Source organism: Pleurodeles waltl, chromosome 6 (genome assembly GCF_031143425.1).
Source record: "Pleurodeles waltl isolate 20211129_DDA chromosome 6, aPleWal1.hap1.20221129, whole genome shotgun sequence".
NCBI lineage: Eukaryota > Metazoa > Chordata > Amphibia > Caudata > Salamandridae > Pleurodeles > Pleurodeles waltl.
Genome location: NC_090445.1, coordinates 1,593,185,823 through 1,593,330,001, shown reverse-complemented (window position 1 = coordinate 1,593,330,001; position 144,179 = coordinate 1,593,185,823). Strand labels below are relative to the sequence as shown.

Here is a 144,179-nt window from a genome sequence, read left to right as displayed (position 1 = left end):
TTTTCAAAGGAGAAGCAGTCACCGCTGAACAGCTTCCGAATGGGAATCGTATCAGGTACCCTGGCTGCTCCCCTAATGTCTTCCCAAATAGGAAACAGTTAATATTTGAAAGCAGCGCCAGTTCCAATAAGGAATAAAAATAAGTTTCCCATTTGGGAATGCAAACACAGAGATGGTGGTCAGCTATGCTTTGCAGGCCACCATTCCTTTATTTGAACCAATCACATGGGGCCGCAAATAGTGGCCTGTCTAAATAATATTTATTAGGCAGGTCATTCTGCACCCCCAGAAACTGGAGTTTTTTTCAGTCTACCTATCAGGAGATAAGTCTGATCATAGCTACTTTTTCTGACCAATCCTTTTCTGTTTTGAACCCTTAGTCACTGATTTTGGTTCATGAAATCCTCCAGCAGGGGAGCGCTGCTGTAGCCGGACAGGACTCTAAAAAGCCATACGCTTTCACCGCGACATCAAACTGTGGTCCTTTTATTTGTCATAAAAAGCTCTCTGTGGGACAAAACAGTAAAACAGGATCTCTTGTCTGCGGAGTGCATCCACTCACTGAGGTATACTCAGCACCTTGACCTGTTCTTCGCAAGGTTAAAAAATTACGCAAAGATTTTGTTGCTGAAGTAGTAATACTTGGTCTCCACTATAACCCCCAGGTCTGTGGGCAAACTTCATGTCACCAGGTCTCTATTCAGGAGGCCAATCACCTGACACTTGGAAAGCAGTTCTAGTCCCTGGTTACCAGCAGAAAAGAGCAATCTTCGGATCTTCTTTTCTCCAGCAGTCAGCACAGCCTTCTTCCTTCTTAATGTTTCTTCCTAGGTTCAGGAATATTCTGAGCTGGTAGTGAGGTGTCAGTCTTAAACTGTTCATTAGCCAGTGAGTGGAAAATCCACTACACTAAATCCTCGGAACTTTAGAAATAAATCCAACCTGCCTTTACAGCATTCCACTTCTAAACTTACAGCTGCTTTGATCTCTTTGTCACTTATTTTGGTTCATGGAACCCTCCAGCAGAGCAAGGCTGCTGTAGCCCGACAGGACTCTAAAAAGCCATGCACTTTCACCATGACACCCAACTGAAGTTCTTTTATTTATCATAAAAAGCTCTTAGTGGGACAAACCAGGAGAATTGGATCTCCTGTCTGCAGAGTCCATCCACTTACTGGGGAATACTCAGCATCTTGTCCTGGACTTCCCAGGGTTAACAAATGATTCCCACGACATTGTTGTTGCTGAAATAATGATACTTGGTGTAGGATAGTCACTCTTTTTGGCATGATTACCCCAACTTTTTGCCTGCTTTTAGAATGCTTTGACTGTTTTCACTGGGAACCGCTAACCAGGACCCCAGTAATTGTTCTCTCTCCCTCTAAATGTGGTTGCTTAGGACTTTGCACAGCCCACAATTGGCATAGTGGTGCCCCTATATAAGTCCCTAGTATATAGTACCTAGGTACCCAGGATATTGGGGCACCAGGAGTTCCCCTTGGGCTGCAGCATGTATTGTACCACGTATGGGAACTCATTAAAAAATGTATCTGCAGGTCTGCCATTGCAGCCTGCGTGAAAAGGTGCATGCACCCTTTCACCACAGGTCACTGCACCAGGCCACTGTAAGTCACCCCTTTTGGTAGAGTCTTCTAGCCCAGAGAAAAGGGTGCAGGTACCTGTGTGTGAGGGCACCCCTACATGAGCAGAGACACCCTTACAAACTCTAGCTCCATTACACTGGACTTCATAAGTGCGGGGAAGCCATTTTACCCATGTACTGGACACAGGTCATAACCTGTGTCCAGCTACATAATGGTAACTCCGAGCCCGGGCATGTTTGGTATCAAACATTTCAGAATCATACCCCAATACTGTTGCCAGTATTTGTTGTATGATTCCATGCACTATGGGGGCTCCTTAGAGCATTGCTCCTACTGGTCTTCTGGGGTTTTCCAGGCAGCCCACGCTGATAACACCCCTCAGACAGCTTTCTGCCCCCCTGCTGCTTGAACAGTTCAAGGACAGGAAGGCAGAATAAAGGATTTCCTATGCGAGAGGGGGGGTTACACCCTCTCCCTTGGAAATAGGTGTTTCATAGCCTTAGAGGGGTAGCCTTCCCAATCCACCAGTATGCTGTGAAGGGCACATTTGGTGCCCTCCTTGCATAAAGCATTTGTACCAGTCCAAAGACCCCTGGTCCTTGCTTTGGTGCAAAACTGGACAAAGGAAAGGGGAGTGATCACTCCAGTGTCCATCACCACCCATCGGGTGGTGCCCAGAGCTCCTCCAGGTGTCCACTTGATTCTGCTATCTTGAATCCAAGGTGGGCAGAGGCCCCTGGGTGCATCTGAGTGGCCAGGTCAGGCAGGTGATGTCACAGCCCCCTCCTGATAGGTGGTCACCCTGCTGGGTGACTGCTCCCCCTTCCTGGGCTATTTAGGGTCTCCCTCTTGGGTGGGTCCACAGAATCGACATGCAAGATTCCAGAAGGTCTCCTCTGCATGGTTTACTTCTTATTGCCACTGGAACTGCAACAGGAATGTTCAGGAACCAACAATCTGCAACTACAGCAATGACTCCGATTTGCAACATTGTTTCTCTGGCTAGTTCCAGTAACTGCAACATTTCCACAGCTGTGCATTCTCTGAGGTCAACGAGACTCCAGCCTGCATCAAGAAGTAAGAAGGAATCTCCCTTGCAGCGAAGAAGTCACTCCCCTGCATCTGCAGGCACCAACTCCAGCGACGACTGGCTGTATGGATCTGCACTCTTCCATAACTGCATGGATCCTGCATCACATTTTGTAATTTGAAGTAGTCCGCTTGGTCCTCTCTGCCAGCTGTCCAAGTTAGGAGATGGTAAGCCCTTGCCTCTCCATGCAGGACAGTATCCCTGTGTACCGCGACTCTTGCAGCTACCAAGGCTTGTTTGCTCCTGCTCCAAGGGATCTTTAGGCTTCATGTAGCCCTGACCCACAGCACTTCTTCCTGCCAAGCACAGTCTCCTCTCTACTGCTCCAGCAAAGTCTGGCTCCTCTTCAGGTGTGCTGAGTAGGCCTCCCTGCGACTGCTGTGCCTGCTACCAGTGGGTTGCCTGTGGGGGCTGCCTCCTCTTATTGTGACTCTTCCGACTGCTGAGGGTCTCCCCAGACTCCCCTCTTTGGGTTGAGTCCCCAGGCCCTCTTCATTCTTTTTCCTTTCTTGCATTTGCCAAGGCTTGTTGGTGGTTTTCCTGCACCACTTACTCCTACAACCTGACTTTCCCGATGTGGGACATCACCTGCATCACTTCAGGGACTCCTCTTCCGCTCCTGTGCTGCCCAGCTAATCTTCTTCGTTCCCCGTAGACCGGGTCCTGCATCCACAGAAATGGGCTTGGTCCCCTTCCTTTGCAGGTCCTCTTCTGCCAGAATACACCTTTAGGTTCTTCCAGTCTGGTATGGGTTTTGCCTAATCCTTTTCCTAAGTACTCCTGTTGGTTTTGGGGAAAACCAGGTACTTACCTCTGTTCTCCTGGTTGCTGGGGGGTCACTCTGGTACTCACCTCTTGAGTCCTAGTTCCTCTAGCTCCCCTCTAACGATTCCACATCTCTGGGTGGGGGACTGTATCTCGCATTCTACTTATTTAGTATATGGTTTTGTCCTCCCCTAGAGCCTACACTGTTTTCTAATACATTTGCCAATGCTTGTTGCTGTTAATGCTCTTTATTGATTGCTATTATGTATATACTTAGTGTGTTTACTTACCTCCAATTGGGGGTCTGCCTAATAGTATTCTAGTATTTGTGTTACCATAATAAAGTACCTTTATTTTTGTAACACTGTGTGGATCTTTCATGTGTGATAGTGGTGTGTGACTATAGTGATATTGCATATGCTTTGCATGTCTCCTAGATAAGTCTTGGCTGCTCATCCACACCTACCTCTAGAGAGCCCTGGCTTCCTGGACACTGCCTATAATTCACTAATAGGGGAAACCTGGACCTGGTCTAGGGTGATAAAACCACAGGTGCGCACTACACACCAAGCCAACTTCCTACACTTGGTCTCCACTATAACCCCCAGGTCTGTGGGCAGACTTCGTGTCACCAGGTCTCTATCCAGGTAGGGCTCTCTCATGGTCCAGTTCTAGCTGTTCAGAACGGCCTTCTTCATATAAGGAGCCCTTTTGCCTTTTGTTTACCTGTAGGAGCAACAGGAGACCTATCACCTGACCCTGTGAAAGCAGCTCTAGCCCCTGGTTACCAGCGAAAGAGAGCAATCTCCGGGTTTTCTTTTCTCAAGCAGTCAGCAGAGCCTTCTTCCTTCTTAATGTTTCTTCCCAGGTTCAGGAATGTTCTTTTTTATTTCAAGAGTGTTTATTGGGATTTTATACAATAGAAGAATTAAATAACCTAAATGAAACAAAACAATACAATATATGGTACCATTAAATCAAGTGGGAACAGTAGTTTAGGTTATAGCATGAGGGATCAGTCCACATTTATAAAAGTAGATTGTAGAGGTAAGTGTATTTGCTTGCTATGATGGGGTGAGTTTAATCAGTGTATGTACTTTGACGGAGAGATTTTTGATGTTGTGGTGAATGATTAAGGTACCTCAGTTGTAGATGAATGAGACATGGTAAAAGAGCGGAGAGGAGAAGAAGATGGTGATGGGGTGAAAAGTAGGGAGTACATGGGGAAGAGGGGATGAGTAGAGAGAGGAAAGGGCGGGAGAGTGGGGAGAGGAGGGAGAGGGTGGGAGAATGAGTGAGTGAATGCATAAATGATAGAGTGATCAGATGATCGTGGTTACATAGACAAGTGAGACATAAGTTGTCTAGTTTGCACCAGAGTTTACCATTCTTCATTGGTAAGGTTCAGGTTCAGGAATGTTCTGAACTGGTTGTGAGTTATCAATCCTAGCCTGTGCACTAGCCAGTGAATGGAAAATCCCCTACAGTAAATCCTGGGAACTTTACAGCTAAAATTCAACGTGCCTTTACAGCATTCCACTTCTAAACCTACAGAGAATCTTACAAGAATCCATCATACAAGATGGTCCTAGCCTTCTTCCAGTTTCAGGAGCCTCCTCTTGCCCTAGAGCCATTAAGCGGAAATGAGGTGTCCTCCCTTCTGTCCAAGCTGGTACTGGCTTTTCCTCCTGCTTGGAGCTTAGAGAGACAATCTAGAGTTTCTCTGGGTATGAATGGTTTCGATTTGTGAGACTACCAATTTAGGATCTCCAATTTAAAATGAATAGACAGCTGTTAAGGCTGCCCTTTGTGATGCATACTGTTCCCGACCATGTCACAGATGGCTACACCCTGCAAAGTGATCATGGTTGACACCACTACAGCCTTACTGATCACAAAGGAAGTTCCATTGTCCTTCAGGGGCCCAGTTGTTAAAAGGCATTTTCAAATGTGCATTAGGTTTCTGTAGAAGGGGTACAGGGCAAGCACACTTAAACCGAATTTCCTCTCAGGCAGCACAAAGCTCTCTTCTAAAAGTTTAATATATTTATAAAAAATCAGCTTTACTTGTTGAATTAATTAGATTTTTAAAACATGTGCAAGCCAAGTTGTTGTATGTCTTTGTTAATCAGAATTAAACCTGTTCAAGAACAATATAGATATACTTGCATAGTAACAAACAGATTTTTGCAACTGCTCATTGGCATCATACCTTTTCTTAATATTTAGGATGATTTATTTTTATATGTTCAGCTTTGTAAGACTTATAAGGCACATTTAGGGTGACTTAGCAAATATATGTGATGGAGCTGGGAAAAGATCCACAACCAATCCAGTCTGGTTTTGTAACCTGTCATAAAATGCTCCGGTATTGATGACACTTGTACTTGCAGTTAATGAGCCAAGGGTAGGAGATGAAGGCTGGCAGTATACGTTTTGAAGGCTGCAAATAATGGGGCAAAGGTAAGCTAAGTCATCAATGGATATCCAAGAACCGCAAAGATGCTGAATGTTGCAATGGCAGCAGTGTGCTAGGAAGGCATTATTGATAGGTAGACTGGTTTCCAATGCATTATCCATAAAGAAAGAAGGATCCCTTGTCTAGAATAGGTCAGAAGAGAAATTACCCCATGCCGAATGGAAATTACAGGCTCATGCAAATGTAGTCTGCCCTCCTGCTTCCATAGTACCCCCCCCCCCCTCCACTATGATGAGTGTTGAAGGAACATTGAGCATGTTGCTTATAAATAGCTAGGACTGGATTTTCTTATTTCCTCAATCCAAGAATCTACGAAATATAGGAAATCATCACCCAAAAAAAACAATGCTAGATACTAACTGACACCAATCCTGTGTCCGTGAAAAAGAATATGGGCCTGCGTACTGGAACATAAGAATGCATCCTGGAATATCAGAGTTATCTAGGCTCTATACAGATGTCAATGATTACACTAAACAAGAAGGAAGCTTCATCGCCGCAAGCTCCCTGGAGGAAGTTTAACTAGTGTTTCCAAACCAAAAAAGGTCCTGAATAATGATATCAAAGGGTGAATTTTACAAGGCCTCAGGTCTTTGCTGACTCACTTGATGACAAATTTAACACCTGCTGGTCCACAGTGAAGGTGATGTACGAACAGGTCAAGGACTAAGCAAGTTATGCCTCATATGGACCTATTGCACTTCTAACACCATGATTCCAAAGTTACCAGATAAATATGCAGGGAAACAGTATATTGGTGAATAACGTTTACGATTGGTAAAGCTACACATAAAGTTAGTTATCACAAGTCTTTCCCCCCAGAATAAGAAATAAAATGTTGGAGCGGATTTACTGGCTCCAAACCTGGATGTGGTATCCCCATTGCTGGGACAAATATGTTTCTGATGACCACTTGCTCTGAGTGGCGGGGGTGGGGAGGTGTAAGGGCATAGTAGAGACTGGTTGGGAGGGCTAGGTTTTGGCATGGGTGAGATGGGCTTATTCCACTAACCTGCAGAGGGGCACACAGAGCTGTGTGCATTAAGGTTATAAATATAGCAGCAGCAATCTCACGTGGATCCAGTGATTCAGTTTAAAGTGTTTTTAATCCTTTTTAACAAGATGAAAGTCCTGTTTTTAACACCAGATCCTCCTCTTTTACATCCCTCCCATTTCCCTCTCTACCTTTGGTGTCACAAAGCTAATACTCCACCCAACAAACAACTTACCATCAGAGCTAAGCTGTGAGTGATTCAGGTGAATTGGGGAGGTGCAGACATGTTTGAGTTTAGATACTAATCACTGCTTTGGTGTAACCAGCCAGGGAATGATCTGTAAACACAAAAGGGGTTCCTTGCCTAATTTTATTCACCAACTTCATTGATGGCTTCTTTCACTCCAGTGTGCTATCCTAGAAAAGGTCAACAGGGGGTAATGTTCCATCCTTCACTGTGCATTGAAATTAGGTTGGCCCATGCCTCATGTGATTTTCCCTGTCAAAATTCCTGGCTGGTAAAATCAGGTTAGGTGGTCCCTCACTCGAGAAATCTGAATCTGGGAATGCCAGACCGGTTACAATTGGGTATCAAAGAACACTACTGTGCTCATCTTCTTACTCATGCCTAAATATGGACATGAAGGTTTATATGATGGTAGTGGCTATCCAGCTGGAGCAGATGCTGCTGGCATTCATTCACCCTAATCATGCCAGATCTGTCAACAATAGACAGGCCCTTAATTACTTAAGGTGACTAGCACACCTAACTGAAAAGGCCACAAAATGTAGCAAGAACGCCACCAGATCTGATGGCTCAGTGGACTACAGAATCCACAACAGACATCTGTTTTTGACCCCATAGCCACAGGTTAGAATCCCAGCAGGTCCAGTCAGCCTTTCATCCTTCAGAGGTTGATAAAATGAGCTCTTAAATTAGGTAACAAGAAAGCACTCATTATTCTGCATGACGATGGTCCAAGCGTTGAATGTGGCTTTATACAAACCTGTTTTCTTATGTATTGCTCTGCTTGGAGCAGAGAGCATCTTTCAGAAGTGTACAATGGAAGGATTTGGATTTAGAGAATAATGTTTTGCCATTGTTACATCAAGGAATGCAGGACGATCAGCAAGCGTTCGTGTAAATGGGACGCTCTTGGCCCAGTTTCAATTAAGAAAGGGACACAAGATGGGGTGATCCTTCTCTCCTGCTTGTTCCGTCAATGGAACACCTGGAAATTCAGAAATGTGACAAAAACATGAACATTTGTTGACATGACTCAAAAGGCATCACTGTTCGCTGATGATGTCATGTCCTCCTTCACGAATGTTCAGACCTCCTCTCATTGGACACTGATGGGGATGCTCAGGGACTTTCGAGTGATGTCAGGTTTCATGGTTAATAAGGATATTACTGAACTCTTATTGATTAGTCTAGGATTAATCTAGGATGGAGGACTTCAGGGCATTTCATAAAGCAGTTTCCTTTAAGGTGATGGAGAAGTCAGTGCGGTCGGACCTGGTCAGATGGCATAACATATCTTGATGGGACTGCATTTCAACTGTCAAAATAAAGTTACCCACCTTTTTTATACGTTTCAAGCCCTAATGATCAAAATTGAAAAAGGTGTTTTGGGGTTGCTAAAAACATATTTACCATATTCTGTTTGGCAAGGAAAGCACCTGAGAATATCTGCAGCAATAATTAGAGACCCAAAGAATAAAGGGGATTGAGATTCCTAGACATACTGTTGTATTATAAGACAGCGGGATTGTGTATCCTGGGTGAGCAGATGCCAGGGGAGAATGATTAGTCGTGGGCCAGGCAGCTGCAAGAAGGGTCTTGTTTGATGTCTTCTTCTAACCAAGGAAAGAAAGACCACCTAAACTGTACTACAGACTAGTTATCAGAATTATTTTGGAAATATAGGATGCCATAGCAACACAGAGGTCGCTCAGGTTGTTCTCCTCCTCTCTGTTTCTGATTAATTGCAATTCTCAATTTTCTCCTGCATGGAAGAGACAGGAGAGGGTGACTGTAGGGTTGTCACAGACATACATATTGGGAAGGCAGTGAAATAATTTGAGATCTGTGGGCATCAGCACTACCAAGGAGAAGAGGAAAGGTTTCACTATGAGAAGATGAGACATTCTGTTTCGTTCATCTCAATTCATCTAGCCAAAATTAGGAAAACTGCACCATTTGATGCCTTTACACTACGTGTTGGGACTATAGGGATGATGGTGACATATAAAATTTTGGCTATACCTAATAGGGAACCCAAATGTAAATATATGCAGAGGTGGGAAGGTTCCCTAAGTAAGGGCCTTAATTGGGGAAGGAGGTTACTCCATCACAAACGTGACGGATATCCCATCCGCAGTATTACGATCACATAATAGCCTATGGAGATCGTAATATGGTGGCTGGATATTCGTCATGTTTGTGATGGAGTAACCCGTCTGCCAAACTCTAAATCAGGCCCTAAGTCTTTTACCCAGAAGAATGGGGCAGGATGAGGGGAGATACCAGGATAATACAGCCTGGCAATCTATCATGTGGAACTCACTCAGTAAAATGTACCCCAGAACTGATGGTCTCTGCTGTGGGTGTTGAGAGGTGGGTGGCGATTCCAGTAATACTGGGGGAAAATGTTTCAAAATGTGCCTTTTTTGGAAGGAGGTCTTGGCACCTATTAGAAAAATTGTAGGTTATATTGCCATTGCTAATCTAGAACTGATTTATACTGGGCCAAAAACAGTCCCAGCGGCAAGAGTTGGATAAGGCTGGGAGGAAAATTCTGTACCAGTTATTCATGGTTCAGGGTGGTGATAGCTAAAGACTGGAAGGGTGTGGATGCTTAAAAGTTGTCAATATGGGTCCTTGGGGTGTGGGAGGTGATGGCAATGAAGGGACTAGCAAGTTATCTTCGTGACAGCAAAGACACACCCATGCCAATGGCTACAAGGCATAATTATAAACCAGATTTGACAGATTGCTGCACCGCTTGACAAAGAAAGATGGGATACATTTTGAAACCAACTAGCCAGGTATGGTTTTAAGGGAATATGTTGGCTGGTCGCCAAGAGCACTGTGGTGCCTGGTCTCAACTGGGAATCTTCTTCTTATTATTTCATTTTCTGTTTCTCTTGCATGGGCTCTGGACCTAGGGCTGTGAGTGGAGCTGTAGTATGTAGTGTCCCGCCAGTGTGCAACTGGTCGCTGACGCTACCATTGTAATAGAATTGCAACAGAGTGAAGTTAGTTTGTGTTCCACCCCCGTACAGTGTGTGAACTGAGGTAGTCCCCCGAGGTCACATGGGGCAAGTGTATATAATTAACAGGGGTTAGCAGGTGTGGTGAGTGATAAGGATCAGCAAGAGTGAGAGCTGTGTACACCCGCCGGCTAACCCGACTATAAAACCAATTCAAAAGCCTGGCGGTATGGTGGAGGGGCCGGCGGTATGGCTGTGGCTATTGCATCACGGTCATAATAGCTGGCAGAACACCGCCAGCCTGTTGGCGGTGTTACCGCCAGCTTACCGCCGGCCACCAGGGTGGTAATGAGGCCCATAGTCATTAGTAATTTTTCTCTGTGACTCTATTCTCAGTGTTAAATAGTCAGGGGTGTAGCTTTAGGTATGTGTTAAATGAATTTTGTTATAAATAATTGGATACAGGTGCTTTCAGTCGGGTACGGTGAGGAAATATGAAGCTCACCCCGCCCTCCTGTCTTCCAGACCAAGTTATCCCAAAATATGATGTATTTTTTTTTTTTAAATCACCAATAGGACACCCAAAAATGATTACATTTTGAGACAGGAAAGGCAAGCATAATGTATAATTGCCACACATGTCAGTTAGCTTACACACTGGTGCTTATTTAGAGTTACACAAATATGCACATGTTCAAAACCCTAGTATCAGCAGATATTACCGTTTCCGTTAATTACTGAGCTTCATTTCTCAAAAGTGGCATGGAAAGGTGCTGTACAGCCAACTATGGCATAGCATAAATTTAGCATTAAACTCACTCTTGTAAAGCAGTTTCACGTTATTTATTAAAATTGTATTACGACAAGCAAATACCATTCCCACGGATTCCAGAAATATACAGTTTTGCAGCTCCTGCATTTCCGCATATTTATGGATTTGCTGCATTTGCCACATAATCAATCATCGCCTGCGTAGTCTGTAGATTTTAACAAAAATAAATTCTGTTTCTCAAACAGATCAAAAGCTACAAAAACGTCTCGGCACGTGTTGTCCCGCAGTGGAAGTCCCTTCTCAAAAGTTGACTAGTCACCTTTCTTTTGCTGATTGCCGCGTTTGTGTGATAAACTGGTACTGATAAGAGTAAATCTTTGTTTTGCCCAGTGATAACGTGCAAAAATTACAAAATAAAGAAGTAGCACTTTTACAAAATATGCCTCATTATATATTTTTTTTTTACTTGCCACCTAATTAAATCAACTCTGCTGCTAAATGTGGTCCTCCCCTGAAACATAACTACTGTGGCCCGGACTATGCCACATTACCACATTACTACACAAATGCACAGATGTAAATGTGCATAATCAAGCTATATCAATGTTACAGCAGGTCCTGCCTAATTTTTGTCCCCAAATATCAAATCACAACCTTACTGGTCAGATTAAAAGTCATTTACACCACTGAGTTTCACCTTCCTCTGTGGTGCGGCGTACCTTTGTGTTTCTTTCCAATTTGGAATCCTGACCTTACCACAGTGTCACATTGTTTCTTTTAGTGGATTCTTTCTCATTTTAAGTGTTTATCTAAAGTATTCATTCAGCTTTTCTTTTATTCGGGATATTGTTTGGTGTGCAGAGCAGACACATTAACTTACAGCATTACTGGAGCAGATGCTACATTTATGTTGAACCTCTGGGTGGAGTGGAGGATGAGGGATGGGGGTAGGGGTCAGGAAAACAACAGTAAATTAGACTTGGCCACTACTGCAGTTAAAGCCTTGTGCGATTTTACCATGGAGAATTACCGCATGGTTTCCTTCACCTGGAAAAACGGGTGTGGAAATGCAGTAGCAGAAAGAAGCAGAGAGCATAGACGCGACACACTCTCCCCCCGTCAGGATCTCCTCGGTCCGTGGTCTGCAGCTTACAGCTCCTCTCGCGGACCCCTGCGGAAGTGGCCCGACCGATCGGGTGCGAGGGTGAGTTTAACCGCAGCTGCCACTGCTGCTCCTGCTACCGCTGAACCTGCAGTTGCCTCAACAACCCTCCCAACACTCCTGCCTCCACCGCTGCTGTGGCCAGGAGCTACAGCCTCCCAATCATCTCAGACGTCTGCACATAGCATACCGGCATACTGGCTTATCAGAAAGAAGTGCTCCCTGCCCCCCCCCCCCCCCCCCCCCCCCCCCCGGGGCCTTCGGATCGCACCTGATATAGCCTGACACAGCCAGGAAGCTGGGTGCAGGTTGTAGGGTGGTAGCGGGGGCGGCAGGGGGAGGTGCCAGAAGTGCTGAGGTGGTAGAGGGGTTGTGGAGAGGCCAGGAACTACCAGGAGTGGGGTGAGAGTGCAGCACACTGCTCCCCACATCCTCCCCATCTCTGCCTTCTGAGATATCTCCCAGGCTCTTTTCTAGTTCCCTTATTACCTGCCCCACACTGCCCCTCCCTTGCTTCACCCCAGCTGGACAGATGCACCAGTATTTCCCGCACCAGGCGTGCTCGTGCCCCTCCACTGCTTCCATCGTTCACCGAGGGCTAGCCTAGTGCTAGTCACTGCCTGCAGCCTACAGCCTACAGGCATGGAGGAGAGGCAGCACCCAGAACGCAAAGGCTGGACTGCTGCACCAGGTATTCCCAGCACTCCTACCACTCCAGGTGGCGTGCTCATGTCCCTCCACTGCTTCCATCGTTCATCCAGTGTTAGCCCAGTGCTAGCAACAGCCTACGGGCATGGAGCAGACGTGGCGCCCAGAACACATAACCATATTGGGCAAAGCACCCGGTCCACTAGGCACCAGGAGCGCAGGTGCAACACGCACAGTGAGACGAGTCAGAAGGTTGTTCATTGGGTCAACGACATCCACCCAATCTTAGTCGGACATTGCTGCTACCACTGCCCACTGGATAAGGAATAACCATATATTTCTATTCCTTTATATTTGACTTCACTGCGGTGTGGGACATCTTTAGATCTAAGAGCATCAATAGCATCAGTAGCAGAAGGGGCAGTGCCCTTTCTCAGCATATGAGTCTGGTACAGGCGGGAGGACGAGCGCAGCTGCTGTAGTCAGCCGCTGCTGAGTGTTGAACCCTGCAGGTTCACAGAACCGGCCCAGCTAGGTCTGGGTGCAGCTTGTGAACTCAGTGTACCCGCTTGTTCCTGCATGTCGAGTGATTCCCTGAGACTTCCGCCATCTTCAAGCAAGCTGGGAAACCGTATCAGTGAGATTGCAGAATCTATTCACCGCAATATATTAGGTGCTAGCGCCAAAGTAGCACACCAAAGCAGCATGTGAGTAGTGAATCTTTGACCGTTGGGGAAATAAGGACTAACTTGAACAAATCCCACCATTGGTTGCTGCCCTTTTGAACACCAGTAAGTAAGCTAGTATAATGTATTCCAGCAAGCTTCGTGTTGATCCCAAAGGTGGGAGGATAAGACCCCTAAAAAGAGCAAGGCATTGCCCCCAAGTAAACTCATCAGTAGTATGTTTAAGTACTTCTGGCATTGAAGGGATACAGCCCACGGAACAGAAGGAACCCAATTTGGAATCATCGTCAATGCCATCAGCAAAAAAAGGTGAAGTACAAAATCACAGACTTTTTTACTACTGGGTAGTTACGTTTGCAGGAAAATAAAGTATCGACAGAGCTAGCAGATGGGGTAACAGATGTGGTAACCGGGATTAATTCTGAGAAAGATCTCTGCCCGGGAGATCATTCCTCCACTCCGCAAGAGCCTGAGAGGTTGGACTCCAGTAAGGAGAGCTCGAAGGTAGAAATTGACAGACCAGATTGTTCAGGGTAGATTCTAGACATGGATTTTAGCATCTGGGAGGATCAACCCCCAAGTACTCAGACAAGGAAGGAGTCAGATTTGCCTGATTTGGATGGTATTTCTGACCATCCTCTGATAGAACTCGTTGATATGGACTCCCTTGAGAGTGGCACTAGTACGGTACAAGGGAAAACCATTCCTCCTCATGAATCCAGTCAAAAGCATGAAGAGGACATGTTGCATACCATCATTTCCCTTTGTCCATTTCAGGATAGTACCCGCAATTCCCAGCCCAAATCAGATGTTCCAGCCAACACGTGGGGCTCACTTCTGTCAACATTGGACTTTATGGCAACCGCAATAAAGCATCAGGCAGATAAGCAAGATATTCAAGTCAACTTACTCAACATCATGGCTAAATATATTGTGGGTATTGATTCAAAGCTACAAGCCCTCAATGATTTGATCCAGAGAGCCCAAAAACAGAATTATGTACAACAAGCGGTGTGTGGCTGTGCGATCCCAGGGAATAATCCTCAGACCATCGTCCCCATACTAAATGATATATTAGTGAAAGTCAGAGCTCAGGCCCTAAGTACAAGGGAAAGACTCTTTATTAGAATTCGATGAATCAGGAAAATGCAAAGAAGAAAACATTGTCATGGAAAATCTGCCACAAGACAAATAGAGCCCAGAAACATACTTAGCAGTTTACATGAAGGGGCCCACTGCAAGAATTTAAGCACTATTAGAAAAACTGAGGTGAATGCCCCCCATAGTGCCTCACAAAGCCCAATACATTTAAGGTCAAAAATGAGAAAAGAAGAAGCAAAGGAAAGCAAGGAAAAAAGCAAGATCAGTTAAGCAGAAAAGTATATGTCAATTCTTTACACACCACAAGCAGTCAGCCGTACTGAATGTCAGTAATACTAATGCTAACACCTTTTTACCATCTGATACCAAACTATCCACAACGGTTGAGGAATGTCCTAGCTCAGGCCCAAATTCCCAGAGTGCTTCTGTGCCCCCCGTAACAAAGGGCAAAAGACACAAGGAACAAAGCTCTCTCTTTGGACAATCAACAGTGGGAAAAAAATGTGGTAAAAGTGCTATATTCTATCAGCAAGACGATCCATAAAAAAATGGTTCTCATGGTATGTACGTCAGTGAACTCTCCAACAATCACAGAGTCTTATGACATACTAGAACATCAGCATTTACCAACAGAGGATATCAACCAGGAATATGAGAAGGTGGGCAAGGCCCAAAGATGGAACGAAAGGCGTTCATCCAGCCCTAGCACGCAGTCCAACTATCTGCCGCAGAATCAATCGGTTACAGGTTATAAGCGCTCGACCCAGAGCAATGAAGCACTTAGGAAAGTCTCATTGGTGGTAGCGCACACAGAGGCGCATAAACTACTTCTTATTCCGCACTTTAAATCAGAAGGAAATTTTGACATCCTGAACAGAGGAAACATTCTTAAATTGATTGGGGAAATAAGAGGGCTATCCCAGATCTCATTGGTGGATCTGCTCTCTGTTGAATTTAAACCCCCTCCACTTGGGAGTGATCAAGAGGCCACACTCACCACTTGGTCCACAGTAGACCAGGTGCATCAACTAATATTATACTCCAACACTTTTTTATCATGGGGCATTGGATTACGACAAATAGTCATCCTCGCTACCCAGGTCCACTGCGGGCCCCCAGGAACTGTAATAAATCAGTGTTAAGAGGGGCGACAGGGGCAGATACAATCTCTTTGGCGAGGGGAAACGTATCAGTTGTGAAACACAATGGTGAATCAGGAATAGGCCACATATTTTGGACCTCCAAAGAATCTCCCCCTTCTATTTTGCAAAAATGTCCCTGACAGCAGTCAAAAGGTCAGGAACCGGGGTGCAGTTAGTCTATATGTCAAAATTTGTTCATGGAATGTCCATGGTATTCAAACGCTCTTATACGATCAAGAAGTACAATCCCTTTTCCAGGAAAACAATATTATCCTACTCCCAGAAACCTGGAGCACAGAGCTGATTGTGGTGTCCGGGTACAACGCCTCATACATTCCAGCAAGGACCAATAGCAAATACAGTCATGCAAAGGGAGGCCTGGCGACCTTGATTTCCATGGCCCTCATATGCCATAAAACCTTAATCGACATAGAGTCAAACTGGATCCAGGCAACTAAGATCACAATAGGTAGACCACAGTGCAGCCAACTAGATTGAATCCTTATATATCTGTACATTCACCCAAAAAAAGCTCATAAGGGGGGGGAATTGGAAACTCTGGGGGAATTCATCAAAACTATACTGAGACAATACCAGGAGTCCACACTCATCATTAGTGGTGATTTTAATCTTAACCTATTGTCCCCAAAAGGAGGAAACGCAAAGAACCAAGGTGCAAACGTCCACAGGCATCAGCTAGAGAAATTAGGTCTATCCTTACTAAATGGAAACAGCGAAATTGACTTTCTGGCATCTATTACCTTTGTAACTGGGTAAAAAAGTTCAACCATCGATTACACCCCCAGAAATTCCTCTGCTAGGGCTCTAGGAAGGAATTTTCAAATTAAATGTAGAGTGGAGAGTGCTCATTTTTCACAAACATTGGAACTAGCATATAAACCTGAGTTGCTACAGCCCTCGAATGATCTAATAAGTCCTCCAGAGCTGTTTAATCTTAAGAGATTGAAATGGTGTGAGAAAGGGATAGCAACAGTGATGGATGAGGTGTACCAGATGGCTGGTGCCCTCGGGAGAAAAAAAAACACTTGCGGATATGTAACTAAAGGAGCTTACCATCAATGTGGATTGGAACAAAGACTGGGCCGCGCAATGTCGCGGCTTGTTGGCAAAATTCCCGGCCACCTCTAACTCAACATTCCAGGGAACGTCCAACGTATCCAACAGGGACCTTGTTAGTGAACCTTGGTTCAACAAAGCCTTGCGCAACCAGAAATTACAAATTGCGCGTCAAACCAGGAAAATGGTAAAAGCAACCCAACGGGGAGAACGCAAAGAAAATGACATTTTATGGACATTGAAAAAAAAGTATTGTTTAGATGGCTGGTCCGCAAAAAGAATGAACATGCATGGTCCAAATTATTATGTGCAAGCCGATTGCCAAATAGCAAGCTCTTTTGGGGGTTAGTGGATGGGGTCCGAACCCTCGACAAGTAATAATCATTTACCAAATTTCCAAGCGGAGGGTAGGATCTTAGACATTCCTGAAAAGGATGATCAAAAGCAAGTTTGGGAGCTAGCACAACTAGTCGGTCTGGTCAAGAAACTGAAGTCCGAAGGGGCAGCTGGACCAAATGGACTTCTGAGTGCAATCTTCAAAGCCGACCCAGTATATTGGGCGCAATATTTTCTGCCATTCTTCAACTCTATTGTCCCAGAATCTTGGAGAGGCAGTATACTACATGCCATCTATAAAAGCAGAAATCCCACTCTGCTTTCAAATTATAGGCTGATAGCCCTCACTGATGTAGAGGCCAAGCTATACGGTTCATGTTTGCTGCAGCATCTTCAAGCCTGGGCTGATGAAAACAAGCTGCTCCCGAGGTTTCAAACAGGCTTTAGGGCAGGCATGGGAATATCATAAAATTTAATTGCATTTTCCCTTATAGTGGAAAAAGCCAGTCTCAAGAAGCTGGGCCTCTACGTATGTTTTATTGACCTCAAACAGACCTTTGACCAGGTTCCCAGGGAAAGGTTATGGGCTAAGCTGGCTAAATGAGGTATCCCCAATAGCCTGCTGAGGGTGATCGTAGATCTCTACACTGATACCAGGGTCCAGATTAAAATCGGAGATGGTTCAAGATTAACAAATAGAATACCTACAAAATCTGGCCTAAAGCAAGGTTGTGTTCTGGCACCAATTCTCTTGGCAGACCTTTCTGACATATTAGCACAAGTGAATAGTCTTCGACCGGCATTGGGCTCAGAGAACATTGGGTGTTTACAATATGCAGATGACATTGTGCTGCTGAGCCATACCCCTCAAGGTTTGCAACAAATGTTATCAGCACTTAACATCTTTATGGCCAAGCAAGGCCTAGAAATAAATCTGGATAAAACTAAACTGATAAATTTCTTGGGGGCAAATTATAATCCATTTAATTGGTATCTGGGAGAGAAAAAAAGTGGAGATGGTGCAGTCATGCAAATATCTAGTAGTCCATTTGAACCATGCCTGAAATGGAAGCACCAATTACAGTCGATCAAGGCAAAGGCCAACTCACTAACACATAGCTTTAACCTGCTCAAAAAGAAGCTGGATTGCTCAAACTGGTCCCATTTATTAAAAATTATGTCTACACAGCTGCTTCCAGCCATCTCCTATGGGTCCGAAATAATGAAGGGCCGCAAGATTGGTGCTCTGAATAATAGTCAGGTTAAAACATACAAGGCTGCTTTTAACATTCCGAAAAGTGCCTCCCCGGCACAGGTTAGACTGGAGATGTGCTTAAAAACTCAAAGTTTCCAGCGTCAGGGTGCCTTTGTTAAAGCATCATGGAAGTTGCGTGCGGCAGAGGAATCTTCAATACTCTATTCCTGCTGGCAAGAAGTGCAGGCGCAGCAACTTGGTAATATGAAAGGAACATGGGGAAGCTACCTAAGCCAGGTCATCATAAGCCTGGGAATGGTAGAAGTCTGGAAACGTAAGATTGTGAAGGCCGTATTGACCAGATTAGTTAACATTACTGTTCGCTCACTCTCGTTCATCACAGACAAAGCCATTCTGGCCAAAAGGCGTCATGCCTGGGCAGTCTAGGGGTCCTACTTGACATTGTCCCCACAGGGGTATTCGGCTGAGCACTTTTCTGTTCACACAAAACATCAATTCCTGCTATATCGTATGGGTTTTTTCGACACCAAAGAAGAATGCCCTTCCTGGAAAGGCCAATATATCAACCAAAACTGCCGCCTATGCAGCTATAGTCAAGAATCTTTGCTGCATGTCTTTTGCATTTGTCCCGCTTTAGGTCTGGAAAGAAGAAAATTGTTAAAACGTGATTTTATAGCTAATAACATCCGCTCATGCAGACCGGCGGTAATAATCTGGCTCAAGGGTGAGTCAATTTCATTTTGCTGTAGGGGGGTAAGATTTTTACAGCTGCTCCATAAGAAATTAAACAAGGCGGACTTGGGAAAATTGCTGCAGGTTAGTTCTTAAAGATTGAATTTAAACGTTTATTTGAGGTAGAAATGATTTTTAGCTGTTTAGCTTTTTTAACTCTTTTTTGGCAAGTGTTAATTTTATTATTTGTAGCACGTTTGTTTTATATTGCAATTGTTTTTATTAATTGAGCAATAAAGTTCTACTTATTCCAGGGTGTGGAAAAGCTACCCACTCAGAATCAGGTGAAGCAAAATCCCATGTGGTAATTCCATTCTGTCTGACACGTCATAGAGGCTGATAATATGTGTTAATGTACTTCATAGTTATTATAATTTTTGCGATACCACTTTTCGTTTCCAAGAATGTTTTCAAATAGTAAACCCAAAAAACACTATTCAGAACTGGACAACTTACTCTAATTACCCACCAACTTTACTACGTCAGTTTTTGGACCCAAACTTTATAACCTCATTTTTAGGTGGAGCATAACAGCGCACAAGTGCTGCTTTTCCTTCGTGTTGTAATCTGTATGTGGGCTTCAACCACCCCCACCACTTTCATTCGATCCTTGGCCTGCCTTTCAAAATGCACACGCTTTAATTGGTAAATGCTTCACGTTTGTCCCACCTTTAGGCTGCTTTCTTACTGCCCTGGAGACTGACCTTGTTACATGGATGATTGCACGATCGGCCACATAGCTTTGCCTGGTGCACTATTTTTTTTTCTTTTGAATGGCCGATTCGTGTTGCGTGGCAGTATGTTTTTCCTCGTTGTTTTGGGCATGTCGCTATTGCGCGCTTCGTACTGCGTGGCTATACATTTTTTCTTCATTGTTGGGGGCATGCCGCTATAGCAGCAGTTCGGGCTGGTGGCTGTATGGTGTTTCTTTATTGTTTTGGGCATTCTGCTATCGTGCCAGGGCTGACACCAAACGCACTTCATTCCCGGCCTCAGCTCACAATTATCATTCAAGCCTAGGCAAGTCACCTGGGGCCAGATGTAGGAAAGGATTTTCAACTCGCAAACGGCAAAAACTGCCGTTTGCGAGTTGCAAATCGCATTTTCCTATGCAGAAATGCATTCTGCGAGTCGGACCGACTCGCAAAATGCATTTCAGAATCGCAAATAGGAAGGGGTGTTCCCTTCCTATTTGCGATTCCTAGTGGTATGCAATACCATTTGCGACCGCATATGCGGTCGCAAATGGTGTTGCAGTTACCATCCACTTGAAGTGGATGGTAACCCACTCGCAAATTGGAAGGGGTCCCCATGGGACCCCTTCCAGTTTGTGACTGGACCCAAAAACATTTTTTCAGGGCAGGGAGTGGTCCAAGGGACCACTCCCTGCCCTGAAAAAATACCGAAACTAAAGGTTTCGTTTTTTTTTTTAAGTGCAGCTCGTTTTCCTTTAAGGAAAACGGGCTACACTGAAAAAAAAAAAACTGCTTTATTTAAAGCAGTCACGAACACGGAGGTCTGCTGACGACAGCAGGCCTCCATGTTTGCGAGTGCCCATAGTCGGTATGGGGCCGCAATTTGCGACCCACCTCATGAATATTCATGAGGTGGGTCATTGCGACCCCATAGCGAGTCGCAGTCGGTGTCTGAGACACCGTACTGCATGACATTTTGCGAGTTGCAAATAGCGAGTCGCTATGACTCGCTATTTACAAGTCGCAAAATGTTTCTTTGCTACATCTGGCCCTTAATCTCCTCGTGTCCAAAAGGTGCAATATAATTTGGTTCTCATTTGAAGCACTATATAAAAAGCTACAAAATCAACTGTTCCAAAAGTGTCTCTGCACACGCATGCATGATACTGAAATGTGTCCGGGTGCTGTTCTTTCTTCTGGTTCTACTGTGATGTGTTTGAAATTCAGTCCTGGTGGCGCTGGACTCGAGTTTTTCTATGGATATTTGTGCTTTTCTCTGCAGTTGTGACAAGGAGGAGAGCTTGAAATCGGGGTCATCCAAGGTGAATGAGTTCTCTTAGTCTATCAGCTGTGTGGGGTGCTCAGAGTTGGTGATGTGGAGCGTGCGTGGTTGTAGCAGCCACCGAAATGTTTTAGAGAATGGTACGACTGCATTTAACCAGAGGATTCTTGTGGAGCTGGTCTCTGCCAATAGCTGGCTCCTCTGGTGTTTTAGCATGAGGTAGTGGAGGGATCGGGGTATACGAGGAAGAAACATTTTGTAATACTAGTCTGATCAATGTGTTGCCTCCAGGAGTACTACCCTGATAGTAAAGTTGTTAATTGAGGAGTTCTAACACAATGAATGGATTATAGGTAGCGGATGAGGGTGGAAGGAGGCTTCAGACTACCCTTACCTTACCGTTGTTCTTAAAAAATGCTGTGGAGAATGAAAAGTCGTACATGTAGCATCTGCTGCCTGGCTAGGAGTTTTTTTTTTTGGGAGGGTAGTGTTATGTGGCAAGAAGAGTACAGGTATACATTTACAACGCCAGTAGCTGTAGCTCGAGAGAATGTGAGACCTATTGCATTGCAAATGCTTTTTGGCTTGATGTATTTTCAAGGAATACTTCTGACAAGGCTTTCATAGCATTTTAATTAACTTTGAAGTCTAGTATGGCACAAAACAACCACATCATTTGTGTAAAAATGCTTTTCCCAAACTTATCTGGAACGAAATTTACGCACAATGCAATGCAAAAATTAAACAACCGCGGAGCAAATATGCCATTTTAGTAAAAACTGTCTTTGTTACCCCGATCTTTCCAATAACTTCTCCTCCAAACCCAGGTGTACCTTATTCCATGAATTAGTAAGAAACAATCGGTTTACTCACAATATTTCAGTCGGAGTGTTGATTGATCACCACCTAGCCCACAACTCGACTCAATGTACTATATTTCTAACAACACTTATGAATCTATAAAAACACACTGCAATGGAGCGAATACATCAAAGAGCTATGTTACCAATTTTAGGGCATCCACACTTATGTGGGCCCTTATTACACACTGGGTGCACTTTTTCTGTCTGACCTATGGTGCAGCTTTCCCTATTTGTGCACATTGCTGCATCCTTAGAGGTTTTTATCTTTTAAACTGGCCTGCAATTTTTTTATAAACTCTTCCCGCACATATTCTCATTTTATTTGCTGCTGCAAATCTCGCTTTTTGTGCAGAAAGCGTTTAAAGCGTATTGATAAATTTAGAATGTCCTTAAAATATTTGTTATTCATTATTTACATTTCTCTAGGTCAGCCTTTTTAACTTCCTTAAATCAGTAAAAATAAAAAACACCTACATCAGTCCCATCATGATCAGCGACCCAAACAGCGTTTTTACATCTACAAGTACAAGAATGCAGATATTAGGAGAACGAGCCCCATCTGTGTGAAAACTGTGGAAAACTCAGGGCCTCATTACGACTTTGGTGGACGGAAAACTCGGTCCGCCGATGTTGCGCGGTCAGGAAACTGCCAGGCCGGTCACCTTTCCACCAGCCCTATTATGGGTTTCTCGCTGGGTCAGTGGGCGGAATGGGCAGAAACACAGTTTCCGCCCACAGGCCCAGCAGGAAACACACAACAACATGGACGCCGGCTCATAATAGAGCTGGCGGCAATGTTGTTGTGTGTTGGATGCACCAGCACCCACCGCACAAATCACTGTCTGCAAAGCAAATAAGTGCATGGGCAGTGCGGGCCCCCCTGGAGCCTACGGCACCCCATCTCCGCCAGCCTTTATATGGCTTGAAACCACCATGTAAACGCCGGCGGAGAAACCGCCATGTAAAAACCGGCAGAGAGAGGAGTCTTAATCCCCAGGGCTTACCCTGCCCTGGGGGATTGGGACCGACGTGACCGCCAGGCCATCAGGCGGCCAAAGGGTGGCGGTGCCGGTTGTCCGAAGACACCCAGCCTCATAATGAGGACCTCAGTCTCAGTCAAATGAAATTTCAATTCACTCTAATGCATGCACTTTAGGAGAGAGACAGCTGAAGGTATTAACAAGTTAGTTTTAAAGAGACAGTATTTTTTACTACTAACTGCCAGCAACGATTCTTTTATCCTATGCATATTACTGCAGATTACTAGGGCCCTCATTATGGCCCTGGCAGTCTCCCGACCGCCAGAGTCACAGTCGCAGATGGCCCGAAACCAAATCAGCGGTCCGTCCGCGACATTATGACCGTGGCATTACCGCCACGGTCGGACCGGCGGCACTGCCACTTTTCAACTGCCCGACTGCCTTGCTGTGCCAGCAGTCCCAATCTGTCAGGGCTGTGCTGCAAGGAGTGCTGCCCTGAGGATTATGACCCCTCTCTCCGCTGGCATTTACATGGCGGCACCGCCATGTAAAGACTGGTGGAGACGGGGTGCTTGGGGCCACAGGGGAGCCCCTGCACTGCCCATGCACTTGGCATGGGCAGTGAGGGGGCCCCCTTGTCAGCCCCGTCATGCAAATCACTGTCTCCTTTGCGAACCGTGATTTGTGCAACAGGTGCTGGTGCACCCGACGCACAAGAGCATTGCTGCCACCTCTATTATGAGCCGGCATCAACGTTGTTTTTGCATTTTCCGCTGGGCCAGAGGCGAAAACTGTGTGTCCGCCCACTGACCCAGTGTAAAACTCATAATAGGGCCAGCGGGAAGGAGACAACACTGGCAGTCTCCTGACCGCTGGAGTTTGCGGGTGGCCTTTTCCGCCTGCCAAACTCATAATTAGGGCCTAGGTATGCATTTTACTTTTAAAGTTGAATTATGACTTTATTTTCTTATTCTAATGTAATTTACTTATTTTAAAATCTTGACAATAAGTGTAAAAAATATATATTTTTAGATGCTTTGGGTTTATATTTCATGCTTTTGCTGTTACAGTACCAGCTCAATATGTGTTGTGAAATATATATTTTACTTTTTATATTTACAACTTTAGGTGAACTCTGCCTGGAAGTACACTGTTGTTGCATCCTCACCACCTGGCCTCAAGTGCTAAATTCAGCACCAAGGGTTTCTTTATGAATGCCCCTGTGTTAGATGAGATAATTATCGTACCTGATAAAATCAGACACCGAAGGGTTCAGAATTTATCGAGTGCGATAATTATCTACTACTCTGAGTTTCATCATTAAAATGGGGCGTAATATGAGGATTTTGGTGCTTCCCACACAAAATAATCTACAGGTCCTGACATTTTCTGCACCTATTCACCAGTTAAATACCAGCTGGTTTGACTGCCGAAATGTAATGACATTGTGGACATTATTGCACCTGATAATTACTAGGTGCCTCCTATGGGAGCTGCCCTTTGTTCCCCTAACTCGCTATATTTCTCCGATCCAAAACCCTATTCTATCAGTCCTCCCTTCCTACTTCTATTTTAGTCCATCCCTAGTCCATGTTTCCCTGATGCATATATATAGTGCCACTCAATAGCTCTCAACCTTTGGAATCTCCAATGTGGACATGGTTTTGGAGGGTCATCTCAATGAAATCAATGCACATTGCTTAGAGGAGTGAAAAGGTTTTCAATCCTACGGGATTCTATGGAAAGGTGTCAACCTCTGAAAGAGGTTGAGTCAAACGTTATGTCATTCACCTCTCCCTTTTTAGAGATGCTCCTCTCCCTCAGTAGAGATGGAGAAGATAGTGCTGCGTATCATAGAACAATCACCCATACTTATTTGTCAATCCACAATGCCTACCGATGCACTGTACTGATCAATACCACTTCATCTGCCTTCCAAGTCCCAGTCCTTATCTACATGAGGTGAGCCCTCACCTTGGGGCAGATAAGCCCATATTCCATATCAGAGAAGGATGCAAACTTCCCTTGTCCATACCTCAAATAACCTTGTTTTCCCTTCAGTACTCTTAATATTAGTGATGGTTGCATAATCATGTTTTAAGCCATGACCTGCTTGAAAGCGATGTTGTAACCGGTGGTCTTCACTGGAGCGGGCAGGCTGGAACAATTATAGCTGCAAAATCAGCTTCTGAAATCACTCATTCATTAAATAGGATCGCTTAAGGATAATGAGCCCATGGTTCCAAAACTTAAGCTAGTGCTATCAGCGTGAGTTTCAGATTACTAACCATAAGAAAAGCCCACAGTACATGAAGCCCTCTCTTGTTCCCCTGTGATGCAATGGGTTACATAAAAAACCTGGCAGCACATGCCCTTCTGGCTTTACTTCCTTCCAAGAGTATAAATGTGCCTCCTGCTGACCAGCAATCAGCAGTCCCACAAGAGAGAGAGTCCAAAACCGAGAACCCAGAAACAGCCCAGCCCCCAAGAGATACACTGAGGCCAACTCTGAGTAAACCATCATGTTTGTGCTGTGGGTAAGCCTTGGCCTGGCCCTGACAAGCCTTCTTCAAGCTGAGATGATGGAGGTCCCAGTAGTCAAAGACTTTCAAACTGACAAGGTAAGCATACTAACACTCTGCTCGTCAGCTACACATATCAAACCTTAGAAACTTGGAGTGTTTTAAAGTAAGAGATACTGGGAGGCAGGAAACTCTAATAAACCTCCAACGAACCGCAGTCCCAACATGCTCTATTCCCAGATATTCCAGGATGATGACCCTAACATACCATTTCTAATGAGCTTCAAATGTGATTCACTTCACTCATGATACTTCACGTTGCTGCTCGCCATTTCAGTTGAATCTCAATCCTTCCACCTTCTAATAATCCTCCACAAGGATCTTATGGGGCCCTCACCCTTTGAATACAATTCAAATCTGACCTGTTCCACACTCATTATATGTATATATATATATATATATATATATATATATATATATATATATATATATATATATATATATATATATATATATACACACATGTATATATATATATATATATATATATACACATGTATGTATATATATATATAATATATATATGTATGTATATATATATATAATAATATATGATACATTGTTATAATGTAGTTGCACACTATATCTGTTTCAATTGCCCCTTAATGCTGTTGGGAGTGCAGAAGACTGGTGGTCCTGTTGGGAGTTGGATCTCACGGTCCTCTGCCTCATCCCTGTGTGTCTGACACCTTAGTTTAATTGTGCTGTCTGGCCTTAAGACTGTTTCTAATAGTTTCTATTGACCCAATGTATGTTTATTACTCCTATGGTTAGAAATGTACTTCAAATTTATGCATTTCATGCACTACTTGTCCTATTGACTTCCAATGTCTGGAGTTAGTAAGGCTAGTGAGTTAGCAGGGATGAGGACATGTGTTGTGCCTTTGGCTTTATCATTGGGATTTATTTCACATCAGTGTCATCGGAAACCTGGACGGCAAGAAAGTTAATTTATTTGGCGGTATAATATAAAATAATTCTATATCACACTATAACAAGCTTCGTCAACGTCATAGATGGTAAAAAAAATGAAAAATCATAAAAACAATCCCAAAGTGAGTCTTAAATAAAACATTTATAACACCAGAAGGGATTAAAGTTCATTACAATGGTGCAAAACAGACAATTTTTATGAAAATGTTAAAAGTGAGCCTAATATACGATCAGACAAATGCAACATTGTATTCCCTGGTTCCACCGGAGTTTCAGATATGTATGTGCCATGTTACTTAATTACAAGGTACATTATCATTTGGATATGGTTTGTAAATCAGTATCTTTGGATTCCTTCATTTCTCACTGTAATGTGTGCTATTGATACTGGGATTCCCAGATCCTCCTGCTTAGCATGGCAAATTGGTGGTCCCATCACTTTGCCAGAACTGACTCAATGATGTTCACCACTGAAATAATGTAGACCCCATTATGTGCACTCAATGCCAAGTGAGAATCTATCCCATCCTCTTGTCCCTCTGATCCTTGTAAACCTCAGGTCGTTCCTCAAACATTGTTACACACATGAGTATTGACATGAAGACAAAATCTGTCTTCTAGAAAACACAAAAAGTGCTCAGACAACCCATGTTCAATTGAGAGTGTCCTACAAGTGAAATCACCAAAGGTTAGGATTCCAATTTCAGTGCATGCATTAACACATAACCCAATGACTGCAATAACACATAACATACAGTTAACACATAACATACTCTTGGTACCTGTCCTTCGTATCTCCAAGAGACTATAGCTCTTTATGGTACCCAATATCAAGTGCTATTGTTCAGACTGGGCAGTGTGATGTGGCATACTGTGTTATGATGTGATGTGGTATTGTATGACGTTCTAGTAAGCTCTTGAGAGATGAGGTTTTCTGCGCAGTAGAGTAGTATAATGAGGTGTTGCAGGTGTGATTTGTTGTTATATTATGTGGTATGATGTGATGTGGTAAGTGTGAATGCATTGGTGATTTTTGGTGCGGTGCTGTTTCTTTGGTGTATTAGGGTATGCGTAGTGCCGTGAAAGGATTAAATAAGGAGGCAGTATGTGGGGTGAAGTCGTCTAAATGGGTACTGGATGGTGAGATGGGACAAGTATTGTTTTTCAGTGGTATGGCACAGTACAGTTTATTGTGGGTTGTGGTATGAAACAATCTCATTTGCTGAAGTGGGAGAGGACCGACTTCAAGAAATAATCACAATCCTTGTCAGGGTGAACCAACCACAAATGTTAATAAATAAACCTGTACTTAACTCTCTGGTAGTTTGGCACAAAACAGTCAGGCTTACATTAGAGCCAATGTGTAAAGTATTTATGCAACACTCACACAATGATAAAGTGACAATCCAGCATTAAAACAATGCCAAATCAATTCAGACAAACAGAATATTCAAATAAAATGACAGCAAACGGGCAACGATCCAGTTAGTAGAACCTGAGTTATGTGTTTCTAAAGGTTAAGGTAAAAATAGCACCAAAAGGAGCGAAGTTCCAGTTTGCAGTTTGTCCCTTCAACTACTTGACAACAACCACTTTTTCTGCCAAAAACTTCGAAGTCAGAAAGTAAACTTTCCACCGGGACAATACTTGTCCCTGTATCTGACCACACTCCATGGTGATTGGTCTGACCTTTTGACTTTGACCCGATCTAGCGTGACCAGATACCTGCGGTTGGTGCTTCGTGCTTTTTGCTAGTTTTAATTTGAACTTTAGACATATCTCCAGTTCTGCATATTAGATTTTTGTTATTTTGGTACTATTTTTGTTTATTATTTGCTCTATTTTTCTAAATTCGTTTAGAATTTTTCTTATGTTGTATTTTCACTTTATTATGTTTCAGAGCTACATAAATACTTTACACATTGCCTCTAAGTTAAGCCTAACTGCTTTTATGCCAAGTTACAGAGATGTTAAGCACAGGTTTATTTAGGGTCTCTTTGTGGTTTATCCTAACAAGGCTTGTGATTATAATTTGAGGTGGGTTCTCACCCCCTCAAATAATACTCCAAGGCCCATATTTATACTTTTTAGTGCAAAACTGTGCTAACGCAATTTTGGGTCAAAAAGTTTACCTCCGGCTTACCTCATTCGAAAGTGCCAGCCGGGCGCGGAATTTATGGAATGCCGCAGGCTGGCGCTAGGCATGGGCTACTGTCAGAAAAAATGACGTTAGCCGGGTGGGGGTGGCGGTAGGGGTGAAGGGGTTTTGCCTTAAAAAATGACAGTAGGCTGGTTAGAGGCAAGAAAAATGCTGTTAACCAGCTTAGCATCATTTCCTGACACACAACCATCCATGACACATGACTGTTGACTTAGAAAAGAGAGGAGTCATGCCCACCACCCCAATGGCCAGCACAGGGGACCAGTGTCCCCTGGGCATGACCATTGTAACCCACTGCCATGCAGGGGGCACCGTGTCAGGGCCCCCAATGGCACTTAGAATTTGTTTTTTAAATACTTACCAATACTTACCCTACTTACCTGGGATGGGGTCCCCCATCCTCTGGTGTCCCTCTGGTGGTGGTGGGGGTGTTCCTGGGGCTTTGGGTGGGCACCTGTGGGCCCATTCTATGGTGTTTGACCATGGAAATGGGTCCACAGGTCCCCTAACACCTGGTCTGACCCAGGCGTTAAATAATGGCGCTAAGCAGGCTTAGCACCATTATTTAGGCCCGCCTCCCACCCACGCACCATTTTTGCATGGGGGATAAATATGGTGCTACAGGCTTAGAGTCATTTTGTGTACGGGAATGCCTACCTTGCATCTCATTGACGCAAGATGGGTTCACGCATCGAAAAAATAAAAATGAAGTTTACTCCTATATTTTGATGCTAGACAGGTCCAGCATCAAAATATAAATATGGAGTTAAGTTTGCAGCATTTTTGCATCCAAAAAAATGATGCACAAATGGCGCAAACAGAGTATAAATATGACTCTAATTTTGTACAGTGACTGCCATACAAAATTAATAAAGAATGGAATGCACGAGTCGGAGGTAGTGCCATCATTCCCAGGTCTTTAGTATTGGACTTCATGCCAATGGGTCAGTGGCTTTGCAGGATATGCTCACAACACCTATCCTAGATGGAGATGCTGAATTGACCATAGATTGCCCCCACCAATAAATGTAATGAATTGGTGAACCTGACCTTATGCCTTCCCTTTATCATTCTGACCCTCTTCACATGTTTCTCATGGCCCATGTGTCATTGTGTCCTTTTCCATTTGTCTGTGTCTTTTTGTCCACATATCTGTGTTATCTTGTCCATGTTTGTGTGTCTTCGGGGCCAGCCCTGTGCATAGGCGAATCAGGTGGTCGTTTATGGCTCCTTAGCTCAGGATGGGTGCTGGAGCTTCAGTTTTTGTTTCCCTTTGACATCCCTGTGAGTAGTAATGGACAACCTCCTCCTCGTTTTTCTCCCACTTCTTTATCATCTGATACACCACCTTGTGCTCATTATGCTCTGACAAGAATATCAATGTGGAGGCAGATGGAGACATGGCTGGGCAGCTGAGGCCTCCAGATGGAGATAAGGCATCTTGTCCTCGACTTATGTTAATAACACCTTCAGCTGAGGCAGCATTTAACAGTCACTTAAGCTAATGTTTGTGTCATTAACACTGAAAATTGAGAAGTCTGCATATCAAAGCTAAATAATCAACACCCCTCAGTGGGCTAGTTCCACTGGTACTTGCATTCAGAGAGATTAAAGCTAAACTCACATACTGATGTTTTCCTTTTAATGTTTGTGAAGAATCTCTATGACACCACGCATTGGTAAAGCCAATAGGTCTTACCAACGAAGTAGAGTGGCATAGAGTGAAGTAGACTGGCACAGAGTGGAGTGGCATAGAAAACTGAAGAGTAACATTGTGTAAAGTGGAGTGAAGTGGAGTGGCATAGAATAGAGTGACATAGAGTAGACTGGCATAGAGTGGAGGAGTGCAGTGTGAACTGGCGTAGAGTGGCTTAAAGCTGAGTAGTGTGGTGTAGAGTGGCGTAGAGTGGAGTAAACTGGTGCAGAGTGGAATGGAGTGGTTTATAGTAGAGTGACATAGGGTACAGTGGCATTGAGTAGCATGGTGTAGAGTGGAGTGGCATAGAGTAGAGCGGCGTGGAGTGTCGTAGGGTACTGTGGAGTGGTGCACAGTGCAGTGGTGTATAGAGTAGAGTGGAGTTGAGTAGATTAGAATGCAGTGGAGTGGCATAGAGTAGAGTGGTGTGTAGTACTGTGGTGCAGGGTAGAGTGGTGTAGAGTGGAGTGGCACAGCGTAGAGTGGAGTGGAATGGTGTAGAGTGGCATAGAGTAGAGTAGCTTAAGGTATAGTGGCATACAGTGGAGTGGCTTAGAGTGCCATAGAGTGTCAATGTGCTGAGTGGAGTCCAGTAGAGTGGAGTGAAGTATAGTAGAGTGGAACAGAGTAGAGCAGATTATGGTGGCATGGAGTTCAGCGATGTAGAGTACAGTGGTATGAAGTGGCATAGAATGGAATGGCGTACAGTAGAGTGGAGTGAAGTGGAGTAGAGCAGAGTGGTAAAGAGCGGAGTGGTGTAGATTGGCATAGAGTGGAGTGAAGTGGCATAGAGTGGAGAAGCGTAGAGTAAAGTGACATAGACTAATACAGCTCTGGGTGCAGTGGTGGGTGGCAACATTGAAAGTTGGAGGCTCGTGAAAGTTATGGATGACTTTTAAGTCGCAAGCGGGCACTGCATTTTCTTTTACTTTCACCTTGTCATAATTTTGAAAACTGTGTACTCTCATGCTGTGAGACCAACCACGCCCGTTTTCCCAGAACTACAATTACAACTGGAATATGTGACCACTGCCATGGGCTCTCTGCAGAGAGGCCAAAGATTGGTTGGCCATGTATTCTCAACACCTCTTTGACCCACTGCTCCAGAACTCTCGATCATTCGTTGCCGGTTATAAACTTGTGGTGCAACTCACTTCAAAGTATGGACTGTACAAGAGTGATGTATTACATGAAAACTATACAGAAACAACATCCTTTAAATAGCTAACACTTTTGGGGAATGCAACTATGCAAGGTTAAGTAAAGCACACGCAATATAAACAGTAACTAAGTATTCTACATTATTCTACATAATGAATTGGCATATATGCAGAATTGTTAGCCTACCTGAGTGACAAACCCATCCTGCTATGCCTAGCTGTAGTCCGAAGTCCCCCTAAAATGCTGACACCACGACCTTGAAGAAGATCAACACGGTCAAGTGAACAGGAAGGAAAAATAAATGACACCTGTCGGTATTTAACTCCAAAATCTGCGCTGCAGCACATGTGACTGGGTAGTGGGCTCTGCAGTACAGGAGGTGCAAGAACAGAGGCCTGCAGCAGGAGCATCAGGAGAGGAGGAGGGGATAGGTGTCCTGGAACTGTAGAATGAAGGAGTACAGAAATACCTCCTGTGGCCGGGGAACAGGCGTTGGAAAAACTGAGGAATTCACCCGTGAAAGGAAAGCAGTAAATTCAAACCACGCCCCACTTCTGCAAGAACAACTGAGGAGGACTCTGAAATTGGTGGCACAGAGGTACCGGCGAGGACAGAGGAACTCCCAAGAAGGGAAGATAATTGGTTCGCTGCAGAAACGATTCAGTATGCATAAAAGCACAATCACATACTTGACTCATGCACCATGTTAGATGCCTAAAGAAATGCCACTTCACTGAATAAAAATCCGACAGGAGCATATGGAATTAACCAGATTAACATTTAGGATACAATAAACATGTAAGTTAGAAACCAAATTAAACTGTCATGGAGGGCCATAGGCAGCTGCTGATGAGCTCTCTCTAAAATCAGCCTTCCCACCCCTCCTCGCCTCTCCCTGACAAGGCACTCTGCCCCAGATTCGGAGTTCAGTTTTCTCACCATGACAAGGTATATCACGGTCCCTTTCCATGCAGCCTCCATGTCCAGTCGGACTGTGAGACGTGGTACCATGCGTTGGGTTCCATAGCGTAACCAACAAACCTGACCAATCCAGGTCATGCTGTTCATAATAGCAATCAGCATGAGAGAAGTGCCAGGATTGGTTGAAACAGGCTAACCAAGTACTCCTTTTGAGACTGAGGGCTGTGTCTGCACTCCACTTGGCTGTCTAACACAGCTCGAGTTAGAGAGGTCTGAACTGAACATGTCAAGACAATCTGCCAGTCCGACATGCACACTTTAAACTTTAGGCTGAGTCGTGCCTGCTGCCAATCAGCAGGCATGGCCTCACGTACACCCTCACATGCAGGATGGACCAGCATGCTTCAGAGCTTTTTAATAAAATTATATTTACCATTTTATTTACTTTTGCAGCAGAGAGGAGCAATGCTCCTCCACCCTAAAGGCAGAGCCGCTACAATGTAGGAAAGCACATTGTACATCCAGGAATAATACTGAAATGCTTTTAAAATATAGTGCATTGCAAAAAGAGAAGGGAAAACTAAGACGTGGAAAAACACATGCACTTGACCCATGCTCCAGGGAGGAGCTAATAAAAGAAAGAAAGGGAAACCTAAGGGAGCTAAGCAATTGAAAGATTGAAAAAGAGAGTAACAAAGAAAACAACTAATGGTATGCTGTGGGCGGGTTGTAAGCCCACTGAACTGTAAAAATAAGTCTTGCAGCACAGCGCAAACTAAACTCAACCGCTAAGTGGTGCTTTTTTTTAATTTTTCATCTCTGTAAAACTGCCTACTCAATTTAGACTCAAACATGTAAGTGAAAGACTTGGCAGAACCAAACATTGTCAATACGAGCATCTTTAGTTTTGGAGTTAAAATGATCCTGCTGCTGTCTTTACTTTACCTGCTATTTGTGAATGAAGCATTGTCACTGATTGTACTTGCATGTATGGGTGTGCGTGTGAGAAGGATGGGCTGCTGATGCCTTTGCTGTAACTGCTCTCTGTATAAGAAAAGTTTATTGAAAGCTTCTTGTGTTTACTCTACCATTATCCATCAAATCAGCTCAAGCTTTTAGAATAGGAGTTTACACTCCATGCCCATCCAAATGAGTCTATTTTTTGTTGTTGCAAACTGCTGTCAATATTACACTATTAAAAGCATAGACATCCTATTTAGAGGTTATTAAACTGCTGAGTTAAGATTATAACAGTTCTACTGAGAAGTTTTGATATATTTACATTAAAAATAGACCTTCTATGCTGCGTTCTGTGGTGCCCAATGTTATGTACAGCACCCCTTTTGAGTTGCTAAAGTGTCACATTCAAATTATAATTTGAACAGTATTCACCCCTTCGAAAGTTACCTGGTCCATGCTAAATCTGAAGACCAAGTACAAGTGAACTGGAGATTCGGTCAGCTGAAAGCCGTCAAAATATCTATCTGAAAATATTTGGGGAAATGACGACTTGCTGGAGGAATTGGACCAGGATTTACCACACCCACTAGTAATTGTTTCTTTTTCGCAGGGGAACAGCAGAATTTCAACTGTAATCACCATTAACTTCACTCCTTAGAGTTACTGGTACCCTTGGTATCAGTAACTCTCCGAGGATGGAAGAATTAGCACACTACTGGCACCAGGAACCTCATAACAAGGCCCTAGATGGCTTCAATTCTGCCAGCTGAACTAAGCAATGAATGCCATAATTGGCAACCATCTACTCCATCAGTTGTTCAATTGTGGAATCCCTCATGGCCCAATTCTCCCCCCTTCATTATTCATTGCATACATGCATAAGCTTTGTGAGTGCTTTCACCTTCATGAGCCATGTTAAATTGAGATACCTCCATGTGGTACTACAAGCAGGTATAGTGAAATAACTGTTCTATATCACCTCAATCTGATTCCACTTGAGCATCCATGAGTTCAGGTATATTGGCATCAACGGTCTAAAATTTAAATATTTTAACCCTTGGTTCAACTCTAGCAATGGTTACTGATTACTGACAAAAGGCAGATGTCCTTCTCCCTTCACCAGAATCGCAATGCAATGAAAGCAGATGCAGGGACACCAATCTGCTGCCCCTTGCTGGTCTCAGACCATACATTTTCGGCCATAAAGAATGCAGATTTAGTTGTGTTGGCTCTCATTATCCTAATGAGGCTGCTGGATTTGGGCGGCAGTATCGCCTCAATTGTCACCATGTGACAACTGTACACCTAATCTGTTTCCGGCCAACTAGCAGCACCTCATCTCTGCCCAAGAGCAGGAATGATCTGTGCCACCTGGGCATGACAAGATGACTTCTCAGGGAAATTGTGGTGGATCTGATCTCATCCTTTTCGCTCAGTTATATTAGTCTCACACATGCAAAGACAAACAGAGGAAGAAAATGGTTCAATAAGATTTATTTAAGCAGCAGCGTCTTAGAGAAAATGGCATGAAATGCAATAATGAGAATGATGAAACATACTAGGAGCAAAATGGTGACAAGGAAAGTGAAACACAGGAAAAGTCCCACCATACTGTCACTATGCATGATACCAGAAACCCTATCTCACTGCAGCCTTGAGAAAAGCACAAATTGAAATAACATCTTGTTGAGAAACTCAATGCTTTCCTAGGCCAAAGAACAACTAGATAAAAAAATAAAACAACACCACAAATGTGGCCTATTCTGAAAGAATAAAACTGAAGCAGAATAAAATGCAACTGGGCTAAAGGGCACAAGCGGCAGGACCAGGTACAAAAATGAAGTGTCCGGAGGCATCACTAAAATGCCTACACCACAATTTGCCCTCAAAGAAGTGTGAGAACCACCTCAAAGCTCAGAAGTCCCTTTGCACAGCAAAGCATTAGTTCATCCTTCTTTATGCAAAGGGAAAGGTTGCTCACATCACCGTGTTGCAATTGCTCAGCATCAGTGCATGAAAGGGAAATGCAAAAGTGCAGGTACTCACTGTCAAAAATGCTCTCCCGATTTTTTCCCATTAAAATTATCACACGCCTTCTAAGAAGTGTTGGTATTCTCTTTTTCAAATTAAAGAAGTGCAGATACTTTGGCCCATACTTATGGATGGTTAGCGTTGCTTAAGCACCATTTATTTTGGAGCTGAAACCGCGCTAACCTCCATATTTATATTTTGATGCTAGACCTGCCTAGCATCAAAATATAGGAGTTAGCGCCATGTTTAGGATGCGTGAAACCACCTTGCGTCAATGAGGTGCAAGGTAGGTGTTCCCGTCCTAAACACAACGCTAACTCCCTAGCACCATATTTCACTCCAGGCAAAGAAACGACACGCAAGGAGGAGGCGGGCCTAAATAATGGTGCTAAGCCTGTTTACTGCCATTATTTTTTAATGCCTGGGTCAGACCAGGCATTAGGGTGCAGGTTGCCCCATTTCCATGGCTAAACACCATGGAATGGGCACAAAGATGCCCACCCCAAGCCCCAGGAACACCACCACCCACACCACAGGGACACTACAGGAGGGGGACCCCCTCCCATATCAGTTTAGGTAACTCAAATTTCTTTTTTGTAAGTGCCATTGGGGGCCCCTTACAAGAGGCCCCCTGCCTGGCACTGGGTATGTTGGGCTTGTCCAGGGGCACTAGTCCCCTGTGGTGGGCATTGGGGTGGTGGGCATGACTCTTGTCTACACTTAGACAAGACTAATTTTTTGGCTGCTTGGGCATCAAAAAATTACTGTAGGCTGGTTAGCGGCATGTTTTTTGCCGCTAACCAGCCTAACGTAATTTCACACCCACTAGCGCCATTTTCCCTTCTGCCATCCCTGACCGGCTAGCATCCTTTTTGTGGACACTAGCCATTCCTTAGTGCCATCTTGCTCATTTAATAAATATGGCGCAAAGATGTCTCTAAGGAATGGTGTTAAGAACAATTATGCATAACTGCGTGAGCGCAGTTTTGCATCATTTTTCAGAAATATTGGTCATAGTACCTGGGAACCCCTGGCCCTTTAAAACACTGCTGATCATTCCTTAAGCATCTGGGTTCAAAGAACCATTTTCTTCTTGTTATCTACTATCATTACCAGCGAGAAGACTCCGCTTCTGGACACACTTACCATAGATTTTACTTATATTTCCAAAAATCCCACTAATGTCAGCCCCACAAAATGGCATATTACCTATAATTGTTGCTTTTTTGGTCTGCTTTTGTGAGTATATATTCTCCACAGGATTTATTTATTTTCTGTTGCTCAAGCACTGCTTGCAGAGCAGAGTGCCTAGGACTGAGTAATGGAGTCTTTATCATATCCCTGGGTCCAGATGATGGGTTTTGGTGAGAAGAGATGCAGTCTGTCTCGTCGCAGAGCTAGCCCCTGATTTAGGCCAAGCCTCGGCTCCAGGGGCTGTTAGTATCCTCACACTCTGCTACTGGTTGATGGTCATCTAGACTCATGGGGAGGTTTGGTAGCCAGAGACCACCATTCTTGGGTGCTCTGCCAGCTGTGGTCACTCCACTTTTTAATTTTCTATTGGGACACTATTCAGGTGACTATAGACCAGTGTGGAATCTTTGGTGCCCACTCTCTTCCCCTGTTGACATCTGTTCTACGATCATTTTGAGCTGAACTCCTGGTGGCATTTAGGCTGTTTTCTATCACTGAGACAGTAAAAGAAAATACACTGAGACCATTATCTCCTCACTATTGAGTGCACCAGTGTCTCTGTTGGCTTTCCTTTCTGTCAGAACTGATGGTTTATTAAATAACCGGCAAACATAAATCTAAATGGCCTCTTGTTGAGTCCTCTGTGTCTGCTGATCTTGTTAGCAATAGTGTGTACTCTAAAGCCATGAATCATGACAAGATGAAGGATACTATGTCAGACAATGAGAGGGGTAAAACTATAAAGCAAAATGGTTAGCTTGGTTCATCTGTGTCATCCTCTTCCCTCGATCCTCCCTTGGGTGCAAGGATGTCTTGAGGTCCACCTACTTTTGGACTACAAGACTAGGGAATTAGGATGGTTTACACAATTTAGTCGTCTTGCTTCCAAGATGATCCTGGTTATCAAGGTTACAAAGGAAGCTGTGCTGCAGGAGAGGAAGGAGACTGAAAAGATAACTGCTCCAATGAAGATGCATCCTGTAAATAGGCAAACCTGCACACTCTCTACTCAAGGACCCCTTGTTGTCCAGTCAGGTAGAGTGGTTGACTGTTGTGCTAGAGGATTACATTCCCAATCAATTCAATTGCTTGGAAGGTGAATGAACCCTGTTCTAATCCAATACATGGCTTGGCATGAGGGCACCAAAGTGTTTCAACAGGATGTCCCAGTCTCTGCTATGGGATTTTCAGTCTGCATCCAATGCTATGTTTACATAGTAGAACTGTGCATGCTTGCTTTCCAGGACAGCTAGCTCATTTTTTCACAGCTACTGCCTTCCTTGGAATTCTGGGTTTCTTTCACCCAAGAGGAGGATTCTTACGTATCACCTCCCTTAAATTAATCTTTCTGCAGACGTTGATGCATTTCATGGTGCTCTGGGTCAAAATTAAGTTGGTCTGGCATTATGGTTCATTCTCCAGTGGTAGAGCTTATTGTCTCTGAAGTGTGTTATCAGGATTCCAAGATGTCCAAAATTATGCATGAGCAGAAGTAGTGGTTGATACCTGCTCACCGAGAATTGGGGATTCTATTTAGGCAATGGAACCAGCGGTGTTCACTATGGATGCTTCTTTTTATGCATGTGGGTATTTCCAGGTTTTCTTTCTACTGAGAGCTACTGGCTATAGATGGAGGTTTTAACTTGTATAAGTGGATATAGCTCTTAATAGGACTCACGATCTATGTGAACTACCAGAGGGTCCGTGATGCAAGTAACTTTCATTGTTTTTTTTCAGGACATCGATGTGAGTAAAGTAACATTTGCTACATCTTTCAGTAGTCCCCATCTGGGTGTGGAGAATGGCAGGCTGGTTTCTATAAGCTGGAAGTCCCCACCTTTTTAGAAATTCTGTGCCTGATCAGGAAGGTCTTTGTGGTGATTTGCAAAGGAACCAGTATTTAAATGTGGGATTTCTTTGTAAAAAAGGACAACAATGTGTTACCCATCTTCTGTTCCAGGTAAGGGTGTGTGGTGCAGATGTATTGATGTCCTTTGATGATCTTGCCATTTTGTCTTTCTCCCATTTCTAGTCATTTTCAGAATGATTACCTATCTTCTAGGGGGCAAAGCGGCGGCACTGATGGTAATCCTCTACTGGAACAGGAAGGCTTTATTTCTGGATCTCCAGCAAATAGTGGTTCCTCCATAGCGGATTAACAATGTCGCTCATTAGAATTTAGCTGTCATTATGTTCGTTGAATGTCTAGGCTTACAGCATCTGTGGCTTCCTCCTCATGTGACAGGGTATTTTCGGCCTCTGGGAAAAACTCTACTCCACTAAAAAGGGATACCTCCACTGTTCACCCTTCCATAAGGGATGTGCAGCTCATGGGTTGTTTGATGAGAATGCACACCATTGCTGGATCCCAGTTCCTGCAACATGGATTGTTTGGGGTATTCTGCCAGCAATGCTCAATGATAAACGTGCTGCAGCAATGCACAGAGAGATCCTTAGGAGGGTTTGAGGCTTCTATGTTTCTGTGGAGTTTCTCTTTAGGAATTAACATTGCTCAGAAGTGAGCTGCTTTCATGGTGATTTATGATGATGAGAATCTTCTGAAGCTTTTGTCCTTTAAGACCTTCTTTGTAGTGGGTAACATTTCAGCCTGGTGGTACTGCAAGTTGTGTCCTTGGTGTGCCGGGTCCCTTATGTGAGGATATTTTCTCATCAGCTTAATAATGAGCTGGTATTCTTTTTGAAGTGTGTGTCCCATTATCATCTTAAGTCAGAATGAATGCTCCTTGTGTTTCACCTTGTTCCAAATACTCCTAAGGTGACAACCTTGCATTTCCTAGGTGTGTGCATGGTCTTGTTCTATCTGATGTTTTGATAATAATTGTATGTCATCTACTCTAGGTAGATGGGCAAAGTGTGCTATCCCGATGGCTTTACGTGATTTCTGGAAAGACTCTGTCCGATCAAGTGTAGGACAGATGCGCACACCTTCTAGAGCAGAGGCTGGCAGCATCTCAATTGAAAATATTTATAGGACGTCTAGGGGAGCTGTTCACTCAATCGTTGTGTCCAGCTAGAGACTGGATGCGGAAGAGCAGAATCAGTTGTCTTTTGGTGATTTTGACTTCAGGTTTAGAAGCCTAGGCATCTGGATACCTCTGTGCATTATTTTATTCTTTGAGACTGTTCTAACCAATTATGTTTATTCCCACACAAAAGGAGCAAGTAAGGAAGCTGAAAAAGTTATATAATTAGGTAACATATTGATAATCACATTATTCCAATTGTATAATCCTTACTTCCTCCTTGCCTCCTGTCTGGACCAGCATCCATCAATGTGGCTTTGCTAAGGGGTTTTAAGAAAAAAACAAAAGCTACAGAATGGATTGTCTTGATGTTGAAGGTCTGTTTGTATAAGGCATTGCACAAAGAAAAATGAATCGGATTATTGGGATGACCGGTAAGTAATCCTGGTATTTTCCTCAAACCAGCATTTGAAATCCTTCAACCATTAAATAGGATATTTCAGGACAATGAGTACACAGTGCCAGAACTTAAAGAACTATTATCATTTCTGACAGCACAAATGACATGTGGCCTTATCTAATTCTCCTGTGGTGCACTGTGTTACATAAGAAACACGTGTCAGCACAGGCCGTTCTAGGCAATTGCAAGAAGAACAAGCATTTGCAATGCAATGGGTCTCGCGTTTGCTTGAGTTAAAGCTACTAGCATTGTAAACTCCTAACCAGACTTTTCTTGCCACATAAACTGAAAATGAAAAGCAAAACAGTTTCACATAAGTGAGCCGACGGCCGCCAGAAGCTCAAAGCAGACACATAAAAGTAAACAGAAGTTCGCTCGCAGTTAAACATATCTGTAAAAGTGCAATTATCCATGAACAGGCAAAAGTGCAAATATCCATGTAACAGGGACGATGTCCTGCAAAGGGCTCCACTACTTCCCAATGAGATCGCACTGCCTATGAAATAAAGAGAAAAAGTAGTCCGGAAACCATACCAAAAACATGGAGCCTCGTATGTTTTCAGTAGTTGGTCGGTGCGCTCGAGGCAGGCTAAACACTGGGAAAGGCATGACGCATGCATGCCTTTCACTAAGTAAATCAAGCGATATTTTAAAAGGCAAGCCCACAAACCAACCAAACTGATGGGCGTGACATGGGTATGGTTTGGTGCTCGACCTTAATAAATGAGTGGCGTGCTTACCAGAATTTACCCCAAAGGACAGAATGAAACTGAGAACCCAGAGGTAATCCAGAGAAGACCATTAGTATTCAGTCTTAAGGTTCAGACAATGTATGTGCCGGGCTTTCAAGCTGACAAATAAGAGCACCATCTCTCAGGTCATCAGCTACATACACATGTAACATTAGAAACATGGAGAGCTTGGACGAAAGCAAACAATACTAGTAAAGGGATCTAACACATCATCTCCAACCAAACCCAATCATATTATGCACCATCTCCTAATATGTCAGGATGATTGCTCTGTAATTCACTCCCAATGTCCTTTGAATGTAACCCAACTACTACAGATATGCATTTTTTTATAGATCATTTTCAACGATGCTCACTCCTGGCACGTGCCACTTTCTGGTTTTCAATCAAAAGCAACCCACTGGTACCCCCCAGTGCACATCATACTTCACACATTCCAACTACACTATTACAATATATTATACTATATCAATATATTTTATGCAGTGCAAAGTCCATAATTTCCAACTGCCGCTTGATGCTGTTCAGAGTACATAAAACTGGTGGCTGTGAGGGTAAATGCTCATTGCAACCATCACCCAGAGTACGTGTGTGTGTTTGAACCACTAATTCAACTTTGCTATGCATTCTGTGATCATCTAATGCGCTTTACTTAATCTTACCGATTGAGATTTCGTTGGGTGTCATGGTGGCCATGTATTGTCACACACCATTTGCTCCCAGTTCCTTCACGTGCTATCTTTTGACCGAAGAATATGTTGTCATTGAGTGTATAGTTGAGATATAGTTTGCGTGACTGTTTCTTTAGGTTTTTTGACTATTTTTTCACTGATACTGTGTGGTATTGAGAGTGTGGTGCCGTTCTCTGCCCTTATGGGGGGTACCAGTGAGTGATCCCATCTATTGACCTGAACCTGGCCCTAGTGATGATCACCACCGACCATATTCACATGCCATGGAAGGATCTTTCCCTCCTCTTAGTACGCTTTACCACTACAAGCAGCAATGGTCACGTCTCCAGTCACTTTGATCTTAGGTATGGGAGCCATGACCTAGCCTATTGCCCTAGGAGGGCCTCTCAGCAGGGAGATAACGCATGTTCAGCAGATAGCATACACAACGTAAATCAATCATGGTTAATGATTCGGCTTTCTGCCGATGCACAGAACATCTTTTGATCAGCGCGGTGCTTCTACTGCCCAGCGATGTTTATGCTTATTTAGGTCTTGGCCCATCAAACGGGCAGAGGTCATGACCTCCACAAGTCTAGCTGAGGACTGTCTGCCTTATCTAGAGATTCCACGTGCCTGGCATTTATCCAGTGCTTAATTTGTGCTTGTTGTTTCCGGTGCTGAGCACCGGCACTTATCTCTGAGGGCCTGCGCTTAGTTTCGTGTCTCAAGCATTTACTGTGAGCAAAAGACACGTGGGAAAGACGGAGGAAGGGAAAAAAGAAGAGTCAGAAAAGGGGAAAAGCAGGAAGCTGCACGAGTGAGCTGAAGGGGCGGGGGGTGGCTGTTGATGGATTGAAGAGGCCCGAGGTGACTTCAGGATTACTCTGCCTCAGTATTATGTGCTCGCACTTTTAATTTGAGCAGCCGCGTGCTTAGGAGGAGAGCTTTTAGCACAGGCACCTTTTTATTTACAAATTAAGCACTGCATTTATCTCTATCAAGGGAAGCTGCCTCTGTAGCAGGCCGCCTTCAGAGAAGTGAAGTTTGCTGAAAAGACACCGTGTCTTGAGCAAACGTTTTGATTCATTAGAAACAAACTCAGTCCGGATTTTTTTTCTCTAAGCAAACAATTCAGAAAATATTTTTTTTCACCTTAGCAAGGATACCATGCTTTGCACAGGGGGCGCCAGCAGGAAAACAAGCATTTGCAATACAATAGAGTCTCGCATTTGCTCGAGTTGGAGCTATTAGCGTTGTAAACTCCCAACCGGACTTTTCTTGCCACATAAACTGAAAATTAAAAGTAAAACAGTTTCACATAAGCGAGCCTATTCACAGTAACACGGCCGCCATGAGCATCAGCGTGAAGAGACACACAAAAGGAAAAAGTAGTTCTCTCGCAGTCAAACTTATCGCCAAAAGTGCAATTAGCCATGTAACAGGGGCGATGGCCAATGCGTAACAAATCCTCCCCAAGTAGGGACAAACATAAACCATTTACAAATGTCATCAATGGATTTTGGAAGGGCAAGCCCACAAACGAGTGGTAGTGATGTGCATGAGGTGGGCGTTGTTAATAGCCCAGATAGTACCAACACGTCGGAAAAGCTCTACCTAATGAGTGAAAGTATCTCATTCTCAGCATCCCTGCGACCCACTTGGGGCAGACGTACTCCTCCCCCTTTCCTAGCACCTTACACCCTTTTGTGTGGCCTTCGTAACGGGGTTTATGAAAAACAAAAGCTACAGGGTGGATTAAATGTGCATAAATAAAACCTGGCATGAGGAAGGAAGAATCAGATGAATGGGATTACCGGTAAATAATCTAGGCACATCTACAAACCAGTGTAAGGAATCATTCATCCATAAAACAGGATATTCCAGGCTAATGATTCCCCGGTGCCAGAACTCAAGACTGTTTTGTCAGTGCCAGCATCAAATTGCCGTCAGTTTAAAGAGTGCACATGATATGTGGCCCTCTCTTATTCTCCTGCAGAGCAACGTGTTACATCAGAAATACTAGCCAGCACATGCCCTTCCAGACTTTACCAATGGTATAAAGGAGAGACTTTACCAGGGCCCCAAAAGGCAGAGTGAAACTGAGAAGTAATCCAGGCCCCCAAGATACACACAAAGGCCAACACAGAGAAGACCATCAAGCTCTGTGGATAACACTGGGCTTGGCCCTGACAAGCCTTCTTCAGGTGATGAAGGTTACATCTTCTCGAACGAATCTCAGTCCTAGCATGGACCATCTCCTAACTTTCTATGATGGTGACTTCATAATTATCTTGCTAATTGCTTCGATTCGGACAGACATCACTTCTTACATGCCATTTTCTTATGGATCACTTACAATGAAGCTCAATCCTGGCATTTACCACTTTCTGATATTCGACCACAAGGACCCAACTCTTACTCCCAAAGCACTTCGACCCTCACCTGTTCCAACCATGATATTTTGATATATTAAGCTGTATCACTCTATTTTATGCAGTGCAAAGCCCATCATTTTTACCTGCCCCTTGATGTTGTTCATAGTGCATAGATTGTTTTAGGAACTGCATCTTGAAACCGTCACCGTCATTCTATGTTTATGTGTGTGTGTGTTTGTATCACTAATTCAATGTTGTTGTATAGTCCATGGTAATCTAGTTTGTTTTATTTGCTCTTCTGTTTTGATATTTTGTAGGCGGTCAGGTATACTTACTCTCCAGGTGCTCCCAGTTACTCCACATGATATCTTCTGATTCCTGTAGTGCTATTGTTTTTTTGGTTGATATATGGTTTACATGATAGTTTCTTTGGATTATTTGACTGTATTCTCTCTGATATCGTGTGGTGTTGAGATTGGCGTGCCTCTCTCTTCCCTTGTGGACTGTCAGTGAAGGGTCCCATCCAATGCTCTAATCCTGGCCCAGTGATGCTCACTACTGACAAAATTCACATGCCATTGAAAGTTCTTTCTTTCCTTTCAGTCCTACTAGCAGCAATGGTCAGGTCTCAAGTCATTCTGATCGTGTAGTGCTCATGGTTACTGGAATCATAACATGTCTTGGTATTGCTCTAGGAAACACAGAGGGAGATAACACATGTTCAGCTTATAGAATCCAAAATGTGAATGGCTAATAGTTATTAATTACACTTTTTGTGGTTTTACAGGAACATCGTTATATCAGTGCCGCTCGTCTACTGCTCAGAGGATATGGACCTTATTTAGAGCTTGGCCCTGGAGGGAGGCAGGGCTCATGACTTCACCACCATAACAGAGAACCTCCTGCCATATTAGGAGCTCCCCCTTGTACCTGGCAGGGATCTCTCACCTGTGAAGGGAGCTGCCGCCTCAGTGATTTCCCTTCACAGTAGTGCAGTTGGCAGAGCCATATTTAAAGAACCTGTTCAGAAAATGTTTTTGTTCTGCGGTAACAAACTCTTAAAGTACAAGTGATTATTTCTCTAAGTCAGTGGTTCCTAACCTTTTGACTTCTGTGGACCCCCACTTTACCTTTACTGGAACCTGGGGACCCCCAGTGAATCATAATTTGAATCTACCCCCACTCACTGAATCAGTACTGAAAGCTGGGGAGCTAATCTATTAATATAATTACATTTTCTAAGCAGTCGCGGACTACCTGAGGAGGCTTCACGGACCCCCAGGGGTCCCCGGATCCCAGGTTGGGAACACTGCTCTAAGTAGAAAATTCAGGAAAGTATTCGTAATGACTGTAAAGGTCATATACCATTTTCCCTGCACCTTTCTGTCATGCCTGATATGGTGGACACCTGCAAGAAGCATGAATTACAGTAGTTCACCTTCAAAAGGGCAGTACGCCCATCACTGTGATGCAACAGTGGTGGACGGACTGGGGAGGTTCCCCCGAATGTAACTGAGCAACTAACTTGACTCTAAATAGAGCAGTGGCTCTACATTTACAATGGGGGGGCACAAGGGGGCATACAATAAAAATAAAAGTTAAAAAAGGCACCTACCTATAGAACATCTTCTCTCCTCGTGTCACTTCGTCTCTCACAGCTCCGACGTGCGACGTCACAGGAACCAGGAAACTGCACAATCCAATCCTGATGCTGGTTTCGTGGTGGTAACCAGCATGAAACCAGTGACAGGATTGGTGGGAGCGGGCTCTCTCAGCACTCACCAAAGCGCTGGACCCTGTGCCTTCTCTAACCCAGCTGTCTGAAGGCAGCTGGGTTAGCGATGTTTAAAGTGCACATGTGTGCCTGGCCATCGCAAGACAGCCGGCCAAAGGGACATGCGTACTTTAAACAAGTGCACAGCTCCCTGCCGCCACTTGGCAGCAATTGCCACGCCCGTTCTGACACTTGGTTCAGGATGGGGCGCTGAAAAATAAAATGGTAATAAATAAAGTTTATCACCATTTCATTTTTCCGTTGTGGGGGGAATTTTGTTGGTGGGGCCACGCTCCTCCGCCCACGTGGAGGGGCCACCCCTGAAATAGAGTACAGAGACCACAGGTTCATAAAAAAGGGAAGACTGCTGATTTGCAACATTCCTCCTCCTCTGTCACGTGCTAAATAATGCACAATGTCTCTGTGTGCTACCCTCTTTGGTTTGCTATGATTTGGACAGTTTGGTGTGATGAGCTGTTGTATTTTGCTATAGTGAGTGATGTGGTGAGGTGATGTATGCAGTAGTGGTGTAGTATGATATGATGCAGGAACGGCGGTGTAACTTAGTAGTAGTGACTGATGTGGTATATATATTACCTATTGGCGGTCGCCAGTAGGTAGCTATAGTTAGGACCATGTTTCCATAGAAAAAGTGTTTTGTGACTTGCCTATATATTTGGCATTGTGAGAAAAAGGGGGCTCTAAAAACATTGTGTTTCCCATGTTAATTCCCATAGGATCTGTCAACATTTCTACAGCCCAAACCACAGGACAGAATTACACCAAATTTGGCGTAAAGCTAGCTGCCGGTACGCAGATTGTGCTTTTTGTTATTTGGTCTCAATCTCTTCAGTAGTTTGGGGATATTTAAGGGCAAATAAATGTGTATTTCTGTGGCCGCAAATATTTAGCAAAATTCACAATTTAAAAAAAATACGCAATCAAAAAAGAAGTGTGGGAATTGGCTGACCGCAACCTGACTAGAAAATTGTGACTGCCATTGTATTTCACAGGACACGTTCGCGGGGTGAAAATTCAAATTGAAAGTGGCATACGAGGTCAGGGTGAAGGTATCCTAACCCCATGGGTGTGATATAGGTGTGATTTAGGGGCAAATGATAGATTTAATATAATTTTGCAGCACAGTGCGCGATATTACTTGCGAGTATGGAAAATCTTGAAAGAAAAACCACAGACTCACTCATACACTAATTGATTCACTCATACATGCACTCATACACCCACTCAGACACTCATGCACCCACTCAGACCCACTCATAGACCTACACACTCACACATCCACTGACAGAGGCAGGCCCTATAGCCAGCCTGCACTACGCATGGCCAAAGGCGGGGTTGGTGGTTATAAGGGCTTGGCTGCAAGGCCAGGCCTTGCGATCAACCCCCGCCGTGCACGACCAAAAGTGGGGGTTGGAATAACGTATAGTAATTAAAATTACTTTACGTTAGAAAAACACTAGAAATTCACAGAAAAAAACAAAGGTTAGAGGGCCATTATAGTTAAATTCCGAATTTACTTGTACAAAACCATAGAAATTCAGCAGTTAGAGTTCTTTCAAGTAACTATAACTCACGCCCTAAGGTCACTATAACTTGCGCCTTCACCAAGCACAGCTAATTACTCCACAGATTATGTCATTGATGAGCTCTTTTATGGCATATTTTTTATCACTATCACGTTTGCAATAACATTATTGATAAGAAAAATGTGCACGGCAAGAGCGCGAGTTATAGCTACCTTAGGGATTTATCAGTGAATACATATATGTATATCTATATTTATTTATACATTATTATTTGTTCACTGAAAAAACAAAGTTACAGGGACATTATAGTTAGGTTCACACATTACCCACACTAAACCAAATAAATTAATCTGCTATAGTTATACTTCTGTAAAGAAACAATAACTCATGGCCTAAAGTTACTTTTTGGCATGAGTTAATTTCTTCAGCTAAGTATAACTATAGGTATAACTAAAACTGCTGAATTTCTTTTTTGTGGGTAAAGCGTGAACCTAACTATAACATCCCTTTAACTTTTGTTTTCTTCAGTGAATTTATATATATATTTTTAACGTAAAGTAATATATAATTACTGTATGTTACTACAACCACTGCCTGTAGCCAACCCCCCCACATACACCTAACCCCATGAGGCACAAGGCCTTCAGCCATGCACAGCGGGTTTTGGTGTGTGAGTAGGTGAGGTGCTTTTTTTCCACTGGGCTTCGAATCCGCTAATCCATTACAGATTTACACTGAGGGGTCGCACTGTGCACCATGGTGGATCTGCGGATCCGTGGATCAGGTGGAAAAAAATGTGGCAATTTGTTGCACATGAGGGGTCCCTAAGAGACCCCTCCATGTGTTCCATGGGGTCAAGATGCCCCTACTCTGACCCTTTATGTATGTTTTTATTTATGTTTTTTCTCTGACGGCCCAGCCTAAAAACAAAATGGCGGCCACAGCTTTCCTTTCAGGTTCAGGTTACAGCCAGTCAATCAAGGCAGTGCTTTTCACTCGGATCTGCAGGTACCCCTGCTGGTGATAGAGCGGTCCGTACTAATAATTTACCTGTATTCGGACGCTCTTTAGGCCGATGAATCTTTTGACTAAGTGGGACTCTCCGTACTCTATGTCGAGCAATTTATCAAATCAATAATCAATAACGAACATAAGCAATACCCTGATCAACATAACACTTAACAATCAATCCAGAATACATTTCGGCGAATCCTGACCTTTCAGTCAGGAATAACCACACCAGTTTATTGCAAAGTTAGTAAATTTATTTCCCTATATTAACAAAGCTAGCACGATATAGATGTGTCTCAACACCAAATGATAAACGTAAATGAACATTAATAGCTGTCCATAACGGCGAAACAAGTGCAATCTATGTAGCATTTGAATCACAAGACATTCGATAATAGCAATGCAAATCACTAATACGATAATCTGTAAAGAGCTAATTGCATACATTTAGTCAGCATAACAAGGTCTCAAATTGCATCGTGCAACAAAAGGAATCCTCATCTAACCTCAAATTAGCATCGGCATGTGGGACTTCATGCAAAAACAATTTAGCAACATTAATTTAGAAAAACTCCTAACTAGGGATCTTGTCAAAAATCAGCAGTTGGTTACCTAAAAGAAACACAATGCAATTGTACAATTTCCTTTCATATTTACCAATTACGATCAGCATACAAGGAAGTTTTCGTCTCACAGGTACAGTTTCTCGATCAGCATGGGTACCGTTTCGATCAGCATGGGACGGGGCAAAGGGGCAGGGGTGAACGGGGCAAATGCCTCACGGCGGCAAAATAAAACTACTACTTCATGCAAAGGGATCAAAGTTAAAGTCTCTAGGGCAAGAATCATTTAAAGTCTCTTTCTCTCGATTAGAGAAAGCATCAAAGTCTCTTTCAAAATGGCGTCGCAGCAAGGTGGGCCATAATAGCTACGAAGTCTGCAAAATGGCGAGTATCGAGCTGGTAATGGCTGGTAATAACTGGCAATGGCTACTTTCTTCTCGTGCACCTGGGTTTTATAGACAACAGTTCAAATCCAGTAGATAGGTTAGCTTCAAATTGTCCAATCAAAAACAACAGTTCTCAAGCTTTTACTTAAGCATACATTATCCTTGGAGATGGGTACGCAAGTTGCAACATTTTATACCAATTAGCTCACTTTCAGAGCCTCCATTGTCCGCACCTGCAGATCGACCTTGGAGTAAAGAGAAAAATGCCAAGCTGGCACGAAACTTTAAGATAAGCATGTGAACGATCTCAGTGGAAAAGTACAGCCTCAAGCAAAAATACACGTTTATTAGCACATTGGAAAAATACGAGCATCTAGACCGTGAGACCAGGCAACTAGGCCGAAGCCTCTACTAAAGTTATGCTAAGCTAAAACATTTCAAACGAGCAAATCGTAGCACACGTTTATGATTATGTCGGATTAGTGCAATTCTAATACACCACGTTATATAAAGCACGCTTATAAATGTTGGCAAACTACTCTAAGGGCACATTTTGTCCCCGTACAATCTTTATTAGTTCGGTTAAAGTCACACATGATTATTTCAACACTACGTTTAAGCGCTAATAAATGTAAAACCTTCATTTCTGCTTCATCAATGGTACCCGAAGATTCCCCTCGGTACCGCCGTATCACCAGTCCAAGGTAGCTATATTTTATTTTTGTTTAATTACTCTGAAACTACTGAACAGATTTACACCACATTATGAAAAACACTCTTTCTGGACCAAGATCTAGCTTTCTGCCAAATTTGGTGTGAACTCGTTCAGCGATTCAGGCTATAGTAATGGTAAAAAAATGGAAAATCCCAAAAGACTGCATGGGGGATTTCCTGAAGATTTGTCATAATGCCAAAGTTATTGGCAAAACAATAAACGCTTTTTCTATAAGAAAAGTTGATCCTAACTATAACTACACACTGGCTATAACTATATATATATATATACATATATATATATATATATATATATATATATATACATATATATATATATATATATATATATATCTTCACACCAGTTCGACATTTCAGTCAAAGATGCGGCACTCACAGGATTTAATCAATCTTCTTTTATTCCATAAAAAGAACCCCAACAAACTGACACCAACGAGTTTCGACCTTCTCGGTCTTGATCACGAAACCTATTAGTGTGGACTGGAGACCAGAGAGAAGAAGAGAAGGTCAAAGAATACACCGATATAGTGTAATGGAATCATTGAACGCGCATATATTAGAAACCTTTGTTGTGACTGTAGTGCCACCATAGTCCCATTGAGGAGTTAATTATATATAGATCAACTCCAAGGTCCGAAAAGGGCGCGCTCATTTCTTGGCGGTGCAAATTAACTCATATTTCCCTATAGTAATACTAGTACTATACTCATATTTCCCTATACTAATCCACGACTAATCCTTTTGGGCCACCCACCAAAAACCATTTCAACGCCTAGTCAGGGGTGGTAAGTGCAATTTAAATACAATTACAATAATTTTCAAATACTCCCAACTTCATGCAGAGATATCATAGGCCCTCATTTTGACACTGGCGGTCTTTTGACTGCCAGGGTTCATGTGGCGGTATCACCGCCAACAGGCTGGCGGTGTATACCGCCACATTATGAGTGTGACGGATTGGCCACATCCAACCCGCCCCATCTCCACTCATACCACCATAGTGATATGAACCGCCGGGCCGGAGATGTGCATCTCTCACCCGGTAGTCCACAAATGACCGCCAGCTGTACTAAGCTGGCCTACTGACATGCTTTCCGCAGCGGTACCACTGCCACCGGTAGAAGGGTCACCCCCAGCAATCACCTAACCCTCCCACCCTCCACCCCCTGAACCCCTAGAATCCCAGCACCCCCCAACACCCCACCCTCCCTAGAATCACAGCACCTCCCATCCCCACCCCTCCCCGCAATCATGCAGACACCCACACGCATGACGCATACACGCATTCATTAACACATACCCACACGCCTACTCACTGACATGCAGACACGTACTCACTCACATGCATACAACCATGCATACACCACAACACTCACAGATGCATACGCACATGCACACACACATTCATACACACACGTAGACACCACACACTCACACAAAACACTCCCCATCAAACCCCCCCCTGATGGACGCCTGGCTTACCTTGTCCAGCGAGGAGGTCGTCCGGCAGGGAACAGGAAGGGGCGCTTCTACCGCCAGCAGCACCCCACCAGCAGGACACCGCCAGGCCGTCTGTATGGCAAAAATATGGCTGGCGGCGTCCTACTGGTGGGGCGGTGCAGGTGGTAGCACCGCCCAGGTGCCTCGTCCGCCAGCATGGCTACTGCCGGATTTCCACCCTAAATGTGTCTGAAATCTATCAGTATCCATATTATGCTGGCCGTCTTCTGGAGCCGATGGCTTTGGCGGAGTCGCTTTGTGACCGCCAAAGTCATAATGAGGGCCATAGTCTGTCAACACTTCAACCAACAACTCAGCCAAGTCCCAAGCAAAAACATAAAAAATAAAGAAAAGGGGGAAAGGTATAAATATCCTGACACCGTAGCCTTGAAGCTGGGGTCCCCCTCGGACCAGGCCAAGGCTAAAAAAGCATTAAAAAAAAATATTTGCAGTAATTTTGCGGCAAATTCGCTGCAAAATGTTTTTAAAACAACAATTGCAGGCTTCCATGCTTTAAAAAAAAAAAATCTCTGGGTGGGCCAGGGATCCCGGGCCATGCCTACATCTACAAGGAAAGGAGGGGGGCACAAGGGTCCCCCCACAGCTCATAGGAGCCCCGGGGACCAATACTTCCTTAGGGCCTGTTTATAATTAAGGAGGGGGGCCGTGTAGACCCCCTCCATTGGGCTCTTTTAGCCCCGGGGACCACTACGTCCCTGGGGCTTTTCTTAGTAAAGGAGGGGGGGGGGGCAGGCAGATAACCACCCCGGGCCTTTAAAAAGCCCTGGAGACCACCATCTCCCCGGATCTAAAGACTGAAGAGGAGGGGCCAAACGGACTTCCGCTCCCTCGGGACCACCAGCTCCCTGGGATCAGTCGAATAATTTAAAGAGGGAGGGAGAGTGAAGACATCAATTACATTGGGGTAACAGCTGGAGTTTGGCTCAGTGCAATCTATCCAGTGCAATATAGGCATAATGCAAGTAATATAATTGCACCAGACGCAGCTTGGTGCACGTGGTGCTATTAATGCATTCCGACAGTCCTCGTCTTCTGCGGTCCCAGCTACATCTACCATCAGGATCTAATGGGCATTAGGGTGCCAGAGGCATTCAGTGTCAGGAAGCGATATATCTAAGACTCCCTCCCTACCCAATTTTCCCTAACCGCCTTTACCTCTATTGGGCTAAATTTGGGTAAGGGAGTAACCTTAGGTATGTGCGTCCCCAGCTGTGTAGCTGTGTAGGGCAGGGCATAAGTATGTTGGAATGTTTGGAAGGACATCATATGTGTGCCTGACATACATCGCCTTACAGCTTTAAACCTATAGTGTCCCATCGAGAAAAACCCTCTAAGGCAGCCACCTTGCGTAGCCATGTCTTCTGCCATAAGGGGGTGTGCTGCATAGTTTTACTTCACCATCTAGTGTGGCGGTGTGCCACATGCCCAACAAATATCACCCTGGTTACTTCCATAATGTTGGTTGAGATTCGGTTACTGTAGAGCAGATCCATAACACTGGGGAATCCCATGAGTGTTAGTTCCAGTCGATAGTTCCCAGTAAGCCATTCATTGATTATCAAGACTTGGGAAAATAAATAGTAGTAATGTAGGTTGGACATACCCAAACCTCCTTCATAGAGACTACGCTGCTCATACTCCAGTTGAGGCATGACTTACCTTGTGCCGTAGGAATGCATTAGTCACCATATCCATCTCTCTAAACCAATGGCCCTGTATATTAATGGAAATATTTTGAAAGAGATATAGAAAGCAGGGCAGTACTAATATTTTAAAGGGTGCTATGCATCCCATGACATTTAAGGGCAGCAAGCTTCACTTCTTGAGATCTTCCTTAACTTTACGAGTGACTGGGGTAATGTTGAAGGCCCAGGTCATGGATGAGTTGAGTGCAGTACTAATGCCAAGATAGGTACAGATAAGGCGTTGGATGGGTATGTTCGATTGCCATTCAATGACATCTCTCATTCTAGATAGGGGAAACAGAAGGGATTTCTTTGGGTTTACAGTGAGGCCCGATGCCTCCTCAAAGAGGTGTAGAAGATAGAAACAGTGGTGGCCCGCTCTTGTTTGGATTTGTCAAGTATAACACCACATTGTCTGCATAAAGGGCAATGTGATCTTCATCTCCTGTGGACCACCTCCTGCCAGTATATAGTGGTTAGCTGCATATCAGTCGAGCAAGAGGCTCTACAGCTAGGGCAAAAAGAAGTGGGGACAAAGGAAAGCCCTGCCTTGCCCCTCTACAAATATTAAAAGCCTCTGACACCGCCCATTAACAAGGACTCGGGCTGTTGGTAGTGTATGTAGCAGTTGCACCATGCAGCAAAAATTACATCCTGAAGCCGGCTGTGCTGAGGATCTCTCTCAAGTACCCCCAATCCACAGTATTAAATGCCTTCTCGAAATCTATCAATAGTAAGGATAATGGATCGGGAAGACAATGTTGGTAAGCCAATGCAACCTGAAAGCACTGCACATCATATTTGGTTCTACAGGGTGGCATAAACCTGAACTGGTCAGAGTGAATCAAGGATCCCAGGACCAGACATAAGCTGTTAGCCAACACAGTGGCATAAGTTTTTATTTTTCCATTAAATAAAGAGGTCAAGCAGTAGTCCACACACAACGTGGAAGCGGGTGCGTTTTTGGCAGGATCGCAATTGTGGCCTGATCGAGGTCATGAGGAAAAGTGACTACTTTCATCACCTCTTCATAAAGGCCATGTAGGGGGGAAGTAAAGATGTTGCTTAATTCCAAATAAAACTCAGTAGGGTAGCCTTCTGGGCCTGGGTTTTTGCCTGTCTTCAAGACCAAGATAACTTCACCAATCTCCTCTACGAAGATGGGTTGGTCTAGTACTCAGTGTTGTGTATCCAAAAGGCAAGGCATAGAGATTTCAGATACAAGTGGTGTTTCTGTCTCCAAGGCATGTCTGGGAGCAGCTTTATACAAGGTAGCATGCAAATGTGGCTGCTATACCATGGGAAGTGCAATGTGGAGCTCCTGCAGAGTCATTTACTTCAGGAATAATCAATCACACTAGGGGCCTACTGGTGAGCCAATAGCTTGCTATTTTATCCCCCCATCCGTATATCTATCCCTGTGTGGCACGCCAGACATACTTTTCAGCCTCTAGAGATTGGGCCCGGATTTCCTGCCTTACCATAGCAATGCGCAATCCACACCATGATAGTCATTTCAGACCAGGCGGGTTCCCAACTGGAGTGCACATTCCTCTGAAGAGGTAATATGTGCCTGCTTGCTTCTCTCCTGTTGTTTGAGGAAGGCTCTGGCATGGCCTCGCATTGATCTCAAAGCAGGATGCAGTCTTTTTACAGAGCCCACCTACCAAGCACTCATCCTGTAAGAGCTATGCATTTAGCAACCAAATGGATCTCCGGATTAGGTCAAACACTCCAATGCTTAGGAGGATTGGGGCATGAGCCGAGATGCCTTGAGCCAGTATTTGGACTTGTGTAAGTAACAAAAGATCAGTAGCCAGCATAAAGATCATGTCAATCTATGCATGCGTGTGGTGTGCTGCTGAAGTATGAGTGTATTGCTGGGACTGAGGGTGCCAGGTCCGCCGCACCTCTCAGAGGCAAAGGCCAGTTAGCCATTTACACAAACAAGTTGAGCAACAATGTTGCACCCCAGATGAGGATCCGGTGCAGGATCAAGGACTGCATTCATGTCCCCTCCAATGATGGTAAGATTTGGTGGCATCTGGGCCACTATGTCTGCAAGTGTGTCAAAGAATGACTCAAGCACTGTAGGTGAAGCATAGATACATACCAGGCTTAGGGGACGACCCTCTGACGTACGTGCCCAAGCAACTTATCTACTTTGGGGGTCCAGCCATGACTGATGAACTACTAATGGAAATCCACGGCGCAGAAGTATCACCACCCCTTGGGATCTTTGTGTGAATCCCGCACGATAAACATATTCAAACCCATATCTAGCCAGGAATGGACAGGAACCGCCAATTAAATGTGTCTCCTGGAGAAGGAGGACAGAGGAGCTAAGTTGCATTGCATGTCTCAGCACTATTGCTCATTTGATTCGATCTAAAAGATCGTTTGCATTCCAGGATACTACATTATATGGGGCCATGAAATGGATGGGTTAGCATGGTGGATCAGTTCAAAGGTTGGGCTGGTGACTACAAGGGGCCATGTCAGCCAGTGAGATACCCATGCAACCCATTAAACGTGCCACTTGACAATTTCCTGCAGGCAATGATTGCATGCAATAGCCTTTGCTTCACACTCCTGTCTGCGGTATCCTACAAACAAAGTAAATATCCGTGAGAAGAGGGCTGAGGGCCTGACTTTCAGCCATAGCCTTTGCTGATTTCCTTTGACTTCAATGCTTTCCAGAATTAAATGTGGCTATGTTTAGCAAGAACTAGCAGAGGGCATGGCCCATGGTCATGCTTAAAATCCAGGACACCATCCCCAGTGTAGTGTCTTGCATGATTTGAATGAAACCTTTATGGCTCCCCAGGGACTCCGTATCAGTGTGATGTAAGTGCTAGAATAGAATGTATGAGACCTTACTTTAAAATGTTGGAGTTCACAGGTACATGCAGAGGAATAAAGATGCATGATTTACAGCTCCATGTGTTGGCTACTCATACAGCTGGTACCAGGCTGGGGAAGATGCTACAACTAATATGTGCTTGAAAGGGCCTGCAGATTTGTTCACTGGACCCTGGGCATTTGGTATGGTTTTGAGCCATTTCCTGTATACAGTAAACAATTCCTGCTGGGGTGGGGCGTGATAATAGGCTGTAGCCAGGAGGTGATTGCTTTTGGTCAAACCCAGTACTAGTACTCCTGCTCCCATTTCAATGGGAATGGCCACAAACCATGGCCACTGAAAACTGACCACAGCACATGCTGGTTAGCATTTGTACTCACTACTGCTATGCTCAAAACCTTCCAGGCTTGGTTTGTGGCTGTGTTCAAAGGACACTGGACCTGTGAGTGGCTTTCATCCGCCACCTATGCAGAATACTCCTTACCTGCTAAGCATGGCTTAAGGCTGTATCCTGAGGCAAACTTCATTACGTGAGGCAACTCCCTGGAAACTGTATACTTGCTAGCAGAACCTTGTGGGCATGATGTGCATCCAGGCCAAGTAGGCAGTGGAAATAGACAATGTCCTTTTTCCAATTCTATTGCCAGCTATACTCCCCAGACACAGTCTGTTGCCACACAGAGTTTGCACTGGATAAAAGGGCATAATGCCCAGTCCTCCCAGTGGCCACAAGTTCCAGTTAGGAATAGGGTCCTGCAGCCACATAGAATGTAAGCTCACGTTTATGAGGGACATTTGCCTCCTTGCAAACATGCGTCCTAATATTCGTGGCTCTGGTCCTAAATATATGTATTACATGATTGTATACACAGAGGATTTAAAATAAATCAATAACTTGTTTACAATCAGAAGCAGATACAATTATAGTCTTTCAGGAGTAGTCTTGAGCGTAAGCATACTACATTCCTACCCATATATGGATTTACCTCTGGAAGCAGAATATCTATGACTGTACCAGGACAGGAGTGGGCCATGGAAAAGTTGGTGAAAACTAACACACTCAAATGTTTGTGGACAACGACCAAATCTCCATGGCGCTCAGTAGCGGCTTCTCCGCTATGGCGGAGGAGTGTTACCCCCCCACACCCTTAAGCAGCTGCAAAACTTTAACAACAAAACTATAATAAACTGTGTTAATTATCGTCTCGTAGTTAAAGGTGCTGGGCCATGCGGGGTGCCAAGATGAGGAGGAGTGCACTGTGCACCCCCCTCAGTGCACACAGGTGTTTGGCCGGCCATCTCGGGCCAACCAAACACACATGCGCACTATGCTTTCTCCAACCCGGCACTGTGTTGCCGGGCTGGAAAGAGCAGGCACAGGCTCTCAGTCTGCCTGGGAGTGCCCTGGCTGGGCGCACCAGCTAATTCAAACACTGCTCTGAGCAGTGTCAGGATTCACCTCAGGGCAGACTGGGAGCCTGTGGGAGATCTGCCGTGACCAGAAAAGAGGAGCGGCGCAGTGAAGCAGGTACATTTTTATTTTTAATTGTTTTTTTTAATTAAATGTTTTTCTCCCCCTGCTCACCGCCCCGCAACTTTACCATGAAGCAAGCTGCTCCTGGTAGTGTGCCCTCCCTGTTATTCCACATCGGACTGAAATGTTGAAAAATATTTTACAATCAATCCGCAAAGAAGGATTGTTAAATAATATGCTGTGACTTTATTGGCTTGTAAATAGCAAAGTGTTTAATTTATAATCTATAGTTTTGTATTTGTGAAAAATTTATTTTGACACATCTTTCTGTTAGAAATTAGTTTTGAATTTTGTTAACTTTGACATTGTTGCAAACAGAAGTGGTTATGCACAAGCAGCTTCCTTTTTTGCACAATAGCATTAGTCAATTTAGCATTATTGAGCAACACTTATTCACATTTTGTACGCAATCTAATCAGTGTGAAGGTGTGTTTCACAAAACTGAAAATGTGTTGGTATGACTGAGGGATGAGGAAAGAGGAGTAGGGTTGATGGATGAGGAATAGGGGTGATGGATGAGGTATGAGAAGTAGGAATGATGGAAGATGGATGAGAAGTATGGAGGAGAAGCAGGGATGAGGGATGAGAAGTAGGAATGATGGAAGATGAGTAGGGATGAAAAGCAGGGATGATGGAAGAGAAGTAGGGATGGGAAGCAGGGATGAGTGTTGAGAAATAGGGATCATGGAAGAGAAGCAGGGATGATGAATGAGAAGTTGGGGTGAAGTGCGATGGATGAGAAGCAGGGATGAAGGATGAGAAGTAGGGATAATAGAAGAGAAGCAGGGATGATGGATGAAAAGTAGGGATGATGTATGATGGATGAGAAGCAGGGATGATGGATGAGAAGTAGGGATGATGCATGATGGATGAGAAGCAGGGATGATGGATGAGAACTAGGGATAATGTATGCTGATGAGAAGTATGGATGATGGATGTGTTGCAGGGATGAGAAGTAGCGTTGTTTCAAGAGAAGGTGAATAATCGTTGAGAAGCAGGAATGATGTATGATGGATGAGAAGCAGGGATGATGGATGAGAAGTAGGGATGATGGATGATGGAAGGGAAGCAGGGATAATGGCTGAAAAGTAGGGAAGATGTATGATGGATGAGAAGTAGTGATGAAGGATGAGAAGCAGGGATGAGGAGTGAGGAATGAGGATGTCCTCAGATGGGTGCTGTATCAGTGCTCCGTGTTGCTCTCTTCCTTGTGTGCTGCTCGCTCTTTCTCATGTGCATGCTTCTCTGCTGCATGTGCCTCTCCTGCTCCCTCTTTGTTGTACTTTGCTTTGTGTGCTGTTTGCTCTGTTTTCTGTGCTTCTCACCTGCAAAACTCCCCTGCCCTCACACTATGTTGTTGTCTGTTGGTGCTCTCTCTCTTGTGTGCTGCTTTTCCCCTCCACCATCCACCTGCTACCCTCACATTTTCCCCGATTGCACCTCTCTGCCATGGCCCATTTTTATTTCTTTTTTGTTCTTTTTCAATTTTCATTTTTATTCACTGATCCCTGTTACACTGCCATTTTGGATCAGTAAATTAAAAAAAAGAAAATGGTGGCTGCATCATTCTGTAGGCTTGTGCATGAGTGGTGCCAATACTGAATGAATCGACCAGTAAAAGCAGTTAAGTAATTGCATCTTTTTTTTTTTGCCTATGCTATGCAGCATTGGCAAAAAAGCATTTTACTTTTTGCCAGTGCTGAAGCTAAAAGGTCCAAAAGTCAAGACCCATTGTTTTTTTCTTTTTTGCCAATGCTATGCAGCATTGGCAAAAAAGCTTTTAACTTTTTGTCAGTGCCAGGGTCAATAGGTCCAAAGGCAAGACCTATTGGCTTTGCTAATGCTTGCTTTTTTATAGTCATGCTGCTCGATAGGGGCTGGTCTAGTCAACAGGATACGTTTAAATAAATGTGTAGGGGTGTACATATATTTTAAAAGGCTGCAAGTCCTGCTGGGCTCTCGTTTCTGACACAGAGTATTATTATTTCATAGAAAAAACGCACACAGACCAGCAGGGATCTTCACTGCTTACCAGGTATGAACACCACAAGCCACCCTCATACCGTGAAACGTTCCACTGCAGCTACACTTCATTCCACTCTCACCAATAAAAAATTTGTTAATATGTTTGTTGGTGATTGCGTCAAAGTAAAGATTTCCCCATTTAAATATTTGTGCTACCAGCACAGTGTCCCATTAGCACTTCATATACACACAAACACAATAAGTAGATACCAGTGCACTTTAGGGCATATAAATTTACAGCGTGGATAGATAGTGGTACTTGGTTATACATGGTGACAGTGCTGGGGTCTACGATGCAACTTGAGAAATACTTGATATTCCATTGGCCACAGTACTGACTCTGGGACCAAAATGCTCCCAGGATAGGGCAGCAGCGGCCTCTGCAAATCTCAAGTGGAAGGGTGGGGGTGATGGAGACGGAAGGAAAAAAAAACGTACCTTATCTCTGTTTCTGTCTACAGCCGCCTCGCGCTCCTCTTCCCTCTGTGTGGTGTCCCAGCATTCACTAGGACACCAGCACAGGCTCCCCAGTAATCCTTAACTGCTTTCATGCTAAACATAATATGTATGCAGCGTCAGGATTAGTCTGAGTGGCAGTCACTACGGCTCAGACACAAGCCTGGGGTCTGTGCTGTGTCTCCAGCCCAGCTGTGTATACAGCTGGGTTGGAGAAACCTAAGTGTGCATGTGTGTTTTGCCGGCCTGAGACGGCCAGCCAAACACACATGCGCACTTAGTCTACTCTCCCCGTCTGCCCCTTCCCACCTCCCATGGCCCAGCCCCGCCACGCCCCTCCCTGTACTGCTGTCTGAGCCAGCAGATGAAAAATGAAACTATAGTAGAACTATTGTTTCGTTTTTCATTGCCTCGCTCTTGGCCGGGGGGGCGACGGTCTTTTGACATAGCCAAGGAGCCACCCTGGTCATTTGTCTTCCAAGAGGATTCTTGTCATGTTAGCTTTGCTTTCTTTATATCCTCCACTAATTGACTGTCTGCACTCATCTAGTTTCTAGGAAACTGGTACACAGTCGTGGTGGCATCAAACTGCTCTCAATTTATGAAGATGAAATCAATGATGAAAATGCCTGTGAACTTGATCACCGCACATGAAAATGGAGACCTGGATGTTCTCATGGGCTTCCCAGGGTAAGTGTCGGGGAAATCAGTCACTGAGTAGGCAACAGCTGGACAGTGATAAATACCTACTAGATAGAGAGACTTACCTTGCAGGTTAGAAGGCATAGGGTCTCTTTCCAATGCATATTTCTTTCATTATGATGATCGGCCTATGTGTCACCAATGCCAATAAAGCACTTTGTGGCTTCTAGATGAGCATTAGAGTTCCTGCTTCAATCAGTGATATTCTACCACTGACTTCAACTAATCACTATTTCATTTGTTTTCTACACACTCTCCCTTCATCTACTTTGTGAGCTAATGGGTCTGGAAGAGGTAACAGTTGTGGAGAAGCAGTGTGTGGAAATCAGACAGCTGCCCGGATAGACTTTATTAAAGTTCTCTGTTATAAGATTACCACTATAAAATGTCAATTATGAAGATTTGCCAAGATGCAGTGTGTTATAAACCTCATTTTGTCATAATGGGATTTTAGGGCTCTGGGAAGGTGACTATTTGGGAACTGCTGGGATTATACTATATTACAGTGCTTTGATGATCAGCAATATGTGGCAGATGTCTAGAGTCTTCGCAGACCTGCCTGGTTAGTATTGAGTGGTTAGTTGAACTGGGATAGACTGTATCTGTGCCCTCTAGTTGCCAGCAAGGTACCACAGTACCTTTTGTGAATTATATGCCAGTCCCATTGCTGACGAGGGGCAGGTAGTGAATTGGTATTTGGTATCATATGGTGGCATAGATTACATCAGACTCAATGAGACCAGGAGGATCATCAAAAAGAGGGGATTTACTGTCATCCAACTTGTGAGTAGATGTAGAAGGGGTTGATCCTGGTGCTGCTGGTGTCCCAATAAGGAGCTGATGTCCAAGGGGTGACTGTCTTCTCTTTGTGGAACTGCAGATGAGTTGTACCAGTGAGGGCGCTCTGCCTAGTTGATCTATTTTTTGGCCGTACACAGGGTGACATTCTCTTAAAGTCCAGCACATGGCCTGTACCCTGAGGTGACAGTCCCATACAGAAAAGTGCCAACAATACCCCCCTTGTGTTGTATAGGAGGATTTGGTACCAGGTAGGCTAATTCCCTAGACATCAATGGCAATTGTCCACAGTTATCGTAAGTTGATGCTTACCTCATGGTCTGCTGAAAGAGAGGCAGAGTTTCTTACCCTTGGCCCTTTCCAGGCCCTAACAGGCAGCACCATTAACCTGCCACCCCTTACCTGGATGGCCAGACTGAATGCCTTCAAGGATCCGTTTAAGGAAGAAGGAACGTCCTAGTTGTGAATGGACCTGGTTCCATTGGTTGGTCAAAGAGTCACAGACTGGGCGACCTAAAGCTAGAACCGATTTTAACTCAATACACACATTTACCAAGTGGAGCTCCACAGCAAGGAAGGGCTCCTTGGCTTGGAAGTGGCAGAGAGAAAAGGTGGTGAGGCTGAACCAAATCTTCACCAAATGCTCAGAACCAGATTTTAAACACAATCCCATCAAATATAATTTTTATTTGATCAAATTAAACTCCAAATGATTTATACACAAAACCTCTAGATGACGTGATTGTTCACTTGGCTTAGTAAGCAAGTATAGAGTTGTCTACTTGGAGCAGAGTTCATGTACAGATTTATGTATGTGAGTAGATACCCATCATAATCACTGGGATTAGAGAGGAGATACAAGGATATATGCTTGCATTAGGGCTGTAAGTGTCCCATCCATTTAAACTAGTTGGCAGGTGCCTTCCTGTGCATTTAGACTAGTGAGAAGGCACATATCCATCAGTTGTGCCTAATAACTGGGCACCTACTTAATTTCTCACATTTGTTGATATAGTTTCCTCTTCAGCAGAAGAGTTTCTTCAAAGTAACAAGCATGCATTTCTGCACTATTTCTCCAGGAAAGATGGATGCATGAAGAAAGACATGTACTACCGGATGATCAGCCCAGGCCACTACACTCTAAGCAGTAAGTATCACCATTACTTTCTCTCCAGCACATGAGTTAGACCTCACATGTAGGTTGGTCTTCACAAGCAAGTAGAGCAGTGAAGAATCAGCATGTTGTCTCTCTCTCTCACCAGAGCAGGAGTTGGTCTTTGAAAAAAGTAAATATAATGACTCCCAACACCAGGAGGGGTTGCCTCCCATAGTGTGGTGGTAATTGTTTTTTACTGTCCCTCACCACCAGGTTTAACCTGGCAGTGACAAACAGCAAACAAAAACATATAACACCTTCCTCTCTAAAGTGAGCAGATGGTGTTCTATGTGAACCTCTGATTGTCCATACTCCATTGTGCCATCAGAGGAGTATGCCACCGATGGAGCTGGAGTAGGCTCCATCACTGACAAACTTATAGCACGCCCAACTGTAAATCAGGTGAGTGGACCTTCAGACTAGCTCATGGGATGGAGTATTCACTCCCCTAAATTCAAATCAGCCCCTTTATATCGTGTATTGAGTAACATTCATCCACCCAAATAATTTTCACTAATGAGCTATCATGTCATATATGAGGGTTGGGAGAAAGTTGCTGGCCAGTACCTTCAGCATAGTGGAGAGGACTGGACCGGTAAGTTTGTTCGACAGACACTCCCTTAAACTACAGAACATACATCCAACTCATTCTCATTAATACTCGCTCTGCAGTACTTTACTCACCAGACATCGCAGACCTCATCACCTATCACAAGCTTGACCCTCATCACAGGAACATGGCTCACACTCACATTTTCACACATCCTAAATGTCCTTCATCCCACAGACTTCAGCATTCATCTGTGGACCTCACACATAAGAAGGAAGGAGGCATTTTTGTTATCTTTTGGTCCTCTTGGTCCTACACCCTAGGCAAACTAGTTACACTCAATGCAATGGAGCTGCTGATATGTCATTTCCCACTCTGTTACTCAGACAGCTACTTTCCCTCTAATATATAGGCTTTCATTCATGAATTCTCAGATCTCCTCATCGCTTTGTTCATCCAACACACCCACACCACCGTCTTGGGTGACTTCAACCTCTCAGGCAACAAAAGCTAAAAAACAAACAAGAGACACCCTCTTCAACACCAGCGATAGACACAACATGGTACAGCTTGTCAAACAACCCACACACTTCACCGACCACATTCTTGACCTTATCTTCTCAGCACGACCAACAATCCAATGCAAACCACCCACACCCTCTACTGGATCGACCACTTTTCCTATATTCCTACTTAGTGTCCTACCAACAAACCAAGGTCAACACAAAGGAAAGACCAAACCCCAGATCCTTCAAAGATTTCTCTATAGACCTAATGCCTAAACTTCTCTCTTACCCTATCAACTCCAAATCTGATGCCATCACCCTTCTAAACAACTTCAACATTTTTTGGAAAGCTATATGAACATCCAGCTCCCAAATACAATATGTAACTGAAAGTCAAAGCCTTCAGCGTCCTGGTACTCTTGTTAACCATAAACAATCCACCTGCAGACTGGAAAGAAAATAGGAAAAAACAGAACTCCCAAGGACTTCTTAATACTAAAATCCTTCCATGCAACACGCAGACAGTTCAACACATTATCCAAAGCAAAGTACTACACCAACACCATCGATGAAGCCCCCAACAGAAGCAGAATATTGTCAAGACAATTAAGCACTGCGCCAATGACCCCTGCAGGACACACCTATTTCTCAATAGACATAAAAGTGCAATGCAATCAACCTCTTCATCAGTGAAAAAATACAGATCTGACAACACATCAGCAACACCAAGTCTGCTTCATCTTTTCAACCTGCCTCTTTCCACAGAATCACACAATCGTCAGCCTTTAAAGGCCTATCTCTCTCAAATCTGACTGCCATAATCAACTCGCTCAAAAACATGTCTTATGAAAATCATATGAAAATTACTATTGTCCTTCATCAAAGCTCTCTCTGAAGATGCTCTGTTACCCCTACTCACCATTGTCAATGGTTTCCCAGAAGCTCTCATAACAGGCTGCATACTCCCACTCCTATGCCATTTGTTGGCTTGTGTGGCATTCTGCTTTACAGCCTCATGATTTGTTGCAGTAGGCCTGGCATCATTTCCGTTCTCTGTGTGGAGCAGGTTACAAGCACTGATTGATTCAACTTAATCAATGCTGTGTTTGGTCAAGTACACAATGGTTGCAGAACCCCATATAAGCAGTAAAGCTATGCATTCTTTGGTCAATATTTTTAAAAATAGTAGTCCAAAGCCTTGTTCAGCAAAAACATCCAACTGCAACAATCACAAATCTGCCAACAAAACCCATACATACACACATTCAGACAGATGTTTCAAAGTTATATTTAATGTACGAGCCTTAGCTTTTTTCTTCTCTAGTTGTGTGACTGAACCCTTCACGTTCGTCACTTGACATCCCCAAATATTCATAGCTTTTTACTCTCGCAAGGCCCATATCATCTGACTGCCATTAGCCATTTTTCGTAATTTTCTGCCAAAAAATTACTATTTCAGTAAATAATTCCCAGGCACATTGGAGTCCTCTAAGCGTCTTATCCAAGATGACTGTATCGTCAGCATGCTGAAGTATGCCATACTTAGTGTAGGAGGATTTGTATAACTGTTCTTATAGTGTTACCTACATCAACTATATATAAACTGAAGAGCAGAGGCACAAGTATGCAGCCCTGCTTAAGGCTTGTATCAGTGAAAACCTTCTCCGACACCACCATTTCAGTGGTTAGTTGTAACCTCACCTGTGTTTGTGAATATAGTGATATAATTGCATCCAAATGAGGGAACAAGATTGACAATTTTCCCCATGATGTCTCTCCATTAATGATATCAAAAGAAGTCACCAAATCAAAAAGGTCATCTTTAGCGTAGGCCAGTTCGTGTATGGTCAGAGAAAGAGCTAGTAAATTATCTTCTATACAGCATCCTTTCTAAAGTCTCCTTTGATGGTATGTTCTTTGCTAGTGGCACAGTATACAAGTTCTGTTTGAGGGATTCTCACAAAGCATTTTCCCTCTATAACAATCAGTGCTAATAATCAGTAACTGGACGGAGAGGAATAAGAAACGTTTCTTTGATGGGCACCAGTAATGGCTCGCGCCATCTGTCAGGTGCAGTGTTGTGATAAACAATTTCTATATAAAGGTGTCAGAATTTCTGTCCATAACAAAGGATTTGACCAAAAAATCGCCTTTGGTAGGCTATTTGTCCTGGAGCACTATGGCTTCAAAGAGACATTACAACATTCTGTACCTCCATCCTTGCAAGTTCCAGAGTGACTATCTTATCTCTCTGGTTCTGTGAGTTTTGCCATAGCGCATACAATACAATAATACAATTTAAGGTCTGCTGCAGGGACACTGTTAATTCATTTTCTCTTCTCTTGCAACAGCAATTGATTAACTAGCCTCCAACATTTACGAGCATCTCCAGACCTGCATATTGGATGCAGACTAATCCATCTATGTTTAACTTTTCTTTTTCTTTCCACAAACCTTTCCTATACTAGCACAGATTTCCCCAATTTCTTTAATTATCCTTTGATCTGCTCTTTCTAATCATTTGATTTAAATAATTTCCCAGAGTTCTTGGCTCTTTTGAGTAAAATCTGTTTTCACTTTATGTCTCATTTTAATTATAGGATAATTAGTCAAACCCACCTACCTGAACAGTCACACCTCCTTAAACGAAAAAAGACACCTCCGTGTTTGTGAATGCATGGGTGTGAGTGAGTGTGTGGTCCCCCCCCCGCCAAAATTACCGGCTGCCACTGCAGCCTCCCACCCCATATTATTGAATTCTGCACGAAGCTGAAGACCTGGCTTTTCAATTAACCAATCTGCAATAGGCAGGGAAGGGCACAAACACACCTGTTCAGCGCCAGGACACCCTCACGGTGATAGTGGGCTTTTACAAATACACATAACATAACAAGTTATTGTACAGTTGTTGGCCATAGTGTTGCAGTGACTATACTGACACTCCTTTCCTCATTCCATGTAAGAAGTCATTGAGGGGAACCATTTTATTTATATACCAAGGCACTCTTTTGGTGGTTTCTCTATCAGCAGGGTATAATGACAACAGAAATGACTCAATTTCTCACAGTTGTGCACTTGACAGCAATATGCTGGGTTAAATGGTCACTACCTTACAGAGTTATTATTTTAAAATTCTCTGTTAAACCAAAGAATTCCACAGTAGTCATGGAATAGTTCAATACCGCCTGTCTCTGTTAGGAAAGGTGCACAAATGATACAGATGATAAGACGGACTGCCCATTTAATCTTCAGAAACACAAGCTATGCATGGCCAACATTATATTGGTGCCCTTTTTCATTATCTTTTATCTGCCATGGGCAAACGATTGCCAGTATGTCCCAAAGGTTGTCTCTTCTACTCTCTCATCTCCATTGGTTTCCACAAAGAATAAATTATCATTAAAGTCTCCTGGTTTAATCCACCTGGTGTCTGCATGTTCTGCTCTCAAATCTCAGAACACATTTGGTAGGGAGTTAACTATTTGTTATTTTCCCTGGTAGGCTTTAAATTTGCATATACATTAAAGAGATCAGACCTTTGAGTCTTTGGTTGACTTTTTGTTGAAAATTCTGTTCTCAACAGGTCAGCACATCCTAGTTCTTCTTTCTTTACAGATGTTCAGTCTTTAGAAGACACAATTGACAACAACAGTGGTACTTGCACGTTGGGCTAATTCTCATCCTTGTTGACAAATTGTCTTTATCAATAATGGCCATAGAGGAAGTTCATATGACCAGTTATAGTGGGTTTTACTGGATCCAGTGTTTACCAATAAAGGTTTTGAGTCTACTAAGGAGAGAAATGCAGTTGATCGCCTTGGAACTGGACATTTGTATGTCATGGTGTTGTTTATTAGTTTCTGTTGTATTTTGCTGAACAAGTATATTGTACCTATGTTATTCTGCTATACATACATACATAATTGGTGAAAACTCTACATGCCACAAAAGGATTCAGTAGGAATCACTATTAAATGACCATCAGGTGAGCATGTTGACATTTCAGTGACTTGGTGAGTGGCAGCTTGTTGGTTTCTTTACACTGAACATTTCTGGAAGAAGGTGGCATCTATGTGATATTATGTTGTTTTTGTAGGGTACCTTTAGGGGTCTAATGGAAATATCTGAATTACTAATTGCTAATAGTCATTTTAGATTGGTTAGAAACATCAAACAAGAAATTCAATATAGTAGAAGTAGGTTGTGGACAATTATAGTCTTGGGATTCCCTTATTCTTGTCAGCTTATTGATGGGGACAGCAACTTCATTGTTGTATTGTAGGACAATAACCATAGTTGCATCGCTGTGATATCAGACAATCGCCAAATTGGATCTTTTATGACTTACAAAAATTGTGAGTGGAGAAACTTGTTTGGTAGTACAGGGGTGTTAAAGATGACTTTCTTACAGTAGATCAGTTATTGTGTAAGAGATTTGTATTATCAATCAAATGACTTCTTAAACACTTTTACAGATAGAAGGTTGATTGTCCTAAATTACGTTGTGATATGCACTATCTGACAACTGATTTTCTCGAACGGTGGTCATATAATGAAAACATCATCAATAAATTGATGCTATTGTGATAAACATTAGTCAAATCAGTGTTGATTGACAATGTTATTCCTTTAATATAGTACCATTATTGTGTTCTCATTGCTAGTACAACATGAGACCCCACTACAGTCCCTCAAAGCTGCACATAATAATTGTGTGAACATTTAAAGTCCTTATGTAAATACCTATTTCCACAACATCAAAATAAAATGATTAGCATACAGGCTAAATGCCAGGATGCCTTTCCCTACTCCACTATGCCCTTTTCATATAATATGCTAGTAAACCAGCTAAACACATTTAGAGTAACCAGGATGTGTTTTCCTTCAAAGCCATCAGTGTCTACAAATCACAGGGCAGGGGATTACAAAATAAATCACAAAGTTGTGATGATCTATGGTCTGTACAAACTAGAGCTGGAATGATTGCCTTTCCAATTGTTATGACCGGTGTCTTATGTGTTTGGGTGGAATGTTTATTATTGGCACCTTAGTCATTGGTTGTTAAGAAACAACCCTAGTATTTTACATCTACCCATTGTAAACTCCAGTCTTCGGGCATACATGTATATATCTTTTTAACTGCTGATGTTCTTTGAGTGTCATGCCTTGCACTTTAATGTCCCTACTCCACTCTATGAGTAAATCCAATATATATTGATTTTTAGGTTTACATTTATTTATTAATTAATATGACTCATCCTGGGGACCATATGCAAAAAATTTCACTGTCACTTGTCAGCCAGTTATTCCATCGACTTCTGCTTACAAATAGATTTTTAATATAAAATCATGCATATAAACACAGCTGTGGGGGGGCGGAGCTTGCCAAGCTGAAAGATGGCCGCGCTTTAGCGGAGCTCCGCCGGCTACCAGAAAATCCTTTACAATCCTGCAGACCTAACCCGAGTTCTTGAATTCCCTGAGGGAGCAACTGATGCCTGTACGTCATGGGAGAAGATTCTGCCGTCCGGGAGCTCCGACAAGACCCAGCGTGAGTGTCAGGCCGGAAAATCAGAGCGCGAGGGCCAGAGCGAACCGGGCGAGGCGCGGAAACTGCGAGACGGCGCTAGCGCCTGCACGCGGATGTGGGACAGGAGAGATCCCGAGGGGTGCGGCGGCGGGAGAGCCGGCGCCTGGGACAAGAACGTGGGCGCACATAAGGCAGCCCTGGTCGGCTCAGCATAACTGCGGGGGCCCCCGGGTGGCATAGAATGCACGTGGCGTTGCTCCCCTTTCAGATCGGAGGCACAGTTGACCCGGCGAGAGAAGCAAAGGCCTAGAGGTGAGCCAGGGTGTGCAGAAAGAAACCTACCGCTGTTGCTGTTGGGGGAACCGAACCAGATAGCCCAGAATTGACACGGCTGCAACAAAACTAGGAGGGACGCATCGGTGAGGGCCGGTGCAGTGTATCGCGCGCACACACAACAAAAGTAAGAAGGCCCCCAAGTGAGCTGATTGCGGCGCGCTGATCGTGGCATCCCTGGAAACCAGAGCTGGGCATAAGATCGGAGGCACTGACCCTTTGGAGCAGCCTTTAGGGGAAAAGGTTCGGGACACAGAGAATACTAATACCTACAGGAAACAGATCGCAAGGAAAAGTCATTAGCCCATACCAACATGGGGAAACATGATAAAGCACAGCCTAAACTGCATTTTGAGAGACGCAAAACTATGAGTCAGACCGATGAAGGACCTGAAGCCAGACCTGAGGGGACCCCAGAGGCCCCAATTCATGATGAACAAAACCTGCGCCACATTTTAACAACTATGCAACAAAGTCTAACTCAAATAGACAGTCAAATCGACTCTCTATCACACCTAGTGGATAGAATGTCGGAAAGATTAGATAAGCAAACGGAGCGTTTGGACCAAGTGGAACGGCGTGTATCAGCAGTGGAGGATGGACATATTACACTAGCAACTGGACAGCTAAAACGGAACACGGAACTGGATATCCTTAAACACAAAATGGATGATTTGGAATCCCGCTCTCGACGGAACAATCTTCGCATCATAGGACTTGCGGAGTCCACATCGATCGTAAATATGGAGAAATTTGTTGAGAACTTGCTAATACAACTGCTGGGGCAAGACACTTTCTCAACGTTCTTCGTTGTGGAACGAGCACATAGGTCGCTGGCGATCCGGCCTCCGCCGGGGGCTCCACCTCGTCCAGTGATAGCGAGACTGTTGAACTATAGGGACCGTGATGCTGCATTGAAACGGGCACGTGAGTTGAAAACATTGCAACACGAGGGAATGACTCTCTCGTTGTACCCTGACTTCACACTGCAGGTTCAGGAAGCGAGGAAGCAATTTCTGCCAGGAAAGAAACAGCTAAGAATTTTGCAGCTAGATTATAGAATGTTATACCCCGCTAAACTGAGAGTAGATGTAGATGGGAACACAATATTCTTTACCGACCATAAAAAGTTGGAACAATTTGTTAACCATAAGCTAGCAGATAAAAGAAAGGCTCCGGATACTGACCAGACAAATGACTAATCAAATTCTAGATTTTAGTCTCTCTCTGTAGCAATTTGTTCAGAACACCAGGACTGAGAAATTTATGTGCAATATAGTTGTAAATTAGTGACATGTGAATATCACCCACAATAAGAATGTCCGAGGCCTTCTAGGTCCAGAGATAAGCCATACGTGTATTACGCAATGCGTGTGACGTCCCCAGAGATATAGGGAAGGTCTGTCAGAAAAGTACATTGGTAGCCAAGATAACAAAACCATTGTTAGGGCGAAGCAACATCCACCCTCGTGTGTGTTGCACTAACGGAAATGTTGGGGTTAGCATTTAGAGGGGTAGTTCGTGAGAGGATATCAAATGTTACTATCAGATGGGCAGGTTGGGGTTTAGCCTATTGTGGGAGGGGGGTTGGGGGAGGGTAAAAGTTGCAGCAGCAGTATGGTGGAAATGTAGGGCAAAACAAAGCAGACAAAATGCAGACGAGTACTATACACAATCAGGCGCAGAAAAACAATTTAGAAAAATAGATGACTCTGGTGTATATACAACTACTGACACACAAAAAGACCAACACAAACTTAGGTTGGTCACCTGGAATGTGAGAGGTCCTAATGACACACGCAAAACCCGGGGGGTGGTGGCATATTTGCTTAGACACAAGGTCGATATTGCATTACTACAAGAGACACACTTGGCCCCAGATAGTCTTATGCTCAACCCTCGCAGAATGAAAGGACAGTGCTTAGCTGCAGGATACACAACACACTCTAGGGGTGTTCTACTATGGGCCTCTCGCGCATCAGCCATTGAGTTCGATAGTGCAGAAATCGACCCCGGAGGGCGTTATGTGATAGCAAGGTGTAGGTGCAGATCTTCCACTTTTATATTAATAGGAATATACGGGCCAAATTATGACGACCCCAAGTTTTACAAAGATTTAGAGGCGCGAGCAGTGAAGTGGAGAGATGTTCCACAACTTTGGTGTGGAGACTTTAATTGCACATTATCTCCTGAATTGGATAGATCGGGGGTAGGACCAGAGGCCCAGCTGCTGCAGCACGTGCAATACGAGACATAATGGTAGTCTCAGGACTGGTAGATGTTTGGAGAGACAGACATCCGGAAAGGGGAGGCTACACTCATTACTCATCAGTGCATGACCTGCATACACGCATAGATTATTGGTTAGTCTCCCACAGCATATCGCACAGAGTTACGCCAGAGGCTCCCTGGCCACAAACTTATTCGGATCACTCTCCTGTTTCGATATTATTGACAATGGGTCGTGTTCCACCGCCTCCGTTCTCCTGGAGATTCCCGCCATACTCACTGACCGACACTGTGTTCAGGGAGGAACTGGCCAGCGCAATCAAAGAGTTCTTCCAACTAAATAAAGGAACAGCTGCCAGAGTAGGTACAGTCTGGGAGACATTTAAGGTATACATAAGAAGAATTACCATGTCCAAACACGCGGGGGTACTCCAATCAATAAGGGGAAGACTACAATTACTCGAAAGGGAACTATCCCAGTTAGAACAAGAACATCGTGATACTGCAGATACAGGTACACTGGGTCACACACGTTCCAAGATACAGGAGTATCAGGAGACAGGACTATCGGAAATTCGTCATATGGGGAAGTATGCCGTCACCCAGACATACGGGGAGGGGGACAGATCTGGCAAAGTCCTGGCAAACTTAATACGCCCCAGTCGCAGTAATAATCTAATTAACACAATGACAGCAACAGATGGTAGCACACTCAATGACCCCGAAGATATAGCTGCTAGATTTCGTGAATATTACCAGACACTATACACCACAAGGGGAAACTCGGATCCTAACGCCATAAACTAATATCTCACCCGCATGGTATTACCGAAACTTTCGGAGAACGATAGGGAGGCTCTGCGAGCACCATTCACTCTGGTCGAGATAGCAAAAGCGCTGGGAAGCATGGCTGAGAGTAAGGCCCCGGGCCCTGATGGCCTGACTGTATACTTCTATAAAGCATATCAAACACTAATACTTCTGCATCTAAAAGAGGTATTTGAGGAGATGATCAAAGAGGGTTGCATGCCTCCATCGATAAGGGAAGCCATGATAGTTACACTGCTTAAGCCAGGGAAGCCAAAAGAACAATGCTCCTCCTATAGGCCGTTGTCGTTATTGAATGTTGATGTCAAAATATATGCCAAAATGTTTGCGGAACGACTGGCCAGAGTACTGCCTCTGCTAGTAAAACCTGAACAGGCAGGACTTGTCCCTGGCCGCAATCTAACCATGAACCTACACACTTTATTCGGCATAATACAGAACATTAACCCCGACATGCAAGCGATAGCGGTCTTTTTGGATGTGGAAAAAACGTTCGATTATGTGGAGTGGGACTTCTTATGGGCAGCACTGCGAAAATTTGGAGTTGGGGATACTTTTCTACACTTGATAGCCACACTATACAGGGCACCCCAGGCCAGGGTTCGGGTCATCGAAGCAGTGACGAAGGCACTGGGTATCACCAGAGGTACTAGACAGGGATGCCCGCTCCCCCCCTTGCTGTACGCACTGGTGGCAGAGCCGCTAGCTTGCGCACTGAGGGAATGTCATGGACATCGGGGCCTTGACTTCAAACACTACAAAGCAGTAATCTCAGCATACGCAGATGACACTTTGCTGTACATTAAAGATCCAAAATGTAATGCGGCACCAATGCTTTAAGAAATAGTACGATACGGAGCATTATCCGGCCTTGGAGTCAATTGGGGCAAGTCTTTGATGTTCCCGCTGACTCCCTCCACAGCGCAGATAGAAGTGGGATTCCCGCTTAAGTGGGAGACTGACTCTGTCAGGTATCTTGGTATTAAGGTACACACCGACCCCAACATTATAGTGATGGAGAATTATGACACAGCGATAACTAAACTAGCAACAGATGTTGAGAAATGGATACGACTCCCACTGTCCCTACTTGGTAGAGTGGCATTGATGAAAATGGTGGTGTTGCCACGTTTTCTCTTTTTGTTCCAGAATATTCCGATGGTGCTACCCAAGAAATATTTTGCCACGCTAAGTTCACTCCTCATAAAACTAGCCTGGGCAGGCAAACAGCCCCGGGTACAATGGCGTGTACTAACTTTGCCATATGAACTAGGTGGCCTGGGGGCTCCGGATTTGGAAGCCTATAGCGTGGAGGCTCAAGCCGCAGTGGCGCAGGCTTGGCTTCATGGCCCAGGAGATACCCCATTTCTTGGAATAGAGAGGGAGCTGGCATTACCAGCTCCGTTACAGGGAAGACTATACCATACCCCAAGCAGGCAATATAAAAAATTGGCATCCCTGGACTCAGTAGCAAAAGCATGGCACGAGATTATGGATAAACAAAAGTTGGCTATACTGTGCTCCCCACAGATACCAGTAGATTGCTGTACTTGGTTTCCACTTTGGCGTGACAGTAAACTGATATACGCCCTTAGTGAACTAGGCATTAACACAGTGGGGGACCTATTTGAGAACAGCAGTATGAAAAGTTGGGACAAAGTAAGAGAGGGTACCGGTGAGACTACTCCCCTACACCAATTCCAATACCACAGGACACAACATGCTCTAGCACAGTTGTTGGGCGATGACATGCAAGAACCTCCCGAGATCACATTGCTTTCTATGATCCTGCAGGGAAATTGTACGAGACACTTAGTGTCCCGTCTGCACGCAACAATACAGGGGACAAGAGACCAAGGCCCATATTTATACTTTTTGACGCTAAACTGCGCTAACGCAGTTTAGCGTCAAAATATTTAGCGCCGTCTAACGCCATTCTGAAGCGCCATGCGGGCGCCGTATTTATGGAATGGCGTTAGCCGGCGCTAGCAGACCGGCGCTGCCTGGTGTGCGTGGAAAAAAACCACGTAGACCAGGCAGCGCCTGCATAGGGGGAAAATGGCGTTAGGGCGTCTTAAAATGGGGCAAGTCAGGTTGAGGCAAAAAAATCGCCTCAACCCGATTTGCGCCATTTTTTTCGACGCCCAGACGCCATTTAAATGACTCCTGTCTTAGTAAAGACAGGAGTCATGCCCCCTTGCCCAATGGCCATGCCCAGGGGACTTATGTCCCCTGGGCATGGCCATTGGGCATAGTGGCATGTAGGGGGGCACAAATAAGGCCCCCCTATGCCACCAAAAAAAATTAAAAAATATAGAAAATTATACTTACCTGAACTTACCTGAATGTCCCTGGGGTGGGTCCCTCCATCCTTGGGTGTCCTCCTGGGGTGGGCAGGGGTGGCAGGGGGGGTCCCTGGGGGCAGGGGAGGGCACCTGTGGGCTCATTTTGAGCCTACAGGCCCCTTAACGCCTACCCTGACCCAGGCGTTAAATAGTGGCGCAAATGCGGGGTTTTTTGACCCGCCAACTCCCGGGCGTGATTTTTGCCCGGGAGTATAAATACGACGCATTTGCGTCGCTGTCATTTTTTTAGACGGGAACGCCTTCCTTGCATCTCATTAACGCAAGGAAGGCGTTCACGCAAAAAAATGACGCTATTTGCCTATACTTTGGCGCTAGACGCGTCTAACGCCAAAGTATAAATATGGCGTTAGTTTTGCGCCGAATTTGCGTCGAAAAAAACGACGCTAATTCGGCGCAAACGGAGTATAAATACGGGCCCAAGATCTCCCAAGACACCGAGTAGAGTGGCAAAGAGATCTGGGGGTACAGATCACAGACGCGCAGTGGCGATACTGCTGCACTAAGATACGCTCTATCTCCTTAAATGGCAGACACTGTCTCATTCACTTTAAATTCCTTAACAGAATATATTATACCCCAATCCGTTTACACAGATATGGGTTGCGTGAAAATTCTAACTGCCCCAGATGTGAGGTAGAACGAGCCGATTTCTTACATATGGCATGGGCGTGTGAGAATATGCAAACTTTTTGGAGAGCAATATTTAGAGAATTGGAAACTATAACTAGTATACAAATAGATGCTGAACCACTTTTGGCCCTTATGGGGTGGGATATCCATTTACCAAAAACAAGACGCAAATTGGTGGCAATGGGTCTGGTACTAGCTAAGCGTAGAGTTGCCATGCGGTGGGACCGTGGGCCGATCCCTAAAGTAGACGAATGGCATAGAGATATGACTTATTGCAACACGCAAACAGACACTTACAGAGAGTTACTCCCTCCCGCTAACAAACCAGCGAAATTCTGGGACATATACAGACAGTACCTTATAGGGAAAGAGACTGGAGAAGCAGAGGGAGAGACAATTGATTGATAAACAAAACAAGATTGTAGTTAGAAATATAGTCCAAGACCCCCAATGGTTTGTATACACAATTAAAAGGCTCTGTGCTGCTAAAATACAGAAGGAGAAAATGTCCATTGAAATGATACAATGTGCTGTTTAAATTGTATTAGTCTGCAAACACACGATTTTACTGTACTGCTTTGTTTGTATAAAAGCATAAATAAAAGGTTAAAAAAAAAAACACAGCTGTGATGCATTTCTCAGACATGCAAAAAGGAAAACAAAAGGGGAAAAGAAGGACATCAGAGACAATATTACATACTGATATCAAAACCCATCTGCAACGGATCACAACACTGGCACCCTTTCTCTCTTGGAGAATGATCCCTGCGTGACTAAAACTAGATCCAAAAAACTTTAACTCCATGAATCAGAGATCCGGGGAAAGTAGTTAATAACACAAGATAGCATTTGCCAAGAATCCATCTCTCCAGAAAGGATCTTGCTGACCCTGTTGAAAAAAGTACTGCTTTTTTCGGTATACAATCTCAATCTCACTGGGAAACCCACTGATGTAGTCGACCAACTTGCAATCATTTTTCCAGGGATCACCAACAGTTTCTTATTCTTAACTAGAGTGTGCGGCCCAAGGTCCAGGAAGAAAAGAAGTCGGCTTTCCTCAAACATCACCCTTTTCCTTCAACTGCAGCTCTCAAAATTCTCTCCCACCAGACCAAGGGTTGGAGAACCACCATCACAGTACTTCCAGCCGAGTCATTCTTTCTTTGTGACTTCAAAGAATAGCATCAATTTATTAAAGGTAGTTTGAGCCCCGTTTGGTTTTTCAGCAGCTCATACAAGACAGGTTCCAACTCTTCATGAGTCTTTCTTCCGGAACCATGAGTGAGTCAACATGAATTTGAAGGATTAAGCATGATAGAACATGCTTGAAGGTGGTCAAATCTTCGACAGATTGCGGTCAGTGAGTTAGTAATTTGCACGCTGCTTCAAGAACCTGCTCCACAGTGTTTACCCTGCCAGCCAGCCCCGCAAATAATTTTTAACTTCATCAACTGCTACCCCAGTTCTATAGATTCTGACAATCAGTTCTGTAAGCAAGGTATTGATGTAATTTAGCAAAGTTTTGTCGTAAGGGAAAGGTCCATATCATAAGACTAGTCCACCCCCACCCAATTCTGTCTCTTTCTGGTTAAGAAAGAGCATGGACTAAAAAGTTCTTAATTTCTTACAGTCTGCCTTAGTAGTCCCTTTAAGCCTTGGTAACCTTTTTGTTGTGGGGATTCGCTATTTCTCCTTCTGGGGGTCTGTGGTATCTTCCACACAGCTTCATCTTAGCTTGTTAAGGGAATGTCCAACCTTTTATTCCTGGGAAACCCACACTTGTGGCGCATCTCCAGAAAGCAAACTGCTCCCATAGATCCACACTTTCTTCCTCCAGTAGCTCCAGCTGCCCATTCATCACCTGGGCGGCAGCACAGAAAGAATACTGAGGTCAGCCGCTGTCAGCAACATGGATGGTTCTGGTGCCACTGATCACACCCAACCCCTACTCCACGAGGACTACCTGTATCAGATTGCAACTACCTGAACCAGGATAGTCTTCATGCCAAGCATGCACAGTTTCTAGGCCACCACCAACACATAGAGAGGGCCGCTTCCGTTCCTGCCAGAGTAGACCCAAACAGAGAGACACACCATTCCTCAATGGAGTGCTTCGATTCGCTTTCTGTCACTACCAGTAGGCACAGCTGGCAGTCGGGCAGAAAGATAACCAAGAAATTGACAAGATAGCCCAGACCACATTGTCATCTTTTGTCCCCAGCCAGCCACACCCCCACAAATTTATTTTCATCGATATATCTATATTACTAAGTGCAGCAGCAACAGTGTGCAAGTTTCAATAAAGAATAAGTTAGCAGCAATAAAACTCTTGCGAAAAAAATATTTCTTTTCTGTACATTTTAATTTCTATAATTAAAGCTATCTTTTCTAAAGGTTGTTGCAACTTCTGTTGTGTCATTTCTAGCTGTTGCCCAGAGTGAAGTTCGGATTGCAGAGACAGACTATATCCATAACGCCATTGAGTACTCACGCAAGGTCTCTGAATTAGAAGTGGTCAGCGCCATGGTGAAACTGTACGGTAAGCAGGGTGGTGGGCAACTCCTGACACCCAGATGGAAGTCTCTCACAATAGACTGCTCCATAGTGCCAGTAAAAAGGTGTTTTGTAATAATGTATTTAACTAACAATCTTCTTCTGGGCAGACCTTTACTGGTGGTAAATACATTACAGCTGCTTTATAATGGAACCGGTTATTGCCTAGTGCCTTATGAAGAGTTTTGTGAATAGGATACTCGTCATTGTTTTAGTTAATTGAATTCCAAGTAACATTTCGAGCAGAAATGTTGTAGAGAAGACCAGGTAGACGTCAGTTACATAGGACAATCGATCGGTAGTGTGGAGTTCCAGTCACAAAAAACAATGAGAGTGAAACAGGAAATCCAACAATAAGCTTCTCTTGGAGAGTAAGAACAGACATATGAGATACTGTTCGTCAGAGTGTATATAATCCCTACAGAAAATAATGTACAACGCATTTATATGGAGGGATCCTTCTACCGAGAGTGCATTAGTGAGGAGTCTCTGGAAGCTAGCCTGGGGCTGACCCGTGTTTAGTTCTGAAGACCTGTGGCAGGAGCTTCTTGGTGGCTCTTTTCTTTACAGACTTGCAGCCAGCTTGATGCCGGTGTGATGAAGTGGGCGAGTTTCTTGGGAGGCTGAAAAAACGTTAGTGGCGAAGGTCAGAACATTTTCAAGGGGAGTAAAGGCACAATGAGGCCGGCCCAGTAGCAGAATGATGGAATAGTCCAGTTTACCAATAACCAGAGAGCTAACTAGTGCTTTGGCAAGGCAGAAAGGGAGAAGAGGAGGGATTCTGTGTATAGTCTCGAGCTGACATCTAGCTGCAGTGGTGTTTGAATTAATGAAGGAGTCCTGTGGTTCCCAAACTTTTGACTTCTGTGGACTCCACTTTATCATTACTGGAACACAGGGACCCCCAATTAATCATTATTGGAACCCGGGGACCCCCCTGAATCATTACAGGAAGCCAGAGAGACCCCGGCCTAAACATTGTAGATATTTGAACTGCAAAGCAATACACAAAAAATACAGAAACAAGCATTCCATCAAACACATACACAAATTACAACACATTTTATTTCATTTGAAAATACCATTTAGAAAAAAAAAATGAATAGGAAGGTTGGAGCTTTTCTCAATTCAATTGAAGCCACACGTCTTCCATACTATATTGTTTGATGCACCTGCACCGCTCCCACAAATCAATCAAAGAATACTTATTTAATTTTTAGCCTCCAATAAAAATTCCTTGACATTTACGATACGTTTTAAAATGTTCAATTGTACATTTAGCCACTATCTTTATATACACTTTATTAATACTAATCTTACTTAATTTTCTAAGAAGTCACAGACCCCCTGAGGCAGTTTCACTTCTCAAGGGGTCCGGACCACAGGCTGGGAACCAGAGAAGTAGTCCATTGGCACAGAGCAGTTGAAGAGCACACCTAATCTTGAGTCCAATGAGGAAAAAGAGAGGGTCTTGCAGGAAGCAGATGGAGCTAGGAGTGTGGGGCCATCTGGCAGAAGAGGGGAAGTAAAGAACAACTGCTTTAACAGAACTCATCATTCAGAGTTCATGCTGCAAGGTTGCGCAGTCTCCATTCCACCTCACGCCTCTTGATTCCACCATTATACACTACCTCTTTCTTTATCGTGCAGGGTCTGCTTTATTCCTGCTTTCTCCCTTTGTTACTGTTTTTGCTTCATTCTCATCCCCCTCCTTTCCTCATTTTCTGTTTGCTCTCGGTCACAGTCTGGCAAGGAAATGTATGTGCCAGATCCAAGAAATGACCACCTGCAACCACCGGCTCCAATTAAGCACTGACCAATACATTATAGAAGCAAAGCACTGCAAGCCCAACAGCTTGCGCCAGAATAAAATGCATCTCACAACTATTCAGAAAAAGTTACATTGAAAATACAACACCCTCAAATACACATCACACGATAGCTATTACCTGGCTAGGGATGCTATTTAGAAAACAATATGCATAAGCTGGGCCCATCTCTCTCAGTCCCATCATGTTTGGCTCTCAGCCCCCACGGTAACTCAACCTACTGTTTGTCTCTGTCCCCTCTTCATTGCTTACCTACATTGCTCTCTCTTTCTGCTCAATCTGTCGCTATGTACCTCTTACAAATTACAAATGTGTGGTTTACTACCCCATTATTCTTGCTCCTTTCACATATCTTGTCTCTTTCCTTCACTGATTGTCCTGCTTGCACCCGATGTTGGGCTCTTCTCCCGAACCCTGTCTACAGCTAGAGAAGCAGATGTGCACCCTGGAGCCTTAGCTCACTTCAAGATGCTGATGACAGCAATTGGGCTCACCGAGGAAAACATGGTGGTTCTGCCTCACGATGGTAAATACAAACAAACTTCAATCAATAACAATAACATGTTTGTGCATAATAACTTGTTTTGTAGATAGGGCTTCATCCCACCATTTTCCTGTTTCTAATCTCGTTAAAAACAGCAATTTATATGCAAAGGTTGTTACTACCCTATTTAAAGATATTCAATTTAAGAACTTCAGAATGGCGGATGCTTCAGGGGGATGTTTTTGCAGTGTGACACAGTCAAATAAATACATTCTTGGCTTGGTAGTTGAGTCTGAGGTCCTCAGTCGGGTCTGCTATGTCTGTTGCTGATTTTTCCCGATCATCTTGATTTCAGTAAGAGGTTTTAGTCTGTTCATTTTTTAGATCAGAAACATAAATATATTTAATTATGTTGTGCATATTTGTAGAGTACACTATCACCCAGGAGGGTGTCCTGGAGCTGAGCAGCTTAGAGCTAGCTAAACATAGGGCCTAGGGGAATTACTCAAAAAGCCAGGTCTTCAGCTTCTTGCAGAATTCAAGAAGTGAGGAGCAGGCTTTTATATGTAGTGACAGGTCATTCCACGCTTTAGATGCGATGTAGGAGATGGCTTAACTACCAGATCTGGTTTTCTGTATGTGTGGGAAGTGTGCAAGTAAGAGTCCGGACAAGTGGAGGTTTCTGAAAGTTTGTGCAACCAAATACAAACATTAGGTATGCTGGGCCAAAGTTATGTAGTGCCTTGAATGTGTGGGTGACGACTTAGAATTGTGCTTGTTTGTGTATGGGGAGCCAGTGGAGCTTCTTCAGCTGTTGCATGATTTAGTGCAGTGAGTGAGGCTGAGAGTGATTCTGGGTGAAGAAACCTGCATGGCCTGCAGCCTTCTGGTGAGTTTTTTATTGACCCTGGCACAGAAGAGATTCCTGTAGTCCAGCTAGCTTACTTGTGACCAATGCATGTATGATGGTTTTCCAGGTGCTTATTGGGAGGCATCTGAAAAATCTTACTCAGCATCTTCAGGATATGGAAGCATGAGGAGGTAATTGAGTTGACTTGGGTGGTCATCTTGAGTTTGCTATGATGACGATCCAAAGTTTCTTGGTGTGGGTGGTGTAGCGTTTATCAGTCACAACTATATTGGCCACCACATGGAGTCCCACATTGAAGTGCTCTTCCTGTAGATCATGATGTTGGTCTTGTCAGTGTTCAGCTTTAGACAGTTGGTCTTCATCCAGTGGGAAATTTCAGTCATGCAGGCATTGAACTTTATTGTGTATAGGGTATCATGTCTGTGAGGGAGAGAATGAGTTGGGTGTCATCTGTGCAGGAGAAGATGTTGATGTCATGAGAGTGGATGAGGCTGATTAGAGGAATCATGCATCCGTTAAAGGGGTCAGGCTCATGAAGGATCCTTGTGGAACTCTGCAGATGAGGTTACGAGCATCTGTGGTGTACGGGTGTAGGGTGCCAGGATCACTGACTGAATATTTTCAGTCAGGAAGGAGCAGATCCATCAGAGTGCATATTCGTACATTCCGATGTCATGTAGGTGTTAAATGAGGAAATGGTGGGAGACTGTGTCTAATGCTTCAAAGAGGTTCAGGCGGATGAGGGTCACTGTGTCTCCTCTGTCCAGAGTCATGCAGATGACCAGTTTACCAAAAAAGTGGCAAATCTGCACCCATAGAAGTACTCCCCGAAAGGATGAAAATATACTACTTTTTAGAACTCACAAGCATTGGCAGAAGTAGGGTTGGAGAGAGACACCAGTCTCAGGCTTCCAGGCATACTGCTGGCAGTTAAAAGGTGATGGGATGGATGCATGCAAATAGTCGAACCACTAGCAATCCCTTGGGACAGTATGGAAACCCACTGTGCACTCTAGACAGAGGACCTGATTTAGGATTTAGCAGATGGATTAAAGGAAGACAGGGTGGCATAGGACTTTACTGCTTCTACTCCGTCGGCAAATATAGAGATGTCTGCCACACTGAAGGACATTTCTATACATCGGCAGGAACAGCCATCATGGTGGCTCCTGTCAATGTATGAAAAGTGTAATGGACAGCTCTGGAAAAGTTTGATGGCCAGCTGTCATATTTGACATTATGACACGTTTTCTTCAAGTGGGAGTTTCCTTTTGATTTTTTTTTTTTTTAAACTAATGAAAAAAGAACTCAATGGTGAAAACTATTGCTTTTGCCATCTTTTTTGGCTTAAATAGCTGTGGCAAAAGTGTGCATATGTGGCAGTCATATTGGAACAGGTTCTAAAACGCTACAAATTACATCAAAAGATGACCATCACAGATGATGCATGCATCCATATAAAGCCACTTTACTCTCTCTGTATGTGTTTTGTAATGTTTTAATAAATGTTGCTCAAGGATGGCTGCTGTGATGCATGTCCAAATGATAGGTCTGCCTCTGAATGCATTTTGGTTTATTTTAATAAATCCTGTTCAAGAATGGCCACTGTGCAGGCAGCCATCGAGGAATGATGTGAAAAACATTTCAAGATGGCCACTTGTTGATAGTGCAAGAGCAGCAACATTTCAATTTTTAAAACACCATAAGCTTACGTGTCAAAAGGATGCTGGATGGGGGAGTGAGAGGTAGCATGGCGGTGGTGCAGGAGGGTGAACAGAGAGGGTGGTAGGAAACATACTCAGTCCCATATATGCAAGATCTAATGTGAGTAGAGGGAGGATACATCATCCAGTCAAATACTGTTGTACAGATGGTGTGAGAAACAGAAGGATAGGGAGAAAAGCCACTGGATGAGGGAAGTGAGACAGACAACAAGTCTATCCAATCAAGAGCAAGGGGCTGACCCAAAACAGACTCTTAGTATATGTTTTTAGGTGAGACCTAAAAACTACCCACTTGCTCGTAACCACCCAACTGCATAATGTTTTGACTGTTGTTTATTCCACTATTAATTCTGCATATTATGCATACTATTTTGTGCTATGGGTCTACTAGACACAGTAAATGGGTTGATGTGCATAAATCATTTCTTTAATTAAATTACCTGCCATCAGGACAGCAAGGTTCTACTAAACTTGCACTTTAGTTAATGTGATTTCCACTGAAATTAATCAATATTACATGTTTTGAGGGTGTTACAACACCATATGAAAGTCTGGAAGCGCAGATACGTAATTCCGGTGAGCTGGAGTTAAAAGGCCATGCTAAATGAGATAAAGAAATTTTCATATTTAAATATCTCCTTCGGGCACCCTCAAAAAAAGTTTTATTGTTTCCCAGCTCTTAACAGATATCCCTTTCATATTTAGGACATCTCTTTCAGGTGTACACCCAGAACTCACTGTGTCACCATTGGCCAGCAACAGCTAAAGTTGCTTGCTACCCTGGACATTGTACACACTGCTCTTTGGGCTCTGTTTTTTTGCAGAATAGCACCCCCCACATTTTGCACACGTCCCCCCAGGCCATCATCTATACTTTACAGTGTGAACACATTACCCTGGGGCACCTTCTATGCCTCAAATTCTACATAGAAGAGAGAGAGAATGGTGCCTTATTTACCACAAATTTACTCAGAGGCCAGAGACAAAGATGCCAGGTTTCTAAGGGGCCATGCTTGACTAGGTAGGCCAGTGCCCAGGGCCGGCTTTAGGGTGGTGCGAGCAATGCGGCTGCATGGGGTGTTGGCCTGGATTGGAGGGGGGGGGCGCTGACCTCAGGGGGCGCTGTGTTTAGCAATGACTTATGAAACTTGCGATTTAAAAGCACCTGCTGAAAAGTTCCTTGTGTGTCCAGCCTCCAGGAAACAATTAAAATGTCAAGATACCGCTTGTGATTAATCTTCCTGATAGGGGGAGAGAGATGAGAGTTTTGTCTGGTGGCAGCTCTGATTCGCTATGAAGGAGCGTAGAGGGTTAATATGCCTGCTGCAAAGAACAGAACTATACTTTACCTGGGTGGATTAGTAAAGCTAGCCTTAACCGGTGCTTTAAAACAAATCAATTTATGTGAAAGGGGGTTTATGGAGTGATGAATGGCACATTTGCCAGGTGGTAGTGAGTGAATACGAAGAGGTGGTCATAGGGTGGGTGGGCGCCAAAAAAGACTGTTGCACAGGGTGCCTCCAGTGCTAAGGCCAGCCCTGCAAGTGCCACTGGTTCTGAGAATTATGGGACTTGTAGTTTTAGTTAACCCAATATAAAGCTGGGACTACAAGTACCTGAAAATTAGGATTAAAAACGGGCTTGATTAAACTAGTCACAGATGAACCAGGGAAAATTGCCACCTATGCAGAGACGTTTTAAAGCATGGGGGCAATAGCCCAGGACACCACCTTCTAAGGGACCCTGTGGAATAGTGACTTTCCCTCTTTTTCACCTTTACCCCTTTCTTGAAATTACCCCTCTTCTCTGCCTAGCGCAACCTCTGATTCTTTTCCTCCCTAACGTAATTTTAAGAATTTTTGAGCCTGGGCAAGACATATTTTAGCTGCCTTTGGGTGACCCTTTTAATGAAAGTTTAGCGTATGACTAAGCATTTTTTGGAATTGTGTTGTTATAAAATGTATACACCACATGGCTGTCTCACAACGACGCGTTCCAGCGCTAGTCCTAAATGAGCAGACTGCAAAGGAAAGTGGTGCTAAAATTCAAAGTCTTTCTGGACAGGGGCCTCCTAAATGTGCCATGCCCAGGGACCCAAAATCCTTACCCAAAATCCTTAATAAGTCACCAGCAGAGGCACCTGCGAGCATCTTTTAAAGATCGCATCTTAAAGCCCTACATTCAGGCTCTCAGCAGGACATCTTCTCTACCACATATTTAGCAAAAACGCCCCCTGCACGCATTCTCTCTCATGTATTCTGCGCATGTCCTCTGCCTAAAATATTCTGAAACTTTAACCAGAGGTACTAGGCCTCATTTTTCACTCTAGCCTCAAAGACAGCACGGACCCGCGGGGGAACCTCCTCTCTGGGCGTGTATCCCCTTTGATTCTGCACATGTGTCAGTAGCACCTGCTGTGCACAGGTACAAAGTGGCATCATCTAGGCTACTGACGCACCAGCTCGAAGGCGCTGGGCGCAAGAGTTCTACGCTCATTATTTAAGGACACCCGTGGGATAAAACACTGCTCCAAGTTGTAAACATGCTTGCACAACAACTGCTGATTGGCCCTTCTTTCTGCACCTAGGCCCCAGGGCACCATCATCCATTCGTGGAAATGCTCGCATTCAGTAAATATTTGTTCAGACTACGGTAGAGAGTGACCTGTAATGAAAATGTTTAACCCTATTCCCCTATCTTTTCCTTTTCAGTGGAATGTGTACCTGGAACCTTTTAGGTGAGTTCATGTTTGATGTCAGTTCACTTATTAACATTCACAGAGCACCAAATGAATGAAATGTAAAGATCAGGAAATGGAAAAACGTAAGGAACAAGTGGGAACACACGCCAGTTCGGCAGATGTACATCTGATCAAGAATAAAGCTGTCAGCATTCGGAAAAGAGGCGCTACTTATAGGATGAGAAATGCAGCATATAATCACAAACAACAGAAAAATATGACATATATTTTTTAAAAAGCGCATATGGGCGAAACACATGTCAGCTATTTCATGTTTCAGAGAAAGGCACGATGTTGAACCTAAACTAATAAAATGTTCTGAAAGAGAACAGGAGCTTTATTATACATATGACACTTTACCTGTTTGCACCACGGCGCACCTTTCAAAAGGTTCACCAGGCACAAACAGGAAAAATGTGCCGTATTATGCTAAGGCAGCCACGGACACGTGCTAAAAGGGGAACAGCTTTTTCAAGTGAAATACCGAGCAGCTACCTGCAGGGAGATGCCTGGGTTTACCGTTCTCTCCCCCTAGAGGGCTGCCTTTAGGAGGTCACTGAAAGTGGGCCTCCTAAAGGCATTTTGGCCTTTGCCTCCACATTGGTAATATGGCCTAAGTGCAGAGGCAAAGTGATTCCCTCATTTGCATGGGGCCACATCCCGTGCAAATGAGGGCATGCCCTCGCATGAACGCGGTGGCACTACATGTGCCACTGCACTATCATTATTACATCAAGGGCCACCCAAGCGTCTGTGGTCCCTTCAGTAATATCATTGTGCCCCATGGGTGACAAAGCGGGCAAACAAGCCTATTGCAGCTGGGCCCAGTGCATAATAAACCCTAGTTATGTTAGCTAACTACATTCCTTATGTTGAAGGTGAACCCTGGGATTCACTGAGTGCAGACGGGCACACTACACTGTGACAATTTCATGAAATCAGTAGGAAACACATGGGAGCACGCTGCCTCACACTCCAGCATGCAGTTTGCCCCATTGCATTACGGTAAATGCATTCATGCTTACTTCATTTGAGGTCTGTAGAGGGTGCAGCTAATGCTGTACATCTCTAGACATGTTTCTGGTGTTAGTCTTTGATCAGTAGAGAGCAGCAGGTTTTATTTCTGGTTTTGCTGGGAATGCTGCTAAAGTCCTCTAAGTTCTCAGCACCACTCACTGGCACACGGGTGCAACAACCGAAGCTCATCAGCTTGCTGGCACAAGGGAGCCTTTTTAAACAGGAACATTTGGGAGCACCCGCCTCGCACTCCAGCATGCAGTTTACCCATTGTATTAAGGTAAATGCATTTGTGCTTCCTTCATTTCTTGTCTGCACTTTTTCACCTTAGTTGGAGCAGCTAGTGCGGTATATCTCTAGACATGTGGTTCTGGGGTTAGCCCTTCATCAGTAGAGAGCAGCAGGATGTTTTCCCTGGGGTTGCTGAAAAAGCTGCCAAAGTCCTCTAAGTTCCCAGCACCACTCACTGGCACACAGATGCAACAACCGAAGCTCATCAGCTTGCTGGCACAAGGGAGCCTTTTAAAACAGGAAACAGCTGGGAGCACCCCGCCTCGCACTCCAGCATGCAGTTTGACCCATTGCATTATGGTAAATACATTCAGGCTTACTTCATTTGTAGTCTGTAGTTTTTCACCTCAATGCGCCCAACTAGTGCTGTATATCTCTAAATACATTGTTCCAGGTATAGCCCTTCCTCTCATGTCTCAGTACCACTCACTGGCACACAGGTGCATCACCCAAAGTTCATCTGCTTGCTGGCTCAAGGGAACCTTTTTAAACAGGAAACAGCTGGTAGCACCCCGCCTCGCACTCCAGCATGCAGTTTGCCCCATTGCATTATGGTAAATGCATTCATGCTTACTTCATTTGTAGTCTGTAGTTTTTCACCTCAGTGCGCGCAACTAGTGCTGTATATCTCTAAATACATTTTTCCAGGTATAGCCCTTCCTCTCATGTCTCAGTACCACTCACTGGCACACAGGTGCATCACCCAAAGTTCATCAGCTTGCTGGCTCAAGGGAACCTTTTTAAACAGGAAACAGCTGGGAGCACCCCGCCTCGCAGTCCAGCATTCAGTTTGCACCATTGCATTATGGTAAACGCATTTGTGCTTACTTCATTTGCAGTTTAAAGTTTTTCACCTTAATAGGTGCAGCTAGTGTTGTTTCTAGACACAGGTTTCTGGGTTCAGCCCTTCATCATTAAAGAGCAGCACACTTTTTTTCTGCAGTAGCTGGTAATACTGCCAAAGTCCTCTCTGGTCTCAGTACCACTCACTGGCACACGGGTGCATCAACAAAAGCTCATCAGCTCGCTGGATCAAGGGAGCCTTTTTAAACAGAAAACAGTTGAGCGCACCCCACCTCACACTCCAGCATTCAGTTTCCCGCACTGCATTACTGCAAATGCATTTGTGCTTACTTCATTTCCAGTCTATAGTTTTTCACCTTAGTGGGTGCTGCTAGTGCTGTATATCTCTAGACATGTGTTTCTGGGTTTAGCCCTTCATCAGCAGAGAGCAGCAGGCTGTTTTTATTTCCCTGAGGTGAAAAACTACAGACTACAAATGAAGTACGCATGAATTTGTACTGCATTTACCATAATGCAATGGGGCAAACTGCTCTCTTGAACCACCAAGCTGAAGAGTTTTGGTTGACGCACCTGTGTGCCACTGAGTGGTACTGAGACCTGAGAGGACTTTGGTAGCATTTCCAGCTACTGCAGAAAAAAGTCTGGAGCTCTCTGCTGATGAAGGGCTAAACCCAGAAACACAAGTCTAGAGATATACAGCACTTGCTGCACCCGCTAAGGTGAAAAACTACAGACAGAAAATGATGTAACTGCAAATTTGTACTGCATTTACCATAATGCAATGCGGTGAATGGCATGCTGGAGTGTGAGGCAGTGTGCTCCCAGCTGTTTCCTGTTTAAAAAAGGCCCCTTGAGTCAGCAAGCTGACAAGCTTTGGTTGTCCCACCTGTGTGCCAGTGAGTGGTAGTGAGACTTGAGAGGACGTTGGCAGCATTCCTACAACCCCAGAAAAAAGCCCACTGCTCTCTACCGATGAAGGGCTAAACCCAGAAACATGTTTCTAGAGATATGCAGCAGTAGCTACACTGAGGTGAAAAACTACAGACTGCAAATGAAGTAAGCACAAATTTGCACTGCCCTTACCACAATTCAATGGGGCAAACTGCATGTTGAAGCATGAAGCAGTGTGCTCCCAACTGTTTCCTGTTTAAAAAAAGCTCACTTGAGCCAGCAAGCTGCTGAGCTTTGTTTGATGTACCTGTGTGCCAGTGCGTGGTACTGAGACCTGAGAGAACATTGGCAGCATTTCCATCAACCCCAGAAAAACAGCCTGCTGCTCTCTACTGATGAAGGGCTAACCCCAGAAACACGTGTCCAGAGATATACCGCACTAGCTGCACCACTAAGGTGAAAAACTACAGACGTCAAATGAAGTAAGCACAAACTTGACCTGCATCTACCATAATTCAATGGAAAAAACTGCATGCTGGCGTGTGAGGCAGTGTGTTCCCAACTGTTTCCTGTTCATTCATTTAGTACTTTGCACTGTGGAGTGGGTTGGCAGAGCTGGCAATGGTTAGCAGGTGTGAAAGGCAATGCAAAGCTTTCACGAGAGGACAGAAATAATGGCATGGAAGAACTGGCAAAATAAGGCAGACGAATTAGGCAGAAATGGCACCTGGTGAAAGAACGTCATTTGCACAGGAAATCAACATGATTACGCAAGACTAGCATCTAGGATGCATTTGAATGTTAGACATAAAATTCATGAGTAGGCCACACTAACATGGGTAAAATGAACTTCCACGAGCGAAGATTTCTAACCTGTTTAGGCAGAATTAGTTGCATGACAAAGCAGAACCGGCTTAAGTAGGCAGAATAAAACAAACAGGTAGAACTGAAATGAGTCACATATGACCGTGAATAGGACAGAATTTACACAAATAAGAATCTTACAGAACTGGCTTATTTGAAAGTAAAAAAATATTCCTGGAATGGATTGTGCATGGGCAAAGATCACAGTCACTGGAATTATACAATTCTACAGCTGTGGTGTGTTCCACATGATTATACTTTTGACGCATTTGCTACATAATCCATCATCTGCTGCATAACCTGCAGGTTTTAACAAAAAGCCCTTTGCAAAGGTTGACTGATCACCTTTCAGTTGTCTAGTGCTGCACTTGGCTGTTAATTAGGTACTAGTGAGGTCAACCATTTATCAAGATAGTGTTAACATGTACAAATGAAAAAACAATGAAGTCATACTTTCAAATACTATTGAAAATTATGCTGCATTAGTCTGCATCGGTTGCCTTTTTTGCCACATAATTTAGTTAATACTGCCACATAATTTGGCCCTCCCCTGCCACATAATTCCAGTGGCCCTGGCACTGAACCCAGCCATCCATGACATAATACAGTAGGCAGTACTGGGCGGAGAAAAGACTTACAGGCGTAGACTGACACACGTCGATAATGTGATGCATCACATTAGAGCTCTTTTCTTGCACTGCAGCCTTGCTTTTGTGCCACAAGCTAGTACCAGCAGAACAGTAAATCCCACACAGTATAGCTTGCAGTTCAGTCCTACATCCAATGTACCTGAATCTTGATCCTCAGCACCCAATGCTATTCTATTTATAGCCTCACATTAGATCAATGCACCTCAGTTCTGTCCCGAAGACTTCTGATATTCCAACAGTAGCTCCACAGGACACCTACGCACCCATGTACCTCAATGCAGACTTGCAGCATTGCATGCTACTTTCACACTAGCTTCATAGTACACACACTGTAGCTTAATCAGCACCTGCACCATTCCAGGAAGCTCCAGTATTAGTGTTACACTACATCCGATGCACACTAATCCTGACCTGCAGCATCCCATGATACTCCATTACTGGCTCCCAAGTACACCCCGTGCACCTCAATCCTGACCTGCAGCATCCCATTCCAGTACTAGCTCAACAGTGCACCCAACACACCTCAAACTTAATCTGCTATATGCATTTGTAGCATCCATTGTGATGCCCTTTAGTTATCTTTGTCAGCTACCGGTTCTCATACCCACATATTTTAACTGCAAGTGCATCTCAGTAATAATACCCCCCATGTTAGGGCTGCTTGGACCAGGCATCTATATGCTGATGAACTTCAGCACTAGACCTCCCTCTTGACTTCTTCAGAACCATATTTACATTCTGGCATGAAGTGTGTTAAGGTGGTGCCTCCATAGGATCAAGAGGCCAGGAGCATCATTGTACATCACCATCCACCTCTCCATTGACATCAGTGCGTTTCTCTTGCAGGGTACCCAGAAGAGAATGGACCTCTACTTCTGCAGAGAACGATGGTAACAACTGTAGGAATACGGCAAGCATGTACTCTCCAGACAACCTTCTCTGATTGGTCAATTTATTCCGGCCTCTCACCTTCCAAAAATCACTGCCCAGGGGACGGCAAGGCACCAGAGCCTCCTTTGCTGCTTTGAGATGATACTTCTGCTTTGGGCCAACAATAAATGCTTTTAAAATCAAATTTGCTTCTCTATGTCTGATTTAGTGAGTGATCTGAAGTTATTTCAGGTGGAAGAACCTGGAAAAGATGGCACACATTCTAAAGACTACATTTCCCTGACTAACATGCACAGCTCTAGCCACTAGAACACCAACACAAATCAGGCACACTTTCGGGTCAATAGTGGCAAACCAAGAATTTCAACCTCACCAGTATAGAGTTGCCTTGTCAAGCAACAGTGGTTGTTGTGACTTCACTTTTTGCTAAAGTTTGCACTCGGTTTGTTCAACCATTCACCTTTGTTTTCTCCATTATTCAGTTCCCCTCGATCCTCTGCTTCTCTTACCATTTCTTAATGATGTTGATAATGATTTTACTCCTCTTGTCAGTTTATCTCCCTGTCTAGGCCTCCTCTATCCTGGTGCGACACTGATTTCTATCTTCGACTCTTGTGTGGGTTCTGGGATGTGCATTGGGCTATTTACAGCATCCCCGCTGCTTGCACCTTGTTATCCTTATGTCTAATGTTTATTCCATGGTGTTGTCCCTTTAGCAAATGTGTTCTCTCACCCTTAGGTGAAGACCTTCATACCCTTACCTTGAGCTCGAGACTTGTGCCTCCAAAATTGATTCCGGAGGGATAGGCCTCAACATCCACATTCTCGACACACTGAGTGCATGACATTCAATGCGGATGTCAGCACACATTTGTATACTTTATGTATTCTGGTTCCATGAATTCATATATAAACAGATACTTAACATAACAAATCACCGCGATCCATCGTATTTCTGCTCAGATACAAGAAATCCCCATCACAAACTTATGCACTTCAGAAAAATACACTTTCTAAAGTTTCTTCTCACGCAGTTTCTCTTTTATGAAGGGAGTGGGCCTTCTAGGTGGGTAAGTCTGTGAACAAGCCATTTTCACATCAATATGGTTAACTCGAAACAGTGAGGCCAAGTCCTTCCTCCATGATTTCCTCAATTGAATTATGAATTAAGGTGGAATTTGATGTTGAAGTCAGAAACCCTTTTTCTGTCAAATCGCTCCCTGGAAATAGTCAAACATTTAATTTTGTCAATGGTGATAGTAATTAACCTTCCATGGTGCAAATGGGAAGGAGACATCCCCAATTCCTCTGTTATTTTTACCCATGTAAAAAATATATGTGTTCATTTTTTTCACATAAAAAAGAGTTCACAATACTTTTTGAGAGAACCCTTTAAACCTGTGTCTGGTACATTATCCCAAATGTACTAATGGAAAGTTTTGCAAATTCCAGAAAGTAGTAAATCTGCACCACGCATACTAGATGAGCAGGCACAAATGTACAACATTCTTTGTGAGTGGTCCCATATGGGACCTCATTCACAAACCTGGTTTACATGCACAAATGGTTGGTTTTACAAGTGCAAGGAGGACATTGTGAAATAGATTTCAGCAGTCTGACTATGTGTTTCATTCCTGGATGAGAAGACTTCAGGAATGTGAGTGAAGTTAAGTGGATGAAATTAGACCATACCTCCTTACCCTAATGCCTGGACAAATCAGAGAAAAGGCTGAAGGATCTAGAAGAAAGGCTCAATACGTTTGACTGCCAATGGGAGATGTGGCAAGCAGATACTAAAAAATGTTGACTTGAAGATAGATCTTGGGAATACAATGTATGGTTCTATAGTATCTCGCCAAAAAATTGAAACAACTTGTCTGATGGACTTTCTGGCCAACGTCTTACAGAAGGTGCTAGGACAAGAGTTTTCTCCACCCCCCACAAACTCCCTTAGTGTTCCAAAGTGTGTACTGGATTGCACCATGAGACCCTAACAAATCCTCTTAACAAAGGCTATTTATAGCCTGCTTTTAAGACATTGTCAAACAACAAAGGTGGTGATGACGGCAAAATGAGAACGCCCCCTATACCTATGAGGGGCATAGGAATCACATTTCTGCTGATTACTCCTTTGAGGCTTATTTAAAAAGAAAACAGTCTTGGCACTCAGACCCATATTGAAGCAATGGACATTAGGTATAGTGTGCAAGACCCTACAATTATTCTGATAATGATGGGCTGCATGTCCAAAGAATGACGTGATCTCGACTCCCAGGTAACTTTTCTGGCACTGGAAGCCAGAGAGATGGAGAACTCACCTGCACATGGAGAGAGCAAAGGGGTTCATGCCAGAGATGGCCTCAGGGATTCTACACTCACCCACGATGGTGGACCATGTAGGGTGAGTGAAAGCCATACACTCAGACAAGGAGGGTCTGAAGCAGGTTTCGGAATGTTGGCATTGTAAAGAGGAAAGCCTTAACTACTGTTGAAACACAGAGATAAAACCAATGTTTGTCCATTAGGCTGAACCAGCATCCTACTGTTATTCTCCGGTTTATGTTGGGCTGGAATTCTCTGTGAGTGGATACCACTAAATTTTTTTGTTTTTTAGGGGCATATTTAGAATTTTTTCTGCAAAATTGCGCAAACGCATTTTTGCGGCAAAATGTAAAGCGCCGGCTTGCGTCATTTTAAAGTGCCAGCTGGGTGCTAAATTTATGGAATTCCGCAAGCTTCCACTCAGGGTGGGCTAACGTCAGAAAAACTGATGATTGCCAGGTGGGGGCAGTGGTACAGGGAAGGGGGCTTTTGCCTCAAAAAATGACGCTAGGCTGGTTGGAGGCAAATAGAATGCCTCTAACCAGCCTAGCATCATTTCCTGATGCAAAACCATCCATATCACATGACTCTTGTCTTAAAAAAGACAGGAGTCATGCTCACCAGCACAATGGGCAGCACAGGAGACCAGGGCACCCTGGGCATGGCCATTCCACCCAGTGCATCGCAGGGGGCCAATGTCAGGGCCCCAAATGGCACTTACATTTTTTTTAAATACTTACCTATACTTACCCTACTTACCTGGAATGGGGTCCCTGATCCTCTGGTGTCCCTCTGGTGTGGGTGGGGGTGTTCTTGGGGCTTGGGGTGGGCACCTGTGGGCCCATTCCATGGTGTTTTATCATGGAAATGGGTCCACAGATCCCCTAACGTCTGGTCTGACCCAGACATTAAATAATGGTGCAAAGCAAGCTTGGCACCATTATTGATCGCCTCCTCCCACCCATGCGTCATTTTACCACGTGGGATAAATATGGGGCTATGGGGCTAGCACTATGTTTTAGATGGGAACGCTTACCTTGCATCTCATTGACACAAGGTAGGTGCACAGATTTAAAAAAAATTGCTAATTCCAATAATTTGACGCTAGACGTGTCTAGCATCAAAATATAAATATGGAGTTAAGTTTGCACCGAATTTGCGTAAAAAATGATGCAAAATCGGTGCAAACATAGTATAAATATGCCCCTTAGTTGGTTACCAGATTTATATCTGTACACGGATTCTACTGTTTTGTTTTATGTGTTGGTATTTCATCTGCTGTCCTGAAAATCAACCACTGACTTCATTATATGTACCAAATTAATCTCTACTGTAGGTGACAAATATATTCCTTGTTCTGTTGCTGGTTACTATAGATGCCTTCTTTATTTTCTGACATTATCATCTCTAAATGTCACAGTACATTCCTTCCCCCACACTCACATTGGAAGTGGCATTGCTAAGCTCACTGTCCATGAGCTTGGTAATGCCACCCATGGTCTTCTAGAATTCTTGGGTGATATGTCATGCCGACCCTCATCTTTGAGTACAGGCTGGCTCCTCATTAAGGGCTAAAGTTTGCTGATTAAAGAGTACTCAATGGAAAAGATACTTATGCTGGTTTTCTGTCACCAGTCCCTGTTTTTTTACTCGTTTGTTTACCTCTCATCTTCTGTCCTTCTTCCTAAGACAGTTTGTGATCTTCTCATTTTGCGCAGACCCTCTCCTTATATGCTTTGCATCTCTCCAATCCCCAGCCTTCATTCTTCCTCTTCTGACCTTCACCAATACCACTTTTCACTTCACCTTTGATGCATCAGTGCGACACATCTCCACATTCCCAGCCAAACAGAACTTTGACCAGTAGCTATGAGCACACATTATTTTTTTCTTTCTTTTCTGGGACCTCAGGCTGGGTAATCAACCAGGATCAAAACCTTTGACTTTAGTCCTAGATTAAATTGCTTCAAAGACCCCAAATATAGCTCTCTTGCAAGAAAAATTAAAATAATGTGAAGTCGACATCCCTACCACACGAAATTCTAAAATTGTGGACTGACCCAGTGGGCAGATATGCTTTTCCAAATTTGAACAGTATGGGCTGCATGCTCTTAGTTGGTTTGGTGCATGCCCGAACTATCCATAGTAGGAGTTTCTTTCATACTTCTCGAGGTTCCAGATTTGGCCATAGCAGATTGGTTAGAGAGGGTAATTGAAGCATTACATTTGATCCTGCAGTTGGCAGGTCCGAAACACCTATAAATGTCAATTCTATTGACAACAAGATTCTCAACAATGTCGTAGAAGATAAAGGCCTCTCAGATTCTTGGCAGCTGCATACCTTGCAAAAAACAACAAATGGTCTCATCATGTGTACACAGTTCCCCATTTGATGGAGGACAAATCTCTCCAAAATGCAAGCTATTGGGAGGCATGTCCAAGATGGCACCTGAGTAGGTTTGCTTTCCCGGAGGTCTGCCACCTGCTTACCACCTAGAGTGGGCACTGATCTTTTCTGGTCCTCCTTCCTTTGACTTTTGCCTCCTGACAGCCCACAGATCGGTGCCATCCCAAGGGGGCCCCTCAGTGCCATGGAGCTTCCTGTAGTTGCAGTGGATCCTGGGTCAGATACGGCAGCCTGGTCTAGATGGTGGGTGCCATGGGCCACAAGCAATGAACTTTACTGCAAGCCAACACACTGTAAGCCTGTTATGAACCTCTGTGCGCAGGGGATGCCCAGTGGTTCGTGATTGCCAGCACTCCCCGCCCGCAGACTCAGGCTGTTTCCCTGCTGCCTCCCATTCCGCAGCGGCTGCTGAGTGGCTTTGGATGTTACCTGTGGCTTGCACCAGGGGCTACTGCCTGGGTCGAACTAGCGCCATCTCTATACCCACTGGCCAACTGACTTTGGCAGGATCTATTGGCTCTGAGGTGGTGTTCACCCCACTGTCTCTGATCTCCAGCTTCCTTCCGAGAGGTGGCTACCTCTTTCTACTCCTCCACCCGAAAGACTTGGCTAACCAAGACCCCGTGCAATGGGCTGACAGCAGTGCAACTCTTGAAGAGACCCACCTTCTGGCCCCTGTTTGGTTAAAGGACTCACCAGACCCCTCATCTCTGCTCCCGATACGCCTGAATCGCCTGCGCTTGGACATTGGTAGCTTCTTTGCCTACCCCAGACCTGCCCGGTGGGACCCTCACAAAGGGCCATAGCCCTCTTGGCACCCGTGTTCTCCTGGTTGATACAACTGCTCTTCGGATGGCGGAGACTGGCCTACATGCTTTGAAGACCGCTCCCACTTGCTGTGCGGCCCGGTGATGCGCACTTCACCATGTAGTCCCAAACTTAGCATTAAATTAAATGCTATGATGAAAGAGCTGTTCCACAAGATGCCGGTGAAGAAAACTGATAAGGCACAGGAGTGCCCTGCTTCTTCACCACCTCCCGATGACCCAGCAGCAGAGGGACCACACTCCGAGGAGGCATCCATTACTAGGGCATTCCTGGAGCACCTGTTTGGAGTGCTCTGCAACGGCTTTGCAACTCTCAGACAGGACATTGCTTCAGAAGTAAAAGACCTGCAATGTGAGTTAGTTGATCTGGGCCACAGTGTGAACTCCTTGGAACAGACACATGACTCCGGGAGGAGGAAATGGACGGGCACTGCCGCAAACTTATGGAGCTGAGAGACAAGAATCAGGAGCTACGATAACAACTGTAAGACCTTGGAACAGGTGCCAGTGTACAAATATCCAGATGAAAGGGGTTCAGATACAAGCGATCTCTTGAAATCTGGAGGACTTTGTTATCAGCATCTTTGGTCACATGGCCCTGGCGTTGGAAGACCAGAAGATCATCCTCGATTGTACCCATCTGGCAGGCAGCCCAGCCAGTACTTCTGGCCAATCCAAAGACATCCTCCCATGTTTTCACTACTACCGCCAAAAGGAAATCATCATGGCTGCAACAAGTGATAGATCCGCCATAGACTTTGAGAGCCTCAATCTATGGTTGTACCAGGATGTCTCCCCAACAACTCTTCAATGATGAGGGGCCCTCCGACCTCTGACGGAGGGCCTATTGGAGAAAGTCATCAGATACAAATGGGGACACCCCTTCTGCCTCCAATTCATTTGGCAAAAAGAAATGCAGAGCATTCATACCCTCGAGGAATCCCCCTTGCTGCGGGAAATGTCCACACTGTTAGGGGACACACAGACCCCTTTCCCCCACATAATTCAATTGCTGTACCACTGGATCCATGCCGTTCTACTCGTCAAAGGAAGAAATGGTACGCAAGACCTTGGAGACCGAAAGCCACGAGGAATGGGCTGCACAGCTTACACAGCTACAGCACCATGACAAGTTGGACGGAGGCAGAAATTGACCACTGACTTCCTTGCCGACTGCCCTGACCTCTCCGGCGAGGTGGGCGGTGGTCTCCTGGATTCACCCCTTGGAGTATAGACTTCTCCTATACTGCAATTTCTTACCCCTCCATTTTTTCTGGATGTTGCTTACCATGGCGGAGCTCCGTGGGCTTACCTACACTGACATACAGCAGAGAATTGTCGCTGATGACCCTCACCGATTGGTTCTTATTTCCCAGGTGGAGAACTTTTGTGTTGCATATATTTTGTTCTCCTCCCACCCCTCTGATTCTCCCTACACATCACTGACTTCATGTAACAATGTCCCACGCTCTGGGCTAGTTCCTTCCCACTCACAAATGGCCTGTGCAAGCGCACTGCATACTTATAAATAGATTATTACTTTCTTCAGCCTCAATATGCAGGGCCTTAAAGCTCCTGTGAAATGCCTGCCACTTTTGTCCTTTCTTAAAGATGTGAAGTGCGACATCTGTCTCTTACAGAAGAGCCATTTGCTCAAACATCTACGCTTCCAGTGGTTTGACCGCCAACATTTTTCATCAGGAGCCGCAAAGATAGCAGAGGTTGCAATCCTATTGGTGACCATTTTCCAGGGTGGGTGACTCAAGTACATACTGATTTGCCGGGTAGGCTGTTGGCCCTGCAAATCGATCTGAAGGGGCATAGGTTTATGTAGGTGAACATCTATGCCCCCAATGATCATCAAGAGGCCTTTCTCCGAGAAGCCCTGGGGCAGGTGTTGTCCACATCAGACATTGATATCATTGTAGGTGGGGAATTTAATATAGTCATTGATGTGCAGAGGGATAGATCACTCCACAGACTGGGGCACACCAGTGCATTTACGCCTGCTTCCTGGCAATGGCTGACAGACGTTGGCCTGATGGACATGTGGCAACACTTTCACCCGACAGGCCTGGGTTACACCTTATTTTCAGCAACCCACCAGATGTATGCCCACATTGACCTTTTTCTCACCTCCCCATCTCACAAAGGCGGTCACAGGGGTGGAGACTGGCGTGGCGGCCCTGTCTGACCACTACCCTGTTATATTTCAGTATGCTCCCCTTAATGCTGTTCTGACATCATGGACTTGGCGCTTCATCACAAGACTTCTCACCTACGATCGTATCTCCTCCTTTTTAGAAACTAACGACACACCGTATACCTCCATCTTCCTTCTGTAGAAGACCCTGAAGGCAGCCTTGTGGGGCCAGTTAATTGCAATTGCCACCTGTTTTTATAAAGACAGACGCAATCTACGCACCCAACTGGAGGCCAAGGTGCAAGAGCTAGAGGACTCTCACACGCCAGTTTGTTGATGACCTATCATCAGCTGAACACAGCCAGGAAATAATTGGAAGCATCGAATATGAATAAGGCAGAATACAGCCACCTGTGGATAAAACAGAGAAATTATGCGGAGGGAACAAGGCCGGCCATCTGCTGGCTCACCGCCTACGTCCACAGGCAGTGGACCGCAGAGTAAGTGAACTGACGGGTTCTGATGGCACCCACGTGTGTCAGGACAAGGGGATTGCCCACGAGTTTGAGCAGTTTTACACATCTCGCTCCACGGCTGAAGACCTTATGACCGATTCTATTACTGCATATATGTCTGCAGTCTCTTTAACTACCATCCCACAGGCTGCTGTCCCTTCACTAGATAGGGATATCACCCCCAACGAAAGCCTCATGGCCATACAACGCTTACAACCAGGCAAAGCCCCTGGGCACGATGGCTACAGTGCAGAATTTTATAAAACCTTTGGCACAGTATTGGCTCCTGTAATGGTGCAATTGTACAATGCATTCAGTGCCAGCAGTGCACTGAAGGACCCGATGCAACTTGCCACTATTACATTGATTCCCAAAACCGGCAAGGACCCTAAACAATGCGCCTCCTATTGACTGGCCTCTTTACTAAACGTCAATGCCAAAATCCTTACAGGCATCCTGGCACATAGACTAGCTCACTATATATAGAGCCTGGTGGATCAGGACCAAACTGAATTCATATCAGAGAGGTGATGTAGTGATAACACAAAATGTGTGTGCCATCTCCTGGACAAAACACAGAGCTCTTGCAACCCGGCTTTTCTCCTGTCTATTGATGCGGAGAAAGTCTTTGACATGGTCCATTGGCCCTTTCTTCGTGCTGTCTTCACACGTGTAAGATTGGGTCCACAGTATCATGAATGGATTTAGTGTTATTATACTCCACGTCAGGCTAGGGTCCGGGTCAATGGGATTTTATCTCAGCCCTTTCCTATCGCCCAGGGAACACAACAGGGCTGCCCTCCATCACCTTTTTTATTTGTCCTATCCTAACCATTTGCAGAACGGATACACCGTCATTCATACATTGCAGGCATCCGGATGGGTGACAGGGGACATAAAATTATGCTCTATGCGGACAACGTCCTTTCGACACTATCTGACCCCAGTATGTCCCTGCGTGCAGTGATGGGCGAATTGGAGGCCTTTGCTAGAACCTCTGGCTTTAATTTCCATCCTCAATTTGACCCTTTTTGAGGACACCTAAGCACAACTAGCATCCGACTTTCTCTTTCAATGGGCCATGCATGGGATCACATATTTATGCTTTCAAGTATACCCCACACCGGACCGTAGTGTGGTCCGCAACTCCGATAGCCTCCTGATGACTACGCGGACAGACCTCTCTAGAAGGAAGTGTCAGGGCCTCTCCTGGCTGGGCCCCCTGGTGGCAATTAAGATGACACTCTGACCAAAAATCTTATATGTAATGTAGACGGTACCCCTTCAGCCCCCTCCTTGCGTGCTTGATAAACTGCAATCCCTTATTTGGGATTTTATTTAGGAGGGCAAGAAGCCACAAATGTGGAAGTCACAAGCATATCTCTCACATGCAAATGGGGGCCTGGGTGTCCCTAACCTACAATGTTATTACCAGGCAGCACAGCTGTGCTATATGGTGGAATGCTCCCAGCCCATCATCAAAAAGTACTGGTGCTTTATTGACCAGGCGGTCACGTGCATTCTGATCTGGAAGGTGCCCTGGCTGCTGAAACCACATCACCCTGTGGGAGTTTATGCCTCTCCAGTGGTGTACACAACTGTGGGAGTGTGGGTAAGGTACAGCTTTGACAGGGACTTTCCACCCCTTAATCCCCGCAGACATCGATAATGGGAAACCCAGACTTCCTCTCAGCACTATGTGGCTCTGCAGTCCTGGCCTGGCAAGAGGCCAACTGCAAATGGGTAGGTGACCTATTTGACAAGGCTGGCCTTATGGACGTCCCACTGCTTCAAGTGGCATTTGGGATTCCCTGTAAAGCCTGTTGGCAATAACTGGCTATTTGCCACTGGCTGATGAAACCCTGGCTTCACTCTCATGCTAGCTGACCTCTCACCCCTTTTGAAAAATGGCTCCTTGCCCGCTCCTCTGACAAGCCAAGCACCTCCTTTCCTATATGTATGCCTTCCTTACCACCCCGCGGAAGCCCGTGAAGTCACCTGCGCAGTGTCGCTGGGAGGGGGAATGTAAACACACCTTCAGAGAAAGAGAGTGGAGTGACATCCTTCACTGAGCCCTCCCCTCGGCCAGTAACACTACAAGCGAAGAGATGTTTTTAAAGATCTTCCATTACTGGTACTTCACACCAGCCAGGATTGCCCAATGGAATACGAGTAAAGACAGTGCATGTTGATGCCACTAGGGGCAGACAGGCACCCTAACTGAACTGCTGTGGAAATGCACTAAACTTAACTCATTCTAAAATTAGGTGCGGGCTGCTGTGAACAACATGTTTGACATTGACATCCCCCGAGTCACCAGCTGTGTTCTATTGGGCCTCCCTAATCCCCGACATACCCTCTGAAGCTCCCCAGGGGGCGGGCGATCACTTTGGCATTGGGAGATGCTAAACAGGTTCTCCTGTCTAAGTGGGGTAAGGATGAAATTCTCTCACATCTGGACTGGCTGCACAAGCTATGGGGGCTGCTGGGAATGGAAAAATGACCGCTGTGGCAAACCACACCTTACCCCTCTTTAAAAAGACCTGGGTCCCTTGTATTCAGAGAATTCCAAGAATTGTTGTGCCCACTATACCTCCTGCGGATTCTCCACCTGACTCGCTCTGATCAAGACCCCTCTTTGCCTCCGAATTGATGGCCTATCCTGCCCCTATGCTTTCAAGCTCCTATAGCTTTGAGACTGGTGTCAACTCCCCCCCCCCTTTCCTTCCATCTCCCTTTCTTCCCCCTGTTCTTCGTGCTCTTGACCACCCACCCTTATCGATGTGAATTTAACTAGTTCTTCTTTCTAGCCCATGGATGTTTACAGTAAAGGTTTTTCCACCAGCTGGTGTATGTAGGAGAACTATTGTTGTACTCTTGTTATCTTGCTGAAACAAATAAAACAGATCTTAAACCAAAAATGCAAGCTACCATCTTGGAAAGAGGCACTCGGGAACCATTTACACACCACTCAATCAAAACAGGGACACAGTTGCTCCTGCTCAAACCCCCAGGGCAGCAAGCAGAGCAACCAAATGCTGGCAAATGAGAGGGGACTCAGTGCTGACTACATTTAAACTCAAGCAAGAACATGGCCGTGTTTAATGCAAAATAGATGAGGCAATGACACACTATTGTAGAAGGAAGGATTATTATTCACGCCTACTGGAAAGTAAAATGTTTAAAATTGGTGCCCTTTTTACTTCCAAAGCTGAATATGCCTTCTCATACCTGAAGTGGCACAACTATGAATAAGGGAGAAAAGTAATTTCTCCTTGTTGTAAAGCTAAAACAGAAAGGAACCCAAACTATATCAGCGGTGTAATACAGGTATAACATTCTCCACAAGCACCCTGTAGGTGATGACAACTATTATTTGAGAATGAAGTTACTGAAGATGAAATACTCAAAGCTATAATTACATTGCCGTGGGGCAAGGATGGGCTAATGGATTTCCTGGTGAGTTCTATAGCATCAACAAGACACAAAGGGGGTGATTCCGACCCTGGCGGTAAAAACCGCCAGGGCCGGGGTCCGCGGGAGCACCGCCAACAGGCTGGCGGTGCTCCTTTGGGCATTCTGACCGCGGCGGTACAGCCGCGGCCAGAAACGGAAAGTCGGCGGTGTACCGCCGACCTTCCGCTGCCCAGGGGAATCCTCCATGGCGGCGCAGCTTGCTGCGCCGCCATGGGGATTCTGACCCCCATACCGCCATCCTGTTCCTGGCGGTTTCGGCCGCCAGGAACAGGATGGCGGTATGGGGTGTCGTGGGGCCCCCGTAAGAGAGCCCCACTTTGAATTTCAGTGTCTGCTTAGCAGACACTGAAATTCGCGACGGGTGCTACTGCACCCGTCGCACACCTTCCACTCCGCCGGCTCCATTCAGAGTCGGCTTCCTCGTGGAAGGGTGTTTCCCGCTGGGCTGGCGGGCGGCCTTTTGGCGGTCGCCCGCCAGCCCAGCGGGAAACCCAGAATAACCGTGGCGGTCTTTTGACCTCGCAGCGGTATTCTGGCGGTTCCCGTTTGGCTGGCGGCGCCCGCCGCCAGCCAAACTCGGAATCACCCCCAAATTGTTTAATTACAGCGAGAAGCCTCAGTTCCTGGAAAAGGAAGGGGTGGTGAGAAACTATGCATCTGATAATTAGCCTGTCACACTGCACCTGGACTGGGACAGCCAAGGCTCACTGGATCACAGGAGAGAGCCAAGACATCTGGAGCCAATACAGGAGGGGATTACCTTTGAAGTTATGTTGAAAATGGATCAGGTTGCTGTGTCATCAAGGGCTATGCTATGACTCTCAGAAGGGCTCTTAATAGAGACGGCGTGGCTTCCTAGGACTGGCTAGTGGTGCCAGGCCACTACAGCTACCCACCTCATAAAAAAAAACCTGCACAGGGGAGAGACAGATGAGAAGACCCTGGACTTGGAAGCAACAACAGCAAAAGGATGCCCAGCTGGAAGGAGAAACCACCTGATGCCCTTCTAGGATGGACTAAGGACTTTGACTCTAACTGACTCCAGGACTAGTGTAGGTGTCTCCAGGGCCAGTGTCACTGGCCCCTTATGCCCTCTGAGGAACAGCTGGGGAAAAGTGCAGACTAGGGGACCATAGGTGGCTCCCTAGGATTTCTATGAACTGGCCCTGGACTCAACTGCTCAATGGGAGCCCTACAAGATTCTAGGAGGCTCTTGGGCCTCGGGAGTGCAGGAAGGAGGGTGTTTGGCTGTCTGTTGGTGGAAGGAATGCACAAGATGACCCCACCAGGAGGTGAGGAGCACCAGGTTCCAGGCAGCGAACAGGTCTGGCGCAAGGAGCATAAAATCCAGATTCCCATGAACATGTGCCATTTTAGAGGTCAGGAGGTCAGGAGGCCAGACGAAAATGATCCTGGTGGCCAGGACCAAAATGAGACAGAAATGAAAAGAATCTGGCCATTGGGCCCGAGATATACAGTTTTCAAGATTTGCTCTTTTTAAAAACAAAAACAGGAAAAATGGCTACTGAGCCCTTCTCTACAATTTCTCTAAATACCCTCATGGACGGCCAGGGTCTGGGAGTCAACGCAACATTATTTTATTGATTCAAGGGGAGATGGGTATTTTATTCCTGGGTTCACTTTCCTAAGAAAGACAACACTACATTCACATTCCACACATACAGAATTGTGAATGTACCTCATCGGTACCAAGCATAGCAGTATCATGAAATACCGCTCACTTATCAGGAGCATCAGAACCGGTTTGAAGGCGCCCTACCACATGTAATACAAATCATGAGATTAGGTTCCTTAGGTAATGACGGACCAACGTGGCCGATGTTTGCCACATACACACCTCACCCAGGTATACAAAACATACAAGCAGCAGACCTGCTAAACCTATACATTGAGCTAGTAACACTCTACGTACGACTTGTTCAGTTCGTAATGCGGACTCTGAACACTATGCCAGTGCGTCCAGCACCACCAGCACCTGCTGGATACCAATTGGCTACTGGGATTCATCCACTAACAGTGCATACTATCATGGGTAAGGTACCCACGGAACAAGAGAAAATCCCGTTCTGGATAGCCCAGAAAACAAATCAGCTGTAAGCAGTGTTTCCCCATAGGGGACCACATGAGAAAGATAGAATTCTCACAGTGTGCTTGGCCTTTGGGATAGTTCCCTCAGTGGATGACTGCACCACATGGGGTACGGTCTTCGCTGCAATTTATACCACCACACATGGTACCCTGACACTTGCCAATTTACCGGAAGTGTTAAAACAAATTCAGAATGAGCACGGGGCTGCACCAGCCATAGATTTGGGGATGAAATGAATGTGTAACTTCGATGCAGTCTCCTCAATTATACTCAGTAATATTAAAGTGGAAGCGGTAGCACTGGCTATATGCCAGCGCCTCCAAGAGATTCCACACTTGGACCAGGAGAAACAGCTAACAAAATGTATTTCAGACACCTATACTTGTGTAGGACGGGATAGTTTGGGAGCTAAGCCAAAGAAGCTTGAAATACAGAGTACCACCCCTAAGGGGGGTACTAAGGAAGCACAGAATGGTTCCAAGAAGCGCTGGGATAAACAAAAACAATTTAAAGATAGACGAAATCAGAGAGCACATTCTCCACAACTGGAGAACTCCGACAGGAGATATACTCTCAGAAATAGAGAAAACATAAAAGCTCCTGACAGATATACTCATTCACGTCCCTCTCATTCCTTTCAGGACGCACCAGATAGACGTAGCGAGAGAGGGGGGCCGTCCTGATCGATGTCCTGAATATGTGAAACAGAGGAAATACTCACCACAGTCTTCAGACAAAAAAGAAGAAAAGTCCCCACAACAAAAGCCACAGTTTAAAAAGAAAAAGGTGGCAATACTGTTAGTTAAAAATGCCAGTGCACTTGAGAACATTGCTGAAGAACAATAGGGGGGCAGTGATACTGTTAGACAGCGTAGCAGAGGTCACGATATGTCACCAGAGTCTGAAAGATCATCTAGTTGCGATAGCAACAAGCGATTTCTTGAGGGAGACATAGAGCGCACCATTGGTGTGATATTCTGGGCTGAAATTAGTTGTGATATCCTGCTGGCCGAGAGGGACTGGCCTCTCAAGCACGTCCGTAAGCTACAACATGGGGAAGATGTCATTTTGCCTTCTTTCTCTGATCTTGTTCCAGAAGCGGTAAAACAAGCCTAAACTGTCAATTGGGCTTTAGCACTGGCACCCGCGTTGTACCGCAATCATGTAGGTTGGGACAAGGACTCTCCTTGTCATGTAATACCTATCAGGTCTACACCCCAGCCTCAGCCACAATATCCTGTTAAACAAGAAGCAAAAGCTCCAGTGAGAGAGATTCTCACTCAGCTCGAGTACCAGGGGGTAACTGAGCCCTGTGTCCCTGCAATGAATAACCCATTGTAAAACCAGACCATTCCTAAAGAATAGTCTTAGATTACAGACACTTAAATAGTCATACACCTACATATGCTATACAAATTTCACATAGCACAGCACTAATTAATAACATACTGCATAAAAAAATACAAAACAACTATGGATATTTCCAACATTTTTTTCTGTCAGAACTTAGCACATGAAAGTTGGGATCTGAGTGCGTTCTCATTTGGCTCACAAAAACGCTTCTGTCGTATGCCTCAAGGCTACAAGAACAGCCCAGGGCTGTTCTCAGCCAGTGTAACATCAATATTACATGATATTGATCCTGAGGCGTTATCCTTTGTGGATGATATCTATCTCACAGATGACGACCTCAACATTCATCTTGCCAGGGTCGATCGGATCATTTTAGGATTCGCAGCCCTGGGCTACAAATTTAATTGTAGGAAAATAAAACAGTCTTTCTCAGCAAATTGTTCCAGGGATACGAGCTATCGAACGAGGGGAAGAGCGTGGCCCCACTCTTTCTGGAAAAATGTGCTCAACTCCAAACACATAACACTCTCAAGAAACTACAGTATTTCTTCTCAGGGGGAGGCACGATCGACCACCTGCATGAAGAGTGAAGTTCTCTCAGCCATCATTGTCTCTGCTGAGCTTTGCAAAGTGCATGTGCTGGACCTACGGGCGGCTCCTCCACAATGGGGGAGGAGCGTCGCCCCACTGGCTAACAGCCAGCAGCAGAAAAATAAAACAATATTTGAATATCATTTTATTTTTCTGCTGCTGAGACAGCCAGCAGGTGCAGGGAGGGGTGGGGCCACGGGAGGTGGGATGGGGAATTGTGTGCACTAAGTGTGCATGTGTGTTTGGATGGCCTAAGATGGCTGTCCAAACACACATGTTCACTTAGGTTTCTCCAGCCCGGCTGTGTACACAATCCGACTGGAGAAAATGCACAGGCACATTCACTGCCGCTCAGACCAATCCTGACACTACTTTCATGCTAGCTTTATCATGAAAGCAGCGCCAGGAGCCTCTTCTGATGTCACAGCGAATGCTGGGACAATAGAACAGGAAAGGAGGATGAACAAGGCGGCAGAGAGGAAGGAGGCGGCAACGAACTGTACGTTTTTTTTTTTTACATTTATTCCTGCCCCCGTTGTCCCCATCCCTTGGTATCTGTGGCAGCTGCCGCTGGCTGAACCCCTGACCTGGACTAGAGGGGTCTAGAGTAAAAGAGCAGGCGATTTCAAAGGCAGACAGAAAGTCTGTGTGCGTGTGCAGCCTGCCTGTATCTCTCAGGCATGGGTAATGGAACAGGGGAATGGAACTGGCAAAGAGTGTGAATGAATCTGTAGTGTGGGTAGGTTCTGCATTTTCCTTACGTAAGATGTCTAGCAGGAAGTCAACCACTGAACAACTTTCCTGATACATTGCAGAGATCAATAAAATAATTCAAATGTTTGAAATACATAGTTAGCCTTGCAGGCGCATCCCTGAATTCCTTGTATTTTACAGTTTGGGGATCAACTGTGAATTTTTACAACAATCAACTGCACTGCCAGGATAACTCTAGTTGGTGTTTTTTAATTTATTTACAGAATATCAATATGTTCCTCGCATGCAGTTCAGAATTGTTGCATGCACATATATAGCTCCTCCTAAGGACCCCATTATTATGTGTAACATCATCAACCAGTCTTAACTAGTTTTATCTAATAGCACTTTGCATTTTTGTTTTACCAAAAAAAATGCTGTAAGCCTTTCAGCATGTAAAGTTCTATTGGATAAAATCAAGGACTCCTGGTAGGTCTAATATGTAACATGATGCCTCTTGGCAATTTTGCACACCTGCTCCTTCCTCACTGCTAGCAGAGTGCACATGTTTTGTGAGGGAGGCTAAAAGTGCTGATTCTTTCCTGTCCTGCAGCTAAAGTTGCCACTTTTCCAAGAGACAAAATACTGATTATAAGTTCACATTTTAGGGTTCTGCAAAGGCCAGTACATCATACTTAAACAGAACATTAAAAAAATTGTCTGTCTTATATTTAACAAAGTCTTTCTTTCTTTCTTTACTCTTTAATTATCAGTCAGGGTTCAATGTTGCAACTCTAAAACACAATCTAAAGTGATTCTATTGTATAACTACTGGTTTAAGTATGTACTGGGAAGGGGAAAAATTACAGACTTTGGATGATTTTCCTAGTTTTTGTGCTTACTGGACCATTAAAATACTGGTCATGCCTGTAAATAACTGGCCAGGTGGCAGCCTACCTGCATCTAGTTTGTGATGCTGACATGCTCTGCTGCTGCACATATTGCTGTTTTGTGTGAGTGAGGTTTGCACAGCTGGTGTCCATGCTGTATATCTTGTGAAGCGGTTTCATTGCCACTTGCTTCCAGTACTTTATCAGCACATGCTATTTATGTTTTGTGTGAAGGAGGTTTACACACAGTACAAACCATCCTCTACTTATTTTGTGAGGGAGGGTCCTACTACTACTTTTTGTAACTATATGAAGGAGGCTTGCACCATTGATTATTGTGATGCACCTTCTTGTGTGAGAGATACCTCACCAGGTCATTTCCATGGTGCTACTGGTGCAGCTGCTTTGCCTGGAAGTGATTTTCATAGTCGTTATCTATACTGTGCCTTTTTGTCTTAGTCTGAGGAAAGCTTGCACTGCTTATGCCCATGTTTGTGTGTGTAATGGAGCTTGCATAGCTACTTTTGTGCCTTGCCTCTTCTGCTTATCTCTGCTACCACTGTGTGAGCGAAGCCTGTAATGCTTTTGCGTAAGTTATATCTCTTCACTATGTGATGAAATCTAATCCTCTAGCCCATTTTCTAACTGGGGTTTTTTGTGTGTGCATGAAGCCTAGAATGCTGCTATCTGTGAAGTTCCGCTACTGCATATGAGTTATGTTTAAAATGCTGCTGCTTGTGGTGCCCTGTAGCCTATGAGAGAAAATGTTTGTAGCTGCACCTAAAAAATGTAAGCGATCTCTATGACTAGTCCTTGCCCTCGACCTTGTGCTATGCCCTCATTCGCTGTGTAATAAGTAATCTGGTTGAGAACCTGACTTGACTGGGTTGAAGGACTACAGGGAAGTGGACTGCAGAGTTGAGGCAGAAGGACAAACCAAGTGCTGGTATAGAAGTGGGAGGACACTAGGCAAAGAGGGGGAGGAAATTAAAGCAAGGGGAGAGGAAAAGAAAAGCAAGGAAAATGAAAAAGCCAACCCTTGATATAATGTACCATTGCAACTAGCACTCTATTTATCTAATTTCCTTCTCAGCATAAGCTTTAAAGTGAGCATCTTGTTCTTAAATTAATATTGTGTAGCACAGCATGGCCTCCTCCATCATGTGCAAGCAGACTTTCTTCAACACCATAGCGTATGACTGATAGTGCTGTTGATCTGGGTGACCTGAGAGGAGAGGTTTATTCTGGCCTTATCAGTGTCCAGAGTCATTTCGCTCTGTTGACATCTTTCAAAGTTATTGTGTTTGATAGGCAGTTTTACAGAGGTGGTACCCAAAGCACTGTCTTAATATACACTGCTAAGACAGTGCCTTGGCTACCCATCCATAATTTAATTTTGCAATATCCCTACAGCTGTAGTTTGCCAATTTTCCTAGCTGTAAGAAACTTGAGGAGGGAGTGAGAACTACCTCAAATAATAATCACACTTCTTGTGAGGATGAACCACTAAAGACACCCATGGGTAAATTTTAATAAATAAAATGATATCAAAACACAAAAAACAATTAATAAAACCAAAGATATGAATTTTAAAATTTTGAATTAAAAATAGCACCAAAAACCATAAAACACCAACTGCAGTTATCTTCTCACACTCGACCAGGTCAGAGTTAAATGTTAATGCCAACCAGGAAGGAGTGCCGATTGTGGTTGGATACAGGTCCCAGGTTCGTCCTAGTGAAAAGTTTACTTCTTATTTACTTTTATGCAGAACAGTGGTTGTTAATGAGTTGTCAGAGAGGCAAACTGTAGGCAGGACACAAAGCAGGGCTCGGTGATGTTAGGTTGCTCAAGTGCGGTGTACCAGTGCGGTCATCGAAGCAGGCAGGAAAGTGAGCCAACAGAAAAAGTCTGAGGTCCATGTATGGGAATGTCTCAAAGTCAATTTGAAGCTGTTCTGCATCTCTCCTGTTAAAGTGTTCCTTTATGTTCGGACTTAAAAACTTTTCTGGAAATCAGATCTCTTTCTGTGGGGCAAACCAGCAAGCTGAGGTCGACCGGCCACTTGATGGCTGCTGCTCTGACAGGGATCCCTGTCTCCGACAGGTCTCCAGGCAGAGAATTAGCAAAACGTTTCCAAGTCTTACTTCCTGTAGTTTGGGACTAGGAGGAATTCACTCTAATGTTAGCAAGGATTCAAGACCTAGGGATCTTAGGACTCACTCCAGTAAAGGCTAGCAGCAGGGTCCAGGCCAGGCCTAGTTATAACTGGTCGCCTGGATAGTTGCAGTGATAGAGGTCTCTGGACACTTGTTGCGTCCCTATTGATCAAACAGGTGGTCAGCCAGCTGACACTTGTACTTCTGGGATCCTGGGTGTTCAAGGCAAACAAGATGAGTTTTCCTTCATGTTCTTCAGACTGCAGGGCCTACCTTCTGATTCCTCACAGACCCAGGACAGTTCTGTCGAGAGGTCTGTGGAGTCCACATTTATACTAAAAAAACTGCCTTTGCCCACCCCTTAAATCTGTTCTGTTCAGTTCTTCCCCGCCCACTGGGTCTGGGAGGAATTCCCCTTCTCACATGCAGAACCCTTTGTCCACTGTCTGAGAGCAGTACACATCTCACCACAGGGGAGCAATCAGGGGCAAGGTGACAATTTGGCACTGTCAAGAAAGCCTTTTAGTTTGCGGCAGGGAAATGACAACTTTCTAAAAGTGTCATTGGGAAATGGCCACTTTCTAAAAGTGTAATTTTCAAAAAAGTAATATAAAATCTGACTTGACCATTACGTTGAACTTTATGAGACCCCTGAACCATTTTCTAGTGATTCCCAAATGGAATTTAGTACTTACTAAATGTAATAGTGTGAATAACTGTTAACCTACGCGAGAGAGTCTTCCCACAGTGAAATATGACTTTGGAGGTTTTTAACTGCCATGACATGCAAAGCATTAAATATACATTTCTGGATTTTAAATACTATGCACCCTTCACTAATGGCTTTTATGGCTTATCTTGGAGGTGATGTATAAGTATTATTAAGGAAAGTTTAGATCTGGCAAAGGTTTGTTTTGCCAGGTCAAAATGGCAGTTGATAACTGCATACCCAGGCCGCAGTGTTATGCCTTGAGACATGTTTTGCAGTCCTACTGTAATGGATGACACAGTGGGTGCTACAGTACACTAGTAGCATTTAGGGGCATATTTATACTCCGTCTGCGCTGAATGTGCGTCAAACATTTTGACGTACATTCAGCGCAAACCATGCCCCGTATTTAAACTTTGACGCCCGAGCCGGCGGACGACAAAATTCCACTGTGTGCGTCATTTTTTTAATGTGGCAACCCGCCTTGCGTTAATCATATGCAAGGTAGGCGTTCTCGTCCAAAAAATGACCCAAACGGCCATGCGTCGTATTTATGCTTTCGGGCAAAAATTACGCACGGCCAGGAGGCGGAGGCGGAAAATGACACACAGCCCGATTTGCGCAACATTTTACGCCTGGGTCAAGGCAGGCGTTAAAATGGGGCAAACACACCTGTATTTAATCAGAACACACAGAAGCAACAGCAGAGCAACAGAGCAGCAGAGCAGCAAAAGGGAGACATGGAGGTGCTTCTCATCCAGCGTGCACGCAGACGCAGAGCCCAGCATCAACAACAGCAGCTACAACAACACCAGCAGGAACCCCAAAGGCAGCGCAGAAGGCAGGAGAGGATATTCCGCCCCAGAACAACCATTCATGGCCTCAGGGAACATGACATCATCCAGAGGTACAGGTTGAACTGGCAGGCCATTTAGCAGTTGCTGCAAAACATAGAGCCACAGTTGGCCCCCACCTTGCTGACACCCCGCACCATCCCAACAGAAACCAAGCTGCTTGCCGTACTTCACATGCTGGCAGTTGGCTCTTTTCAAACAACTGGTGCCCTGGTTGCCGGAATATCACAGCCGTCATTCTCTGCCTTTTTGCCCAAAGTACTGGATGCCATCACTGGACTCACACCATGCCACATCTGCTTCCCTAACACATTGCAGAAGCAGCAGGAAACAAAACAGGGATTTTACCTCATTAATGGCTTCCCACACGTCCTTGGTGCAATCGACTGCACACATGTACGCCTTGTGCCACCTGCTGCAACTGAACACCTCTACCGCAACAGGAAGCACACACATTCCATCAATGTGCAGGCCATTGTCGATCACCAAGGATTGATCACCAACATCGTGGCTAAATATCCTGGGAGTGTCCATGACTCATTCATCTTCCGTCACAGCACCATCAATCAACATTTCCAGGATGGACGGTATGGCAATGGACTACTTGTTGGTAAGTACTAAAACCTACTTATATACACACTGCACAGCAACCTTCTAGGACACACATCACATACACCACAACAGCAACATGTTGACAGGATCACACTGAGGTTGTGACATCGCTAGCCATGTTTCTTAGGTCACCATTGAACCTGTCACACATCTGAAATTAGTGTACAGCCTAATGTTAAGACGTCAATGATCACAACGTTTGGAGTGTGTTGCCTAAATGTCACCTTGCAAGTTGTAAGCGTTTCAATTATGTTTACATTAATCCATTGCATAAGTCTAAAGGTATGGTATGTCCAGGGTACATTTATATGAATGTGTTAACAACACTGTCAATTTTAACCTGTGTATGGAACTATCATCTCACCCCCAGTGAAGACACAGGGACACCTGTATCACAAGTCACAATGATAGGGAGGGCACACTGTACTGCAAATCCCAAAACATACTGCTGACAACTGGTCAGCAGCCAAACACTCGTCCAGCCAAGGAAACAACACAATGTAGATGGTACATCCCACAAGCCTAGGATGCGACACAATAACACAAAAGAGTCACAGACAACACAAGACAGCTACTGCCATGCAAGGTGATTTCAATGGGGCTAGCTGCATCAACATGATCCCATTCATTTTCTCTTGCAGCTGATCAGGGGTATGGCATTCAGCCATGGATAATGACACCTATTGGCAACCCGAGTACTGCAGGAGAGCGTGCCTACAATGATGCACATAGGAGGACACGCACCATGGTCGATAGGACCTTCGGCATCCTCAAGTCGAGATTCCGGTGCCTCGACATCACTGGTGGTAGCCTCCCATATTCCCCGGATATGGTCTGTAAGATCATTCTAACATGTGCCATTCTGCACAACATTTGCATAAGAAGGAACATTCCCCTCCTGGAACCAGAGCCACACATTCCTGAAGAGGAGGAAGAGGAGGATGGTGGCCTGCAACATGAGGGGGAACAACAAAACACAGCCGCTGGTTTGCGTAGGCGGCAACATATCGTGAACAATTTCTTATAAATATAATCACCTTCACCACTTTATGAACTAATTTAAATAAACACCTATAATAATCACCATATCATGGTTTGGCTATTCATTTTGCACACCTATATCTCTAACTATCAGAATAAGAGTGTTGCCTCATAGAGCATTGCTGATATACTGATTAGGACACTGAAAATCCCAGAGCAAATGTGATGCGTATCATACAACAGTCACATACACAAACACTGTAAATGACATACATCCTGTACATTTCACCTTTGAAGGACAATAGCAGAGGACCACACCTATTTGACACATGCATGTTGGAAACATAGTTCATCGCAGCATATGGCTCACAACTAAGACACCATCACTCAATAAGGGGAAAACAAGCCCCATACATGAGGCAGTTGATGTGCTTTTGCATCAGTAACAGGAATGTATGACCAGACCCTTGACAGCAGTAAGTCCAACTGCATCCAATCTTTGCCAGGACTATCTGTGACTAGAGTTCCATATAAGCAGAACATAGACAGCACAAGTGCCACACATATGAGCAGCATTGCGCACATGACATTCCATGTACATGTCAGCCCATTTCCTAACTCCTGACACACCCATGCATCTGGTCACAACCCACCTGTCTGAAGAGGTCCTTGGAATAGTAAGATGTGTACCCCGATATTCCCTTCTCTACACACACAGACTGACAATAGCAATCCAGTGTGCTACACCCTTTCCTATGGTATACCATTGTCATAGTACATCTGACTGCATGGACGTCAGGTCAATTAATACACTGGCTTCTAGTTTCTAAACCCTGTTAGCACCTGTAGATTGCTTCCCGTGTGAAAACGTCTGCTGGCCATTAGAATGTAAATCTCACCTACAGGACTTGTGATAAACTGATGCAGCCCACACCTGTGATCACCTCCATGCACACCACCAATTTCAACATGCACTGCCCCTGCTGATGCCTGGAACAGCATAGGAGTTGCCATTTTGTCAAATACACCGTTGCTTTGCTAGTAATGAAGCCGTGTAACACAGCCCTTGGGTTCATGTGTCACCTTCAAAAACACAGGACATACACAGTTTTACATGTCAACTGTCTAGTTCGTCCTCCAAACAGTCTTAGTCAGACCACTGATTATTTAACTTGTGAAATTGCTGGATCCTGATCACCCTGCATCCTGTCAGCCTGACTGGCATCTGTCTGTGCTTCACCCTAAAGTTTCCCTGTGGCTACATATGTACCACACTTGCTTTACCAAACCTCTCATTCCTCAGAGGGTATTTGGTCATGTGCTTCATCAATGCATACCCAAATACATTGTATGCATCATCTGCCTTTTAATTGTACCATATGAGTTAAATCCTCTGTGAATACAAAAATTCATGGCCCATCCCTTGTCTGGGTCTCATTTATGCATGAACGACAAAGTGTGACAGTGTCCCAGGGCCGTATGCAGGGATTGGGTACGGGGCCTTCAGCAGAACCAGCAACCTCTGATAATGTCCATGAAAAGTCCACACATGTCAGGACCCTGACAGTTCACACACAGAATTACATTGCTCACAACATATTGATGGGCCGTGTGTGGTGATTAGCTGCGAGAATAATCAGCACAGAGGCTATGATGTTCCCAGATGCAGTGGGAATTGCAGAGGCCAACCTGTGTACAAATGTTGTAATGACACCTGCCGGAACATGACACCTGAGACATTATCTCACTCAGCACACCAAGGTTGCACTGTTGACAGTCTCATTACACGTCTTCAGTGACAGGGTGGGACCATCCCCATGTAGGTTCTCATGCCCTCACCCACTTTACTCACATTGATCAACAAAGAATACTCAGTAGATACAGGAATAGCTGCCACTGACTCATGATGAGACCTGGACCTAACCGTGACAACATTCACCCCTAAAATATACAGGATCAACATTGGGCCACACAGTAATATGACCTCAACTGTGGCGTCATCATACATTTGTGGTTCACCTTTGGCTGTCTGGGCCAACTACATGGTACCCACTTCCTCAATGCATGTGTCTGACTTACTGTGGGATTCACCAACAAGTGCCTAGGAAGCTGTTACCAAAAATCCAGGATGTAAGATGGTGAAATTGTGGACCATTGACATGAACAAACGTCTGCCATCAATCTGGTGCATGCTTTGTCATTTGTGGTGTCTATGTTACCCAAAATCTTGGAAGTGCACATAACGGATGTTGCTACATGTATGACTAACACATGTCCTCTCTCATTTCCACAATGACTTGCATCTGAGGTATGGACACATTAACTTTACATTCATAAAAGCATATGTTCAATAATGCATCTTGTGATGCACACACACTCAGTCAACAACTACATTAGTTGCCACTGCACACACATTGAGCCATAGGCATTGAGGAATTGTACTTGTGTGTGTCACCTTGCTATCCTCTCCTGATGCCAAACATGCCCAAATTGTGCAATACATATATGTAGGCCACACATATGGCCATCTAGTGTGTCAACCAACCGTCAAAATCCTGTTAATGAAGTAGTGAGGTCATGGTCCACTGCAGTATGATGTCTCACATGTGAACATACACCATCAACACCATAGTGGGTGCAATCAGCCTATCTCTGATGTATCCCAGATGTAACATAACATAAAAACTGAAAAATGCCCAAAACAAGTTCATGCACTGAAATTTTTACGTTGCTAGCGTTATGCGTCATTTTGTCCCCACCAATACAGATCATATTTTTTGACACACAGGAGTGAAAATTAGGCCGCATCCAAATAATTGTACAGATTATTTACTATTATTTGGATGCGGCCTAATTTTCACTCCTGTGCGTCGAAAAAGATGACGCACAAACTGTATGCGTGAAAAAATATGACACATAACGCGAAAAACGGCGGCCATTTTATGCAGGAAGTGATGTAATAGGATATCCTGTTTACAGATTATGTGGCTGTTTTCGGAGTGGTGTCCAGTGATTTTGTGCTTTTGTGTCCTATGTGCTATCTCAATTGTCTTTTTGTGAAATAAATATTGTTGTTGTATAGTGTCCTAGTGTGTTTTGTTTACTTTTGTCCAGTTTTCTAGTGTTTTTGTTGTTTGTGGGAGTCTGTTGTGGGTAGTGCTAGTTTGGGGATGGTTGGGCTCTTTTAGTGGTTAAGTTTACTTTTCTTCTATTTGTGTACCCCTACTTTCCCCCTTTTCCCTTTTCTACTTCTTTATCCCCTGTTCCCCTTTTCATTACCGAGATGTCTGGTAGGCCACGTCTTGGCAGGATGGTTGAGGAGGAGTTGGGGGGCTTTATATGACTTGTATGCCATTTCCTACCACTCATGATCGAGGCAGGGGGTAGGGCAATACAGGGGTATCACACTGAGGCGCGCAGAATCCGGTGGGGAAAGGTGCTGCATCACCTGCAGCGTGTGTATGCCAGCCAGAGGAGTGACCACCAGCTGAAGCACTGGTGGGCTGACCTCATCACCAGGGAGCAAGATCTGCTGGACCACCTGGGAATAGTGATTGGTAGCCCTGTTGGTGAGTACTAATCATGTAAATGTACACGATTAAATGCTCTGTAGTGACATCAGATGATTTGTACAATGTCTGCCAGCTAAGTTGCTGACTGTGTGTAATGCTGGGGAAGCATACAGGGTAATTGATGCACTATGTGAAGGATCACAATTGCTAGCTGTCAGGAAGCATGTGCTCTGCAAACTTACAGGATACTTTTCCGTTAAGTAAATTGGTGCCGCCTTTGTGTCAGACAACCAAACAAAATAGGAGCCAATCATGTCTATATAGGTGACATTTGCCAGAGAAGTAAAGATGTACTAAAATATTGGCTAACGTTGTTGATGCAATAGCTAAACTGACTTTGGAAACACTAGATGATGCAGAAAATGAGTGCTGGCTTAACGTCAATTGATGATAGTAAAGTGGCCCAGACATATGTCTCATGTGAGTCTGGTGAGTGTGGAAGGAAAGTGTTCATGGAAGTTCTATGAATGTTAGGGATTATTGTGGTCCTTCGTCTTTTTGGATACATGTCAGATAAGGATCAAAAACATTGTGAAAAGGTGTAAGGTGCCCTCAGCTAACATCTTAGACTGGTATTTGGAGTTAGTTGTGCCACATTCCAATTAGGGATGGCAGCCCAAAGGTATGCACATGGGTTCACATCTCCATGGTTGGTGCAAATCACCATTGCTGGCCCACATCAAATGAAGAAACTGTAACAACAGGAGGGCTTACTAAAGTCCCTGCACCTCTGTACATTGTACCTATGTGTAATAAATGTGTCATGGCCACATGGGCTGTTTGACTGGTAATGCAGTCCTCACGTAACTAGGCTTTGGACGTCTCTCTTGGATGCACATGATGAGACGATTACACTCCATTATTATTTCTGATCACTAATGACAGAGCATGTTTGCCACCACATGATAGTTAGGGCCACTGCATGTGTGCAGATATGTGTATAACTGTCACAGGAGACCCATGCTATGTACATGTTGGCTGTGATATATCAGATGCAGTATCATCATGTCTGAATGGCTGTCATTTCCTTATTCAGCTTACACATTGTATATGTCTTTGAAATTGTTGGTCAGTGCACAGATTTTGAGCACATTTCTTCCTTCCATGACTTACAGGTGGACCGGCACCCTACACTGTGGGAGAGGTGGCTACATTTGAGGACCCCGACCACTCTAGTAAGTGTTGATATGTCTGTTATGTGTTGTGTTTACTGATGGTGTGTGATGGACTCCTGTGTGTTGAACACATAGCAAGGTGTGATGCGGTGGCCAATCATTTCTCTTGTTCCATGAGTGGGATTTCAGTTTCTCAAAAGTATTGAGTTGGCCAATGCTTATCCGATTGTATTATCTAGGTATTGTAGGTCATTCCTGTAGGCCCCACAATGAGTACTGGGTGAGTCATGTGGATAACACTTGTATCAACAAGAGTCGCACTGGGACTCAGCTCAGATTTAGTCAGCCTGTCAGACCCACATTCTCCCAAATTGGTACTGCAAATCATTTTCCAACAGACGTCTGCTTCCCTATTCACCAAAGTACTTATTAAACTGTAGGTAGAACTTCCTAGCAGCATGTACTTCCACATGTAGTGCCACAGGTATGTGGAACTTGAGTGCAACGGCCTAGGTGTGCATGCTAATCATGATCATGGGTGTTCTTGCAACTCTCTGTCTGGTGTAAGTCATGCCTTACTGGAAGTATATGTTGTGTACCAAGCTGTGCATTTCCTGACATGTGTGGTGCTATGATTGGTCAAGGGTTTGCAGACTCCTAATTGTTGATAGACCTTACCTGTGGTGTGTGTGTAGAGCCAAACACGTGTGGAGTTTTCTATACACTCCTGGGTGTCCATGTTGTTTGGAAGTGTTCTTTGTTTCTCCACCCCCCACCTCTATCACAGGCATGGGTTTGTGAATATGGTACCTAGGACTGATGCTACAAGTATGTTACACATACATGTGAATAAGTGACTGTTTGGTCGGAACCTAGTATACACACTCAGGTATGGCACATGGGTACTATACTGGCAAGTCCAGTTACAACTTGCAGACCATGTGGCTTTAGTTTTGCATTCCGTACACTGACATCTGTAGCCCAGGTATTAGCTGAGGATATGCAGCATGATTGTTAGATGACAGAACTCAGATGGCAAGTCAATGCCAGTTCTTACCCATCTCATAGGTTTTGGATGTGCTATGTGTGATGTGACCTTTGTAGGCTGGCCTGCCATGTACTTCCTCAGGGACATTCAATGATCTGTATGGTGATATGAGCTGTTACAAGTACAGTAGATGTATTGTCTGATTTACTTGTTGTGCCATTTCAGACAATGCAGTTCCTAATGTCAATTATTTGCCTTTGTCTTCACAGCTGCAAACATGACACCCAACCAGGTCTGTGAGTTCCAGCGGCGGGCCATGAGATACCAGCATATCCTGCTGGTAGAGTCGGGGTTCAGGAGGATGGCCCGTCGATACCACCATGAACGGGCCTCCGGAGCATATAGGGCTTTTCCACAGGGTGGCCCTACTTTGCCCACCACAGCCACCACCAGCACAACCACCAGTTCAACCCAGGTGGTACCACCCACAGCTGGCACTGTTGTCCCAGCGTCTGCTGTAGTTCCAGGCCCCAGCATTGCAACAGCTTCAGGACAGCCCACTGGCCTTGGCTCTACACGCCCACAAACCTCCTCCGCCGGTCCCCAGACTGCCTGAGCTCCAACAGTTGACCCTGCAGCATTCCACAAAATGGAACGTAAGATTGACCGCGTGTTGCGGAAGATCAGTTATCTGAGCCGGGATGCTCGCCATATTAACAGGCGTGTAAAGTCCATAAAGCGGACCCTCCGGAGGGCCAACCTCTAGACTTTGTAAACAATGGACATGATTCCCTCCCCTCCCTCCTCTTTCCTTGTTCTCATACTTAGTGGGCTTAGGGGGCTTAGTGTTAGGTTAGTATAGTCTGTTAGTTTAGTTAGTGTTAGTGGGTGGGGGCCGGGGGGTCCTGATTCTTTCTATTTTTACTTATTAAGTGTGTTGGACTATGTTGGGGTTCTTGTGTGTTTAATAAAAAAAAAATAAAAAAAATATATATATATATATATTTGTTTAGGAAAGTATAGTATGTGTTTAGGTTAGTGTGTGTTGTCCTCCATGTGTCCCGTCTCATACGGGGGGTGGGGGGTTGATGTTTAGAACATTTCGTTACATGTGATAAGTATGTTTAGCTTAGGTTAATTAGGGACAGTTGTGGGTAATGAGTAGTCAGGGTAGATTAGGGTAGGTAAGACTTTTCCCTCAGTTTCCTCTTCTGTGATTGCCATTTAATAAATATATAGTTTACCCTTTACAGTATGTGTTAATTGCTACTTGATCATGGCCTTGGCATTGGTGTATATGAATTTTGTTCGATTACATTTGTTATGCTACGAACAAATCCCAACTGAGATGTAAGATTGGCAGCTACCCCAGAGCTACCTTGCAAAGATTCCACCATTCGTTGCAACCACCAATCACAGTTAATATGGATCCCAACGTGTTTTTGTCAATAAGTATGTTTTCTACGTCACAAACAGTGCTTCCGGACTTAGTATTGGGGGGAACAGTTTTAGGTCTGACTGCAGTGTGATGTTCAAGGACACCCTTATAAGATGAGTTGTCATAAGCACTCTTGTAGTCTTGTCTTCATGACTCTCATAGATCATTTGTGACACTGTTCAGCATGATTACCTATTTGGATGTAAACTCAGACAGCTTCATTCATGCAGTTTTTGTAGTGTTATCTTAGATTTGTGTGCACTGTTATATGTGTTAGTATTGCATGGTGACAACATTTTGCTGCCACTATTTGATGACTTATATATCCCTTGAGGAAGCATTATTCTGTCCAACATAGCATGATAGTGTATGGTTTCTCACTTCATCGGATATTACCCTCAGGAAGGGCAGAGTAAGGTACAATCATGGCCACTGTGCAGATTTATCTGACTACATAATTTCATGACAGTTGTATTGACAAGCTATGTTATTTGACAGTAGGCACATTGCAGTTATTTACTGCACAGTTGATGTGTCACATTACCCAGAGACAAATTTGTTGGGTAAGTGCTATTTATTGAAAAGTGCTGTAGTGCTATATGTACATTGTCCATGATTGTGAGTCCATTATGGTGACATCTTACATTGTGATCCTACACAAGGGGTTAAGGAAATGCTTTTGACATGCTGGGGTGATGTTTCAGACAGTGCAGAGGGACAGGATTTGCCAATGAGTAAGAGAGAGACAATCACTGGGCAGGCTGACAAGATATACAGTGGTTAGCAGAACAGTCATTGAGTAGAGTTGTTGTAAGACTGGCATGTTACAAAACGCAGGACCTTGGTAATAGTTGGCCATGTGGCAGGGACTAGTGGTTCTGGGTACTTTTCCGTGTGAATGTGATCTGTTCCATGTCTTCTTCTTCTAATGCATGTGTTGCCTCCTCTGTCCTTGTTGGTGGTGGTTGTGAAGGGGCAACACACACCTCAGTGTTAGAAGACGTGGAGTCAGACATCCCGGTCGCTGCTACCTTTGAAGGTCTTAAGGGCAGTACTGCAGCAAGGAGAATCTGCCGATTCTTAAGAATAGCAGCCACATCACGATGGTAGGCAGCCAGGTCGGCCCTGAGGGGTTCAATGTTGCCTTCGTGCACGCGTTGACAGGATTGCTGTTGAAGGTGTTGGGTCAACTGTATTACAGCTGTGCTGATTTCCTTCAGGCTTTTTTGCTATTCCTGCAGGATGGATGTTAGCACCTGCATGGCTGCTGCCTGATCTGCAGATGGCATCATGCACGAACGCACCCCCTCTAGGCTGGCTGCCATAGTTTGCATCCTTACCCGCACCTCATTGGCCAGCTCCCGCTGTACCCCAACTACAGTTCTCTCAAAGCTGGTGCCTGTGTCGTCTGTGTCCTCAGCTGTGTTGGGGCTGTCAGGTCTTACAATTGGGGTGGTGGGTGGGTCCTCTGTGATGGCTGCTTGTTCTGTGCTCCTCCTTGTGACTGAAGGTGGGGTCTGGAGGGTTCCAAGGACATCTTGGATGGTCTGCTGGGGAATGTTTGTCAGCTCGTCATCCATGTCATCAGGGTATTCTGGGACAGGCATATCCGCAGGAGATCCATTTTCCTCTGCAATGAAATGGGGTACAATTAGTGGGTCTTTGTTGTGGCTTTAGTGATGTGACATGCCTGCCTTGTGATGATTTCACATTGTGATCTTGTTTCGTGTTCATTGCTCCAGTCTTTCAGTTGGGCATTCTCCCAGGCCTATGGCCCACCTGCATGTCACATGTATAGTATTAAGTTATTGGACTTCTCAGCATCATCTCCTCTAGTGTAGTTTTAGGCCAAATAGTGAATTGCCACCTTCTTGTCCTACTCAAGCCTCCGTCTACATCCATTCTCATGGTGAGGCCTTTCACTGGCTGTGGGTGCTCTGATGGCACTGGCAGCACACTTGACAATCTGGACCTGCCCCAGTCTCTGATCTTTCACATCCACTTAAATGTAGTTGACATGTAGCCTATCCTATGCATAGCATTGTTGTGGCACGGTATGGATGTTGGCATTGGTAATGAGTACAGCTGATGTTGGGAATGTGTGGTACATTGGATTGCCCTGATAATCGTAGCAGTGTCCTATTTCCTCCTATGACTGTGCAGGTGTATTTCAGTGACCAGTTACATGTGTCCTCCCCCTCAATGCTGTTGCCTGAGCAGTATGACATTTGGGATGTTACATTGTGACCCAGGCACAGGATGGACCCTGACATATGCAGCATGGGTATGTCCTTAGTGCTGTGTAGCTCCTATTGTTGATGGCATTGGCTGATGTTTGCGACAACTATGGGCATTGACATTTGACAGGACTGGGGCCTTTGTCTTGTTTCAGGGGATTACTGGAGTTGTCATCATCAACCCACTAATTTAGGTGTGTATGATCCATGGGGACGTTACTGCCATTGGCTACTTGAGCTGCACACAGAGCAGAGGTGGTAGTGGCAACTGTTGTCGCAGTTACATTCCAGTTGTCGGTATGGCTAGAGGTTGTTACTAGGGCCCTTGTTAATGTAGGGGGTATGGTGGCTGACGTGTGCCGGGATGTCAGTTTGACGTTGTGCCCTTCCCTCCTGGCGTGGCTTTATCTTTGCTCCATCGGTGACATGGCAGCATGCCCCCATGGGACTGTTGTTGGTGTAGTGTAATGTGTGCCCCAGCTTCTGTCTGTGCAGGCCATGCCCCCATGCCATCCCCCTTTACCCATGCCACTCCATGTATAAGATGACTTCCATGCATTTTGTGGTCAGTATCCTCCCCCTGCGTATGGGTGACATTAGTGCATTATAATTCCCCAGGCGGCTTACCCTGCATGTGCGTTGTCTCGTGGTAGTCTGCGCTGTCCTGTCCTTGAATCCCTGTGACGATCTCCTCAGGGATGATGGCTGCGACCATCTCCTCCATGTGGTCCAGGGCCTCCTGGTGTGCTGGACTCCCACCTCCAGTCTGCAGTGCTGCCTTCCTGTTCCTGTCCATCTTTTCCTTGGTCCTGCGCTTGCAGTCATGCCAGCGTTTCTTGCACTCGATGACTGTTCTGCGTACTTCTGCCACACTGTTAATCTTGTCGACAATTTGTTGCCATATAGCCTCTCTCCTACTGATTGGCAATTTTGAGGTGACAAACAGTTGGTGCTGGTGTTCCGTCACCTCTTTAACCAGCATTTCCTGTTCCTCTGCCCTAAAACGACACTTTCTTTTCTTCTTAAAAGTGTCCTGGTTCTTGTGTCGGTCCTCCTGACTGGTTCCTGGTCTGTTGTCATCTTCCTGGGGTCTGTAGAGGCATCTGGGATTCATTTTGGCTCTCCTCTGCTGAAATGGCTGTGTTCTTGGGGAATTTTGATGCTATTGCGTAAAAAAACGCTGCATATCCGGTTTGCGGGGTCGTAAATCGACCCACAGTCATTTCCACCGCATTAACGTCGTTTTGCTTTACGACTTGATGCTGCGGTGTGCGTCAATAATAATGACTCACACATGTGGTTTGCGCCGCAGTGCGTCAAAGTATAAATTTGAAGCCCGCACGACGCACCAAAATGGCGTTAACCAGCTGTATTATTTTTGACGCAAAACTGTGCTGGCGCAGTTTTGTGTCAAAAAGTATAAATATGGCCCTTAATGTGCAGGCCCTGGGTACAAGTGGTTCCATATACTAGAGACTTAAATTTTAGAGTTTTGTCTCTTTTTCTACTCTTCGTTTCTCCTCTTAGTCAGTTTTCATTCCAGACCTCTCTTCTTGGCAATTTAACAACGGTTGAGTGCCACCCTGAATCCTGGGTGGTCTGCCAGACATTGCAGCACCGGTCTGACGAGGAGTAAGCCCAATGATGATACCTGTCACCCTAGTGGGTGCTTGAGGCCTTGTATTTATATCTATTCTAGACTCACAAACAACGGACAGGAATCTGAAACAGTTGATCAACTCTCATCCCATATGGCAGGCCTTTCTGTAGGACTTTTAAAAATAGTAGGCGCCAACTTTAATTGCCAGTTCGAGTCCCTAGACATATCCAGTAGTGAGCTTATGTTGGAAGAGGATAGAGTTTGGGCTATCTGGCATGTCCCATAACGCAAATGGTCACCGCTTACTCTCCAACTTAATGCCCTGACTTTAAACCACAGCATGCGTGCCTGTAAAGGAATAACACGCTCAGACAGGGAAGGGAGGCAAGGTTTAACAAACTACCAAGCACTAGCTTGATAGACTGTCTATTAGTCGATGTCAGATTACGGCCATTCATTAATGACATGACAGTTATCACAAGGCACAATAGTGATCATAATAGACGTGCGCTAGACCTGGCCCTCCTCTGCACCAGGCTCACAGCCTCACAATCGCAAACCTTTTAGGGTAGACACCAATTAGCAACAAACAGGCGTAGGATAAACGTGCATGTAGTGTAAAGTCTATTTACAAACTAGTGCCGAAAAGTCTTGAAGACCTGTGCAATCTAGATTCAATTTCGGGCAGAGAGAATCCATGAGTAAGGATTGGGGCGGTGCATAATAGACTTTTTGAAGATCTAAAAAAGGATACACTGAAGCTAGGCTCGTGGGAGTGAGGAGAAACACACCCTAATGGTTCAACAGCCACTGCAGGTCCACCAAACTTGCGCTGATTATGCAGATAAGTCCCAGGATAGATATGCCATCCAGGCCATGAGAGCAGCTTCCAAAAGGGTTACTAACAGTGTCAAGAGAGAAAGGGAACAAGGGAGATGAGAGACACTCCTGGTTGCAACCAAGGGTAAAGATCAAACCCCATTTTGGAATAGAGATGCAACTGGAAATGCAGAGGGGATTACTACCATTGAAACAATGTTGGGGCTGATTGGATTACACATTTTACAAATCTGTGTTCTTCAACTCTAGGAGACTGCGTACTTCTACTTCGTGCTAGGAGGCCCCAACTGTTAGATACAGAGGTGCTCCCTGTCATCACTGAGAATCCGATCATTACAAGCAAAGAAGTGGTCTTGGCCATCAGGAAGGTTGTCCTGCAAAAAGCCTCTAGCTTAGACAAAATCCCAAGTGACCTGTTCCTCTCAGAGACTGATGTGTAGGGTCCCTCTCTTACTGTAGCTTTTAATGCCATCAGGAGTGGGTTACCAATTCCCCAATCCTGGGCGGGGGGCAGAAATAATTTCTAGATACAAAAAGGGCTCCCCTTTGATATCAGCAAATTACAGACCTCTTAGCCTTATTGATACCACTCACAAGCTTTTCAGTAGAGTCATTCTATCAAGTGTATAAGAACAGCTTGAGGCAAACAACATTTTAAGCCCTATGCAAGCAGGTTTCCGCAATTGCATATCAGCAATATACCAAGTGTTTAGACTTCAGCTAATATATTGGAAGTCCATTGTGCTTGAAAGGGGCAAACGTTTTATGCCATTTGTAGATTTAAGATCTGCGTTTGATTGGTCCCCAGAAATGTGTTATGACATGTGCTGGCTGAGAGGGGTTTCTAAATTTACTTATGTCAAATTATTGAGAGGCTGCATGAATAGAACTTTGCCCAGGTGCACTGTGGTCGGCTAGGAAAAGTGACAGAACCCTTTCCTGTCAACAGGGGAGTCAGGCAGGGCTGTGATTTTGTAACAATGCGTTTTACTTTGTTTGTTAATGATGTGGTCACCTGATTGAATGTCTGTGACAATGACGCCCAAAGACCAGCCAACATGAGGGTTCCGGCATTATTGTTTGAGGACGATACACCACTCCTATCTAAATCTCCAATGGGCATACAGATAATTCGGGATGAATTCAGTAGTTTCTGCTTGCAGAGAGGGTTGCAAATAAATGTTATTAAAATGAAGTATACGGTTCTCAATCTGTGCCACTCGACAAGTGTCAAACCTACTTTGAATGGGGCCCAGTTAGAGCAAGTCCATTTGTTTGAGTACTTAGGCATTACTCTCAAGGAGAACTTACACTGGGAGCCACACATTTCAAAACGGAGACTAAAATTAGAGCAATAGGTCGGTGGGTTGCTGAAAGATCACCGGGGCTTCTTGTTTAAACCAGTCTCCCAGTCATGCAGTTTTACACCCATCAAGCACTAGGTGCGCCTCTCTCTGGTGCTAAACTTTGGGGATACAAGGCATTAAACCACTAGATATAGTTGAGAATAGGTTCCACAGGCAAGTGCTGAGTTTTACAGTCAGTACTCCCCTAGTCCCACTAAGATTAGATTTTGGGCTCAGGTCAATCACAGAAAGTATTGCAGTGCGACCACTAATGTACTAGAGAAAACTATGGGCTACCCCTGAACTGCTCCATTACTGCCAGGGCTTGGAAGAGATTCTTAGCCTCCTTGGGGCTGGTCATTTTCCCTGGATTAAATAGATTAGAGACACACTGCTAAGCATGGGGCTAGTTAAACTTTGGGTAGACCCTGGGGGGGGGGGGCTGGTTTATTAACCAGCAAATCGGAACTCAAGAGGTGTTTCAGGAACTTTAAACTTTGCATGCTTATATCAAAGCCTGGCCACGGGTTCACTAATAGATTCCTTTTTAAGGGTAAAGAACTCCTACAAACCTGAACAGTTCTTAGATGAAGTCAAACCTCACTTGGCCTGAAAACTGCACGTCCAGTTTAGGCATGGGTCATTGCTAATTAGGATAAATACGTTGAAATGCGTGAGTCCAAAGAGATAGGCTGAGATGACTTGCCCATCACGTGGCAATGTTTTTGACTAGAGTACAGTAGGGCCAGGGCTGAATGGTTATCTCCAATCTAATGGAACCTTGGAACCAGACAATCTGTGGAGGCCTGTAGAATTTCACAATTAGACACCAGCAAGGACATTGTATTTGCAGCCTACAGGTATTTATTTGCTATGTGGCGGTTGAGGAGGAAACATGTTTTAAGACTGAATGACTGAAAGTACAAACGGCATGCGAGTCCTTTCGAGAAGACACCCCAACTAACCTTCAATCTTATGTACTAGTTTGTTGAGAGCATTGGTGTTTTGCATCTAAACCAATGGCCTCACTATTTGGGCTTTGAAAGTCATACCTTTTTTTACTGGTAATACCATTACTTGTGTTTATATGATAATGTATAATGTTTTATTGACTGTTCTTAACTACTTTTAATTTATTTATATAGTGCTTGTAGGTTTGATTTAGTGTTTAGTGTGTTTTGTGCATACAGTATATAGTACTGACTTATTACACTGACTTTCTATTTATATTCTTTTTATTTGCATGTTTCTTTTATGGCTCATGGGCTGAAATAAAGAGCATTGACTTAACATTCTACACACACCTCACATTTTTTAGGGACAGAGAGATGTAGTGATTTTCCCAGCATCACAAAGTGTTTAGTTAAGTTCTAGGCGTGTGATTTGACCCAGGCTCCCCACATCCATAGGTGGCTGCTTTAGGCACTAGACTACATCTCCTTCCAATATACTCGTCTACAGTATTCCTGTAGTAACACTATGGATTTGACCCAAGTTATTACAGCTTTTTTAGTACAGTTATGCCATGGTAGTAACGGCATGTGTGTGGCACAATATATTAAAGTATTCCAGTAATAATTTAGCACAGTACTCCTGTAGTAATACCATTGATTTGGCACTGTAAAGTTTTAAGGTTTAAGGTAGTATTATTGTGTATTTAGCACAGTATATTAAAGTATTCCAGTAGTAAATACAATGGATTTGATCCACTATAGTGCAGCTTCCCTGTGGGAATACCATGAATTTGGCACAGTAAAATATTCCTGTAGTGATACCATGGATTTGGCTCTGTAAAGTGTTATGTTTTCAAGGTAGTAATACCGTGTATTGAACACAGCATATTACCGTATTCTGGAAGTAAATACAATGTATTTGATCCAGTATAGTGCAGCATTCCTGTGATAATATCTTGAATGTGGCACAATAAAATATTCCTGTAGTAATACCATGGACTGGGCACAGTGTATTACAGTAGTCCTGGCTGCTGTGGTTTCCGCAATATTATGGATTTGCAACATTTGTCATCATCTGCTACATAATCTGCAGATTTAAACAAAAAAAGTTTCATGTCAAACAGATCTAAAGTTACTAAAAATGCAGTGATGTGAGTGGACTCGCAGTGGAAGGACCTTCGCAAAGGTTAACTGGTCATCTTTCAGTTCCTTTAATTTTTTGTTTGTTGTTAAACTGGCACAAATATGGAAAAATATTTGCCCAGGCAGTGTTACGATGTATAAAGATGATAAAATAATGAAGTAGTACTATCACAAAATGTGAGCATTATGCCGCATAATTTAGTGAACACTGCTGCATAAACTGGTCGTCCCCTGCCACATAATTCCAGTGGCCTTGGGTATAATACAGAATTATTGTGGTAATATCATGGATTTGCCACATCAAAGTACTCTGGCAGTAATGCCGTGTATTTTGCACAGTATATTACAGTATTCCGGTAGTAAATACAATGGATTTGACTCAGTGGAGTACAGAATTCCTGTGAGAATACCATGGATTTGATAAACGTCCTGTTGCCATTGCAGGTTTGGAGTTAGTACCCCGAGGCGAGCCGCTATTCAAGTGGAAAGATACATTGAAAACCCTTTCATGTGTGGACAACATTAGGACTTACCTAGAGGTTTAGCTTGGTGACTAAGATGGGGGAAGCTTCCGATTTCACAACAATCACTCTGGCACATAATATTAAAATACATTATACATGTAGGGCGCAGGAGAGGGTCTAAGGAGCAGCGGAAAGGGAACGGAATGCGGATTGGGGCAGTAAGTGAGTGAAAGCACATTATTTGTGAATTAACCAACATTTCACAAATCCAACCCAGAATTCAACTATTTATCACAAAATACATTTACCACCTCCCCACCGAAGCTGCGCCGCTAGTTTTACCTTCCAGTCTCTGTTTTACCGTAAGTGCTCACCACCAACGCCCCCCTGCCCCCCCTCCCCATCCCCCCCCCCCCCCCCAAGACCTTGCTAAACTTTCTCTCCTGCCGATGTTTGTGCTCCTAGAATCATAAACCAGGACAAACAGCGCAGCTGAAGTTCAAACAGCACAAAGAGCTGGAGCCCTGCGGTGCTTCACCTCTTTCCAAAAAGATTTGCACACGGATTCAACCTCTGACAGGAAGGGTCAGGAGAGGCGCTGAGAGGGGAGCGCGTGGCGCTTCAGTGAGCGGGTCCTGTCAGCTGAATACCAAGGACGGGGCCGCTTGGAACTGCAACCGCAAACAGCTAAACGTTTCAAGCCTTATCAATTGTGAACAACCACCGGCAAAGCCAATAGGTCTGGCCTATGCGAGAGGTATTGGTTTTGTTAATGTCTTTTTAGCCATGTCCTAAGTACAGCATGGCTGGCCTGCAAGTCAGAAAAAAGCTGTATAACGGGAACACCGCTGGTGGCGTTTTAGCGTTTTTCTCATAGCGCTATAAAACGGCATAACACTTTATTTCCTAACTTTCAGCCATGCTGCATAGCAGTCTCGCTGCTGAACAGCATGGCAAAAAGACATTGCCAAAGCCAATAGCTCTTCCGTAGGCGAGATTTATTAGCTTTGCCAATGTTTGTTTCTTAGTTTCAACGTGTTAAACAAATATTTGCACGTGAAGACTTGTTCTACAGCTGAGAGGGAAGGCCCTGCCGCGCTTACCTAGGAAGAGAGAGTTCAAAGATCACTTGCAAATTGTGTTTTTGTTCTTCTACTTTGTAAACTTGGAACGTATTTGGTAGTAGCTTAAACATGACTGACAACATTTTTTGGTGCAGATTGAACTGACTAAGGAACATTGTTGTTAAACGGTTGATTAAAGGGGGCACCTAACAGGAGATGTTATTTACTAAAGCCTAGGCATAGCGCCTTCCTGGGTGTGACAGGGTGGGCAAGCAAGGACGGGGCAGGTTTGTCAAAAACAAGTCTATGTTCTGAAAACGAAATGAACAAAATATATGGGATTTCTGATCAGATATCAATTCAATTGAACGAATAAACATATCTGCATGTGCCACGCCAAGTCTAGTCAGTGAGACTGTGCACCGCAGCCTTTTAAATAATTATAAACTATTCTTTTTTGCCACACTAGAAGTAAAACTAGTTTTTGTGTTAGTGTAAAATCAGTGCAAGTGCATGCAGTCATTTATCAGCATTTTATATTAGGGGTGCTTGGAGAATGAAGCGCCTCAAGAAAAGAGGCAATTTTAGTTACTTTTGCATTTCCTCTCCCAGGGTCTAGAGGCACAAATGTAGTCCACCCAGTTAAAATGCAAATGAAATAAGACCCCCTCCAAATACATATAGCTTATGCCCATTGCTTGAAATGGGAAAATTAAAGTGCAGGTACTCTGTGCCAGAGTACCTGCTTGTTTCTGAGAAGTGCCAGTACTCTCCAATTAAAAGTATTACGTTTTTCTTGAGATGTGCCGGTACTCTCCCTCTCAAAATAAAAAAGTAAAAAATAGCTAAATTGTAGTGTAAAAAAAGCCCCATAGGAATGCAGCAGAATTGCAGTGCGGAGAGCAGAACAAATGAAAAAAAAATCCTCAATCTCAGTGCAACCAGAGATGTCCCTGGCTAAATTGTAGCATTGGAGATGCCCACAGTCAAAATGACGACTATTGTAGCACAGACAGCATAACAAGTGAAACAAGTGAGAAGGGAGCGAGCAAGACAACAGGCACCTAAAGAAAGTAGAGAAAGCAGAAGCAACACCCGTTGATGATGGGTGAGAGACAGGGCAAGCTGCCATTGGAGCGTGGGAGGGAGCAAGCAACAGCGGGAAGAGGGTGGCTGGGGGACGGGACGAGTAAGAATGTGGAGTGAAGAGAGCAATTTCAAACACATGCACCCTAATGGACTTCAACAAGGAAAAACATGATGAAATTGTGCACGGCATTTGAATCATATTTAATCAACTGAATTGTTTGACTCGTGCAGTAGCACTACAGAACAAATGTACCTTTTAACGGATTTGCAATACTATCTGAACTCTAATTCCATTATATTATCTCAACAAATGGCACGCGGGTGTGAGGTGGGAGGAGACCGAGCAAGTGAAAACATAGCGCTCGTGTGGAGTGCTGAACGACAAAGAAAAAAGTAGCTCCTAACACGGGAGCAGTGGGTGGGTACACACCTTGGTCTATGCTCTGGGGGATGGCCGAAGACAGGAAGAGGCATGACGCATTTATGCTATGGACAAACAGGAACACATGATATGACAGCAATGAAGAGAATAAATGGTAAGCCTATGGGCAGACTGAAGCCCACTGAATTGTAAACAACATGTCTCTTCGAGTCAGCCCATGCGTTGTCTAGCTGAGACCTAAAAATGAAAAAGTGAATAAATATAAGTACAAGCTTTTATAGTGTCCTCCAGTGCCCTTTTGTTTGGTCCAGGTCTAGCTACTGGTACAGGGAAAAACATTAAAAAGGCACTGAGAGTGGGAAAAACAGATACTGGGGCTGCAAGACAAGGACTGCAATACAGAGGCATTGGGGTAGGGAGAGGCACTCACAAAAAGATGGTGACACTGAGACAAGAATGCAAAAACACTCAAGGAGGCATGATCACTGGGCCAGGGAGAGGCTGACATTGAATGAGGAAGACATGGATACTGTGGCACTTACTGGGGTAATACAGACACTGGGACAGTGACTGGGAGACAGACATTTTAACAGGGAGGGACTCTGTCACTGAGACATGGACAGTGGGACATGAAGAAAGAGGATGGGGCAGGGAGAGCGGACACAGCAAGGAGAGGCAGACATTAGGAAAGGGAAAGCGGACACTGGGGCAGGGAGGGGCAGAAACTGAGGCAGGGAGAGTGGACCCTGGGGCAGGGAGAGACAGAGACTGGGGTATGGAGAGGCAGACATTGGGGCAGGGAGAGGCGGGCAAGGGATCAGGGAGATATGGATACGGACTTTGAAACTAGGGCAGTAGGATGGTGAATACATACACTAGAACAGTAAGGCAGTGAGAGACACAAACCTTGAGACAGGGACATATGGTCACTGGGACAAGGGGGTATGAACAGTGAGATATAAACACAAGGAAAGTGGCTCAGGGAGAGGCTGACACTGGTCAAGGAGGCATGAACACTGGTCAGAGGATGCTTGGCATAAGGAAACATAGACGCTAAGAGCCAGAGACACTGCTACCATTGACTAGAAGACACAGACATCGTAAGGGGGGCACGGTCACTGGGACAAGGGAGCATGGACACAGGGACTCGGAGAGCCTCTGCCTTCTTTTATGACGTTTTCGAGGTTCCCTCAGCATCTGAGCTCTTGTACTTTGTACCTCACTTTTATATCCATTCACAACCAGCCTGGCACTGAACGTTTCACTGGAGTCTATGAGGCATTTTCATCAATGATTAGAAGTGCCCACTCAACGCCAGACCCTTACTGCATGACAACCCTATTGACAAGAAACTCCACTAAGTGCTCAACTTTCTGGAGACAAAACATCAGCATTGGCTGCAATTCCAAGAAAATCAATTACAACAAACAGGTAGCTCAGGAAAGGGCCAATTAGTGCACTGATCTTCTCTAACACTGTCCCAGATCTCTTCAATAACTTTGAAAATCTCTTGGAGGTGTAAGTAATAGAATGTAAATACCTTACACCTTTGAGAAGGTTAGTGGAGAACCATGAAGAGATGCTTTAACCTGTGTTGCAAAGGGTGCAGGACAGCAAGGATCCTAGTGAGATAAATCCTACTGTATAACATGGTGACTGACTGTCTTTCTGCTTTGTTCCATATTTGCCTTCAACTTTGATTTCACTGCCTTTTATATATGTCTCCTCATCCTTTGTTTCCTTGGTGTCTTCAATGTTCCCACATCCTCTTTCCTTGTTATCTCCAGTGCCTCCACATCCTTTGTTTCGTTGCTGTCTGCTGGTCCACCAAACCCTCATATGTTGTTTCCTTGCTGCCTCCAATGCCTCCACATCCTCCACATCCTCCTCCCTGGTTTCCTTGCTGCCTCTAGTGCCCCTAGATTCTCAAACCTTGATTCCTTGCTGTCTCCAGTGCTTCCACAACCTCTTCCCTTTTTTTTCCTTCCTGTCTCCAGGGCCTCCCCACCCTCCTTTATTTGTTCCTGTGCCACAAGTGTACTATCTACCAGTAATGCCTTCTCTGCCAGTGAAACCCAGGATGAAGGCGCTAAAGTTTCCAGTCCTGTTACCTTACCCACAAGATGACTCGTGAGGAAGAGAAGGTCTAAGAACAACAGCACAAGAAGAATAACTGTGGAAATGAGTGGAACAACTCTTTATTTTCAGTGGAGGAGCTATCCAGCATTCCGCCTAAGACTTTGATTTTTTTTTTTTTGATAAACATATTTTATTGTTTTTAAGAAGACATAGCAAAAAAGGAATATAAAGGATACAAAAAAGGAACATAGGTGTAACGAGCAGAGAGCATTTACATTTCAATATGGCATTGTAATAGATATCAAAGACAGTTATGGGATCCGAACAATCACAGTGCGGAAATAAAGATCTAGGCCAGAGGATGGGCCACAGCAACAGTTCTGGTGTAGCCAACTTAGCCAGCCCTTTGTCTCTTATTATGGAAGCAAGTCTACCCGTCTCCCCCATATCCTTTCAAATTTCCAGGGGCTACCCCTAGATTCGTAGACCACTTTTTCTTGGGTTGCGCACCAGTCGACCCCTTTTCTCAATTTTTGGAGTGATGGGCCCTCAGGGAGATCCATGTCGCGGCTATATCTCTCTTGGCGATCAATGGGGCCGTGGCCACCAGAACCCGGTGAGCCCGTGTTCCCCCCCATGTCCTCCATCACTCCCAGTAGGACCAGTTTTGCAGATCTTTGTATTTCATAACCAAAGACTTTCCCCAGTTTGTGGAGCACTGAGCCCCAGTAAGGCTGTATCACTCGACAGGACCAGACCATATGGAAAAAATCTGCAGACATGGTCAAACATCGTGGGCATTGGGCAAAGGGTTGAAGGCCCGCGCGGTGTAGCCTAGCAGAGATAAGTATGCGCTGTGTAGGTAATAGAATTGCACTGTGCGGAGCTTAGTCGACACCGCCAATGACCTGGGTGCCATCATGGCTTCTTTCCATTCCGTGTCTTCTAGGGGGCCCACCCATAACTCCCATCTAGATCTAAAGGGGTTCAAATCTCCGGGAGCGTTATTGATCAGCGTTTTATAGATTTGGGAGACATCCTTCCCACCCAGGTTTCCCATGAGTAGTTTGGCCTCTAGCGGGTTAAACTCTGGCAGAGAGCCTATTATTGGTATGTGGGTTCTTAAAGCGTGTCTGAGTTGGAGATATCTGAAGAATTGTGTTTAAGACTTTGATTTATTGATGATTTTCTGCAGTACAATGAGATGTGACGAAAGCAACAATAGTCCTGAGCATCCCACTGGAGAAAGTGGAGAAGAAAATGTGTTTCATTCCTGACCAGTTGAAAGGGCCTGGTAAGAGATCATTAATGGACCATGTGCTGGAGTCAAAATATTAGGTGCTCTTTTTGCATACTTCCATTTGGAATGATGCCTTATTGGAAGTTCAGGGCCCCACAGAATTGCAGACATGTTGTTTGACTGCTCAATTCTCTTAGCTAAGAACTTAAACAGGACCTTGTAGTCTATGAAATCACAGTACTAGCTACATCCATGACTTTTTGGTAACAAGACTCCGCAGTGATATCGACTGACTTTCCAGAATGCCACATGTGTATGTGCTATCTTCACATTTGTATGAAAATGCCTCTTTTTGTATGGACACTCCCATTTTTAGGGTTAAGCCTGCGCTAGCATGAGCTTGCGCATGCGAATTGCTTGCAAGAAGCTTTAGTAGTTAGAAAAGGGCTTGGAGCCACGTCCATGTCACGTCAGTTTCTTTCATTGGTTCGTGGTCTTGCCTTTTAAAATCTGCTTGCTTTCATTAGTGGAAGGCATCCATACATCATGCCTTTTCCGGTGGTTAGCCCTCCTCAAGTGCTGCAACAAAGTACTGAAAACATACGAGGCTCACTGTTTTCGGTCCGGTTTGTGGACTACTTTTTCTCTTTTTTCGCAGCGCAATCTCGCTTGGCAGAAGTCGAGCGCCTTTTATGACATCGACCCTGATACATAGTTAATTGCACTTTTGCCGGTTACGTAGATAATTGCAATTTTGCCAATAGGTTTCACTACGAGTGAACTGTAGCAGCGCGATCACACTCTTTTTTTCCATTTAATGTGGCAAAAAAGTCCAGTTGGGAGTTTACAACTGCTAATAGCGCTATCTCGAAGAAATGCGAGACCCGTTGCATTGCAAATGCTTGTTGAATGATGCTACTGGTTTTCTTTGACTCTGTGCACTAGGACACTGCTAACTGGTGCATGTGCTCTGACCTCTAAAACATGCTGAATTTAGCAATTATCCTGATTTGAATATTTGACTCACCTATATGTCCCTAGTACATGGGACAAAAATGTATTCAAGGCCTGTAAGTTAAATATCACTAGTAAAATACAGCACACATTGTGCCAGCACTAAAGTGACAATGTAAACCATATTACCAAGCCTACCCCTGAATACTGGGTGTGTATCTTTACAACTGCCAATTTGACCTGTCAAAATAAACCCTTTGCCAACCCTAACACATCTTTTATTAATTATAAGTTACCCCAATGTAGGACCTAAATGCCCATAGGGTGGCGTGAATGGTATTTCAAAAGTAGAACATGTGTATTTTATGTTTTAAATGTTCTGGCAGTGAAAATTCTTCATTGACATTTGTCACTGTGGCATGGCTGGCTGTTCCTTGGGAAAGCACTGGGTTACATTGTAACACCTTATAATGCCTAACTTCAGTTTTGGAGCAGCAAAAAAATTACTTAAGGACTCATTTTAATAGTCCTACTTAATTTACTATACACATTTTAAAATCCTACTTAATGGTCTAGTCAGATTTTATGATACTATTTTGAAAATGGCACTTTAAGAATAATGCCATTTCCCGCCTGTGCCAATGTGCCTTTTTGCCAGTGACCACTGTCACCCGGGAGCTGAATCGCTTCTGCATTAGGAGAAGAGTGTTCCCACAGCTGAGACAAAGGGAAAGAGGTTGACCATTCTCTGACTGGATGGCCACCTCTGCTGTGCCCAGGAAATCAATTAACTTCAAAGGATGCATACCCTGTCACTCTCAGATGCAGATCACACCTAGGCCTGCCCCCTCCACTGTCCTGCTAGCCAGCCAGGCACCAATCCCAGTGAGAGAAGAGCTGATCCTCAGAACCGGCTCTGAGTGACCACAGAGTAGACTTTGCTTATGTTTCCGGCCACATCTCTAGGGTGGGCACAGGAACTCTGCACAATGAAGGATATTTTCCACAATCTTCGTTTTAGTAGAGAGGGGTACTGTGAGATATCTTACAGTAAAACTGCAATCCCATTGTTGGTTAGGGAGTGGCCAGGAGTTTCCACCACCCGCAGGCTGGCATTGCATGTAAATGTGGCACCCGCAGTACACTCAGAAGAAGTATTGCACCTGCAGGTGTGACCTGTGAGAAGAACCATAAGGGCTGGACCTGATCCTGCTTGTATCCAGGACTAATATGTGGACTCCAGTGGTTAGTTGTCTGACCTCCTAGTAAGCTACAGGAACACAAAACTGCAAGAAGACCACTTTTCTGAAGGAGCCCAGCTGACCAGTTTCAACTTGACCTGCCCTGGGCTCTGCTGATGACTTTTGTTAGAGTGAGTTCAGACCTTAAGTGCTGTTGCTGAGGTCCTGGAGTGGTGTTAGAGTGTACTCCTCCTGCCCAAACTGAAACGGCTTGGACTTATAAACTTTTTGCTAATTTTGCTAACTTACTGCCTGGACAACCGACAGAGACCGGGGTCACTTTCGAAGCCACAGCCCTCAATGTCGAAACACTCAGCTTGGTGGTTTGCCAGCTGATGGAAATCTGACTTCCATAAAGGTTTCTGAATCCAAACGTAGAGGGCTTCATCAAAAGCTGCACTGAGAAGTCAATCAGTGTTGAGATCTTCCTGGGCATGGAGGATGAACTTTCCCAGCTTGGAGCTTTCCCACCTTCACTGACCGCACGAGGACCCTGTTCATCAGCAACATTCCGTCAATCCCTGACTTAGATCCAGTTTGCAGCTTATTCATTGATGCCTTATCAACACCCACCTTTTCTCCAGATAAATTTCTAAGTCCAAAGGTAATTCTTTCACAGAGACCAACCTGGTCCTCGTTTCTAACCCTCACTACGTTGCAGTCAGCATCAAAGCTTACCCTTGTCCTGGTCTAGCACAACCAGTTGCCCCCAGCTGTGCGTTGCGCTTTTTGGTGCAACTTTTATCTAAGCTTTGAAAATTCTGATTTACAAATCCTCATATTGGATTTTTATTGTTTTGGTGTCATTTTGTTCCTTACAATATTCTCTATTGTTATAAATTGGAGTGAGAGTTTTATTGTGTTGTGTTTTCATTTTGTTTAGCTGTTTAGGTACTTCTAAATGCTTCACACATTTTCTTAACTTAAGCTTGTCTGCTGTGTTCCACATCTACCTATCTATCTGGGCTCAAAGGCTGATGTCAAGTTATTTGTGAGTGAGTGTGCTAAGGCAACTCATTTGAAAAGTTAAATGAGCGGTGTACAGGTACAGGTCCGTCACATTTATCCAGGGATAATGGCCCTCTCCCGGCTACACCCAGGTCCTATTACTCACTATCTGGGCTCCGGATTCATTCCTGATGGGGGAGCAATTAACAAGCTCAGGCAACTGGAACTCCTAGAAGGCTTCAGAAAGTGTAAGGCAGGAAAATATCAACTTTCTAAAAGTTGCATTTTCAAAATTGTAATCTAAAATACGACTATACAGTCAAAGAGGATTCTAAATTACCATTCATTTGAGTCCAAAAATGAAATTTCTACCTGCTCCGAATCCAAATTTAGCACTTATGAAATGTAATAAGGCAAGCCAATGTTATCCTATGGGAGAGATAGGCTTTACAGTAGGGAAAAAAGAATTTAGGAGTTATTCACTACCAGGACATGTAAAACCTAAAAACATATGTCCCACTTTCACTTTTTAAATACAATGCCCCAGGCCCTATGAACTGTTTATGACCTAATTTGGCTTATATGTATTAAAAAGCAAGGTTTAAGCCTGGCAAAAGGTTTATTTTGCCACGTCAAATTGGTAGTTTGAAACTGCACACAGGCTTCAATGGCAGGCCTGAGACATTTTAAAAGCCTACTACTTTGGGTGGCACAATAAGTGCTGCAAGCCCACTGGTAGCATTTCATTTGCAGACATAGGGATTTATAAGCAGATTAAATGTGCCAATCAGGTATAAGCCACTTTTACCATGTTTTATGGAGTGCGCACTTTAGCACTGGTTAGTAGTGGTAAAGTGCGCAGAGTGCTAACAGCCAACAATAATGGGTTAAGAAAACAGGAGGGGTGAAGGCAAAAAGTTTGGGAATCCAACAAATAGTATGTGAGTGATGAGCCGTAGTTGACAAAGTCATCAGGGTCTTTGTGTTGGTTTCTTCAGGAGTGGGGGCCTGTCTTTTGTGTGAGCTTGTTGCAAGATGAGATTTTTTCTGGAAAGGGCTTTGATGACGGATGTGGGTAAGCCATGATCTTCTTAGAAGGGGATGTTGTTTTGAGGGAATTAAGTGTGTCAGAGAGGTTTGCGAGCAGCGCAGGTTTGAAGGATGACCATTGTGTGATGCTCCTAGGAAGGGCTAGAAAGAGTGAGTGTGAAAGGAGAAGCAGGATTGCTGTTGTTGATGTGCTGCCAGATCTTCTGCATTTTTTCACTGAAGAACAGGGCATTAGCGTTGACATGTCATTGTCCGATTGGAGGGTTAAGAAGAGGTTAATGCAATGCTTGATTGTTTTGGAGCATGTTCTTTTGGCAGCTTCATTGAAGGCAAAGGTATATTATCTGACAGTGATTGATGTGTTGTGTCGTCTGCATGTCGCACAGATGGAAATGAGTAGCATAGGTCACCTGGGATTCTGGTTTTCCTCTATTTTCTTTTCTGTCTGTGGGTGGAATGTTTGTTGTCCCATCACAATTTATAAAAATAGAGAATATTTGAATGAGAAAAATTACACCAACACAACAGAAATCCAATGGGGAAATTGGAGATCTGATTTTTTCGAAGGTTTAGAAAAAAGTGGCACCAAAAAGAGAAAAGCACCAAATGCGTGAAACTAGTTATGCTAGACTGGGACAAAGGTAAGGGCTGAGGCTGACTACGAAGTAGCTTGGGTCAGTTACGAGGACCAGGTTGGTCTTGGTCAAACAGTTACCTTAAGACTTAGAAATGTATCTGGAGAAAAGAACTTGACCCCAGAGGGGCAGGGAGGAAGAAAATCCCAGAACCATCTGTGGAAGGAAACCTCCAGAGGTTTCTTCGACTTTAAAGCTGACACCATATATATATATATATATATATAGAGGAGCCTGAGACCAACTCTTCAGTATTGTCCTGGACCTGTGGAAGATTTAAGAGAACTGCACTGTTGCTTGACGCCTGTGTTGCTTCTCAGAGGACTGGACTTCTGCTACTAGAAGACTGCCCTGGTGATAGAGGCCTGCCTTGTTTCTCAGAAGACTGCCCTGCTGCTTGACACCTGCCTTATTTTAAGAGGACTGCCCTTCTGCTTGAGGACTGCCTTGTTTCTAAGGAGGCTGCCCTGCTGCTGGCAGAAGACTGCTCTGCTACTTCAGTTGTCTGACCTCTTGTTTTGAGCTAACAGGACAAACCAAGCGCCAGAGGACTCCCAGCAACTGCCCAGCTGACCTGCTGCAACTGGCCCTGCCTGCACCTGCTCTGGACCTGCAACTGAACCTGCCTGAACCCTGCTGGCCTCTGCGGGAGCGAGTTCCTGATCCCCAAGAGTTGCCTCCCCAGATCCTAGACCCTTGGCTGCCTCAAATGAGCTTCTCCTGTGAAATCCAGAAGTTTTGAACTCTGCATCCCAGACTTTGAGAAGGTAACTTTTCAGTGGGACTAACTTGGTCCCTGTATCTGGCCCACACTCCGTTTCAGTCGGCCTGAATTTGTGACTTTGTGCTGGTCTAGTGTGACCAGATACCTACAGTTAGCACTTTCTGCTTTTCGGAGCTATTTTTACTAATATCTTTAAAACTGAATATCTCTGCTTCTACTGATTGGAATTTTGTAATTTTGGTATCTATTAACCTTTACTCTATTTCTCTAAATTGGTGTGGGATGTCTCTTGTGATGTGTTGTCACTAAAATACTGTTTGTAGGGTGCATAAGTACTTAACACTGTGCTTCTTCGTTAAGCCTGACTGCTTTTTTTTCTGGCTACCACAAGATTAAGCACAGGTTAATATAGTTACTTGGTAGTTCTTCCTGACAAGAACTGTGGTTGTTGCTTGAGAAGAGCCCCACCACCACAAAGCAAAAACTTTATTTTGTACACCGTTCATCAGGCAGATCACTGAAAAAGCAGCCTATGATACACTTCAAGATCACATCAGTGCCAATCATCTCCTGCATGACTACCAATCAGGTGTTAGGTCATGCTGGACTGTGTAGACAGCTATATTTTTACAATTCATAGATGATGCCACAGAACAAAGGTAACCTCTGCCACCTGATATTGCTGCTCCTCTCATCTGCCTTCAGCATTGTTGATCTTCCCATCCTCATCCGCACCCTGAGGACCTCAATGGAATTCACTGTCAGTATACCCAACTATTTCTGCTTCTATTTGACACCAGCTTATTCACATGGGTACCTTCAGGGTCCAGAAGATTCCTTTCCTGCAGAGTTCCCCAGGGTTCCATCTTGCCCCTTAAAATCTTCAGTCTTTGCATAGAGCCTCATGGGACTCTACTCACTGCTAATTAGATCAAAATTCAAACTCATAGCAATGACAAATAACTGTACTTGAAAGTTTCTTCCTCTAATGACATCCAATGCCTCAAACACTGCCTGCACCTCATCCATAACTGCTTGTCCAGCATATACCTGCAGCTCACTCGCCACCCAGACATATTTTACAAGAATAATAGCAATCAACAATTAGTCCATTCCTGGCTCAATGACATGAACCAGGATAGGTTCAAACTCAAGCCACTCAGATTCACCCTGGACACGGACCTCTCTCTACTGAAGAAAGTGAATCAATTCTTTCCAGAACTACTGTCCAAGCTCACTTCATCTTGTATCCAGATGGTGAAAAGGCCCAGACCCCGAATTGGTTCACCTTACTGGCATCACACGGGTTGCTGTGTTTTCCTAAAGGAGCCAGAAGGATTATGACTACATCAGCACCGTCCTACTGTAACTCCACTGGATCCTTTTGCCAGCCCTTTTATCATTAAAACCAGCTGCATCATCTACAAGCCATGAATCTCTTGTCCCTACTTCCACCTATCAGGCTGAGAAGCTCACCACCTCTGGTGGGTCTTGGCAAGCCTGCAGCAATTACAGCATCAGACAGGAGACAATGAAGCACAAAAAAAGAAACAGGAAGGCATCAAGCATTCTCCAATAATCCACACAGAATCTCGAACAACGTTCTTGTATTCAACAGGACAGCACCAATCCCGCTCCAATCTAGGAAAGACATGAACACACACCTCCTTAAAGAACACTACATCACAACACATCACAGTCCACTTCTACTTTCAGAACACAGCAACCACTCCAAAAAACACATTAACTGTATATTTCCTTACGACAAGGTTCACTCTATTCCAAGGCCATAAATATACCTAGTTAGAGTGGCAAATGCATAGGATTATTATGTGAATTGTGTACCACAGTATGCCAAATCTGTGGCATTCATACAGAAATTACCATATATTGGGGGTCATTCTGACCCCGGCGGGCGGCGGGAGCCGCCCACCTGGAGGGAACCGGCGAATGACCGCACCGCGGTCAAAAGACCGCGGCGGCCATTCTGGCTTTCCCGCTGGGCCGGCGGGCGACCGCCAGAAGGCCGCCCGCCGGCCCAGCGGGAAACCCCCTTCAACAATGAAGCCGGCTCCGAATGGAGCCGGCAGAGTTGTAGGGGTGCAACGGGTGCAGTGGCACCCGTCGCGATTTTCAGTGTCTGCATAGCAGACACTGAAAATCTTTATGGGCCCCCAGGGGCCCCACGACACCCGTTCCCGCCATCCTGTTCCTGGCGGCAAAAACCGCCAGGAACAGGATGGCGGGAAGGGGGTCGGAATCCCCATGGCGGTGCTGCAAGCAGCGCCGCCATGGAGGATTCCCTGGGCCAGGGGTAAACCGGCGGGAAACCGCTGGTTGCCCTTTTCTGACCGCGGCTTTACCGCCGCGGTCAGAATGGCCTAGGAAGCACCGCCAGCCTGCTGACGGTGCTTTTGCGGTCCCCGGCCCCGGCGGTCATGGACCGCCAGGGTCGCAATGACCCCCATAGTGTTCGAAGTCGGCAGCATTGTCATGGAACTATTGTATTATAGCACGCTAGATCCAGCGATTGCCATATAAATAAACATTGAAGTGTTCCTTGATAATCCCTTTGGAATACAGCACCATGGTGTTACAAATGCATAACATTAGTGGATAAACACTGGTGTGCACTGTGCCATATCATACCGTTATCATTCAAATATAGAATTATAGAAAGTCAAATGCATGTACAACTGTAGAGTACTCTGAAAAAATCTAATAACTAACATGAAAATGGTTCAACGTAGTGCAGTGAAGCCTTGACGATGGTTTTTACTGTTACAGGTCTGCTAAATCCATCTCATCACCAGTTTTTCACACCATTATAGTTTGCCACCTCTGTATAGCTGCCATTGGGCATCTGCACAACATTGTGCAAACGTCAGTTTAATACCGTTGCAATGTAGAGCACTCTGGTGTGCAAATTCCACAGGTTTATTCATGGGAATACAGCACTGTGGTACGCTACTGCGTTACGAATGTAACACATTTAACCATCGATTAATTTGGGCCTCAGCTAACAATATTTTTCCTTGTACAAGTATTCGAATAGCTTATGAAGGCAGCTTCAGCCAGGGCCCCAGCGGTCGTTAGATTTTAAGTATTTGGGTCTTTTATTTATCCGATGAAATTCCTCGATCAGTCGGTCCTAGTCTACCAAGCAAGAAGATGCCCTCTTCCTTCCCCATCCAGGAAATGCTGTAGCTTTCGAATCTCCCACTATAGGCAATTGTTTTCATCCAAACGCTTCTTATACTCATGCTCAGCATGTTTCAGGAGATTTTACCTCTTCTGATTCTACAGAGGTATCTTATAATATTGATCCTTGTTATTTGATTTAGGTTTCTAACTTTTCATTAAAATGTCTTTC

General features: G+C 44.5%; 1 protein-coding gene across 1 annotated transcript; it reads left to right on the top strand.

Annotated features, from left to right (window-relative positions):
* Window positions 1-25,267: 25,267 nt before the first annotated feature.
* Window positions 25,268-91,245, top strand: LOC138302175 (lipocalin-15-like). Its single transcript, XM_069242524.1, has 7 exons — window positions 25,268-25,461; window positions 60,375-60,514; window positions 62,404-62,471; window positions 77,878-77,991; window positions 80,259-80,360; window positions 85,625-85,650; window positions 91,017-91,245. The coding sequence occupies exons 1-6, from the start codon at window positions 25,363-25,365 to the stop codon at window positions 85,648-85,650; spliced, it is 549 nt and encodes a 182-aa protein (XP_069098625.1). The 5' UTR covers window positions 25,268-25,362; the 3' UTR covers window positions 91,017-91,245.
* The last annotated feature ends 52,934 nt before the right edge of the window (window positions 91,246-144,179 follow it).

Excerpts from the sequence above, each read along its gene's own strand:
- LOC138302175 (XM_069242524.1), top strand. The coding sequence starts at position 25,363 with ATGTTTGTGCTGTGGGTAAGCCTTGGCCTGGCCCTGACAAGCCTTCTT. Across the intron at positions 62,472-77,877 it reads AGGCCACTACACTCTAAGCA|CTGTTGCCCAGAGTGAAGTT; the intron begins GTAAGTATCACC and ends TGTCATTTCTAG. Across the intron at positions 80,361-85,624 it reads GGTGGTTCTGCCTCACGATG|TGGAATGTGTACCTGGAACC; the intron begins GTAAATACAAAC and ends TTTCCTTTTCAG.